Here is a 144,179-nt window from a genome sequence, read left to right as displayed (position 1 = left end):
AAAAAGAAAAACGAGCTTGATTTCTTCATGGATTAATCCAAATTGAGCTAAAGATAGTCAATTCTAACACTAAAGAGCATGTTAGAGGCTGACTAGCCCCAAATTGAGAGAATTTCATCAGAGACACTCAAAAATAAAGGAGAGAGTTTATCTTTGGTTTTAGGACAGCTCTCTAGAACTCAAACTATGATGAATAGACAGAAAGTAACTTTGAAAATACCCTCTTGGTACAAAGAAGGCTTTAATGTGATCTCTACGAAGATTGACAAGATGCCACTACTTTGAAAATACCCTCTTGCCAGAATTTCAGCTCAGAGGCTGTCACTGAGCACTCCAAACATGTGGGAGAAAAGAGTTAAAAAGAAAAACGAGCTTGATTTCTTCATGGATTAATCCAAATTGAGCTAAAGATAGTCAATTCTAACACTAAAGAGCATGTTAGAGGCTGACTAGCCCCAAATTGAGAGAATTTCATCAGAGACACTCAAAAATAAAGGAGAGAGTTTATCTTTGGTTTTAGGACAGCTCTCTAGAACTCAAACTATGATGAATAGACAGAAAGTAACTTTGAAAATACCCTCTTGGTACAAAGAAGGCTTTAATGTGATCTCTACGAAGATTGACAAGATGCCACTACTGAGAATTATGCAAATCTCTAAGCCAGTGAGCTCCTTTCAACTGAAATGGAGAGAATGGAAGGTTTGCAACAAGATTTTTTCTCTAGAAATTAAGTGTTTCACTGAAAATAGCCTGCTGATAGTAAAGATGATTTGAAAATGAAGTTGGTGAGGTTAGCATATGTTTTGGTGTGAAGAAATTGAACAACCATTTTGAGCTAAAACCCACCAATGTGAACTCGAAAATGGATTGTGAAAACTCTTGGTGATTTGCAAATATGAGAATTTTCATTGAACTGGTAAATCATAATTCTCAAGAGTTCTAGAGCTATTTCATAAAAATTGGACAAAGCTTGGGCAAAATGAAGGGTGTTTAGGGCAAAATGGTTATTATTTTTACTGGTCACAGGCTGGGTGATCTTCGTCCATCTGCCAGGCATTTAGGTTGTAAAATTCATGTCTATGTGATCTCTTGCCTTTATGTTTGAAAGATGTTCGACAAATCCACCACAAAAATCTTTACTAAGAGGGGTAAAATGATCATTTTAGCAAATGAAAAATTTATGGTGTTTACATCCAGGTATATGAAAACATGAATCCAGCTTGGTCCTCCTACAAGAACCATTTTAAAAACCATAGTTTTTCTAAAATGCTTTCAAAATCAGCTTCTCAAGTGATTTCAAAAATCCTACGTCATTTAGGCGTGGAGTCCAATTCGTTAAGACCTTGCCCTAACCAATCTTAGAGCCTACTACTTATAAACCTAGTCCCATAGCCTATATCTAGTCAAATTTCCTTAACACCCATTGGTATGAAGTAAATGGAGTCTATATCATATGCCCTACGGCTTGTGTAAAACCAAACGCATTTGCTACAATCAAGCCCATCCAATTAGGTTCAAGCCTAGTATCGCAAGATCAGTAACCAATCTTGGATTTTGATTTCAAGTCAAAGTATTGGATTCGAATCATGAACATTATGCCTATCTAAGTCATGATATTAAACCCAAGTCTACCACACTTGGTTTGGAGTTCAAGCAATGGATTTTGGACCTTGAGTTATAGACTTTGGATTTTAAGTTATGGATCTCAGATTTTGAATATCTAATCTTAGATTTTGGATCTTCAATTTAGACTTTGTATTTTGAATGAAATCATACAAGATTTAAACAATGTTAATCACCGGTTCTGAATCTATTCTCTCAGAATTTGGATTTTAGTACGACAAATTATAAAATACATTATCAAACTTATTGGATCTCTGGCCATGGGACCTTGGATCATGAATTTTAGACCTCTATGACATTTTCCTACCTCAATTTAATACAAGAATTAAATCATTTTTCATATCATGCTTACAAATTTTGGATTTGAATCTAATCTTTCTCCTAATATGTTCACATCCTATACCCAAGTCCTAGCAGAGAGCGAGCGGACTCTAAGTATACGTGACCTAGTTTTGCATGCATCTTATATGATTTAGAATATCAACTTGCATTGATCTATGATGATCCAGTCGTGAACATACATCAGATTAAATTCTCTTTGTTCATCAATCTACTTCTAAGAACTATTTAGATTTTGAGACATGCATGATTTCAAGATAGGGCATGTTTGCTTTTCATAGGTTTTGGATTCTATTTAAGACTTAAGAATTGGAATAGTTAGTCTAGTCTTCATATTAAAGAAGCTAGGAACGGTCGGACCTCGTATTATCAGGTTAGGTCCCATCTTTCAGGTTCCTAGAGGAAAGTACATATATTTTCTCTCATTTATTATGGTCTGCATGTAAGATTGAAAAGTTTTACCTGCAAACATGGCTATACCCATGAGTTTATAATCACTGTAGACGACTTTTTTAATTGTGATCCAGTTCCGGAGCAGGCAGCCAGGCTTTCTCCAAGCCCGATAATTTGGATGCTCAATCTTTAGTTGAGGGATCCTTCTAGATCTTGATACTCGATAACCCATCAGCTAGCTGCATTTTCAATAATGAATAGTTGGTGTGATTTAATCTGTTTGAAATAAAGTTAATTAGCTGCATTTTCAATAATGAATATTTTTGTGAGATATGAATGAAAGTTATATCCATTTCGACATTACGTGGGTCAGGTCTTCATTAGTTTCTAATGATGAATGTGTGTTGATCTAAAATACAGTTATGTGCTCTATCACCATAGTGGATAGCAAGATTACAACTTGTTGTACCTGTGGGAGTGTAGTTCTTGCAATTACATTCACTGTTATAACTGCTGTTTGATATGCTACCAATATTATTAAATAATTTTTTTTTTCTCAATTTGAGTTGGTTAATGCAAAGTTTAGGATCCCCAGCTAAGCCCTATTCGCTGCATCATAGGTGCTTCCAGACAGTGGGAGACACAAATTCCTGCCCGAGAGACGCTCCTAGTTTAAATTTTAAACTTCCACAAACACTTGTATATAAATAAATACAAATTATTGAGTAGTGATGTGTAAATTAAATATGTCAATTTTTGTAGTCTCGTCTAGAACAGGGCCGATATGAGCCCACGCCTGCCTCTACTGCTTCACATCTGCAGAAAAGCTAGTCCACACCCCAACCCTGTCGTCCCTGTTCAAATCGACGATTGCAAGGATGTTTGATTAGGTTTCTACCATTAGGATGCTCGATTCTTATATGAACAAAGTCTCAGATGACAGTGGTGCTAAATACTACTAAGGAACCATCAATGAGGGGGTTGGCGCAAGCTTAGGACAGGGAATGATAGGCAGCCAGTAGTCGTTTCAAATGTCAGAAGCGTCAAACTCATGTACTGTGAAGCACGAGGGCAACATTTTGAGACATCGAAAGCTTTCCCTGTACTTTAAGAGACAAGAGATTGGATGTCAGTTTTTGTTTTCTTTTGGGTGGTGGGTCTTCTTTGACTTGTACTACTTTCCCTTCCTTTTTTTCGCTTTTGACACTTGGAGGGCAAAATGTTTGCCGTGCCAATTATGGCAAGCTTGGCGAGTTCCGAGCAATGCTTGAACTTCTCAGTCCCACTTTATGATGATGGATCCCCACCAATTCTGTGGTAGATAGAAGGCCGAAGGGTTGAAAAAGGAAATATTGAAGATCGTCCATTTTCCAAGGCCCAAAGACGCCGTCACGCCAGAGTGGCTAGAAAGCAGGTCACCTTAGCCAAGTGGACTCTCAAAAATACGGAGGGAGAGAGAGTTTTCAGTTCTTATCTAGTTATCTCCACCATAGTTGTAGATTGTCCACTAAAATTGCATTTAAACACACGTCCAAATGTTGTATTTTCATGTTATACGAAGCCAAAAAAAAGTTCCACGTCCAAATGTCCTTCAGTCTAATAAAATACATGTGCCGCACGTCTTATAGTCCGATATGGTTTTTTCATATTTTATCGTTAAAAGCCATTGTATAAGGTGCATTGGTGACGGCCAATTGTTTGGCCACAGTTTTTAGAGATACAAAAAGAAACAGCCATTTCACTGCAGAAATAGCGGGCTGATTTTAATTTTATGAATTGCAGATTTTCTGGTATATCTTTGGATGAAGAAATCCTCCACCCTCTCACAGCACATTGTCTGATCCATTACATTGGGTGGCTTAATCGCACCTGTTCATATGCATTATATCATGCATCCATGATTGGACATAGCTTCAGCTGGCCGGAGAATGTCAGCTTATATGTGTTTATATATATATATATATATATATATATATATATATATATATATATATATATATATATATATATATATATATATATATATATATCAAGTATGAATTTTTAGAGTCACCAAGCCATCTAACCAAGACTGTTTGATCCAGCGTGATGGGTGATGGTTACTTAAGAGAAAACAAGAAGAGAAAGGTGATGGGTATTTTTGTCATCTAGCATTACTTCTCATTTTTTTTCTTTATGTTTTTCCCTCAACCATCCATTTACATCAGATGGATGCCCTAGTTAGATGGCTGGATAGCTAGAGTCACCATGTGTTTACTATATATATATATATATATATATATATATATATATGAAATTTGGAATCAACCGGTACTGAATGATTTTGATTTTTTGTTATTTTGTATCACAAAAAACCATCGCAAAATGTTGCTAAAAACCAAAAACCACAACAAACTAACCGTTTTTCACAAATGCATGTTTGGTGACGGTTTTTAATGAAACAAAATTAAAAAATAACAATCAAGCCAATATATATATATATATATATATATATATATATATATATATATATATATATATATATATATATATATAGATATATATATATATATATATATATATATATATATATATATATATATATATATATATATATATATATATATATACACACACACCACTTCCACTTGTTCAGCTGGATGTTATAAGATATTATCTTTGTTGTCAACTCAAAAAGACTGGTAATCCTCGGAACGCACATAACCCCACTTGTTCTTGTTCTTTAATGGAATTCGACAACACTCGCTACCAACAGGATGTCCGACGTTGCACCCTTGTTTAGACCTGGAAAGAAGTTAGGCTTCAATTAATCAATACTCCAGATTTGAGTTTAACTATTTTATGCTTTTCTCGGCGTCTCTTAATTCTTCGAATTTCAACAGCTAGATCAAATTCCGTTAAGATCCATTATTTGAAGAAATTTAATAGATTTTATGTAACTGATTTATAATTGAAACTCAAAATTATTTCAAACCCCGGCCGCATGGTTTTTGAGTTTCAATGAGTATTATATTGAGAAGAAAGTCCAAGCCCCATCTTTCTCTCTTTCCCCTTTCTCCATAAGATACCATCTCTGCTTAACCTTCTACTAGCACAATGATCCTTTTTTTTCTTTTTTTTTGGTAAAAGAAAGGGTTGATATCCCTAAATACTAGAACTAGACAGTAGCCATCCACCAGCCCCTTGTCACGTATTTCACCAATCCCCTTTAGGAATCTATAGCAAAATTTTCTTCAAAATTGAAGTCTGAAAGTGGTGACATGGTAGTTTATTATGGACGTGTGCATCTTGGCTGCTAATCCTAATGCTGAAATGAGACATTTTGAAAACAGTGAAGATTGAGGAGGCCTTGTTGCCTCAAGGGAAAAAGGAACCTCACAGTAAAAAAAATAGTAGTTTAAATTATTCACATTTATAAAAGATTTCACAGATGATACTTAAAACGTTGCACTGCTAACTTTCAATAATATATTTAAAAGCACGCCTTCTTTTTTTATAAATAATTATTTGAAAGATCTATTACTTATTTCTGTCAAAATAAACTGTTAAATTAGTTAAACTTAATATTCGATCATCATATGCATGAAAAACACGTCTTTGACCGTCAAGGAAAAAAGTCTGCTAGTTATTTTGATGTTAATTAACGGGAGAATAATTCATTATGGATAAAGTTAAACATTTATATATTAATATTTACACTAAAAAAGAACAAGTGTTCACCGACGGCCAAAAAAACATCGGTAAAACATAAGTATGTGTCGGTAAAACTTTTACCAACGTGGGACAAGGTTGCCGATGAAGTTGGGTTGGTGAAAACTTTCACCAACAATCAGTCTTACACGTTGGTAAAGATGCCTACACCAACATTGGTTGCATAGGTAAAATTGATTATTGCCAACGTCCATGGACGACGTTGCTAATAATAAGTTTTACTGACATGTTTTGGGGTTCGGTAAATCTATTATTGACATTATGTGCAGACGTCGTTAAAACTATTGTCGATATAACTTCAAGCGTCGATGAAGATATATATATATATATATATATATATATATATATATATATATATATATATATATATATATATTTACCTAACGCACAACGACATAATTAGTTCCGACAATGTACATGTCAACCTGCTTACATGTTGAATGTATCAAAACAAACAGTTACATGAAGTTGTACGTATTACAACACAACTTAATAATGGAAATTCAACTATAAAAATACTTGTCATGTGTGCATATGTGACGTGAAGTTTGCGGTTGCCAAAGCTTTCTTCGTCTGGGTGATTAGCATGGGATTTGAACATCAAATTTCTCATAATAAGAATGAAAAATAGTCTGACAATATTCGTGACAAAAAAAGGAAAAAAAAATAACAATCATCACCTATAAAGCAAAGCAAAGGATACCACCACTAAAGCAATCAGTTTTTGCACATACTTCAAAGAGTACTGCCCCTCAAGACTCTTGGGTCCATTATGACGCGAAATATAAGAAGATAATAGGCTACCAAAAGCCATTGAAGTCTCCCGCTATTTCTTCTACAAACAATGCAAGCAACAAATTGTGGAACAACCCAAATTCCATATTCACAAATTGAAATAACTAAAACACACACAGCACTAGAAATATGACTAAAGCCTTCAGCACGTTCCTCCCTTGCTAGGCCAAAATCAAAAAACTTTGCATTGAAGTTGCTATCCAGAAGGATGTTTGATGCTTTGAAATCTCGAAAAATTAACTGCACCAAAGATAGAAATAAATATTGTATGCCCAGGAGGGGAGAGGGGGAGGCAGGCCGTGGCCCCACCCCCAACGAATTAAAAAAAAATTACATTGAAAAAAATTAAAAAATTTTTGTTGCGTTCATGTATTGTTTGGATTTGGGTTCACTTTAATCATACCTAGATCCAACCCACAAAACTCAGCTCCTTTCATTTCGTTGGACCGTTTGCCTCGCCCCTAAAAAAAATCCTAACTCCACCCCAGTGTAAAACTACGTTTATAGTTTTACAATGAATAGTAGAACAGAGATTTTGAGAAAACAAGCAAAAATATATAAGCAACAAGGCAAGTCTACTGATGAAGGCACCAAGTGAGAATCAAAGGCTAGTAGAAAAAATCATAATATGAGCATCCAACAGGCATCGTAATCAGCCCAACTAGTTAGCAACAGCCAACAAGGAGAAGCACACGAAAAGAAAAGGAACCTTCTCCATGTCGATCAAGGGTATCGTGGTGGTGATTAATTGCTGGAGGAGATTCCAGAACAGCCCTTCTTACCCTAGCCTCTGTCAATCTTGCTGTTGTCGATGCTCTTCAATTGACATCGGCATTTTCGCCAAGGACATAAATAGGAGAAAAATTAAGGGTTTTGTGGTTGTGTAGATATTTCATGCAATTCATATATTCAATTGAAAGTACTAAGCTAAGCAAATGTTACTATACGGATTCACGGCCAAACAATAACGAAAATCGACGAAATCTTGCCAGAAAAATTCGGATATATACCTTAAATTCATGTTATAACCTAATCATTCACAAATAGGAAAAATAAACATTAAGAAGGAGGAACCTGCCTTGTTGGCAAGTGTTAAAAGATGATGAACAACGTTTGGAATCACTCGGGAAACCGCCGGTGGGAAGAAAAGGGTTGAGAAAGGAAAAGAAGGAAGAAGAAAAGAGAAGGGATCGGACGAAGTTAGAAAGTCAGGGGGGACGAAGTTAGAAAGTCAGGGGAGCCTTTATCGATGCTTGATAAATGTCGGTAAAGGCTACTTAAAAATGTCGATGAATTTTTTCTGCCAACGTTTACCAACACGTATATCACGTCAGTAAAAAATATTTATTAATGATGTCCAGCTAATTGTGTTGATGAAGTTGAAGTTATACGACGAAGCCTATAGAAGACGGTAATTATTCGCTGGAAAACACTTTTTTCCACTTGAGTATTAGCACATGTCAGTAAAAGTTAAATCTTCACCAACATTTTCAGACCGGCCATCAGTAAAAGCTGAATGTTAACGACATTATAGCGGCACTGGTTGGTAAAAGTTGAGTTATATCAACGAAGTCAATGGACGTGGTAATTATTTGCTGGGAAACACTTTCACCAACGTGAGATTAAGCACATGTCGGTAAAAGTTAAGTCATCAACGTTCTCAGACCGCTGTCATTGAAAGCTAAATTTTAACGACATTACAGCAGCATGCATCGGTGAAGGCTGTTTTCAACAATGTTCGACGTCTAGTGTCAGTAAAAGAAAGCTTTCAACGCCATGTTCACCTAGACGTCGATAAAAAAACACTTTCACCGACATCCATTTTTTCAACGTGTCGTTAAATCTATCTTTTTTTTAGTGTTATAACTAAAGATAAACAACCTAAGAACTTAAATAGTGATAAAACTTATTGTTTATGTGGCAGAAAATTATTTTTAATTAATAATGCGAACTGATTATGTACATAATATGTTTCTAGCACTTTTTGCATTATTATCACATATATTGAAGCATACGTGTCCTTAGGAAAATCATCGAATAAAGACTCGTAACATATCCTTTTCGTCTCGTTAGATCAGCTTCTTGATTTTCTTGCAGACTACCAAACAACGGTCTCCAGCTAAACCAATATACGGTACTGTTAGATTATTTGTCAAGTTGAAGCACATTTTTTACTCTTTACAATAAGATACGCCACCATTATTAATATACACTTCTTTGAAAAATGAACAATAACTTTTTCATTTTGATAAACGAACTTGGACTATGTAGATCAACTTTTATTTGAATATGCCAATGGTGGACGTGTGCTCACGTATTAAATCTTTGACCTAATCTACTTGAAGGTCGACTTAATACTTAAAAGTCCTAAACAAATCATATTAGTTGTAAAGCAACTAATTGTTTATGCGTTTGTGCCTACCCTCAATTCGAGGTAGTTCCCATTTGATAATTGCCAGCAAATCTGAGCTCATATCAGTAAAATAAAAAACACAATCAAGATCTTCAATTTATTAGATTAGCACCAAAAGGTGCTGGCTGCCTACAATAAAAATTTTTTGAAATTAAGAGAGAAAAATTGAATGAAGATATGGCCTTTAAGTAAGGGAATAGGCACCATAAAATGCAAAGTTGACCTCCACAATATCATAATCCATAGTTAAGGTGAGAAATACCGTAAAGTTCCACGAAATTGGTCAGTTGATTAAACTTCATTTCCTCAAGACCTGCTGAATCCGACGCAGTTCCAAGCAGGATTGACCTTGAAGTCAAATGAAAAACACTGTTCTTAACATCTTCCATTACTTTTAAAAGTCTATGAGTAGCCAATACTACTGTTACAAAACAATAAGCAGGGCACAAATAAGCCACATTGCACACTTATCTGTACTATAATGTTGATACCACAAATTTGAGCCAGGCGGAACTCCTTTGCATCAACACAAGCATAAAAAACTTCCTTCAAAGTCTGGGCTCTTGCTCTCAGACAAAGCAGTTGACATCACTTGCTCTATAAGCTGGAGGCGATATTCACTTTCAGGGTTATTTTTATTATTATTATGATTTGCTATTACAAATCATGGTCAAGTGAATGCTGATATGTCTTCTTTATTTTTCATCTTTTAGTGAACATGTACACAAGTCATCTTATGAAATTGAAATATATATGAGACATTCTGAAATTCATTTATTGTTGTTTGGCATGGTCATTCTTGTGTTGGACAGTCAGCTTAATACTTGTGATCAGTTTTAGAGATTCAACCGCTTAGTTTCCAGCCTCTATTTCTAGGTTTCGAGGAGAATTTGTAGCCATCAAGAAGTTAACGAAAGGGAAAATAGAGGAAGATAGGATTGAAGATTTCTTGTGTGAACTTGGGATTATTGCTCATATAAACCATCCAAATGCTGCTCTTTTGATTGGGTTTGGAGTTGAAGGTGGCCTTCATCTGGTTCTCCATTTCTCTCCTTACGGCAGCTTAGCGTCAGTTCTTCATGGTCTGTGCATTCCACAAAATTTAACTTACTTCTTGAACTCTATAGGTAATCATCAGATAGATTTAAAATCTCCTGCTTTTCCCTTTTTAGTCTCACTTGTATGCTCTGAAATTCAGAATCTCTTGGCTTTTCAAATTCCTCACAGTTTGGGACTTTAATTTTCAGGAAACCTGGTTTTGGTGGGGGTTCCAACTCTTACTAACCTGCTGACAATTTCTGCTACAGACATGCTTATTCTTCTCCCACGTGTTTTCCAACAAACTCTCATCAACTATTTTAGCCAACTAAGAGTTGAAGTTGCCAGTTTGAAAATCCAGACCTCAAATGGGTTTCATCGAGACGCCAATGTGGTCGGTTTTCTGTATCCCAAAGTTCAGATGTTGGATAAATATGCAGCACTGCGCTTACTCTTGCCCCATTAGGACAGTTTTTCTTCTGGGCCTTGCATTCCCACAATGCTGAGCCCTTGGCATCCAGTTGGCCTCCTTGGTGCTGAGCAAGCCAGGATTCCCTTTTGGATGTGATGATACTGTAACTTGAACAGAGAAATTTGTTTGTCATCTATTCTTTCTGTCTATTGTTACTCTATTGATGCAACCATTAGTACCACGTTTGCTTCTTTGCCTGATGGGTGAACCTTCATCATCCACTACCTTTCTGTTGAATTCTATATGACAGTATTCTTGACTTCCTTACCAGTCTGTTCAGATCGTTGTTTTGATATTTCCAACTCCTAAAAAGCTGAAGCATCGTGCAAAAAGATGATTTAATGAAATGGGAAAGGAGGTGCCTGCTGAAATAGTAAGTAAATGAGATGCTATCTGCTCCTGAAAACCGTGTTTAAAATGTGGTCCGCCTAACCTGATTAGCACAGGTTATCATTCAAATACTTAACCTTCTGTCTTGTTCCTGACTTATAATAATGCTCTTTGTGGTGTTTGTTTTAATGTACTTATGTGTGAATTGTGAATTCTTTAATCATAGGAGATCCTGGGTATCCGAACCTTCACTCACCTTGTCCACGTCCAGATCCTAACTTTTCATGCCCTCAGGTGGTTAGAATTAAGCTTGGAACGTGATGTAAACTTTGTTATAGACTAAAGGGTACTGACTAAAAGATTGACTAATTAAAGGGTCAAATAACCAGTTCTTATGAATGCACTGATAGCGTGTGGAGATTTAGTACAAATTCAGTTCTTTTCTTCTGTTGGTGGCATCAGAAATTAGTGGATCAATATGTAGGTTTTCACAATTTCTGATACTTTGATGTTGCCTTTTTATTTTTCATTTCTTTTCATAAGATTACATACCTTGCGAATTAACTTTCGAAATCATGTTTGTAATAGTTTCATGCAAGTCCTTGAATGGGAATTTGTAGGCAAGATCATATTCTGGTCCTGAGTAGTATGAAAGATCAGGCCCTCCTCCTGGTGGATACAGTCCGGGTTTTTCCACTTCGAGTCATGCATTTCCAAGGGATGATCCTTATGGCAAGAACTCCAGGTACAGCAGTTCTCTAGCAAGGGGTGATCCTATTGTGGCTATAGGGGAAGCGACACCTACAATGCGTCAAGGTTTACAAGTCCCATGAGTTCCTCATCATGTGATGGTCGAAATGGACCTTATGGGGATTTCAGACTACCCCATGAGAGCCTCCCAGTGCAGACCATGCCTCCAGTTCGTTTGCAAAGTCCAAGCCCTGTCTGCTGGTGAGGAGTTGTTTTTTTGATTTTTTACTTTTTGGCTATGGATATTGTGACTTTTGATGATGTCAAGTGTGCCTTGTGTTTTAGTGTAGGCTACAGTTCTTTTCTGTTTACTTGATTGCTGATGTGGTGTGTTACGACATTGACATCTCTAATTCCACTAAAAAGTTTTAGTAATCATATTTTTGGGGGCTTTTATTTTTAAGGTGAATCAACAACCAACTACCTTAACCTTTGCTTATTTTCCTAGGAGGCTGTTTGTGGTGTTATGAAAATTTAGATTATTTGATAATCTAAAAACAAAATCGAACCAATAGCGGTGATAAAATTCACTACATCATCAAAAATCACCGCTGCAGCATAATACGGGTTAAATTTTCCACTGCTGTATTCACCCCCATAAATTAGGACTGACGACACCAGCATAGCCTTTTCCAATAGTCTGTCTACAGCGGTGCCCATAGCAGGGATGAACCGACCGGTGAAACTGATCACTAGTATATGACGGTTGTTTTGTATTGCACTTCTTATTTGTCTATGGAACTTGCATTATTGGGCCAAATGTATTAGTTCAATTGTAACCAACATGAATTATTTTCTACAATCCCAAGCCAACTGCACTAGTATCAATCATTGAAAGTTAGAGATATAGTGCTTAGACAATGATATGAAGTATATGTCACAATGTCTGCTATGATTGTGATATGTTGATGCTAAAAGTAACTGTAGTGAATTTTCGTGATACATTTGAGATACACAATTACATGTCTTTCAAACATAAAAATTGTTTTGCCAATTGCCAAGAGATAGGGAATATATATGTAATAACATTATAATTGTTAAATGTCTTTGAAGTTGGTTAGAGTGTTTCTGCAATATTGTGAAGTTGGAGTGCAAGTCTTTTAATCTTGTCTTATTTTGTCTGGAGTAATATTGTAGATCTTGTACTACCAGCCCTAATCTCTTTAACTTTGAGATTAGTGTCACGTGAATGAGAATTCTGAAGTTTCTCCCTCTCTGGTGGTAACATGGTATCAGAGCCAAAGGTCTCTTAATGCTGGCCACCAAGTAAGTCCTCCGGTGACTTCCTTTTGTCCGGTGACTCCTTACTTTGGTGATCTCCTTCCTTCTTTCTCTTTTAAAAGAATAGAGTTTGGGTGTGTTGCGTGGAGAAGAACCTAATCATGCCTTTGTAAAAGGCATGATCAAATCCTTAAGTGGATCTCGTGGCTGTTGTTTGGCATGCAGAACAACAGATTGTGTGGAGTAGAGTAGATATGCTATTTGTGGATGTTGTTTAAGGCAAGATCAAAGTTTCACATGGATCGTGTGGAGCAAGTTGATTTGCTTTTCATGGATGTAAGTCAGCATGTGGAGCAGATTTGATCTATTGATCATGGAGGATGTTTTAGCTTTGTTCTTGACGTGGATGGTGCTCTACTGATCATATTTGGGGTGACTGAAAGCAGAGCATCAACAATCTGCAGTAATTAGCAGAAATCAGCAGCAGTCTTCTGAATGGGACAGCTATCATCTGAAGCAGTCGACTCAAATTTATGCAATTTGTTATCTTTTCTCTTTTATATTGTTCAGAATTTGGTTAGTTCTATGATTACATATTCCTTCTCGTTGCCTAGTGTGTGATATTTGTATGATCTTCGAGGATAGTAGAGATATTTTTTCTCTATAGTGATTGACTACTTCATTCTACATATTGCGTGTCGGTTTTCTTATTATCTACTATGACTGACAGTAGTAAGTTCGAAGGTTTGAATGAATACAAGATGGCTGAAAATTCCTTATCCTATGGAACCATGATCAAACTTAATGGTTCAAATTATGAAATCTGGTCTAGGGTGTTGATGATATCTGTGGATGGTCATGGGAAGAGACATATTCTTGAAAAAAATGAACCTATTGAGAAAAGAGGGAAATTTGCTACGTGGGATGAAAATAATAACATTGTTATGTCATGGATTATGAACAGTGTGAAATCTCATATAGCTCCAACTATTGCATACCATACCAAGGCCAAAGATATGTGGTCTTTCCTGAAGAAGACATTCTCATGCCATTAATGCTATTAAGATTTTACAAATGGAAGAGGAGTTATATAACATACAACAAGGTGATCAAGACTTGTCTCAGTATTTGTTACATTGACTGCTGCATATGAAAGGTTAAAAGTTTTTTGCCTCCCTTACCAGCACTGCTATGCATCACACTTTGAATCTGGTATGGTAGCAAAGTTTCTGTCTGGGTTATCTCCAAAGTACTTGGTGGCAAAGGCGCAAATTTTCATAGGCAGTGATCTTCCAAACTTAGCTGACACGTATAACAGGCTGAGCCATCTTGCAGTCAGTCACTCTCTCTCAGCCTACACATGACACACCAGTCTCTGTACTTGTGATTTTAGGAGGACGCGGTCATAGCTCTTATATTGGAGGTAGGGGACATGATACAAACCGAGGTGCATGTCGTAGCACGTTTCAATGCACCTTTTGTGGCAAATTAGGTCATTTAGAGGATCATTTTGTTGGTACACCAAGGCGTGGTAGAGGTAGAACCACTACAGGCAAAGGGTCTTCCTCATCCAAAACAGCTTCCTCAAAGGCTATAGTATCTATGGTTGAGTCTCCTATTGATTCTCCTATACCAACATCATATTCCCCTAATTTAAGTAAGGATGAATATGACATTCTGCTACCATTGCTATAATCGACTCAACCTTCTCTCTTGGTGCTCCTACCAATGACCCAGGTATAATGTGGATGATTGATTCAAGCACTGTTGTAATCAACCATAGATTTTTTCGTCGTTCAACATGTCAGACTAGCTAATGGCAAGCTATCCCCTGTTATGGCAACCGTGATATATATTTTCCACACTTAAGCACCATTATACATGTCCTATATGCTCAGTTTCCTATTAATTTGTTATCTCTTAAGCGACTGGCTAATGACTTACTGTGTATAGTCATTTTTTATCTTGATTCATGTTCTTTCGAGGACTTACAAACTGGAAAGAAGATTGGTGGTGGCCATGAACATGAGAAACTCTATTTCCTTTTTGTCTCAATAAATGTTGTTGCATCTTCTTTCAAATCGATGGCCTCTTTTTTCTAGTGGCATCTCAGACTGGTTCACCCGTCTTTGTCCAAACTTTGTCACATGTTTCCAGATATTTCTACATCAGAGTCGTTGTTATGTGATGCATGTCAATTAGGCAAGCATACATTGAATGGTTTTCCTTCGAGCCAAAGTCCATTTTCTTTTCGGTCGTGTTTCTGGTATTACCTTGTTTTAGTTGATGATTTTACTAGAGTCAGTTGGGTATTTTTGTTACAAGAGATATCTGAAGTTATTTGTATATTTCAGAAATTTGTCATTGAAATAAAACTCAATTTGGTTTCATTGTCAAAAATATTCGTACTGATAATGCTCTTGAATTCATTCTACTTCAGTTTTATGTCAAACATGGAATTAAACCATAATATACCTATCCCCACACATCCCAACAAAATGGTGTCACGAACACAAACATCAGCAACTTTTAAATGTGGCCCGCACCCTCATGCTGAATTCACATATGTCTGCCTACTTTTGTGGTGAAGCTATCTCTGTAATAGATTATCCTCATCAGCCATCCAAGAACACATTCTTATTCAAATACTATATCCTGATTGACTGTTATTCTATATATCTCCCAAAGTATTTGAATGCACTTGCTTTGCACACATCTTAGTCCCAAACAAAAACAAAACTTGTAGCCCAAGCCATCTAATGTGTATTCATTGGATATTTTGCCAATCGAAAAGGATGTTGGTGTTTTGATCCTCAAACCAGGAAAGAGATTGTCAAAGCGGATATTACATTCTTAGAGTCTCGTCCTTATTTTTCCTCTCTAAGTCTCACTATGTCTGAGATGCCAGTTTATGTTCCTCTTCTTATTCCTCTAGTGTCACTTGAGTCAATTTCTCCTTCTCCGCCTATGTCATGTGAACGTTTCCTTGATCCTCCATTAGTCTACACTCGCCGTCAAGATCCCTCTCTAAATTGTTCACCAACGTCTTCTCTAGAGGTAAGTTCTATTGATAAGACTGACTCAGGCATAAATGACAACAGTTGTGCAGATAATCTTCCTATTGCTATTCGCAAAGGCAAGCAACAATGCATAGTGCATCCAATCTCTAATTCTGTCTCTATTGATTAGCTGAGTACAAGTTTGGTACAGTTTGATTGAGCTATGTCTACTCATATTATCCCATATTCTCACCACCAAGCCTTGTTAGACTCATGGTGGAGGCAAGCCATGCAGGAAGAAATTGATGTGCTTATTTCTATGGAAACTTGGGACTTGGTGGATCCATCGATAAATTGTGATGTTGTTGTCTCCAAATGGGTATTCACCATCAAGTATCGTTCTCATGGTTCATTTGGATGGTTCAAAGCACGTCTTATGGCAAAAGGATATAAACAAACTTATGGGCTTGACTTCTTTGAGACCTTTTCACTTATGGCTCAATTAGACACTATTCGACTCATTATATCTCTTGTTGACCAGTAGAATTGAACTATATTTTAGCTTGATGTGAAAAATGTCTTTTTATATGAAGATCTTTTTGAAACAGTCTATGTGCAGCAACCACCTGGTTTTGAGTGATATGAGGAGTGTTCCAAGGTATGCAAACTAAAAAAGCCCATTTATGGACTTAAATAGAGTCCATGTGTATAGTTCCATAAGCTAACTGAAGTTGTATTTAAGTATGGATTTCGAAGATCCCAGCTAGATCACTCGTTGTTTATCAAGTGAGGCACATCTGGTATAATGATATTGATTGTGTATATTGATGATATTGTGTAATAGAAAGTAATCAAGAAATGGCTCAGACAAAGGAATTTTTATAGAAGCACTTTGTCACAAAGACCTTGGTCAACTCTGTTATTTTCTTAACATTGAAGTGGCTCGTAGTAGTAAAGGGTTTGTAATGTCTCAAAAAAAAATATGTTCTTGATCTTCTGCAAAAAACAAGTTTATTAAGAGTCAAACCTACTACACTTTCTATGAATCATCGAGTTCATATTCATGATGATGAATCAGAGCCTTTTGACTCTACATCTTGTTAGGAACAACACACAAAACTCTCCTTTCGCACTCTCAAGAGAGGGATAGAAGAAACAAGGAACAAGACAAAAATTTACGTGGTTCGGAGCAATAATCTCCTACGTCCACGGTCGCACAGATCTTTCACTATTCACTCTCAGATGAACACAAACACTCTCAGAGAGAAGACCAAAAAGAAACTGCAGCCCCTCTCACAACATAAGGATTAGGGCAAACCCGCATTTGGATCCGCGGTATTGCATATAAGTGTCCAGTATGGATCAAGTTCCATACACCAACACATCTTATAGGTCTCTCATAAAGAAGCCTTTATGTGACTGTCACTCGTCCTGACATTAGCTTTGTTGTAAATAAGCTAAGTCAATTTATGGAAAAACCTCAAAAGGTTCATTGGGAAGCAGCAAGGTAAGATACTAAAATTAGCATCAGGTAAGGGGCTATGGTCCAAAAAGGGAGAATGTGTTGACATAAAAGCATATAGTGATACTAAGTATGCAGAGTCTGTAGACAATAGGAAGTCTAATACAGATTTTTGTGTCTTTGTTGGAGGCAATTTTATTTCTTGGATGAGCAAAAAACAAAATGTAGTTGCTCGATATAATGTTGAGTCTGAGTATATGGCTATGGCCCAAACTATGGATGAAATGTCATGGATTATATTGGTGCTTCTAGATTTGGGCATTTCAGTGAATCTCCTAATGAAGATGTATTGTGATACCAGGGCAGCAACTTATATTGCAAACAACCTTGTTTTTCATGAGAGGACGAAACACATTGAAGTGTATTGTCACCATGTTCAGAACTTGAAACAAGAATGAGCTATTAGCACTATTCAAGTCTCTTCTAAAGATCAAGCAGTTGATATTTTTAGCAAGGGTTTACCCATAGGTGATTTCTTGAGAGGTTATAACAAGCTGAGCATGATTGATATCTATGCTCCAACTTGAGGGGGAGTGTTAAATAGTCTTTACAATCGGTTAGAGTGTTTTTATAATATTAGGAAGTTGGAGTGCAGGTCTTTTAATATTGTCTTATTTTGTTTGAACTAATATTGTAAATATTGTACCACCAGCCCTAATCTCTTTAACTTTGAGATTAGGGTCACATGAATGAGAATTCTAAAGTTTCTCCCTCTTTGGTGGTAACATCTTATTTGTCTATGGAACCTGCATTATTCGGCCAAATGTTTTAGTTTAGTTGTAACCAACACGAATTATCTTCTACAATCCCAAGCCAACTACACTAGTATCTATCGTTGCAAGTTAGAATATAGTACTTAAACAGTGATATGAAGTACATGTCACAACGTCTGCAATGACGTGATATTTTGATGCTAAAATTTACTACATTGATTTTTTGTGATACATTTGAGATGCACAATTACATATCTTTTTAACATAAAAATTGTTAAGTCAATTGCCAAGAAGCAGAGAATATATGTGTAATAGCATTATAATAAATAAAAAGTTCATAGTTCTAGTAGTACAACCATATAATTTGGTTACATGAAACAAACAATCTAGAATTATATGAGCCATGGTCACGGCAGTGAATATGCTTGTTGAACCTCTTCGATATGCATCATTCAATCACTTGAAACACTATGGCATAATGATATTTCTTAATTTCTACATATCTGACACGCAATTGGCTCCTTTTCCTTGTTCTTATTAATTGGCAAGCTAATTAGCTTGAATGTTCTTGCCTTGAGATGATCCTCGTCCACACCCATTAAAGAAATAAACTTTATGTGCTCGCCAGCCATTCTTACATTGATCAAACATGGAATGACAATTGGAGAACAAGTTTGCACCTACTTCAAAACTTTGGAGCTAGCAAAGGAATTACGTCCTAATAGGTAGGAAGGAGAGGTTTAAGTATACCAGTCATGAAAGCCTCATACCCTTCTATTAGGCCTTGTAGAAGTCGACAGGCTCGAGCTCGATCATCAACAGGTTTTCTAATAATAGAGAGATCATCACAAATCGATTTAGATTTTCTAATAGATTCGGCCAAAGAATCTCTATGATAAGATATGTGTTCCAAAGATTTTTTAGCAAAGAAATACGAAAAGATCCTAAATATCCTTGGATGACTCAAGACTAACAACAAGGCTAGTACATCCAACTTTTTAGTAAACAATTTGTCTTCTTTCATGCAATGTAAGTAGGATTTAGAGAAGATTTCTAGGTGGTGCCATTCGATGTAATCTAAAGCAAAAGATCGTGTTGCGGAACTTCTCCAGTGATGAAACCTTGAATATCCTAGCGTTTAATCAAGACAAAAGTATGACTTTTCTAATAAGAAAATTCTCTTGTAAAATTTAGGGAAATAAATTTTGAAACATTCAAAGTGGATAGGTAAGGGGAAAGAGAGGTAGAGGATGAGGTTATAGTTACATAGAGAATAGAGTGTGCGTACTACAAGACAAAATATTTTTAGAAAATGCATGATTTGCATGTGCCGACTTCAATTCAAAATCAGCCATGCCCAACAAAATCATTAGCATCAACTGTGGAGGAAAATCAACCATGCAGAGCACAGGACTACATCAAAGAAGATAAGGTTAAATTGACCAATTGAAAGGGCAACAATGATAATAATGAAGAAAGCAGAAATGTGATCATGATGGTCATCTAAAATCACAGACATACATAAAAACATAAAAATCTAGGCCATTAAATCAACACCAAGAATCACTTCGATGAATTACAAACCTGTGACAAGCATGGAGATAACAAAGGGAACAAACCAAAGATGAATGAGGGAGATCAACAATACCACAACAAAAATGGAGAGAACCACTAGCAAACAAGGGAGACTCCCTTGAGCTGCAACAGAGACATGTGCTTCATGGGAGGAAAAGGGCAAAATGTCTTCAAAGGGGAGAAGTGTGATTTCATATCAATCATTTGTAATATAACAATCAACTTACACTATAGAAACATAATCATTTGGAGGATTTTATTACACAATTCAGATCTGGCATTGCAAAGAGCTCTATATTTAATTATTTGTGATGCAGTTGCCTTTGCGTTACAAAAAGCTTTTCTTTTCAGTGCATTTACTGCCTTGTGTTTGGGAAATTCATACTAACTATAACACATGGATTTCCTGTGTACTGAAAGTATTAATTCGTTTAGTAGAGTCAAATTTGTTGCTTTATTACAATTAAGAACATAAGAGGAATATAATGTGGTTTGGTTCTACGGGATCTACGGCAGAAGAATTCTCACACACTTTTTCTTTGACCAATCAATAGAGTATATATATAGCGTATGGAAGCACTCATCCTTATCATCAATTATTAACAGCCTTCATTGTACAGTAGATATGATAGAAATATTAGATTTGACTTCACTTCTTTTCCTTGATAGGTGATTGGGCGCCCTATCAAGTCAAAGGAAACATATTTTATGATTTTCATCCTGCTTCATTTGGCCTCCAAAAAATCTTCATTGGCTGGTGACTTAATAGAGAAGGAACAAACACTCGAATTAATTGAATCGACGAATTGTATATGATGACTTTGACTACAAGAGTACAATAACTCAACTTATAAGGTCATGTTAGAGATACAAAGAAAGCAAGGGAATAGGGAAAGATTGCACAAAAATGAGAAAGTGTCATCAGCTTGGAAGATTATAAAGGTGTGACAAGTGCTTCTAAAAATAGACATAAAGTATGACCAACACGATGCATCAATCTAGCCCCTGTTGACTAAACATGAGTAAATAAAAACTAAACAAGGCAAAATAGTATAACAGCTCAACTGTACAAAATATGCAAAGGGCAACTTAATCCTTCCTCCAAATCATGTGTTTCCCTTAGCTTAAATTGCTTCTGTGTGCACTTCTACTAGATGTCTTTGTTCACCTAAAACAAGCATTCTTATGTTGTGCTGCCTTATATCCCGATTACACTTACTTCCACAGCTTGCTTAATTGTTCACCTTTGTTAAAGAATGTGTTCCATCTTTTGATCGTTGTGCTTCATCAATAGGTCTCTCTAGAAATTAAAGATTGTTGTCATGTGCTTTGCTCAAGTATCATCATTGTCTACATGTGAAGACTTTAAATTGAGAACCTTAAATACCAAATGCACCTTAAAATCCAAAGATAGGTACGATAAGTAAGCTAAGCTGCTTGCCATTTTGATCATCCTAAAGGGTCCCTCATACTTCCTGATCACTTTGTGGCTCTATTCACAATTGATCCCCATCCTATTGGGATCGAACTTCACAAATGCTTGGTCCTTGATGTCAAACCTAGTAAGGCAACAATATTTGTCCATTTCTTTTCCTTTTTGTAACCTTGTAGAAAAATATCTTTGTTCCCCCCATCTATTCATGCCTAGTATTGCACAAAATAAAAAGTAAAGAATAACGTTCTTTTCTCTTGCATGTCCAATTCATCTAATGTTAGTAGCGATTTTTATAAGTTATGACAGAATTAAGCTATGTCCCCGGGCTTTGCCTAGTCTTTTTAATTGGCACTTACAAAGTATTTTAAGTATTAGTGCAGGGAGTCATTGATGTGCCCCATTTGTTAGCGGGTGTAAGCTTGTTGAGAAGAATAGGTAAGTGCCAATCAGGATCATTCACGATGCTTTTAAGAAGTTCGTCAACTGTATGTTTGATAAACAACTCAATCGTTTACCTTTAGACAATTTTTTTAAGGCACAAATAAAAGAAGAATATTTTTGAAGAGTTCCAGTCGAGCCCGTTGAACAGCCCCAAAAATATATAAAGATACGATGAAAAATGGTCTTACAGTTGTTGTTTCCAGCCCAATCCAGCCCAAAAAATATATAAAGATATGATGAAAAGATGGTCTTACGGTTGTTGTTTCCAACAGCTCCACATGCAATGGCATTTCTGGATTGACGTGAAAGTCAAAGTCAATAAAATGATTTGTCCATTGCCACACCAATAAAAAAAAGCAACATTCGGCCCGTCTCCATCAACACCGAGTGCCCTTGGCCATTAATTTAATCCAGGATCCAGGCCACTTCCTTCTTCAATCGGCTATCTCCTCCTCTCAAACCCCATTCCATCGACTGCCCATTTCAATCAACAAAGAGAGAGAGGGAGGAAGATGGAAGACAACCCGAAGGAAGCGTTTCCACCGCCACCACCACAGCCTGGAGAGAAGGAGATGGAATCCATAACACCGCAGAATCCCTGCTTCCCTTCCATGGCATCCAAGATCCAGAAGAAGCCACCAGAGGCCCAGCCACCTCTCCCCTCGAACAATTGGGGAGGAGCTTCTCCTCTGCTTTCCCCAAACATCCCTCCAGAGTCCCTCGACATTCCCTACGAGAAACTACACAACGCCGTCCGGGTCGTCGACTGCCCACAGGCGGCTGCTGTTTCCTACCCACCACCCAACCCCGCCCAAGAGAAGGAGAAAGCCCAGGGTCAGCAGCGCAAAGGGAAAAAAGAAAAGACAGAGAGCGGTTCTAAGAAGTGGTTCAGGCTTCCCAAATTGGATCCTAAAAACAGGTGGCCTCAAGGTTGGTGCTAGTTCGTTTTCCCTCTCTCGCTCTCTCTCTCTCTCTCGGATGTGTATAACAGAGGCTCACATATGCCTCGCCGGTGTTACTTGCTTAAATAAAATGTTCAAAAGATGTTGATCTTGGTGATTTCCTGCATAGTAATAGACTATACATCTAAAATAGTAAAATGGATATGTATGTAATTCACAAATAGGGCAGCTTCCTTTCTTAGTTACTGCAGCACCGTTCTTGGATCGATATAAGGCGCATGGCAGATGGATCATGGTTTCCAGATTGGCGACATGAGGAATTGGCAGTTGGTATTGCAGGAGATCTTCGAGACCAGTTTTTCAATTCTCACTTTGTTGGGCAATCAATTCCAACATCTAACATCCTTCTTGTCTGCATTATACCCTCTGCCATAAAAAGATTTTGACTCGTCGTTAATTTACCTTTGAAAATGTGAGTTCTGATGAACCCTCGACATCTTAAGAGGCGATACAACCGGTTGAGAAGTAAGAGAATCTTTGATTCTAAGGCCCGTGGCGCATTTATTCATGAATAGGAATCAAACAAACTCTAAGGGTGTTAGAAGCCAAGCACCGTGAGAGAAGGAGAGTGGCGATAGAGGAAGGTGTTGAATGATTGTAATATTTTGAATTACTTTACAAAAGAGTGCAAAACTGAATATATACAATGATTCCCAACGTCTCTAATGTTAACGTTTAGATTGTTAACGTCTAGGTTGAGAATGGTAAGAATTGATTTTTATTACAAAATTTCTATGTATGGCATTTCTATGTATGTCGTGTCTCTCATGCCAACGGTCAGCCATGGTCCAGCTCTTGACAACGACATGTGTAGGTGTCTCATGCCAACGGTTTGCCATGTGTCCAGCTCTTGACACTCCCCCTCAAACTGGAGCGTAAAGATTTTTGATACCCAGTTTGCTTATGAGATGTTGAAACGCTTCTCGTCTTAGAGCTTTAGTAAATAAATCTGCAAGCTGGTCTTTGCTTCTAACATAACATGTCTGAACCATGCCTTGTAGGAGTTTCTCGCGAACAACATGGCAATCCAGTTCAATATGTTTTGTACGCTCATGAAAGACTGGATTTGCTGCAATATGTAAGGCTGCTTGATTATCACAATAGACTGTAACAGGAGAAGTATGAATTACTTAAAAATCATCCAACAAGTTCCTTAACCAAGTTACTTCACATACGACGTTCGCCATTGCCCTATATTCAGCTTCTGCAGAAGATCTAGAGACTGTTTGTTGTTTCTTAGTCTTCCATGAAATAGGAATTGAACCGAGGAACACACAGTAGCCAGTGACTGAACGTCGCGTTTGTTTACATGCTGCCCAATCAGAGTCACAAAACGCACTTAATTGCATGTTGTTGTGTTTGCTCATCATAATCCCTTGGCCTGGATTGAGCTTGAGATAACGAACGACCCTGAGAGCTGCATAAAGATGTGGGAGACGTGGTTGTTGCATGAAGCGACTTAACATATGGACAGCAAATTGTATGTCAGGCCGTGTAATACTAAGATAAATCAATCTTCCAACTAAACGTCGATAATATGTAGGATTTTTAATGAGCTCTCCTTGATCAACTTCTAATCCGTGGTGCTGCTCCATTGGAAATTCCATTGGTTTCGCTCCAAGTAGCCCTGCCTCATGTATAATATCCAATGCATATTTTTGTTGCGATAAATAGATACCTTGGTTAGATCGAGCAATTTCAATTCCCAAAAAATACTTCGGCTTGCCTAAGTCTTTCATGAAGAATTTTTTACATAGAAATTGCTTAAATTCTTCAATGACATCTTCTTTGTTCCCTGCAATAAATAAATCATCAACATATACTAGCACAACAAGGAATATAGTTTTTCTTTTATATGTAAACAAAGAGTGATCAGCTTTTGATTGAGTGAACCCGAATTCTTCAAGGGCCATTGATAATTTGTGGAACCAATTTCTAGGAGACTGTTTTAGTCCATATAAGGACTTATGTAATTTGCAAACCTGATGCTCCCCCTGTTTAGCATATCCTTGAGGCACTTGCATATATATTTCTTCATATAGATCACCATGTAGGAATGCATTGTTGACATCCATCTGACACATAATCCAATCTCGGTTAGCAGCAATTGCGAATAGTGTACGTACCGTTACCATTTTTGCGACTGGGGAAAAGGTCTCATTGAAGTCAAGCCCCTCTTGTTGTGAATAACCCTTGGCAACCAACCTGGCCTTATAACGTTCTATGGATCCATCGGATTTGTACTTGATTTTGTACACCCATTTGCATCCGATCGGCTTGACACCTTTTGGTAGGGTAGTGATAGTCCATGTTTTATTATCCTGTAAAGCTCGAATTTCAGCATCCATCGCCTCCCGCCATTCTTTGTGTTGAATGGCATCACAATAGCTTTCTGGTTCAGACTTAGATACTAAAGATGTGAGAAAAGCAGTATGTTTAGTAGAAAAGTGTTGAGAAGAGGTGTAACTTGATATAGGATACCTGGTTCCTTTCTTTTGTCCTGGCGCGCAGACTTGATTGGTTGATGGTGATGGGACAAGAGAATAATGGAAATCTTTCAGCCATGGAACGGATTTTCGGATTCTAGTGGACCTCCTAACTGGCTCAACGTTGGTGGGATCTGATTCTGGTGGAGCAATTTGAATCTCATTTCTATCGACATCCAGAACCTGTTGAGGAGAAGTGTTTTTAACTGAATTTGGTCTACTATCATTTTGGTGGCTATCAGGGTCTTGATGATCGATTTGGTCATTATCCAAAGGTGTGTTGTTTCGTAAATTTGAAAGATGTTCATATGCATCTTCGTCTAAATCACAAGGCATAGGGAGGACGACTTCTCTCTCACAGTCATTTGTTTCATGAAAAGGAAATATATTCTCGTAGAAAACAACATCTCTACTAGTAAAAATTTTATGAGATTCTAAATCATACACTTTGTAGGCCTTTTGTCCATCCGGATAACCTATAAAAATACATTTATATGCCCTTGACCCGAATTTATCTTTGTTGGGACTTATTTTGGTAGCATAACAAAGAGAGCCAAAAGTACGAAGGTGTTTGGAAGAAGGTTTTCTTTTAAAAAGAATTTCAAAAGGTGTCTTTCCATTTGTGTTGGGTGTTGGAATACGATTAATTAAGTAGGTTGCGGTCAAGATGCATTCTCCCCAAAAACGAAAAGGAAGATTTGATTCAAACCGTAATGCCCTAGCTACCTCAAGTAAGTGCCGATGTTTATGTTCTACAACACCATTTTGTTGTGGTGTTCCCACACAACTATGTTGGTGAACGGTCCCTTGTTGGCACAGAAAATCTTTCATTTCTTCAGAAAAAAATTCAGATCCGTTATCGGAACGTAAAGTTTTTATTTGACAATCAAATTGAGTTTTGATCATGAAAAAGAAATTTTTAATGACATGCAAAGTTTCGTATTTGTGTCTCATTAAAAAAATCCATGTTGCACGAGAGAAGTCATCTACAATGCTTAAAAAATAATGCGCGCCTGATAGAGAAGCTTGGGCATACGGCCCCCAAATATCACAATGTATTAAATCAAAAGAGCGAGTAGACAAAATCTCACTTAAATCAAACTTTAAACGAGTCTGTTTAGCACGATGACATGCATCACACACAAAATGTTCATTCAATTTAAGGTTCAAATCAAGATAATCATTAACTAACTTTAAACGCGTCAAAGAAGGGTGTCCTAGCCTTTTGTGCCAAAGCTCGTGGCTGGCAACAGCTAAGCAGGAGTTTTGTTCAATTGTCTCTGGTCGAAGCATATACAGTCCTCCCCTTACATCACCTCTACCAATCATCGTCTTCGACGCCAGGTCCTGCATAACACAGTAATTAGGAAAAAATGTGATAGAGCAATTCATGTTTTTAGTTAGCTCGCTAACAGACAAGAGATTCACTTTGAATGATGGGATATTTAACACATTGTTAATATCAAAATTAGGTAGCGACACCTTACCAATATGACGAACATAAACCACCTTACCGTTTGGTAGTGTCACCGGTGTATCACAAGGTCTTAATTCTTTGAGAATAGATTGATCAGTACATATGTGCTGACTTGCTCCTGAGTCAATGATCCAAGGAGAATATTAAGTGTTGAGGTGGTAGCGTTACCTGCAAAGTTGACGTTTGGTGTCTGATTTTTGACCAGTGATAGCAGTTTGTGGTACTCCTCCATCGTAAAAGCTGGGGCTGCCTCTTTAAGGTTTTGTCCAATGCTATTTGGCCCATGTATGCTCTCGTTGGGAGCCATTTGATTTGATGTAACATTGGCTGCCACCACAGGTTTGAAGTTTGGATCATAGAATCGATGTCCTGGAGGATATCCGATGAGCTTAAAACATTTTTCTTTGACATGACCTATGCCACGACAATGACTGCATGTGGGTCTAGCTTGCCGACTTCCTCGACCTTTCTGAAATCTGAAATTGGTGGCGTCGCGATTGGCAACCTTGTCATGGGTTGTTTGTGAGACGGCTAAGGCAGCAGTCCCTCCATTTGGTGTACTCAAGAACCTAGCTTCCCGTTGTTTTTCTTCTTGCAAGATTAACGCATAAATTCTCATCACATTTGGCAAAGGGTCTAAGAGAAGAATTTGCCCTCTAATGGCATTGTAGGAGTCATTTAACCCCATCAAAAATTGAATACTTTTTTCCCTTTGAATCTGGTCTGAATAGACTCTCATTGCCCCACATGAGCATTCGGGAAGTGGAGAATACGATCCCAATTCATCCCACAAAGCTTTCATTTTGGTGAAGTATGAGGTCACCGACATAGTTTCTTGCTGTAAACGAGAGATGGAACTTTGGATTTGATATATCCTAGTGGCAAGGCTTTGGTTAAACCTTTCTTTTAGATCTTGCCAGACCTCTCTTGCTGTGGTAGCATAAATAATGCTGGTTGCAATATCTTTGCTAATGGAGTTTAAAATCCACGATAACACAAGATGGTTACATCGAACCCAATGCGGATATAGTGGGTCTGTTTTCATAGGTTCCGTAATTGAACCATCGATGAAACCCGTTTTGTTTTTGGCCGAAATAGCCATAGACATGGCCCTACTCCATGTACCATAGTTGTCCTCATTGAGAGGTTGCGACACCAACATATTTCCAGGGTTATCTGAATGGTGAATGTAAAAAGGATTAGACATCACCTGGTGTGAATCTGAACTAGTGGAGTCGCCATGAAGTGCATCGCTCATTTTTGCTCCTTCGACGTTCATGCTTCAATGCTCTGATACCATGTTAGAAGCCAAGCACCGTGAGAGAAGGAGAGTGGCGATAGAGGAAGGCGTTGAATGATTGTAATATTTTGAATTACTTTACAAAAGAGTGCAAAACTGAATATATACAATGATTCCCAACGTCTCTAATGTTAACGTTTAGATTGTTAACGTCTAGGTTGAGAATGGTAAGAATTGATTTTTATTACAAAATTTCTATGTATGGCATTTCTATGTATGTCGTGTCTCTCATGCCAACGGTCAGCCATGGTCCAGCTCTTGACAACGGCATGTGTAGGTGTCTCATGCCAACGGTCTGCCATGTGTCCAGCTCTTGACAAAGGGCATGTAAATCAGGCATGAAAATGCATATGAGGAAAGCACCATTTTGGCAACAATGGACAATACGTAAAACAGTTCTAATTAAGCCAGCACGCGACGACAACTTTCAGTTTATCTGATTATAGAAAACATTAGACCAAGTATATTCTAAAAAAATCAGTAAGGGTATAACCTTATGATTCTCTTATGTGAAGCCAGCACAGATACGATCATCTGGTGAGTAATCTCTCTTGCTACTATTTTATACGTATAAACAGGAGCAGACATAACGGTTGATCTTATACACTAAAACCAGCCTGGTTGGCTAAAAGCAAAAAAATCCTTTCACTAAAGAACAGTCATACAGGAGTGACAATTCATAGTGTAGCGAACAGTTAATTGCACTTTCAACCTTGGATTTTAATTTTTAACCATTTTTGCAATATTTGGAACTCCGTAAATTTAAGTCTTCATATATATATATATATATATATATATATATATATATATATATATATATATATATATAATCAAATGTTGGCAGATAGCTAAATTTGAAAAAAGTCGTTAAAAGAATCAGAAATTGGGACCATGGTTCTAACATAAAATATCTCTATTGTGAACATAGCGATAGCTTTTTAATGATAAATTATTACATTTTAGCCATCATGTTGCGTTGAATGATCACACCCCAATCCTGTTGACCCTCAAGAGAATTTTTTTTTTTCTTAACATAAAGCATTGAGGTGCGACTACACAATAATTCAAAATGAGATGAGCCAAGCAATTCAAAACAATGGAGCAAGCTTTCCATTATATAAGAATTTCAGTTCATCTGTACACATGTAACAAAAACAAGGCATCAATAAAACCAAAACAAGATGCACTGACACTACAATTGACCCAAAACCTCCCCACTAGGATGTGAGAGAAGTCATCTGATTAACCTGTTGTCCCGGGTCCGCCAAAACTTGAAAAAGAAAAACAACTGAAGGCTTAATCTTCAAAGTATGGTAACAAGCCAGAAAAATCCTTAATCCTTAAACCTCTAAGGTAAGGCTCAGATGTGAACTAATCATAAATAACATATAACTATGCATAACATATCATTCTCATGTTTATCATTTACATTAACTTTAGTGAATTGACAGTTCCTGTGGGTGCAAAACACAGGCACGTGCATACCGCGGGCGGCCTACAGTTGGGAGACAACCCCCGTGGTGACCCAAATCGATATAGATCCATTCACGCTGCATCGGAAGAGCATTCATCCCTGGATGTGTGAATTTCAAAAAGAGATACTCAGCCTCTTCTACGACACCAGTTTGGGAAGGCGGGAGCCCAACGCTCCAAGCACAACACACAACAGTACCCTGGGGCATTGCACCGCCTGCGCTCCGAATAGGTGAGACCAGTGGCGAAAGTGGGACGTCTCCCAAACACATTGCCACAACCCACTGGCCTCTCATCTCTTATTATTTCTTACTTAACATTATGAAAACACAATCACAAGATGACCAGCTAGCTCATGAGGTTGGTTCAATCCACGAGTGCACTCATACCTCCAAATGCCTCCACACGAGGCCTACACATATAATTAACATTCTTAGGTAGCCGTCATAGCAATACGAGTACAACTACCCTTTAATTTCATTCATTTGTATCATGCCCAAGGCAATGCATAGAAAACATTACAACATTTACATCACTTATCACATCAATCATATCTTTCAAGCCAAACCACAGAAAGTAGTCTCGATCTGTGATTGGCTCGTAGCTGTCCTATGCAGTTATCATTCTAGGATATTTTCTAATGCACAGTTGGGGTCAATGAGATACTCGACTCGATACCCCACCTCATCTGTCCTAAACAGTTATCAATTCTAGCATGCACATGTAATTGCGTAGTAATTTTCAAAACAAAACTTATCACATAAACATTCAATTCTCATGTATATAATCATTCAATCACATTACAATCATTCAATCACATCACAGTCATAAGATCTAACGATTCTCAACACACACATTCTAGTTGGCCCCAGGCCGGGATCTGCCTGGAATGCCACCATATCTGTCGCACATCGCCAAGATATCCAAAATGCCTCAAGCTTCAAATCTAGTCACTCAAGGTCTACTGGACGTGCCCGATGTACCCGCAAACACAATCAGATGGTAAGTACTACACTCGCTCTGCTTTATCATATATACAATGTGAAATATAAGCATTGAGGCATGTCATCGCCTCAAGAGGGTGTCGACGGGTAGTATTGACCCACAAGGCCCTCAAAAAGAGCTCTTCCCCAAATTACATCCTACTCACAAGCTCTTTCTCAACCAACAACACAATACGCCCAATGACCAATGCATGTGCCATGTGTCTACAAAAATGACTCTAAATCTTCTTAACCCCTTCAAATATCTACCATGTTTGCAAATAGCTTCAAGAATCAACTTATCATGCTAAAAATGTCATTATAAGCATGGATCATTGCCTCTTCAAAACAATCCTAGGCTTTCCCAAAAAGCAAAGTCGCTAACATATCCTAAAATCATAAATTCTTAATCATAGCATGCTCAATCAATAATTATACATGCTCCAACATAAAATATTCAACAATCTAAGCTCGATTAGCCCTCGTTCACCCCAATCTTAGAGTCCCAACGACTGCAATGTTCCCGACAGCCACCTCAAGCATTCAAACAATCTTCAAACAACAAAAATCATGCAATGCCACCACCACCAATGCCGTCTAGTCGCTGCTATGAGATGAGGAACGCGTCTCCAAACTGCAATCCAATCTAACAACCACACACACACGAGTGAAAATCAGCGAGAAATAATGCAAGAGAAGGGTCTGCCATTAGAAAAGCCTATGGTAGATACGAGGGAGGCTGAAAACGAGAGAGAGAGAGAGAGAGAGAGAGAGAGAGAGAGAGAGAGAGTCTGTGTGTGTGTGTGTGTGTTCGGTCAAAGGGGGAAAGACGGGCAGTGAGGGTGAGAGTGCATGAGAAGGGAGAAGGAGGCGAGAGGGTAGTAGAGGAGCAGGACCGTGTGGAAGAGAGCTGGCGGAAAGGGGAAAGAGAGTGGCGAGAGAAAGAGAGAGAGCATGTGCGAGAGCATGAGGGTGCTGACAGAGAGGGGTGAGCGTGGTTGAGCATGCTCAGCAGAGAGCATGGGTGAGGGAGTGGGATAGATTTTGACAGGACTAGGAGGAGAGGGTTGCGTAGAAGGAGGCCGTGCGGCAGAGACGGGAGACGGCAGAAGCAAGGGAGAGGGAGGAAGAGAAGAAGGAAGAAGGAAGAGTTAGGGAGAGGTCGAGGGCTTACCCAAATGCTGCCGCCGCCGTCCTTCCTCCACTAGCCCAAGCGTCGCCATTGCACCCTCGTCCTCCTCCTGGTCTCACATGGTCGAGACAGAGGGAAAAAGCGACGAGGAAGAAGAGGGAGACGTGAGGGAGAAGGGCCCTCGCGTCGAGCTCCTCACGTAAATGGATTCGGGTCCGGGTCTGCACCCAACCCGGCCCACCTGAAAGATGTAGAGCATTACATGAATCGTCATACATATATATCCTGCAACCATTTAGCCTCTCTCACATATGCAGCCGATGAAATATATCATGCTTGAATGTGAGCGGGGTCTAATGAAATGTATCGGCTTGCTCTGCACACACAATATATATATATTTATATTATAATGAGTGAATGATGACCCTAATTATTTAAACCATATAACCATGTAACCAAGGTCATTCATTTCAACGCATTTAGATGATAGAGAGAAAAACAAGTTTCCACTTTGTTTTATTTTTTAACGATCCATCATAATGGATCAAATGGTCCTTGTTAAATGGTTGGGTGACTTTGAAAAATCAAAGACATTATATATATATATATATATATATATATATATATATATATATATATATATATATATATATATATATTGGTAACACCAAACTGCTTATGGAAGAGACAAAAATCAAAACCATTAAAATTAATTAGTAAAGCATTTTTTCAAAATCTAACCTTATCGATATTATCTTAAGAGTAATTTAATGAAAAACATATGTTAAGTTAGTAATCTTTTAACATTAATAATGTATTTTTAATAATAAAAAAATTAACAACTCTTGTTATATCAAAATTTTGATAGCAGAAAGATCAATTCTTTTACAATAATTACTTTAACTAAACATGATTTATATTGAATTACTATTAATTAAAGCATTAGGAGGTTCATGTTTTGTTTGAAATACTCGTTAACACAAAATTAAGAGGTTTGCTGTTTATCCGTTTTGCTTAGGAGTGTATATATATATATATATATAGTCTATGAATGATGACTCTGTATCACCAAACATCAAATCTGGGCTCTGCCAGAGAGAAGGGGGAGCGTCGGCAGTTCCACTCCCATCGTCAAGAGCTGCCAGCGAGAGATATTGTTTACTTGTAATATTCTTAAGCCTCGGCAGTTCCCACTGTAATATTCTTTACTTGTTCTTTATTGCTTGCTCCACCGCCATTTATGTAAATATCCTGCTACTTGTACATATTTTACATAATTTGGTGGACCTCTCGTTGGCTGTTTGCGATTAAAGTTTTAAAGGCCATGTACGTGATAAATATTACATCTCATTAGAATATCTGTCATGACCATCAGTCAGGTTTGGAGAAATTGTACGTGATAAAGATTTGCATCTCATTAGACCCCTGCAAATATTGTTTGCAAGTTTTAAACGATGAGAGTTTTCTTAGGTATAATACTCGCAAAAATTTTGAGAAAAGCTCGGTAGATTTTAAAAAGGTTAAAGTGAAAACTCCAAAAAATGAGAAAAATGTGTTTTTAACGTTTTTTGAATTTTTTTTTTGTATTTTTCAGAAAGATTGGTCTTTTTTCAATTTTATGCAGCTGACTTATTTTTAAAGTATAAAACGGTTTTCTCTTTTTTTACATGTTTCCTGTTACTGCTTTATTGCCACTATGCAGTATGTCATGGGCTGACAACTTCGGCCCGTGCGGCGCGGCAAAAACCTGATTGCCGCAAGCCTTCAAACCGCTGAACGGGGTGTAAAGGTAGTTTGAGAAAACAAGTGTATAAAGAATGCTTGTGAATAAAGAAATCTCGCAATGTATTCGCTTGGAAAATTAGTACATCACGAGAAAGATAAGTAAGGAGAATGATCTCGACTTTACTTATATAGGATGGCCGAGGCCTCTTACAGGATTCCCATGCCGACCACCCAAAACAAGAAATCTCAATACTTGACACTTAGACCGGTGGAAGGGTACTCCCTTACAAGTAAACATGCATAAGCAAATGACTCAACATAAGCAAAGGAAGCACAATGCAAAACAAAGCAAAGGACTGTACAGACTCCCAGACACAAGGGAATAGGCTCCCCCCTTCAAGTTATGCGTCATCCTCGGCGCCAGCAGTTTTATGATAGGCCTTGGCTTCCAGCGGGTAGCGCTGCTTCATGCGGAATGCATACTCTCAGGTGGGGTTTTGTTCGCCTATCCACTTCACTTGGTACTTCTTCGGCTCCCCCAAATAGTTTGTCTTGTGCCGAAGAATCTCTTCCATCTGACGGTCTGCCGCTCGCTTGGTCGACGGGGCTTGCTGCAGGATCGGGTCTCGTTCTGAAACGCTTCTCTCGGTGTCTTCCTCATCGACATAGAAGGGTTTCAGGTTACAAACATGGAACACTGAATGCACCTTAAAGTCTGGCGGCAAATCTAGCTTGTATGCTAGCTTTCCGATTCTCTTCAGCACTGTGAAGGGTCCCTCATACTTGCGGATCAATGACTTATGTCGACCACGGAAAATGCCCGTGCGATCAGGATAGAGCTTCACGAGGACTTGATCATCCACTCGGAATTCCATTGGCGTTTGATTCCGATCTGCAAACTTTTTCATCTTTTTGGCGGCCTTGTGTAAGAACGCTTTAGCCATTTCCGTCTGGTCCTGCCAATCACGAACGAACTGGTAGGCAAAAGTGAGTCTTCCCTTTTCTTGGGCTGCAAGGGTATGCGGTATCAACAGTTGTTGTCCAGTGGCTATTTCGAATGAACTAATAAAGAACTCTCTTAAAGCAGAGAGAAAGAGAGAGACAATTTTCTTCTTGTCGGTAGAATGAGTTTAGCCAAACCATATATATATATATATATATATATATATATATATATATATATATATATATACCCTTTCAAGACACCTTAATTGCGACACTTGAGACACGATACGTCGATACTGAACCCAACGCGTGAGGCCACGTCATAGTGAAACATGTGCGCGCCTTTTTATTTCCCGCCAGCAACATTGGTCGCAGGATGAAGAGAGCCAGACGCTCGAATAGTCCTCTCTGCTTTCCGTCCCTTTCCAGCGGCGACAGTCTCTGTCCCTTCCTCAGTAACATCCTCTCATCTCTCATCTCCTTCTCCCTCCCTTCCCTACCGGCGATGGCATTCTCTTTGTCGCTTCATCTCCATTTTTTTCCCCAAAACTTGATCAGAGAAGGAACCGAAGACATTCCTTTCGTTGGATGCGTTCAGAGAAGGAAAAACCAATCGATCGGGCTCTCTCCTTTGATCGATTTACGGTAAGTTCTCTCTCAGTTCTCTCATTGGCCTCTCTCTGATGATCGATTCTCCTCTTCAGTCTTCAGCCTCGCGTTTCATCATTTTCTCCTCCGGCTCCATCTTGTTTCGCAGGCGACATCCTGTTTCTCCGTCGGCTTTCTGTTTCGCAGGCGACATCCAACTCAAAGGCCGCATCCTTCTCCGGCAGTGTCTCGTTTCTCTGGCATCAACCGCTTCTGCGAGTGTGGCTCTACCGTCCACCTCTCTCTCTCTCTCTCTCTCTGATTCTCTCACTTACATAGTCGGTCGTTCTAATTATGTCTAAACCCGCGTTTGATGGGGGCCTTTTTGACTTCTCTGGTGTCCTGTAGCTGTTTCGCCTCTGGTGATCAACCTTGAGCCTCTTTCAAGTACCTTCCTTCGAGCCTCTCTCTCTCTCTCTCTCTCTCTCTCTCTCTCTCTCTCTCTCTCTAGTACAAATTTCAAGTTCTGTGGCAGGGTTCCCTTGTGTTAGCTGACTACTGGCTTGCGTTTGAGACATCAAATACCAGCTCAGGCTCATTTAAAGCATTTTGAGTTCTGCATACTTTACTATTGCAGTAGCTTCATGTGTATTTTTGGTGCTCAGGATCTTTTGCATGACATTTCTGGGACTCAAAACATCTCAGGTCTTCTTCAAACAGACTCTAACAGCATACTTCATGCTGCAATGTCACTTTTTGATGCAATACCTTCTGGAAGGATTCTTAGCAGGGTATTTCTGTTGTTCTTTTTTCTGTTTCTTTTTATTCCTACCTGTTGCATTAAATAGTTCTTATTTTGTTACAATGACATGATATATTCCTTTCTGTTACCTTCGTTTACTGTCATCAACTAACACTGAAAATTATCACAATTACCTGATTCTTTGCTTTATTGAAAGTTAAAACTACTCGCACCCCCTTTCGTCTTCAAATTAAATCAAGTTATTTTTTAACGGTATAATTTTGTTGCTTACTCTTGACAATGCTCCTAGGATATTTCCATTAAGACAACTGAAAATAAAAAAGGAAATTTACAAATTGTTTGAAGTTTTTATGGTGAGCTCTTACAGTTTTTATCAATCCAAGTTTGGATTTCCTCTTGGCAACCCTCTATTTTCTAGTTAGGGGGATTATATTTTTTATTTTATATATTTTTCTTTAGGATTATAATGCTTAAATCCCAAGTTTTATTGCTTCGATGTAGGCATCCACAGACTAACATAGATCTTTTCCTTCCCGTCTTTTTGGGGATGTCAATCGCCATGTTCTTCACAGTTCTGAGCATCATTATTGTCACGTGCCAAGTTGCTTGGCCGACCATTTTTAATTGGCTGACCATCTTACGCCACTTGCTTGGATGAATTTCTGCTACAGGGTAAGCAAGCTACCATGACATATTCTTTTTCGTCTAGCTGCAAAAAGTTGCACCTCTCCTTCTCAATTTTACAAACTTGTGGTAGACCAATATGTAATGGCATTTACATGTTATGCATAAACAAATTTAAGTTTGTTTATTTAGGGCCCGTTTGATGGGCCGGAATTATACTGTATGGAAAGAAACAAAATTCAAATTTTTAAAAAAATTCCGATTTAACAAAAGCGATATTATTTTTTTTACCATTTCCGTGGAAATCGGAATTTTGTTTCCGGAAAAATGTTTCCACCGCGAGAGGTGGAAACATATTTCCAGAATTATTTTGTTGCCCGTTAGGGCTCTTCGCTTTGGGCTCCCCTCATCTTTGTCCTCTCGCCTCCCACCCACGCAGCGCCTCCCTCCTGCCGCAGGCCCGCAGCTACCTCCGTCGCCTCTCTTGCCCTCTGCGTCGTCTCTCTTGGCCTCTGCGTTTCCTTCTCCCCTCGTTGTCTCTCTCGCCCTCTACGTCTCCTTCTCCCCTCGTCGTCTCTCTCGCCCTTTGTGTCTCCTTCTCCCCTCGTTGTCTATATCGCCCCTTGCTACCCTTCTCGTCTCTCTCGCCGGAACGACCGCATCTTGCTCGCCGCCATAGATCAGATCTGTGCATCTCCGCCTCTCCACCATAGGTAACCATCTCTCTCTCTCTCTCTCTCTCTCAATCTCGTCGCTGTTCGTCTGCCGTGAAAAGCAGCCTGACAAAGGACGCATCGATTGCACGTCTGATCACCATAAATAAAAATTTGTAAAGCAAAAATATATGCCTCCTGACATGTCTGATCAGTTCTCTATAATTTCTGTAAATCTGGAAAAATGTTTCCTTATTATCAAACTAAGAATTAATTTTCTGAAAATTTGGAAATATAATTCTTTTTCATCAAACATAAAAATATATTTCTGGAAATATATTTTTCAGTCATCACACATACACCAAAATTGGAATCGGAAAGATTTTTTCCATTCATTTTTTTCAAGAAATATGTTTCTAGAAATATATTTCTAATTCCACATTTCCAGGCCATCAAACGGTCCCTTACTGAAACCATTCAATGGTAGGATTGGTAGTTTCTGGCTAGAATGTCCTATCTTCTCCTTGTTCTCTTGACGAGTGACAAATTAATGTTTCCGGAAATGATGTGGGGCCATTAATCTGCTCTCCGCTAGTCATTCTGTGCATGTAAAATGCTCCATTTTGTTGTACTGCTAAAATGCAGGATTGTGATGCATATCAAATATCAGTATCAGTTCTTGCTGTGAAACAGATGGGATTAATCTTTACTCGTATCCTTGTGACTGTGCAATTAATAGCTTTTTCTCTTCACATGAAAATGTTTATGTAGGGAAGAGAAAGGAAAGGATCGCAAAACGAAGTTTCTGAATTCGGCAAAAGTGAAACAGCACTGAGTATGGTCGTTGGATTCCTGCTTGTGATGAGTACGAATGGAGCTAGTGCTTTCCTGTATCCGGTGGTTGATGACGAGAATGACGGAGTGACTCAGATCTGAAGTATTATTTGCTGAAGAGTACTTATGGAATATTGTTTAGAGTTGTTTGGGCCATTTTGTCATGATTTGGACCTTCATCTGAAAATTGAATATATTATGCGCTGTACAGAATACATTTGTAACAGGGATATATTTGTATGTATATGGAGGTAGGCTTTTGCCGGCATTCATTAAATTTGGACCTATATCTGAAAATCGAATATATTGTGCGCTGTACAGAATACATTTGTAACAGGGATATATTAGTATGTATTGGTGCAACTTCTTCATGAATATAATGACAATCAATTAGAATTAATTTAGACTTGTTATAGAAAACTGGATTGATTGTTAAATGGAGAGCACTAAGGTTGTCACAATGGAGCATTGAGTGTTGCGTCTAACGTCAAGGTCATAGAATAAAAGATAGCCAAGTTAACTTATACTACAAATAACACTTTTAGAATTGTCCGCTAAACCGCTTCTAAAAGCATGGGTGGCCGTTTTTAAAACTAATTACTTAATGATACATAAGTTATGAATGGTTTTTGTAAGTGTTCATAAAAGTTAAATTTATTTTAATATGCATATAGGAATAATCAAAGTGACCGTTCCTAATACGTCGTGCAGTAAATTTTAGGAACGGTCACTCTGGTTATTGTGGAAGGTTGATTGTGGAGGCACTTTCCAGATGGCAAAATGGCTTGAAACCTCTTGACAATGGGTAAAACAGTGATACCAGCATGCAAAAATGGAGCAAACTGCTGGTGCCTCTTTTTTGTCTTCGTTCCCATCGATCTCAATGATGGGAGTGCAAATGAGAAAAGCTGGGGTTAGCCGCAAGGGATGAGTGGATGTTCGGGAGGGATAGACATGCAATTGTTTAGAAAGAAAAATGGAGAAAATGAAATTATTTATAAAGAGCATAGACTGCTTTGCATGCACAAAATGCGTAAAGAACTGATAGTTCAGTTTAGGAACAATCCCCAACTGGTGCTAGGGACATGGTCATGTATCATAGATTTGTTGTAGTGAACTAAGGATGTTCGTCATAGCCATCAGAGGAAATGTGATCTGAGATAGTATGCAGATCTCAACGATCCTAAATAGGGTGCCCCTATCCTAAACATGGCAGTTATTACTTTAAGGCTTAACTTTGAGAAGCTGACTTTGTCAAAGCTTTTGTTATAACTAACTATGAACAAGAACACCTGACTAAAAACAAGAACTCAGACTTATGGTGGTGCAGGTTAAACCTTATAGCTGCCATGTGTCAGTTAGACCCAAACAATTTGAAAAGAAAAATAATGGAAAGTCTAAAAGAAAGCATATAAGTTCCTAAAGACCTCAAGGCAACGTAGTGAAATACTACAAATGTGGAAGCTTGTAAAAGGGTAATGATAAGACCATATTTGAAGAGAAGTTTGTAAAAGAGCATGGCATGTTTAAGCTTAATGAAGTGAATGAAATATCAAGTTCGGATTACATTGATTGTTCATTAAATGTGAATGTGAATTTGTATCATAAAATATTAAAAAATGTAGGCATAAAGAAAATGAAGATAGTAGCACAACAAGGAATAATACCTGATATTGATGAAAATGACTTTGAAAAATGTGAGTCATGTTCACATAAGAAATGGTAAGAAACCCTTCTCTTCAAAAGTGATTTGGACCATTGATCAATTAGAGATTATCCATATAGATATTTATAGACCATACAATGTCAAAACTCATAGTGCCATGCTTTTATTTCATAACATTGATAATTGATCAAAGTTAAGTTGTCTGTTTAAACATAACTATGAAGCCTTTGAGAAATTTGAAAAACGCATGAATGAATTTGAGAGACAAGTTGGCTATATCAAAGTTATAGGGTCTGATCTATGTGGTGAGTACACATCTAATGAGCTTTTTGAATATTGTAAAATGATTTGAATAAATAGGTAAAGGACAATGTTAAGAACACCACAATCAAATAGTGTAGCAGAGAGGTGTAACAAAATCTTTTTGAACATGGTAAGGTCCATGTTAGCAAGTGCACAATTACTCAAAAGTATTTTGAAGTAAGGTTGTACTGACAACTATGAACATTTTAGATCGAGTGTCCTGCATGACAACTTCGACCGCTCCTTATGAGAGATAGACTGATTTGAAACTAGATCTAGGTCCTTATACACAATAGGGATTAGTAGCTCATGTCAAAATCTTATATCAAAAAATATATAAATTGGATGATAGGTCTGTAAGATGCTTATTAATTGGATATCTAAAAGAATCTAAAGCCTACAATTTATATCATTTGTCAATGTGGCTCGTTGAAAGTAGAAATATAGAGTTCCTAAAAAAACTCAATAATAAAGTTAGTATTCTAGTTAAAGATCAAACTTATCTATTGAATGAACTTTTTTTATTTACATGAACAGTCTTGTAATGTACCAGCTACATAATAGTTAGCAAATGAACCAATATTTTCTCATACTTTTTTTGGTCATAAAAGACCTAGAGTCCCTCATTCATATTTGAATGTCTCCTATGTATACTTGGCAAAGAAGCTTTGTTATTCAATAGTCATTAATGAAATGACAGATAATCTAACACATCATAAAATGACAAATCAGCATGAATTGTTAGATTGGATGAAAGCTATGGATGAAGAATTTGAGTCCATAAAAAAAACAAAGTTTAAGAATTAGTAGATCTTCCTAAAGCAAGAATTGTTATATGTAAATAGATGCTAAAGAAAACATATAAAGTTAATGGGTGAGTTGATAGGTTGAAAGCCACACTAGTAGCAAAGGGTTTTTCTCAAAAGAAATGAATTACCTATTTAGAAACCTATTTGTCAGCTGCTAAATTTGCCTCGATCAAAATAATTGTGGCTATCACAGTATTTTCGTGACCTAGATATTTGGCAAGTTGACATAAAAAATGATTTTTTAATGGTGAGTTGAAAGAAACTATCTATATAGAACAACCATTAAATTATGTTGTTGGAGAAAATAAAATTAAAGTGTACAAGTTAAAACAATCCTTGTACGGCTTAAAATAGTTTCTTAAACAAAAGAATTTTGCCTTTCATAAGATAACTAAGCTTCGATATGTAACAAATTAGTTATAAAAAAGTGGGAGTCTATTTTACATTTTGTCATTATATATTGATGATATTTTACTGACTAGAAATGAAAATGAAAATGAAATGATATCCAAGATAAAAACTTGGTTGAATGAAAACTTTGAAATAAAAGATATGGGAAAGAATCCTATACCCTTGGTATAAAAATCACTAAGATAAAAATTTGATGAGTTTAAGTTTAAGCTGAAAATGATATATTGATTACATTTTAAAGAAGTTCATAATGGAAGACCCCAAACCAATTGGGACTCCCATAACCATCTAAGTAAAAGTGATTGTCTTAGTGAAGAGCAACAAAAATTACATGTCCCTTATAATGAGGTTGTCGGCATTTTAATGTATTTAAGGTTGTGCACAAGACCTGATATAAGTTTTCATGTTGATCTTGTGAGTCGTCAAAGTAATGCAGGTTGGCCTCACTAGTAGGCTAAAAGAACATTTTGATATAAGGGATTGAAAAAACTTAAAAATCGTCTTGTAAGCTGATGAATTAAATTTAGGAGGATATTTCGATGTAGATTTCACTACTTGCAAGGATGATATTAAGTCTACCTCCAATTACATATTTCTTTATGAAGGTAGAGCAATAGATGTCCTATAAGAAACATGGTTGAGTTGTTCAAGATACTCAACAAGCAGAGTATACAACTTGTAATGCAGCAACTACATTTGTTGTCTGGATAAACCGGTTCTTGAAATACTTAAAACTAAAGATTGATCCTGAACTAGTTCAATTATATTGTGATAATGAGACAGTAATATATCTTATGAAGAATGACGCTATTAGCTGAAAGAGTAAGCATTGTCTACCAATTATATAGTAGTTGACCCCTTAACTAAGGGAATTTCAGAAGACTTATTTATGAAGCATGTAGCCTTTATAGAGATGAGATATTTATGAAAGGTCGCGATGAAAAAGCTTCCTTAAGGAAAACCTCACTACATACCTTTAACATAGTAAGGTTATGTTGTTAAACCAACTATATAATACCACATAATTAAGATTAAGGAAGCCCACAATAGTATGGGCAAACTGGCGGTCTCATGACAAAGTGTGTGATGTTGGATAGTCGCCATAAGCCCTGCCTTTTTCCACTCATAACTATGACAGGGGCCACTTGCAATTACAAAATAAACTTTTGTGAACTATATTTAAAATAAATAATTTTCATTGATAGATATTTTTTTTCTAATTTCTCTTATTGGCCCTAACCACAACCTAGACTTAAGGGAATCCTATAAGGTTGACTTTAAATACCCCAACGCCTTCTCTTTTAGGGTTAATCATCTCATTACCCTAATGGTGGCCTTATAGAAGCAAACTTGAATACAATGACCTTACTTCTCTCTCTCTCTCTCTCTTTCTCTACAATTCTCTCCCTTTTTTGTTGCTGCTCCTCTATGCTACATTGTTGGAGAATGTCAGTTGTTCAGTGCACAACATACCTGGAGACCCCACCGGCGATCGTGCACAAGAGGTTCCTCCTGTGCATCATCCGCTGCTGAAACTCCAACATCCTTTTCATCTTCATAATACTTCTGTAGAGTATTTGTATCTTGTATCTCGACATAGAACTCTCAGTAATCATTTTTTCCTCTCACCCTCTCTCCAATGCTAGCTCCTCCTTCTCCTCATTCCTTCTCATCATTCTCATCAAGAGTAAGGTTTCATGTGTGACCTATTTTTCTACTTTTCTTCTACTTTTCCTTTATTCAATTTCTTGAATAAGTTGTTGACGTTGTCTCCTATGCTGCTTTTGAGATAGGAGTCTCCCTCGGTGGTTTTTCTTATTCTTATGGTGGCATTATTATTTATTTGCTCTTGCTCACCTTATTTATGGCTGGTGTTAGGGATGTCCAATGTTTTGAGCCAACTCGTGCTTGACTCAAACTCACTCAGTTAAGCTCAAGTCGAGCTCAGCTTGTCTGTTAAAGGAGTCGAGCTCAAGCTTAACAAAGAACTTGAGTTTGTAAATGAGTTGAGTTCAACTTACATGAACTCGACTCAATTAACTCGAGTAGAATCATTTACAGCTAGATATCAATTTTTGTAATTCTAGATGCCTAAAATGGGCATGAGAAAAATGCAGAGATGTTAATCTGGTTTATCATCAAATACAGTAAAATGTGGGGGCCATTTTGTAAGTCAACATAGCAGTGCATAATACCTTTGGTTTATATGTTTTTACTCTTCGTTTTAGCTAGTTCCCTCTCTCTCTCTTTTCAAACCTTCTTAAAGTTTCAGACAAGTAGTGGTAGCAGCAGCATGGCTCATCGTTTCTACAATCGTTCTGTAGTCTCCCTCCCCTTCTCTCTTTCTCTGTCACTCGGTGCACATATAAAACCCTCGATGCAAAAGGAACCCTACTTCCGTCTTTTGATTAAACAAAACAATAAAACTACAGTGTTATGGTCTCCACTGAACATTCTATGAAAGAACCAACTAATTTACTTCTTTCTAATTGTTGTTATTAGGTCGATAATAGTTGTTAACCATTTCCTCTTTTTCCTCTTGATTTTACGATTTGTTTTGGTGGTCATTGTTTCTCATTGAATTGCGCGTGAGATTCAGTCTTGGATTATCATCCCTTTATTTGTGTTGAGTGTCCATTTGTGGGGATTGTTTGTAACGAATCCAAAGTTTTGTTATCATTTGTGGTAATGTGTCAATTAGTTCATGCTGCAGGTTGGACGTTAAATTTCAGTTGGTATTAAAATGCAGCAAAGGAGTTGCCTTCATTAAACGAGTTTAAACAAGTTGTCGAGCTCAACAGTCTATTTGCATTGAACTCGAGCCAACCTTGTCAAACTCGACTCAAACTCCAGTCAAGTTTGAACTGAGCTCCATGTAAGTCAACTTGAGTTTGAGCTGGCTGAGCTTGAGCTCGACTCAGCTCATGTACCTTACTAGCTGGTATCAGTTTTCTCACCTACTAGCTAATTCGAAGCGGGTAACCAACAATCTCCTGGTTGTTCAACAAGTTGGTAAAAGGAACCACTTGACACCCTTACTTTGTTTGATATAATTCATCATTGGAATTTCCGTGATTTAAATGTCTGATTTATTTCCCACTTTGTTGCTTGATGCCTAGCCCGCTATTAGGCAACAGTTTGTGACAAGTTGCTGCGTTCTCCGTTTTTCTTTTAGACTTTGCCTAGTCCGTTCAGGATGGTTGAGTGGGAGTTCTCCGACTAACTGGAGATGAGAGCATTCTGTAGCAATGAAACGTGATTTAGTCTTCCTGGAATGGAAATTAAATTGTGTTCAAAATTATTTTTGTGCACTACCACTTTGTGTACCTCGTATGGTGAACATTAGATCCTTCGTGGGGATGGGTCTGCCAGAGCTGCCTTTGCAGAATGCCGCGCGAACAGTCGTATAACTGCAGTATACTCGCAAATAAACTTCCATGCGGGCTGTCCTTTCAGGATAGTTACTGTTTAGGTGGCATGCGTTCCTCCCACATGGTGACAACTGTGATGCCTTTAATTAGGACGCTTGTTTCGTGCGTTACTCTTGATATACACGCGACACTTGCAAAAACAGGTCATTGTTTATATGAAAAGAAAGTTTGTTCGACCTCACAAATGACTTGCCAACCAATTGGGACTGGTTCACGTCTATGAGAGCTCTTATTCATCTTAAAATAAAATCAGTTTAAGGGTGTAAATATTGAGTGAGTGAATGATGGTTTTAGTTATCCAAAGCCCCCAGCAAGAGTTGTTCATCTAAAATAGATAAATGGTTAAGACAAAAATAAAGAAAAAAATGCAAACTAAACTAATATTAAACTAATATTAGATGACAAAAATGTCTAATATTTTTGTCATTGTATTTCTCCTTAACCATTCATTATAGTATCTTGAACGGTCCTAATTAGATTATTAGGTGACTACAAGCCAGTCACCAGTCAATTTTCTATAAATCTCATATATAAAACAATAAATAATAAATAAAGCAAATCAAATGCTTATGAAATTAAACATAGCAACAATAATGATAAAATAAACCAAAATAACACTTGATTTTTAGTTCTGCAAAAAATTAAGTAAATGGATTTGTACCAGTACAGGTCACTGACCAGTACAAGTACGAAAGCCTACTCCACTTCCATCAGGTTAATAATATGTTGAATCCATCGACTTTTCCTGCTTTTAGAGAAGCACGTCGGTAGGCAAAAACCTCCGGATCGTGCTAACATTGATATCCCCAGGAATTAGACTACAGACCTAAAGCTGACCTGAAGGACTTAAAGTTCGTCCTGAAGGACTTGAAGTTCGTCCCTTTATCAGGTCATCTGAATTGAACAGCTTCACTCAGAAACGTTGAAGCATGTGCATTGACAGAGACAGAGCTCAGCTTAGCTGTGAAACTAAAACCCACCAGCATCCAGGGAGAGCGAGAGAGAGAGAGAGAGAGAGAGAGAGAGAGAGAGAGCGAGCTCAGCATAGCTGCAAAACTAAAATCTATTAGCATCCGGTACCCACAACCCATGCAAGGCCATCACTCCAGCACTAAATTTGAAGATGGACGTTCACCCTGAAGCAACCACCCACTTAAGCATGAGCCTAAAATGGAAAGGAAAAGTGATAACTTAAAAGAAAGCAAAAACTCAAAGAAAAGAGAGAGACCAATCAACCGTTTTTCACTTCCATAAAATGACTTCACTTGTGGTCACTGTGTTCCGCCAAGGCTAATGTATGCCACCAACCACAGGCGATGTTCTTTACAAGATACCCCTTAAAAGGAACTTCAAGTGGAAGATTTCGATCCACCGCATCTCCCAAGCCAAGCTGTATCAGGAATTTAAAAAATAAAAAAATTCTGCTTTTTTGTCTTTCCCATACATAAAAATATGATGCATGAAGCGCATGTGCTAAACGTAAGAAGGAAAAGGTGAGAATACCTGCCCATACTTGTTCCAGCCCCAAGAAAAAGCTTTTCCATCTTCTGCAGAAGCCAAAAACACTGTTAAAAATTACTCAAATCATGATCTCCGGTGTCATATATCTTCAAAGCTTACGAAACACCACCATCAAAAAATGAAATTGTTTACTTCGTAAATGACAACATGGATGGACAGTGCATCTATCTATTTCTTTCTATTTTAAAAAATATGGATGAAGAAGTGAACAAATATTTGGAGTAACTCAAAACAAAATTAATTTGTGCACGCAAGACAAAAGACAATTCTTAAGTCCTACACAAAAATTATGAATAGTCAATAATTTTCCATTTTTTAATAGAAAGAAAAATTTATAAATTCACGACACTGTACGTGGGGCACATGATTCATGTTTAGGATCAAATGCCAGTTGAATTTCTCCTGTCGAAATGCCTAGTAAGTATCCAAAGTTTTTTACATTAAAATCCCAGTGTCTTGGCAACATGTACCCAACTGAATAGTGAAAATTCGTTGTTTTGAAGTCTGAACTTCAGGGAAGAGAATCAAGGGAAGGATGTCCATATGCTTTTCTATTAACCTGACCAAGCAATTTAAAAATCAATATCAAGTCAATACAAAATGTGAAAATCTAAACTTGCCACAAAAAATACATTACAAGATACACACAACCATGACACATCACAATCCCCTTCCCTAACACCGGAAAGGGAAGACATAAGTATTTCTCTGGTTCGACTTTTGGATAGTGGATCGACAGAAGCAGCATGGATAACTAGTTTGCATTTCATAGTCCTTGTGTTGTTAAAATCCAAGAACTATTGGCCTTAGATGGAACTTGAGTCCCTTTCTTCTCAGATTTTTTCTTTCAAAGGAAAAACAGAGAACTCTGACAAGGGTATGGCATCGATCATCTTGATGATAAATGAAGCATCCCATTGGTTTTCATGGTCTTGATACTTCAGAGAAACTGCAATATTACTGGTTAACAGTTTTGTGCCATTGGGGCAAGGGTTGAAAAGGTTGGAACAACTGCTGATGTGAAACAAAAATTTACCATTCAAGGGCTATATGGTTGCTGATGAATAACAATTTACCATTCAAGAATTTTACTTCAAATTAACTATGATACAAGCAATTATTTCTCAAAGAATACCGACAGCGTTATGCTAAAACGAAAATGAGAAAAACAAAACAATCAAAATTTTCTACATTTGTAAGGAGAGACAGGATGAGAGACATTCTAAACGATCAAAGGCAATTTGAGGACACGTTTCTTGGACATGCAACCGTTATTCTTACCAGTCACAATGGCACTATGGCGAGCACCACATGACACAATCTTAACATGCTTGTTTTCAAGAATTGCATCCTCCAACAACTTCGGTAAGGTCTAAAATAAGAATTAGAGAAAATTAGGATAAGTGTATAGACAAAAGTATTTCCAAACATTTTAAGACATAATTCATAGTAGAAAGATCTTCCCATACCATAGCCTGATCTTCACCAATCCCTAATTGCCCAAATTGATTTCCTCCAAAAGCATAAACATCTCCATCCTTGGATATGCAGACAGTATGCCATAATCCAGCACCAACTCCTTCTACAGGAATGCCACCCAAGGAGGCTACAACAGTGGGGCTAAGTTTATCATCAGTACTTCCTTGTCCACACTGAAGCCAAGGAACATCAACAATTACTCCACCAATATACCTAAAGCTTCTAAACAAAACCAATTGTTATTTGAAATGTTGAACTACCAGACATGCACAAGGAAGGCCGCCATGAGTTACATACAACATATAGGAAATTATGTATCACAAAGTATACTTGGCATATCCACACGTCCAATGCTTCCTAAAAATCATAACACTAATTATGATTTGATGCACCCAACAGAAACATGGCACGTAGATCTGAATATAGTGGAAAGTGTCGTTCTAGGAATCTGTGGGTAGGAATTACATAGTGAAGTACGTATGTAGGAAGTTGGTAGTGAAGCATGTCCGACCATACCATATGGGTGCTTCTAAATGGCTGTGGTATGTGTCGATGCTGGTACTGGTGCTAGTGCTTCTCTGACACAACACATCTAGTTCAGTCAACCAAACTGGGTTAAATTGATCATTTTAAATGTGCACATAACTAAACTATCTCCAATACAAAAGATTTATATGTAAATGTAGATAAATAAAGCCACTAAACAGTTAAATAACTATGTAACAAATGATTTTTATACATATATCTACACACATGTATACATCCTCGGCAACCCTGCACTTAAGTTTTTTGAAAAATTACCATATCCACACCTGCACCAGCCCCCACCCCCCACACCCATGTGACATAGATGTCCGACCAACATAATTGACAAACTCAGCAAGTTGACTGGGGAATTACCGAGCTACATACATGGTCTCATTTCTATGTCTGACCACATACGCCTTAGTTTCATAGGAATAAGGTCTGAATCATTTGATTGCTGAATCTTGATTGCTGAATCTTGATTGCAGAATCAGCAGGCCAAGTAAAGACCACCCAAGAGTCTGGTCCGCTTCATTTTACCCCAACATGATATAATTTTGGTTAGTTGTATGATTGTATCACTTCTTCAGCCCAGTTTTTTATTTCAAAAATGGGTAACGTCCATTACTCAGAATGCCAAGCTTGTCAATGACCCCTTGGTCACCATGGCGTTCTTTTGATTACAGAGGGTCACAACGTCTGAGTTTGGCTGTCTTTGTCTGGCCTTGGCAGCAAACAGGCTCTTGCCAGCAATTCCTTTCCTACTGAAAATTAAGAAGACGGTCCATTATTGAACCATCATTCTCAAACTCTCTATCTCTACGTCACATGCGTACTTCAATAAGGTCAGTGTACCCGTGTCGCCGTACCCGTAACCAAAATAGGTACTTGGACACACTTGGGTACTTTTTGAGACTTGAAACTGATCCAAACTGCTTAATTTACATGATTTAACTTTTTCTAACTCAAGTTTTCATTATGTTTTTAGAGTTTTGTTCATTAACATGTAATGTTTTATTTAAGATCACTTGTTTATGTAAATGTTGTTTTCATTTTGATTTTTTTGTGTTATTTTGTGTGTTTGTGTGTGTGCCCCCGCGCCCACATTTTCTAAAGTTGCTGTGTCCGTACCCATATCTCTGCACCCGTACCCGAACCATACCTGTACTCATGTGACTTGGCTCCACCCGTACCCGAACCATACCTGTACTCATGTGACTTGGCAATATCTCATTCACCTGCTTTAGCATTTGACAGTTAATTAACTCAGACTAACAAGTCATGGTACAAATTTTGAGTTTATGTGAATCAAAGAATGAAAATAGACCATCCAATATACAATAATTTGCAACTTTTTTATATTTTGAACATTCGATTGTGCTCATTAGATGTTGTTTATTTCGACTGTCCAATATATATCAGTGCTCACTTATTTGATTGTAGTTGTTAGATGTGGTTCATTAGTTATTACTTTATAATTGTGTTCACAAACTATAGTTATTTGATTATATTACTTGATAGTTACATGTTGTTCTATATATATGTTTACTTCTTTATCAATTTGTAGTAAAAAATAATAATAATAATAATAAGAAGCCTACAAAACCAACTAAAATGAGTTGCCGAATCAACTCACATGCCCATTACCCAGTAGTCAGATGAAATAAGTCCAAGTCATGAGTTTGCCAACTATGCTGACCAAGAGATGCACCTTAAGAAAAAGGAAAATCATGTTGAAGGAATATAGACTGTTAGAATACCTTGTAATAGGGAACCGGGTCCGGATATGGACCCGGTACCCATGGGCATGGGAACCGAGGATGGGCTCGGTTCCCTAAGTGGGTCTCTCTTCCTCCCTCTTTTATTCTAATCACTTATCGTAATTGTTGATTAAGTGAATTAAGTTTCTCTCTCCTAGGGTTGCGGTTTTGCCCCTAGGTTAGAGCTTCCCCGTGGTTTTTCACCTCGTTCTGAGATTTTTCACGTAAATCTTGTGTTTGTTTTTCTTCTCTTCTTCCGCTCCGTGTTTCTACATCAGGTTTATACTTCACACTAAACACCCACTTTGAACCAACTAAGTGAGTCCCCTTGGGAATATCGACCACTTCCCAAGTGTTGTTCTTCGCCAAGGCAACCATCTCCTCTGTCATAGCCTGTAGCCATTTAGGATCCTCTCTAACATCTTCCACACACCTGGGAATCACAGACATAGACAGAGTGGTAATAAAGCATTTGTATTCTTTACTGAGTTTTGAATATGAGACAAATCTCTGAATAATGTGAGAAGTACATGACCTGGTCCCCTTGCGCAGGGCTATGGGAAGCTCTTCATTCATTGGACTTGGTTCATTCGGGGAACTCACAGGATTGGGATTGGTCGCATCAACAGTCTCAACCACATCTTTCTCCTTTCTATTGTAAACCTGCCCAAACAAATGATCACGGGATGTGGGCTGATCATCCACAAGGTCCCCTTCCACATGACTGTCTTTATCATCTCTGACTGTATCTTCCACACTGTGACTAAGTTTGTAGTCCAAGAAGTCAGTAAACTGAATAAGCTGATTTGGAGAATACTCTTCCATACTGTCCCCTATACACTCCCCCTGAAGAGGATTCACAGGAAAATACGCCTCATGTTCATGAAAGGTAACATCCCGGGAGACATAGATTTTGGAGGTAGTAGGATCAAGACATTTATATCCCTTCTAAGTAGAAGAATACCCCCAAGAAGACAGCTTTGACAGACCGAGGGTCAAGTTTCTTGATGGTGGGACAATGGTTATGAACAAAGCAAACACACCCGAACACCCGAGGAGTAAGAGGCCAGGGGTTATGAGTGGGACTAAGCACAGAGTAAGGAGTACGGCCATTCAATACGCGAGTGGGCATACGGTTGATGAGGTGGGCACTAGTGAGGAGAGCATCGCCCCAGTAGCGCTTAGGAACGTGCCTGTGGAACATAATAGCTCGGGTGACATCTAATAAATGGCGATTTTTACGTTCGGCCATGCCATTTTGAGGAGTATAACTACAGGACGTCTCATGAACAATACCCTTGCCCCGTAGGAAGTCTTCCAGGGATTGAGAGACATACTCCCTGGCATTATCAGTACGGAAAATCTGAACAGATGACTGAAATTGATTTTCGACAAAGGCAACAAAATTTTTGACAACGACAGGAACCTCACTGCGTTCTTTCAACAAGTACACAAACGTACAACGGGAGTAGTCATCAATCAGAGTCATAAAGTAATGGAAACCACGACAAGTGGGTACTCCCGAAGGACCCCAAACATGAGAGTGAACCAAAGCAAAAGGACAAGTGGTTTTATTGATAGACACAAGGTACGAAGCCCTAACATGCTTAGCAAACTGACACACTTCACATGTGAAGGAATCCATGGAAACAGAAGTAAACAACCTAGGAAACAACTTCTTAATCAACTAGAATGGGAGATGTCCAAGGCGCTCGTGCCATCTCATAATGCTAGACCTGTCCTCCACGCCTGTCAACTGTCTGCTAGTGGCTGAGATGAGAGCAGAGGCAACCTGTACGGGCAGTCTGTAGAGGCCATCATTAACCGAACCGATCCCAATCTTCTTCCCCGTCACCAAGTCCTGCAGGGTACAATGATCAGCAGAGAAAATTAGATTACAATTGAGTTCTTTGGTGATACTACTGACAAATAACAGATTCACAGGAATATTGGGAACATGAAGAGCATTATGCAGAAGATATTTATTTAATAAGGACAAACTCCCTTTTCCAGCCACAGAGATTGAGGACCCATCAGCCATAGATACGCGTTGCTGCCCTGAAGATAATTTGTACTCTTGAAACATCTTAGGGTTTCCTGTCATATGATGAGTAGCTCCACTGTCAACTACCCAATCACCAAGTAAGGGATTACCTTGATTACTTGTGGAAACAAGAGCTTGGGCTACCTGAGCTCCGTCAGACGTGGAGGCTTCCTCCTTAGTAGTAGATAACCGGCTGATATAAGCTTGTAATTCCTTGATTTGGTCAGAGGAAAGCTTCGGTTTTTCAACACTGGGAGAGCTCGTATCAAGCACAGGAGGACCCCGCCTACCAGAGGGAGGACGACCACGGGTAAGCCTCTTCTCGGGATGAAGATACCAACAAAAATCAACTGAGTGTCCCAACTTGTTACAGTGACTACAACGTCGAATAGGACGCTAACCAGTCCCTAGAGCACGACTAACAAAAGCAGATGGTGAACTACCATGACTAGAGTCAATATGCATCACTTGACAGCATTGTTCCTTAGATTCCACCCGGGCATACACCTCCTCAATTCCAGGGGTCTCCTCACAGTTGAGAATTTGACTCCTAATGGGTTCAAACTCATCACGCACACCTCCCAGAAAAATAAAAGTGCGGTCCATCCATTCTTCCTGCCAGTACAGTTCATGATCAGAGCCACAATTCCAGTCATCATTCACATGATAGTCCAGTTCCTCCCATTTAGTCTTCAGGGCTGCATAGAAGGATGCCACAGACAAGTCACCCTGTTTAAGAGAATAAATGTTGCGTTTAATCTGGTATGTACGCAGGATTCTCTTTTTACGGCCATACATCCTCGCAAGCACAATCCACATGTCATATGAGGTCGACTTTCGCAAAATAAGGGGCTGAATATCAGCAAAAACAGAACTAATAATCCAAACCTTAACTTGACTATCTTCCAACGCCCAAGTCGCCCATCCAGGATCAGTTTTACTAAGCGTAGGTTTCTCCCCAGTGATATAGGGCAGACGACCTCGACTAGTGATCCCAATTTCAAGCGCAGCAGACCAAGAGAGATAATTGTCTTTGTTCAGCCGAATAAAGGTGACTTGAACAGGCAAATTTTCGCTCTTGGTATTGCTGCCCGTGTCAAAGGTAACATCGGTCTTGGAGGTCATCTCTTCAACCATAACGACCACAAAAAATCCAACAGTCAGAGAATACCAGAAGAAACGAGGAGGAGGACCCGGGCGCTGTACTTTGCCTAAAATGGAGGACGGGCAGCGGCAGAGCAGCGAGCGTTGGGGGGCGTCGGGCAGCGGCAGAGCAGCGAGCGTTGGGCGGCGTCGGAAGAGCTGCACTCCAGGCAACAGCGGGCGGCGGTGGGACTAGGTCAAACTTAGGGTTCCAAAAAAAAAAAACCCTAAATCACACACGAACGAAGAGGCCAAACAGCACGATTTTGGCTCTGATACCATGTAGAAACACGCAGCGGAAGAAGAGAAGAAAAACAAACACAGGATTTACGTGGAAAACCTCAGAACGAGGTGAAAAATCATGGGGAAGCTCTAACCTAGGGGCAAAACCGCAACCCTAGGAGAGAGAAACTTAATTCACTTAATCAACAATTACAATAAGTGATTAGAATAAAAGAAGGAGGAAGAGAGACCCGCCTAGGGAACCAAGCCCATCCTCGGTTCCCATGCCCATGGGTACCGGGTCCATATCCAAACCCGGTTCCCTATTACAAGGTATTCTAACAAACACAGGCAGGACAAGCTTAATATTGAAGGGTTACTGTATACCTGGCATGACAAGCTTAATATTGAAGGATACTCTGACGCCGATTGGGTTGGTTGCACGGATACCAGAAGGTCTACCACAGGATACTGCATCTTTCTAGGGGGAAACCTGGTGGTATGGAGGAGTAAAAGGCAAGAGGTCTGTTCTAGATCCAGTGCTGAGGCTGAATACAGGGCTGTTGCTATGGGGGTTACAGAGATGTTATGGCTAAAGATTCTTCTAGCAGATATTGGAATTGAAATTGAAGAGAAAATGAAAATGTATGGTGACAATAAGTCTGCGATTAACCTGGCAAATAATCCCGTCCTGCATGACAGAACCAAACATGTGGAGATAGATCGCCACTTCATACAGAAGCGCATAGATTCAAAGGGGTTGATCCTTCCTTATATGAAGTCTGAAGATCAAATTGCAGATGCTCTAACCAAAGCCTATGTACATCTCAATTTGAAAAGAATGTTAGCAAACTTGGCATGTTTGACATGTATGCCAAGCTTGAGGGGGAGTGTTAGAATACCTTGTAATAGGGAACCGGGTCCGGATATGGACCCGGTACCCATGGGCATGGGAACCGAGGACGGGCTCGGTTCCCTAGGCGGGTCTGTCTTCCTCCCTCTTTTATTCTAATCACTTATTGTAATTGTTGATTAAGTGAATTAAGTTTCTCTCTCCTAGGGTTGCGGTTTTGCCCCTAGGTTAGAGCTTCCCTGTGGTTCTTCACCTCGTTCCGAGGTTTTCCACGTAAATCTTGTGTTTGTTTTTCTTCTCTTTTTCCGCTGCGTGTTTCTACATAGACAAAAAAAGAAAAAGCATAAGGATGAGAAATAATAAAAGAAGAAGATAGAGAAAACAAAAAGAACATAAATATGAAAAGAATAGAGGAATAAAGAAAATGAATGCTACCCTATCTACATGTTTATTTTAACATCAGTTTCAAATAGAATGCGTTTGTGGATTAAGTTACAGATAATAAAATCAATATAAAAAGGAAATCAAATTTCTGAAGGCTTTGTGTGAAGTATTGCATCAAAGACACGTCATGATGACAATTATTCTCCATTCTCCAATTATTTCTCATGAAGAAAAATGTGTGGACTGATTCAGATTGCTGACATATTCCTATTAGGAAGCACCACAACTCACAACTGAAACAAAGATTTCCCAAACAAGAAAATCCCTTATCAAAGATTCAAAAGACCATAATATCTCCTTGAAATTGAAGTTGGAATAACTGGAAGAAAAAACTAACAAATTGTGTTAAAAAAATGAAACTAACAAGCTCAATATATTAAAAAATGATACTTAGCTGGCCTTTGCTCGAAAGATTGTTAAAGAATGACAGAGAACCATTAGATCATTATAAAACAAGATATACTATATATAATTAAACAAATATGTGAACCAGATGGAGGCTGCAAACAGTACAACCCTTAAATGTCTTTTCATTACAAATACATGACTTGTTTCACAAAGGAGATTATGTCCCTAATCATAGTTAGCAAACCCATGGCTCGGACTTGGATTGGCTAACGATTGATTCACTGGTCAGTAAGTAACTCGACGACTCAGCTGGGTCAGGTCATAAATTGTTATAGTGAATTTTTTCTACAAAAAAATGAAGGTAAATCCCTAGAAACTTCTCTTTTGATATTTTCTTAGGTAAAACTGAAAATATGTAATATGAATATACATGCATATGTTTAGTAAAGTTAGTAGTCGAGTCTAAGAAGGCAATAACTTGGATAGAAGATGGCCCAGGTATGCACATATTCTTTGCTCTCTTTTCATTCGCAAGTTGCTGAGATTGAACATAAATACAATATTACAATAAGATAAAAACCACTTCACAACTATCACATTTGATATTCATTTCACAATTCACAAAATAACAAACTTCAGTTTTCAACAAAGCAGGACAAAAAAGAGCTTGTAATTAGTTGACGATCCCAGCCGACTTGGGTGGATCCTAACCTCGCACCCAGTAAATAGAAAAGTGCCATCTTAACAATAATGACATTAAACAGATGGCACATTGATGGAATCACTCTTAGAACAATATTGACATGGAAGGATTGACACTGGAATACACTCTTTTACAGTGGCACTAGCTTCAAGACAGCCAATGTTGTAGACCAAAGCACCAGGATATTGATTATCACCCTATAATACAGACTAGAGCACCTTGACTAAGAATGAGAAATCAAATTCAGGAAATCATCCTAATAAGGGTTGTTGAGAGCAGGGCATCACTAGTGATGAAGTGCAAGGTATGCTATTTATGTGTTCAGAAGGCTTGTGGAGAACTGACAAGTCAAGTGGTATAAAAAGTACATGCCTTATGTGAAGCAAATGTGGCACCTCATGTTAAAATAGATGTAATGGGGAACCGGGTCCATTTCTGGACCCGGTCCCATGGGGCACGGGTACCGAGGCAGGCTCGGTACCCTAGGCAGCATTCTTCTCTCCCTCCTATATAATCTTCACTTAAGTGTAATTGTGTGATTAAGTGAATATAATTTTCTCTCTCCTAGGGTTGCGGTGTGCACCTAGGTCAGAGCTTCTTGTGGTTTTTTCCTCTTTTTGAGGTTTTTCCACGTATATCGTGTGTTCCTCTCTTCTTCCTTCGTGTGTTGCATGTTTCTACATGGTATCAGAGCCGTGAGATCGTTTGGCTTCGTCTCGTATTTCCGTAGTCGCCCCTGCACCGCTGCCGCCTGCGCCGTTAGGGTTTCCCGCGCCGCCGCCATTGGGATCTTCTGTGCCGCTGCCGTCAGACGATCCAGCGCCGCCGCCTGTTGCCGCTTGTGACTTCCGCTGCCGTGGGTGTCTCCTTTTCCGCCGTCGGACGATCCAGCGCCATCACATCTTTCCGCTGCCGTGGGTGTCCAGCGCCGTCACGCCTCTGCGTCGCCGCCGTCGGGCGATCCAGCGCCGTCGCCGACACCTACGGGTCCGTGTGGTGCTGGTGTTCCAGCCGCCGCCGTGCTGTCTTGTTGCTGCCTGGTGTTGCGTCTGACTTGATTGCTTGTGATGGCGGAAGAGATTGCACCTAAAAGTGATATGGCCTTTGACGCGGGCAGCGCTCCCAAGAGCGAGATCTTGCCGGTTCAGGTCACGCCCATTCGTCTGACTAAAGACAACTATCTCTCTTGGTCTGCTGCTCTCGAGATTGGGATAACGAGCCGTGGTCGTCTTTCCTATATCACAGGCGACAAACCGGCGCCCAGCAAAACTGATCCTCAATGGGCGACGTGGGTGTTGGAAGACAGTCAGGTTAAGGTGTGGATCATCAGCTCTGTGTCCGCTGATATTCAGCCTCTTATTCTGCGGAAGCCGACCTCGTTTGATATGTGGACTGTGCTTGCAAGGATGTATGGTCGCAAGAAAAGGGTTCTGCGTACGTATCAGATTAAACGCAGTATTTATTCTCTGAAACAGGGGGACCTGTCTGTTGCCTCCTTCTATGCAGCCCTGAAAACTAAGTGGGAGGAACTTGATTATCATGTGAATGATAACTGGGACTGTGGTTCTGATCATGCTCGGTACTGGGAAAAGGAATGGATGGACCGGACGTTCCTCTTCCTTGGAGGCTTGCGTGATGATTTTGAATCCATTCGGAGTCAAATTCTCAACTGTGATGAGATTCCTGGAATAGAAGATGTTTATGCCAGAGTGGAATCCGAGGAACAAAGGCGTCAAGTGAAGCAGATTGACCCCAGTCATGGGAATGGTCCCTCGGCCTTTGTTAGCCGTTCTTCTGTGTCTGGACCGCGCCCTGTTAGGCGATGTACACATTGTCACAAATCAGGACATTCTGTTGACTTTTGTTGGGATCTACACCCTGAGAAGAGACTTGTTCGTGGTCGCCCTCCGTCTAGTCGGCGAGGTTCTCTTGTGCATGACTCAACTCAGAGTGGTTCTTCAAGTGGTGAAAAATCGAGGCTTTCCCCTGATCAAATCAAGGAACTACAAGCTTACATCAGTCGCCTTTCTACTACGTCAGAGGACACATCTACGTCTGATGGAGCTAAGTTAGCTCAGGCTCTTGTTGTTACTAGTGATCAAGGTAATCCCTCTCCCGGTGATTGGATTGTTGACAGTGGGGCTACTCATCATATGATCGGGGACCCTAAGATGTTTCAAGAATACAAGTTGACTTCTGGGCAGCAGCGTGTTTCTATGGCTGATGGTTCTTCTATTTCTGTGGCTGGAAAAGGGAGTTTATCATTACTGAACAAATATTGTCTTCATAATGCCCTGCATGTTCCTAATATTCCCGTGAATTTGTTATCTGTCAGCAGTATTACCAAAGAGCTAAACTGTAATCTAATATTCTCTGCTGATCGTTGTTTACTGCAGGACTTGGGGACGGGGCAGAAGATTGGGATTGGTTCGGCTATTGATGGTCTCTACAGAATGCCAGTACAGGTTGCCTCTGCTTTGATTTCAGCCACCAGTGGACAGTTATTTGGCGTGGAGGACAGATCCGCTATTATGCGCTGGCACGAGAGACTTGGTCATCTTCCTTTTCAGTTGATTAAACAATTGTTTCCTGAGATGTTTCGGTCTGTTTCTATGGACACCTTCGCCTGTGAAGTGTGTCAGTTGTCTAAGCATGTTAGGGCCTCGTACCCTATTTCGTTCAATAAAACCAGCCGTCCATTTGCTTTGGTTCACTCTGATGTTTGGGGTCCTTCGGGAGTGCCCACCTGTCGTGGTTTTCATTATTTCATGACTCTTATCGATGACTACTCTCGGTGTACGTTCGTGTACTTGTTGAAAGAACGTAGTGAGGTTCCCGGCATTGTCAAAAACTTCGTTGCATTTGTTGAAACTCAATTCCAAACCCCTGTTCAAACCCTTCGTACTGACAATGCTCGAGAGTATGTCTCCCTATCCCTTGATGACTTCTTGCGAAGCAAGGGTATTATACATGAAACATCGAGTGGCATGGCTGAAAGGAAGAACCGTCATTTGTTAAATGTCACCCGGGCCATTATGTTTCAACGTCATGTCCCTAAGCGGTACTGGGGTGATGCACTTCTCACTAGTGCTCATCTCATTAACCGTATGCCTACTCGTGTGTTGAATGGTCATTCTCCTTATTCTGTTTTGTGGCCTAATCAGAGTCCCTGGCCTTTGACCCCTCGGGTGTTTGGGTGTGTTTGCTTTGTCCATGATCATAGTCCCACTATCAAGAAACTTGATCCTCGGTCCATCAAAGCGGTCTTTTTGGGGTATTCCTCCACTCAGAAGGGATACAAGTGTGTTGACCCTAGCACTTCCAGAGTCTATGTCTCCAGGGATGTTACCTTTCATGAACATGAGGCATACTTTCCTGCGAATCCTCTTCAGGGGGAGTGTCTAGGTGAGAGAGTGGACGAGTATTCTTCGCATCAGTTGATTCAGTTCACAGATTTCTTGGATTACACGGCTAGTTCTCCGAGTGTGAGTGTGGTTGACACAGTCAGTGAGGACAGAGACAGTCAGATGGAAGGGGGGCCTGTGGAAGAACAGTCCCGTGATCATTTGTTTGGTCAGGTATACAACAGGAAGAAGAATGATGTGATGGAGGTTGTTGATGTTACCAATCCTGATCTTGTGAGCTCCCCGGATGATCCAAGTCCAATGAATGAAGATCTTCCCATAGCCCTACGCAAAGGCACCAGGTCATGTACTTCTCATCCTATTCAGAGATTTGTTTCGTATGCTAAACTCAGTAAAGACTATAAGTGCTTTATTACCTCTTTATCTATGGCTGTTATTCCCAGGTCAGTGGAGGATGCCAGGGAGGATCCCAAATGGCTACAGGCCATGACAGAGGAGATGGACGCCCTGGCAAAGAACAATACGTGGGAGGTTGTTGATATTCCTAATGGAACTCACTTAGTTGGTTCCAAGTGGGTGTTTACTGTGAAGTACAAACCTGATGGCACTGTAGAACGCTATAAAGCTCGTCTTGTTGCAAAGGGGTTTAGCCAGAAATATGGGATTGACTATCTTGAGACGTTCGCTCCCGTTGCTAAACTGAAGACAGTAAGGGTCATCTTAGCTCTGGCAGTACAAAAGAAGTGAAGCATGGACCAACTTGATGTCAAGAACGCCTTCTTGAATGGTCACCTTGAGGAAGAAGTCTATATGAGCATGCCGCCTGGATATGCGCAGAAAGGAAAGTGTTGTTATCTCAAGAAAGCATTGTATGGCCTCAAGCAGTCCCCTAGAGCGTGGTTTGAAAGACTAAGGGTTGTGATGAAGAATAATGGATATAAACAGGGAAATGGTGATCACACCCTCTTCATCAAGCAGAGAAATGGTCTGGTGAGCCTCCTACTAGTATATGTTGATGATATGATTGTCACAGGTGATGACGAAGAAGAAAAAAGGAAGATGAAAGACACGTTAGCTGCTGAATTTGATCTCAAAGATTTGGGTAAACTGAGGTATTTTTTGGGTATTGAGATCGCTAGATCTGAGACTGGTCTTGTTATGAGCCAAAGGAAATACACTTTGGACCTTTTAAAAGAGACAGGTAAACTGGGATGCAGGCCCTTTCTTACTCCAATGGAGTCTGGCACAAGGATAAGTATCAAAACTGGGACGATCTTGGATGAGGAAGGAAAAGGGAGGTATCAGCGGCTGGTTGGTAAACTCATTTATCTCACCCTTACTCGCCCGGATATTACGTATGCTGTGGGTGTGTTAAGTCAGTTTATGCATGCCCCTACTGATTGTCATTGGAAAAGTGCTGAAAGAGTATTGGGATACTTAAAGAATGACCCAGGGAAAGGACTGCTCTATACTCGACAAAGTCAACTCAGTATTGAAAGATACTCTGACGCCGACTGGGCAGGTTGCACAGATACTAGAAGGTCTACCACAGGATACTGCATCTTTCTTGGAGGTAACCTGGTGGTATGGAGAAGTAAAAGACAAGAAGTTTGTTCCAGGTCCAGTGCTGAGGCTGAATACAGGGCGGTTGACATGGGGGTTACAGAAATGTTATGGCTCAAAATTCTGTTAGCAGATATTGGGGTGAAAATGGAAGAGAAGATGAAGATGTATTGTGACAACAAGTCGGCTATTAACTTGGCAAACAATCCAGTCTTGCACGAGAGAACCAAACATGTGGAGATCGATCGCCATTTCATACGGGAACGCATAGATTCTAAGGAGTTGATCCTGCCCTACATGAAGTCTGAAGATCAAGTTGCTGATGTTTTAACTAAGTCTTTATGTACATCTCAGTTTGAGAAAAATGTTAGCAAGCTTGGCATGTTTGACATGTATGCCAAGCTTGAGGGGGAGTGTTAAAATAGATGTAATGGGGAACCGGGTCCATTTCTGGACCCGGTCCCATGGGGCACGGGTACCGAGGCAGGCTCGGTACCCTAGGCAGCATTCTTCTCTCCCTCCTATATAATCTTCACTTAAGTGTAATTGTGTGATTAAGTGAATATAATTTTCTCTCTCCTAGGGTTGCGGTGTGCACCTAGGTCAGAGCTTCCCGTGGTTTTTTCCTCTTTCTGAGGTTTTTCCACGTATATCGTGTGTTCCTCTCTTCTTCCTTCGTGTGTTGCATGTTTCTACACCTCACATGGCACTGTTGTATATACAACCAAACCTCTGAACTTTCTGTAGGAAAAGGTACTAGAGGTTACCATTATATGCTCTCTTTTGGTGCATGAGCTCACCATTGAAAGAGACAAAGGTAAAGAGGAAGAGAGAATTCATGGCTGCACTCAAATCAGTGTTTTTTCTTCTTCAGTTTCTGCAACCATTTACTCAGAGAGAGAGAGAGAGAGAGAGAGAGAGACGGCAGAAGATGAAGTAGAGTAGGCAAACCAAAGCAAGAAGAAGGCAGCTACTGCATCATTCATTTTATTTGGCATAACTAGCTGATCACATGAAGAGAGAACACAAAAAGAAATTAAGAAAATGTTTTATCTTCCACAAAAACAATTAACCATTTAGTTACCATCATATATCAAGCAATTGAGGATAAGATTATGTAGTTAAACATTTACGTTCCTTTGTAGAATAAATTATATAGCAGCTGTTTTATCTGCAGCAACATAGATCACCCATTGTTTAGTAATTAGTACCAAAAAACCCAATTTTTGTCTAACCTTTGGTCTTTTCTCAGTTAATACGCCTATTCATCACCCAGTATATTTGGTTACAGACTGACGCCATACATATAACTTTGCATCTTAGCTTTTTATTTAGAAAGCATAGGGTGCCTAACAGAAAGGATAAACTCGGAATTTACTCACCTGCCCATAGAGTCCCCAGCCAAACGTCAGCAATGTCCCAGCATCTAGAATAAAAAGTGAACAAGTTTAAACATTTCATAATTAGCATACTTTACCCAACTGGCTCATTCCAAAATTAGCGTACTCCACCCACTGAAATTATGGAAAAACATTATCTAACTCAAATGATCTAATGCCAAATATCATCACAACAGCGTAGCCTGGGTACCAGAACAGGCTGAAAACCTTTTGACATACTCTGTAGCCACTTCAAAATCTTTTTGCTGGCCTTTCATGAACACCATATGCAACTCATTGGTATTTTCCTGGCTGCTTGACATTGCACACATGCTAGAGCATGATTTTATTTTAATTTTCTCATGGTTCAGAATAGAATAGGATTATACATTCTTCTTCCATTAGAAACAAGCCCTTCTACACACCTAAAAGCTGAGTCATACAGGTGCAGGTATGTGTACATACTTAAGTGTGGACATGGCAAAAAAAGTTGTGTGCCAGATATATACGTGTGTGTGTGTCATTGTCACAAAAAACACGTTTTATTCGAAAACAATGTGTTAAATACACAAAAATTTAGTCAGTCGAATAAAACAGCAATTAAAATATGTGTAATATAAAATGTTTTAAATTTTTTAAAAATTTGCCCAGATTTTCCCGTGATATTCTCAAGATATACAACTTTGCAGTATTATACTCGAGAAATTACTCGTCGTATAATACCCGTACACGATATATGTGACAATGGTGCATGTGTTGGAACTGAAATCCTTTGGCCATCCATCAGTCCTCTCACACTCATGCCTTATGCAATTCATCGGTCTGCATTTGTGCGAAGCCGAAGCATCTGGATGGCCAAAGAAATCCATGTTTTGTATATGTATATAACAACATCCACAAAAGTAGTCATAATTAAAGGCTTTTAGAAAAAAAGATGACAATTTGAAAAGAAAAGAAAATACTAAAACAGTTTTAAAATTTTACAGAAACAAAAGATGTTTGGGCTTAAACAATCTTTATTTACCGTAAAATTGGCAAAGACAGGCAGAAGATGCATTCACTGCACCTAAGCAGCTTTACCTGTGTCCCTGGCTATGCCCGTACAAATCCATGCCCTGAAGTGCCCATACAGGTAGTACTTGTTAAGAGTCATCTGGATCTGGATCCAGATCAAGATGCTGCAACCTCCAATGTGTCTTTAATTTTGACGCACTATCGTTTGGGTGACCTATTGGTGGCAGTCTTGTAATATTTTTAGTTGTGTTGTGCATTTTAGTGTCCAGTGCAATTATGTTTTAGTAATACACGAGATTAGGGTTAGGTGGTGCACCATTTTCTGCATCTGCCTCAACCCATTCCTTTAGCATCCTCCTCTCCATCTCTGTTCACTGCACAAACTAAACTGTGGATGTCCAAGATAGAGCTTAGTCCTCCAAAATCTATTATGGCATCAGAGCCAGGTTTACGAGGTTTTTCCATCGACATGCTTAGAGAGATCAGCTCTTCCAATAAAGAGGTTAAAGCTACTCCACTCACCCTTTATTTCTTCTGCTGAGTCATTTTGCTCTTTCCCTCAATTTTCAGTCGTGTGATTCATGAGCCTCTGAGTCTGAACTGTCTTGACCGAGATACCAAATTTCTACTGCGAATCTGAAATTGTTTTCTTACCTATGTTACTTCTAAGGTCCGTCTCACTGCCATACTATTTGAATCAATTTTCTAAATCAGCTTGTTATTAAGAAACTTACTTAGTATAGCTTCTTAACTTGAAAGAGGCAAATCATTCCATTCATATATAAACGGAGGTAGGATCTTCATGAGCATATCTTGATGGTTCAGCTTCCATGCCACCATAGTTTATTGTGCAGGAAACCAAGGATGAAAATGGTGCTATTTCTTCCAAATCCACAAAGAATCTGGAATACAGTGCTTGGAGAAAACGAGTTCAGTTTGTGGTCGTCTACATCACATCAACACTTTCTCAGCAGGTGTTGGCTATGCTCTCATATGACTACATAGCAGCAGAACTATGGAACCACCATACTGACACTTATTCACAGATTTCAAAGGAATGGGTTTCATTCTTGAAGAGGTAATTTCAAAATTTGAAGAAAGGGCCAACCTTGTGATGGAGTACATAGGTCATATGAAAGACATCACAGACTAGTTGGCTATTATTGGCAGTACAATCTCAAACAAAGATATTGTGCAGCAGCTGATCAATGGATTAGGACCTGATTTTGTTGTGCTTACTCTACTGCCCTGCAATGTCTTCCTCAGTTGCCTAGTTTTCAAGATCTACAGGCAAAACTTCTTTAGCATGAGAGCACGATAAAATAAAGAGCAAAAGAAAGTGACTCTATTAGTTCCCATTCAATGTTTGCTACAGAGGTCTCCACAGGTTATGAATGAGGAAATAGAGAAATCAAGGTACGAGAGCTTGAGTTCAGTTTGGACAGGGAGTATGTGGAATTCTCCACAACACCTAGTAGTCCAGGTGTCCACAATGGAGGGAAGCAAAGAAGAGTGCCCACATACTTCCAATGTAATAAAAGAAGGCAGATGAAGGCAGAATTTTGGTTCAATACCCAAAACAAAGGCAAAAAGAATAAGGGAGAAAGTAATTCAGTCAATGGTTAGAGCACAGTGGTGCTGTTAAGAAATAGGATGTCTTAGTTAGTTGTTTGTTACCTCTTAATTAGGTATTATCTTAGTTAGGAATTAGTTTAGAATTTAGTTTATTTTTTTCCTTTTCTATTTTACTTTTATGTTTTATTTTTATTTTTTATTGTATTGCTGAGCTAGCCGTTGGCAGTTCCAACAGCTCTATTAAGAGCTGTTGGAACTAGCCCAATGGCTAGTTCAGCCCCTTTCCTCCTTACTCTCTCTTGTATAAATACTTGTAACAGTCCATTGTAAAAGTAAGCTATGTTTTACAGCCTTCACATGATTTATTGAATGAGTTTTATTCTTCTCACTTGACCTCAGTGCCTTTTTGCTGTCATATGCATCTTTTGTGACTGTTATAATCACTTTTTACATGGTATCAGCTGATTCTTGAAGCCTATTAAAGGTTGTTACTGTTATCTTGAGTTGATGGTTCGTTGAAGAATTTCTTTGCTGGTGGATATCATCTTTTGAAGGCCATTGTCGTGGCTGCTCACCAACTGTTTGGTAAAACTCCTAGAAGAATTTTTTCTTGACTTATTTGGAGATAATTGTTTCATATATTGCTCCCATGGAGGACTCCAAAGTTTCAATCAAAGGAGGAAGTTATTATGCTCCATACAAGCTTGATGGGACCAATTATATGTTATGGGCAAAATGTTTGGAAATGCATATCAAAGGGAAATATTTATAGGGCTTCATAAGAGGCACGTCTATCCCTCTTTCTCTTAAGTTAACCAAAGTAGAGAATGAGATTGAGAAACAATTAGATGTGGAGGAAAGACAAAATGCCATGAATGAATATTACAAAAAATTAGACTATTGGGAAGTCAAGAATTCTAGGATTAAAGAATGGACTTATGGATGCATTGAACCTAAGATTGCTCAAAATCTTATGTATTATGAAAAAACTAGTGAAGTTTGGGAATATCTCAAGGGAATGTTTACCCAAAAAGATATAGCCCGAAAATATCTATTGATTCAAAAGGCCCCGTAGAAACACGAACACAGAGAAAGAGAAAACAAAGAACACGATGTAACGTGGAAAAACCCTCAACAAGAAGAAAAAAACCACGGATGAGGAGGAGCTGGCGCCCACTAGCCGCCAAACACTCTCTCTCTTAAGATTTCATTAACCACAAAGATTAGAGTCACAATGATATAAGTATGCCCTAATTAGGACATACTGAATCGGGTCCAGACCTGGACCCATACACCAATATCCGTCAACACTCCCCCTCAAGTTGAGCATACATATCAAACATGCCCAACTTGGATACATTTCTCTCGAACGAAGTCGAGGATAGAGCCTTCGTCAGAACATCAGCGGTTTGGTCTTCAGACTTCATGTAAGGAAGTATTAACTCTTTAGCATCAATTCTTTCACGAATAAAGTGACGATCAATCTCAACATGTTTGGTTCTGTCGGGTAGAACAGGGTTGTTGGCTACATTGATTGCAGACTTGTTATCATAGTACATCTTCATAGGTCTTTCAATCTCTATTCCAATATCAGTTAGCAATATTTTCAACCATAGTAACTCTGACACTCCTCCCATAGCAACGGCTCTATATTCTGCCTCTGCACTAGATCGAGAACATACATCCTGTCTCTTGCTCCTCCATACTACAAGGCTTCCTCTCAGGTAGACACAGTACCCTATAGTAGACCGTCTGGTATCAGCACATCCTGCCCAGTCTGCATCGGAATACCCCTCGACCTCTACAATCTCTTGTTTTACATACAAGAGTCCCTTACTAGGATTTCTCTTCAAGTAACATAACACTCTGTCCACAGCCTTCAGGTGTGCATCAGTAGGAGCATGCATGAATTGACTCAATACGTTTACCGCGAAAGTGATATCAGGTCTCGTGAGGGTAAGGTAAATCAACTTCCCAACCAGACGTTGATATCTTCCCTTAGCTTCTTCACAGAGCAGCTCTCCATCTCTAAGACTCAACTTGTGCCCGATGTCAAGTGGGGTAGAAGCAGGTCTACACCCCAACTTACCAGTCTCTTCCAACAGATCTAATGTGTATTTCCTTTGGTTTAGCACAAGACCATTACTCGATCTAGCAATCTCAATACCAAGAAAATACCTCAGCTTGCCAAGATCCTTGAGATCAAATTCCGTAGCCAGTATGCATATATACTTCTTCTTCGAGGTCACCATTGAGGAAGACATTCTTAACATCTAGTTGGTACATCTTCCACTCCATCACAGCTAGGGATATAACAACTCTGATTGTCTTCATTTTCGCATCAGGAGCAAAGGTTTCCAAGTAATCAATCTCATATTTTTGGCTAAACCCCTTGGCCACAAGACGAGCTTTATATCTTTCAACACTCCCATCTGGTTTGTACTTGATGGTATACACCCATTTGGATCCAACCAAGTGAGCCGCCTCAGGAATCTTCACAACCTCTCATGTCATGTTTCTTCTCAAGGCTTCCATTTCTTCTTTCATAGCATCAGCCCACTTGGAATCACTTTGAGCTTCAGCAACGGTCCTGAGAATCACAGCCAAAAAAAGAGAAGAAACAAAACACTTGTAATCCTTGCCAAGTCTGGAATAAGATACAAAATTACTAATAGGGTGTTGAGTACATGACCTGACACCCTTTATCAGGGCAATGGGAAGATCTTCATTTTCCTTTTCAACCTCATCTTGAGTCTTCAAGGTTGGACTTGGTTCATCCAGGGAAGGAGTGGCATGCGATTGATGAAATACGCACTAGTAAGAACTGCATCACTCCAATAGTGTTTAGGAAGGTTTCTCAGAAACAGAAGGGCCCTGGTGACATTAATAAGCTAGCGATTTTTCCTTTCAGCCACCCCATTTTGTGGGGGGGTATAACTACAGGACGTCTCATGAACAATCCCCCTTTTTCGAAGAAAATCCTCAACAGACTGACACATATACTCATGGGCATTATCGGACCGAAAGGTTTTAATAGTCCCACCATATTGAGTATACACAAGAAGAATGAAGGTCTCTATGATATGAGGAACCTCACTGCAATCCTTTAACAAGTACACAAAAGTAGCCCGAGAGAAGTCATCAATAAAAGTGATAAAGTATTGAAAACCTTGACGGGTATGAATTCCCGAAGGCCCCCACACATCCGAGTGAACCAAGGAAAAAGCTTCATTAACACAACTAGTAGAAATAGGGTACAAAGCCCTCACATGTTTGGCAAACTGATACACATCACAGGAAATCAAAGACAAATTCAAAGAAGAACACAAATCGGGGAACAACTGTTTCAAAATCCCAAAAGGTAAATGCCCAAAACGTTCATGCCAGTACAAGAAGGACTGAAGACAATCTTCTCTTCGTTTCTCTGTCTTGTTGATCGCTGTCACAAGAGTTGTAGCCACATGTATGGGAAGACGATATAGGCCATCAGACGCCAAACCAATCCTAATCCTCTTCCCTATCACCAAGTCCTGCAAAACACAACGGTTGGCAGAAAAAATGAGTTAACAGTTCAGCTCTTTAGTAAGTTTACTAACTGACAAGAGATTTAAGGGAAACTGGGGGACATGTAATGCTCCCCACACATGAAATTTGTCCAACAAGGACAGAGTCCCTTCGCCTACCACAACAGTAGAGGAACCATCTGCGAGAGAAACTCGTTCCCTTCCCGAAGATAACTTATATTCATGAAATAATTTTTGGGTTACATGTCATGTGGTGAGTGGCACCACTATCCACAATCCATTCCCCCACAGAAGAGTTACCTGTATCGCCAATAACTGCAAGAGCATGATTAGCCTTTGTCTCATCTGCTGTCTCGGCCTGGTTGACATCAATTCGACCCAAGTAGGCCCTCAGTTCACGAATCTGGTCAGCAGAAATGGAGACTTTTTCTCCACTGGATTTGGGCACCTCAGACACAGGCATCTTCCCAATAGAAGACCTCCCTTTGTTTCCCTTCTTCTCTGGATGAAGATCCCAACAATAATCCATGGTATGACCAGTTTTCTTGCAGTGAGTGCATCTGTGAAGAGATCTAGTTGGGCCTCCAGTACCACGACTCACAAGAGCGGATCTCTCATGATAGGGCACGAGATCCCTCTTGCCCTCATTTGTAACCAGCCTTCTCTGATCTTTTGCTTCAACACAGGAGTACACATCTTCAACACTGGGCACCTCTCCTGAATTCAGAATCTGGCTTCTAACACCTTCAAACTCATCATTTAAACCAGCTAAAAAGAGGAACATCTTGTTTTCCCATACTTGAGCTACATAAAGTGCCTGATCTTGGGGACAATGCCAAGGAATATCAGAATGATAGTCAAGCTCTTCCCATTTGGCTTTCAAAGCCCCATAGTAATCTGCAACAGAAGGGTTCCCTTGTCGAAGGCCATAGACAGTCTTCACTATTTGGTAAGTACGAATTGCCCTTTTCTTTTGGCCATACATTTGCTCTAAGACTACCCACATGTCTCTTGCAGTCTTCTTCCAAAGGATAAGGGGCTGAATATCGGCGGAGACGGAGTTGACAATCCAAGTTTTCACTTGATTATCCTCAAGAAACCAAGTGTCCCATACACCACTTGTCTTTGCCAGTTCAGGGTTCCTTCCGTCGATATAGGCAATCCGACCGCGGGCAGCAATCCCCATAGTCAAAGCAGCCGACCACGGGAAATAATTTTCTTTTGTAAGGCAAAGAGTAATGACCTGAGCGGAAACATTCTCAGTTTTAAAAACCCCGATTTCAGATTGATTGGTGTTAACGGTAGACGAAGAAGAGGCTGCCATAATCTCAGGCCAGTCCAGCAAAGGGCACGGGCGGCGATAAAACACGAGAGGTACCGGCGACAACAAGAAGCACCAGCGGAAGCATTGAGCAAGGGCGACGTCAGCGGCGGCAGCAAGAGCGACATTAGGGAGCAAGTCGCGGCAGCAAGGGCGACGTTAGGAAGAAGGTCGACGGTGGCGAAGCAGGGGCGACGTCAGGGAGCAGCAGCAGAGGGCGACGTCAAGGAACAAGGAAGACGGCAGGGCGACGTAGCCGGTTGGAAACGGCGGCAGTGGTGATGGCGACGGCAGCGGCAGTAGCAACGGTGGGTGGAGAAAACACCACTATCCACAAAAAAGTCCCAACCTCGCTGGCTCTGATACCATGTAGAAACACGAACACAAAGAAAGAGAAAACGAAGAACACGATGTAACGTGGAAAAACCCTCAACGAGAGGAAAAAAACCACGAATGAGGAGGAGCTGGTGCCCACTAGCCGCCAGACACTCTCTCTCTTAAGATTTCATTAACCACAAAGATTAGGGTTACAATGATATAAATATGCCCTAATTAGGACATACTGGATCGGGTTCAGACCTCGACCCGTACACCAATATCCGTCAACAGTCCCAAAGTATCAAACAAAGAGAGAAAAATGTTAAGAAAATATTTTATGGAAATCTCTAGTGTGTGAAATGAGTTAGATCAACTTAGTCCGCAACTAGGGATGGATTGCAAGTGCCATGAGATTAGAAGAAATGAAATCGATGAATTTAGGTTTTTCGAATTTCTTCAAGGGTTACGATCCGAATTTGAACAAATAAGGTCAGCCCTTCTTTCCTTAGCCTCTCATCCACCCATTCATGAACTCCTTACTAAGTTAAGTGGAGAAGAAACTAAAATGAAACTATCCAAAGAAATGAATAAGTGTTCTTATTTCGAAACAAGAAGAAAAAGTCTTCGCCGCCTCTAGACCCGGAAACAACATCAAATCTTTTAGACCTCCTCACTTTAAGAATCAAAATAGAAGAGAATATAAAGTTGTTTGCCACGATTGTCATGAACCGGGTCACATAAGACCTAGTTGTCCAAAGTTTGAACAACAATGAAGGACAATCACGAAATATTAGAGGAAATTTTCTCAAAAGAGGAGCTTCATATCCTCAAGGAGCGCAATACAACCGGAGAACTTCATATCCTCAAGGTGGACAATACAACACTAGACAATTTGATCAAAGAAAGGTTACAAATGTTGCAAATGAACGAAGTGATCTTTCATCAATCTCCACCGCGCTGAATCAAATCATGACGGCCCTTCAACCCATGGTCAAGGAGTCAAATTCTGGAGCACTAACAACAACGGCATCCATCTCCAACACTCTCGGTATGTTTTCTTGGCTTTTAAATTCCGGTGCATCTTTTCATATGACACCAAATATATCATCTTTGACCAATTTTGAACAAACTAAAAAAAGAATCAAATGTAGTTACCACCGATGGAACTTCTTTGAGTGTTAAAGGGATTCGGAATTTTGAAAAAGAATTTGGAAAACAAAAGTTTTTGTTCCAAAAGTTAGTTATGTCCCTAGACTTAATCTTAACTTACTTTCTGTGTCACAAATCTCAGATTTTGGTTTTGACGTAGTTTTCTCATCAAATAAATGTTTGGTGCAGGATCACCAAACCGGGAGATTGATTGGGAAAGGTTTTAAAAAAGGAGACCTTTACTACATGGACAATTTGTGTATCCCCAAAGAAAAATTTTGTTACTATGTCGAAAATGTAAACATCAATGTTTGGCACCAAAGATTAGGTCATCCAAACATTAAAAAATTGTCTATGATGAGTCCTACCAAGGATATTTGTATTGAGAACTTTAAATGTAATGATTGTATACATGAAAAAATGAAATCTTTTGGACAAAGAAACTTCTTCTCTTCTTCGCCTTTTCAGCTTGTTCATTCCGATGTATGGGGACATTTTCCTGTCATGTCAAAAGGAGAGCTATCATATTATGTGATCTTTGTTGATGATTTCACTAGGTACTATTGGATAAATTTCCTAAGATACAAATCCGAAGTTTTTGAAATATTCAAAAATTTTCACAAGTTGATACAAACTCTAATCAATGCTAGATTAAAAATTTTAAGGACTGATTCCGAGGGTGAATACATTTCAAATGAGTTCAACAGATATTTGAAAAATTATGGAATAGGCCATCAAAAATTATGTCCAAGAACACCTCAACAAAATGGATTGTCTGAGAGAAAACATAGACACATAATTGAAACAACAAGAACTCTTCTTGTTGCCAAAAATATGCCTAAAAACTTTTGGGCTGAAACAACCCTTGCCTCTGTTTATCTCATAAACAAAATGCCTTCAAAAGTTTTAAATAATGCAACCCCATTTGAAAAATTATTCAAGTATGAACCCGATTTCAATAGACTTCGTATTTTTGGATGCAAATGCTTTGTTCTTAATGACACGATTGACAAGCTAAGTTCAAAGGTTATTGAATGTGCATTCATTTGTTATTCTGAGACTCAAAAAGGATACAAATGTTATGATCTTGTCAAAGATAAGATCATAGTTTCTAGGAATGTAAAGTTTTGTGAAGATGAAAGTGAATTCAAAAATTGTGAAGAGTCACAACACGACAATGATTATTCCTTTTTATTTAAGTATCACTCTTAATGTGATAATGAAATACATGATGTTGATGATAGTAACACTGATGATAATAGTGATAGTAGAGTAAGCAAGGACATAATCACATATCAGAGAAGAAACCGACAACAAGATATTGGTTAAGAAGAACATCATGAGACTATCAATCCCCAACCAACCTCAAGTGAAAAAAGCCTTAGAAGATCTACTAAAAATATAAGACAACCCAATAGGTTTGTGTCATATGAAACCTGCACCCCAACACATAGAGCAAGAATTAATGTCATTCACTCTCACTTTGAACCTTCCACTTTTAATGAAATCTCCAAATATATTGAGTGGAAGGATACCATAGAAGAAGAATTGGATGCCTTAGAGAAAGCCCAAACTTTGGAAATACAAGATTTACCTATGGAGAAAAAGACTATTGGATGCAAGTGGGTATACAAAGTGAAGACTAGGAGTGAGAGATCTCTAGAAAGATATAAGGCGAGGCTTGTTGCAGAAGGTTATACTCAAGAATATGGTATCGACTATGAGGAAACATTTGCCCCTGTAGCTAGGATGACCATTGTTAGGACTCTTATTGTTTTAGCTTCTATCAAAAACTGGAATATCTATCAAATGGATGTTAAAAATGTCTTTTTAAATGAAGATCTTATGGAAGAAGTCTATATGGAAGTACCACCTGGTTTGTCCATTCCACAAGGAAAAATTCTTAGACTTATGGTCTTAAACAAATTCCCAAAGCTTGGTTTAATCGGTTTAATTTTGTTATCTCTAGTTATGGATTTCACTCATGTTTGACTGACACTGCTTTGTTTCTGAAAAAAAACTACTGCAAGTATCATAATCCTTCTATTGTATGTCGATGATATGATCATTACAGGCAATGACAAAGAAGGTATTAAAAAATGTAAGGCTCTCCTACAGAGAACCTTTGAAATGAAAGATTTAGGTTTTCTAACGTATTTCTTGGGTATTGAGGTTGCATTGTCTACTAGAGGATATTTTTTGTCTCAAACTAAGTTTGTTGTAGAAATTATTGATAAGTCAGGTATAACAGATGATACAATCACGGAAACCCCTGAAGTAGTAGGAAGCAAAATGAAGATTGATGATGGAGTTCCTCTCACAAATCCTACTCCCTACCGTCAGCTTGTGGGATCTTTAATGTATCTTAGTATCACTTGCCCTGATATTGCTCATGCGGTTCATACAGTAAGTCAAAATGCTCAATCAACTGTTCACATGGGAGCTGTTCTTTGTATCATCAAAAACATCAAAGGGATAATAAATAATGGAGTATTTATGTCTTCCTCTTCTTCTTTAAATTTGATTGTTCATACTGACGCTGATTGGGGAGGGGATCCAAATGATAGACACTCAACTACTGGATTTTGTATTTTTCTAGGGGAATCACTCATTTCGTGGAAATGCAAAAAGCAACAAAAAGTCTCTCTTTTACTGAAGCTGAATATCGAGCTTTGACTTCCACGACTATGGAAATAGTCTGGCTTCGTCCAATGCTCCTCGATATGGGAACGAGAATAGAAGAACCCATTGATTTGTGTTGCGACAACAAGAGTTCTATCTATATTGCCAAGAATCGAACATTCCATGAACAAACCAAACATATTGAAATGGACTGTTACTATGTTTGTGAAGAATTTCTGAAGAAAACTATCAAGTTTCTATATATCTCCTCAGAATTCCAACTGGCTGACTTTTTTACGAAGCTTCTATGTTCTCCCAGATTCAACTTTCTTTTAGATAAACTTTCGGTGATACCACCGTAAGTTTAAGGGAGGGTGTTAAGAAATAGGATTTCTTAGTTAGTTGTTTGTTACCTCTTAATTAGGTATTATTTTAGTTAGGAAATAGTTTAGAATTTAGTTTATTTTTTTCCTTTTCTATTTTACTTTTATTTCCAACGGCTAGTTCAGGCCATTTCCTCCTTACTCTCTCTTGTATAAATACTTGTAACAGTCCCTTGTAAAAGTAAGCTGTGTTTTACTGCCTTCACATGATTTATTGAATGAGTTTTATTCTTCTCACTTGGCCTTAATGCCTTTTTGCTGTTATATGCATCTTTTGTGACTGTTATAGTCACTTTTCACAGGTGCTGCCTATAGAGGTACAATTTCTATTATAATGGTCAAATAGAATGAGCAAGGGAGTGATATGTTGATTCCAGGGCTGTCACACATGTTACGGGTAATGCGTAAGTTGTCTCACTTATCTCCTAATTCTAAAAAGGATAACTATTCTGTCACCCATATTGGAAGTGCACAAATCACAATGTTTTTCTTGCTCCAAATATCAAAATGTTGTTTCTATTGCTAAAATTGTGGACGATATGAATTCTTCTATCAAGTTTATGTTAAAGATCTTGGAACAAAGGAAACACTCATTGAGGGGGAAAGACAAGGAAACATGTACTTCTTCAAGGAGATGTCTTTTGTCCCAATTCTTTAGTTGGAGCCCTTCGCGCAATCCATATCATTGTCCTCATCTTCTGAGTTTTTGTCTAGCAGTTCGTGTTTGTTTGAGGTCTCTGAGTCATCTAATTGTAATAGGGCCTAGGTTTAGCATGGTCGTTTGGGACATTGCAGTCAAGCTTTTGTTGAAAAACTTGTAAGCAATCAACTTATTCCAAAGTCTAGATTGTCCTTCTTTTCAGAAAATAAAAAGTGTTCCAATTGCGAACTTTGTCAGAGCCATGTTCTGCCTTTCCATGTCATTAAAGAAGAGTTTCCAAGCCTTTCGAAAATGTGTGTTCAGATGTTTGAAGGCCAGCTCCGATTTCTTCTTTATCTGGAAGTCGTTACTGTGTGATTTTTATTTATTCCTATTCTCGGAATGCCTAGATATCCTTCAGGAAGCATAAGAATGAAGTGTTTCCAATTTCCTGGGCCTTCTATTCCATGTTCAACACTAAGTTTTCTTGTAATGTCATGCATTTGCAATGTGATGCTGGGAGAGAGTATACATTGATGATTTTACTTTCTTCAGGATAATGGCAAAAGTAGGCAAGTTTCATGTTCACATAGTTTATAGCAAAATGGAGTTGCAGATAGAAAACATGATAAATTATCTTCCTATGTTGATCTTGGTTCACAAAGCACCGCATTATGTTTTGTTTGGGCAGCAGCCCTCTTATGACAACTTGTGTGTTTTTGGCTGCATTTGTGATGTGCATATTGACTCATCTCTTAGGAACAAATTTCAGGATAAGACAGCTATGTGCAAGTTCAAAGAGTGAGCAGACGACTACAAGAAGTTTCTGTAAAGATAGAAACTCAAATAAAGAATGTGCAGTTGCCTTTCTTCTGAAAAAAACATTGAGAAATACCAATATCAAAGATCATATGCATGAACGCTTCCCTTCTATAAGCTGTACATCTAAAGGCAATTCATCATCATGTAAAAATTCTATATACAGTGAAATCCTCTCTAAAAGAAGATGGAAAAATTCAAGAGAGGAAAGTTGATGTAGGCTAAGGCCGAACCACTCTAAAACTTTCATGTTCTCCCTCTCATTCTCTCTCTCTCTGTCCATTTTCTTCCCTGTGTGAGAATTTTTCAATTACCCTTATTATATATGTGGATGTTATTGTATTGATTGGAAGTTCAGAAGAACATGTGTCTGACGTGAACCAGTACTTACTAAAGGCTTTCAAAATGAAACATTTAGGGGTGCAACATAAATATACATTGGATCTAGAGAGAACAAAAATGTCCAATTGCAAGCCAGTAAATACTCCAAGTGTATTGCATCAAAAACAAAATATTAAAGATATGGAACCTTGTGCCAATCCCACAAGATATTGGAGTTTGGTAGGGATGTTACAATATCTAACCCTTACCAGACCCAATATTGTTTATAAGGTTAATCGAGTGTCTTAGTTTATGCATTCTCCAAGGGAAGGTCATATGGAGATTGTGATGTCCATTCTGGAAAAGGCACCATAGGAGACAGACTTGTTTATTGTAAAAGTAAATGTATACATCAAAGATATGAGCTTATTACATATGTAAACACAGATTGGATTGGTGATCCAAACGAGAGATGTTCAATTTCTGGTTATTGTGTGTTCATTGCAACAATCTTGTATTTTGGAGTAGTCAGCAGAAAAAGCTAGTGACACGGTCTAGAACGAAGGTTGAGTATAGATCCATGACAGCGGGCACTGCAGAGGTCACATGGGTGAAAAATCTATTGGGTAATCTAGGATAAAATATTTCGCAGTCCATATTATCATATGATAATTAGAGTGCAATTAATATTGTTTTTAACCCCATTCAGCATGGTAGAATGAATAACATTAAAATAGATCAGCACCTTGTTTAGTAGAAGGGGAATTAAAAGACATATAACCAGGGCATGTCAAGACGGAAGATCAAGAGGCCAATTTATTTACAAAAGGATTGACAGACCAACAGTTCCAGCTATTGAAGAACAAGTTATACATGAACAAAGACCAAGGACAACGTGAGAGAGGGTGTTAAGAATCATCCAAATCTACGTCTGGATCTAGATGCTCATCCAGACACTGCAAGCTCCAAGGCATCCTTTATTTTGACACTATTGTTTTGGCAAGTTCTTGTTAGCAGTCTTGTACTATTTTTAGTTATATGGTGTATTTTAGTCTCAAGTGTAATTATGCTTTACTAATATATGAGACAGGATTAGGTGGTGCACATTTTCGGCAGCCACCTCAACCTGTTCCTTCAACATCCTCGCCTCCTCCATCTTTCTTCACTGCACAAACTAACCCGTTGATATTCAAGATAAAGCTCGGTCCTCCACAATCCATTACAACTACCATTTAAGTGTGTCTGAACAATCACTTTTCTTGATATGGTTTCTTTTTCTATTCCTTACCTACTTTTTCGCCATCATTGCAGGATAAACTCCATAGCTGTAACAACGAAATTGATAGGCAATCTGTTAATTGTTAACTTAGTACAGCCCGGTTAAATTTTATGAAATAAAGGACAAGGAGCAACTAATCCCTTCTTTTGCTACCACTTGGTTTCCAAATCTAGCTCGTCCTCCCTTCAAACAAATTTAATAAATACTGATAAGCAACTATATGTGGATGAGGTATATTTCCACCAATTGTGGTATCAAAGCATGCATAGAACTGTTACTTTAACAGAACCTAAGATGCCTTTTTGAAACTATGTGATACAATAACCCTAGCGAGCGATCGAGAGAGAGAGAGAGAGAGATTCAAAGAAGAGAAATTCAAGTGGAAGTACCTGTGATTTTATTGTATATACTGTGTGTAATATTATATGTACAATCTGAAGCAATTTTTAAACTGGATCCATCCGCAGTTGAATCTGTTATAAATGTATATCATATGTACTGATTTGATGCAACTTTTGTTTGAAATTATTCAATAGTCTATAAGGTCCTATATAAAATGGATTTCAATTCACAACAGGATATACAGTTATTTACACCGGAATTCATATCTAGTTTTTCTATCGCAGTACTTTATATAGAGAACCTGTTGTTTTAAAGTCGGAATGTTTTAGGTATGTGTCTGGAATTGGATTGTAACAGGATCTCGTCCTAAGAAATGCAAGCATTGTGTCCAGTATGTAAACAAGAATGATGCATCTTCTTTTGTGCATCAAACTAAGGCATCGGCTAGAACAGCACAGAACAGTTTCCACTTTCCAGTATGTAAACAAGCTGGAAATGTACTGTTAGTCTGTTATGTAAACCAGAACAGAACAGTTTTTCACGTTTTACTTTTTGGCTTTACTTACAAAGTGTGATCATTCAATTGGAGCAGAAGAGAATAGCTTTTCATGTTTTACTTTTTTGTATTACACATGTCCGTGTAGTGGTGATAGACATACCTGGAATATAAGTTTACAGTTCAGCCAGTAAGTACATAATTTATTATGTAGTAGTTAACATAACTAAAAAAATTAATAAAAAAAAATAGGTTGCCTTTTTTGCCTAGGCACCTAGGTGCTGCCTGGCGCCCAAGCAGCGCCTTGGTGCCTTGATAATATATATATATACACCCGTGTCTGCATCAATACCTATGCAGCTACACCCATGTGATGTAGGTTGACGTCAAAGCACAGTTATCAAAGTCAAAATGTAAAGATCTCATTTAAAAGTTTGAAATAGATGCATTGATTTCACAGTTATATGTTTGTCTCTTTTATGTGCTCTACTCTTGTAAAATGGCCATTTTCTGGATCTTTTACAAGATTCTTGAGAAGAAACCCAAGGTCTATTCTATAATGGATTCCTTTTTCTATGATGAAGGTACTGGATGGACATTGACAAACGAAAGCAGAAAATGGTCTACTTGATCAAGGATGGCAGGTCAACGACAAAAAGGGAGTTCCAATTAAACAAAAAGTCCTACACATCATCAAAACTGCATTGGTATATGCAGTTACATACCAATTTGGCCAAAGTAAAGGGACCTAACATGATTCCAGAATCCAAATAAATAACTTAGGCAGAAAGTGCGGCAAAGAGTATCATGATTTGACCAAACATAGATTACTATCTAACATATCTCAGGCACTAAGGTAATAACACTCAAGATGGACGCAAGATTTGAAGAGAGCACACCTCTTGGAGAAAAAACGCATCCATTAGAGTTTTGATAAAAAAAGGTACAGGATGCATATGGGGGTCAAGCCTTTCTCCAATTAAGATTAACTTATTATAAATGAATAACATAGTCCCAACTGGTTGAACCGCTACTCTGATTACTTAATAGGACTATGGACTACCCAATGCAACCAATACAGCAACAGATACCCTTGTACAATGCAATAGACAGTTATTTGCATCTACCACCAACAAAATTATGCCACACATTTTTAATGATATCATAACTAAAACTTGAACATGCCTTGCAAGAAGCATGAGACAACTCCCTTGTCCAACTTTACTTTGTCAACATGTCTTCGCCGTTCATACTTCAAGTATTTACATGGGTTCCTCCATTATAAACATTCTAGCATGAAAAAATTGGGACAACTTTTATGATACACAAACAATTCTTCAAAAAGAACAGAAGCATGTTAGAAGAATTTTAGTGACAGTGATAAATAACCGATTTATCAATACACTGGAAAGGCTAGAAAACAACCATAAACCATAAACATAAATTTCTAAAACCTTATGGTTTCATTCCACAAAATCCATATACTAAACAAACAATTTACCATTATCAATTTTCTTCATTGCTTTGCTTGTATGCATAAACGAACAAATGATGGCCAATATCCATCTCAGATGGTCATGATGCAAAATAAAAAAGAAGAATTTCCATGAATAAATTCCAACACAATAATCCTGTCACATCATAAACAACTATATTCGTAAAGTGAATAAGCTGTAGCACCTGAATCAGGTGTGTACCACGTGCAGGTGCAACAAGGGTGCATCTCAGGTGCAGCTGTTAATATTTGATTGTTATTATATAGTTAATTCTTTAATTCAAATGCAAATATTCTGTTTATTATTGTACACAGAAACCTCTTGGTATATATATAATATACACACACACACACATGCACACACACACACACACACACACACATATATATATATATTATATACTATGTCACACGGATACGGGTACGGGTATCCTATGGGTGCGGGTACGGGTACGCGGATACGGCAATTTTCAAAATTTTAGGATACGCGGACACGTCGAATTTTATATTTTAAAAAAATAAAAAAACATTAAATTAATAATTCACTCTTACAATCTCATAGGTCATAAGAAAGAAAGTCTCAGATTCTCAAACAAAACATTGTTCATGACCAATCTCATAAGTCATAAGAAAGAAAGTCTCAAACAAAACAAAGAATGTCGGGTTAGTAAAGTGGTTCGGATCGGGTCTGACCCAGACCCGATCCAAAAAGTATCCTGCCGTGTCCAAGTGTCGGTATCCAGGTGTCGGAGTGTCGACACCGGTACTTGGCCCATTTTGAAGTGTCCGTGTGACATAGATTATATATGTATGTTACTGGATGGTGTTCCCAAAGATGGTATAGATAGATTCAACATGGTCTATCTGTTAGATCATGCTTGGGACACATCATGTGATGCATTATGAGCCATTCATTTTTTATGCCCTGGATTATCCATTTCTCATTTTTGCACCATGAAGCATTATAACAAATATTGGTGATTTTTCAAGAAAATGCATTACAAACAAAAAAAGAAGGGCGAATTAGAAATCTTTTTTTTTAAAAAAAAAGTGATCTAGAAACAGTGTTATCAATATTGCTCCATATTAAAGTGTGTTTTCGGACATGATACAGATTACAGCCGCTTACCAAGGCAGCACAATGCTTATACAGGCTTTTTATTTTTTTTTTCTTATTTTTCATTTTTCATATCAAATAAAAATATTTAACTTTTTAAGTTCAAAAAAGTAAAAATAGGGCAAATTCAGCCCATATGCATCAGCCAATGCAGCAATGATACTGTTATTTAAAACATTGTTTTGGAAAGATCACCAACACAAAAATATCATGTTTTTCACATTTTTTGAGAAATTATTTTTCTTAATATATTTAAGCTTTCTGTGGTTTCTTTTAACATTCTATAACTATTTTCAATTTTTAAAACTCAAAATTGCATGATTTTATACATTATACTTTTTTAAGTTATTGAATTCCCTAATTTTTCTTGAAGTAATGTATCTCAAAGGTTCTTATTTCTCAAATAAACTATGTAAATCAGTAAATAAGATTCATCAAATTAATTTGAACCTTTGACGAATCCAGGTAGAAAATATAGGAGCACAGACAAACTTGTGATGCACCATTTTCTCTCTCTTTCTCTTTTCCTAAACGCACAACCAAGTTTCCATTAAAAAAAATGATGCACCCACACTGATATCCGCTCCCACACCTGCCCCCCAGGCCCAAACATGTGACATGGTCCTACGTTAACAATTATTTCCTGCCTCATGGCATCCGGAGTCAATGTGTTAGAAGTTATACCTGTTATAACAGCACTGTGCCGACCTCCACAAGCAATAGCCTTAATGTAACTTCCATAAGGTTTGGTTGTACAAACTTTTTCATCCAAGTGACTCGATTCTATAGAACATGCTTGCAATCTTTGCTTCTGATAGGAAGAGGCTCCAAAGCAAGTGATAATATGAGGAGATGATACAGATCGAACACGAGACCCTAAACCAAGCTGTCCTTCCCCTCCATAGCCCCAGCCCCATAGTTGACCACTGTCTAAAATAAGAGCAAAGTAAGCTACTTTGATACACTGCTTTGCTCTGTGATAGAATTCTTTCAACCAAAATCACAGATCACCAGAAATATATTTAGAATGCAGAACATACGGACCAATACAAAGTGCATATCCCTAAGTATCACATCTAATGAAGAAAGTCCAAACCTGACAAAGCCAAAGTATGGCGTCCACCAGTAGCAACCATCGTAACTTTAGTTCCTAAACACACTGTGACAAGGCTTAACGGAGCTGAAATATCTTCTTCAGCTGCATCTGTTCCATCCTGTGTTTGTCTTGTATACAACAATCTCCGACGCTTACTGCCTTCAATACCAAATTTTACTGACCTGAGAATCATAATACTATTTGGAAGACAATAAAATGAAACTGAAGGGGTTTAAGACTTATGACAGATCATCTAATTACCCTCTGTGACATCACTGTGGATGCTAGAAGATTTACTTTCATGGCCAGCACCATTTTGGGAAACGTCAGAGGATGCATGAAGAGATGCCTGAGGATAGTCACAATTATCTGTAGTGGAGCACTTTCTGTGATTCCCTTCATCACTTTGACAGGTCAAACGTCCATCGCCATCTTCCAACCTAAATGCTCCAGTAGCAGCAGAATCTATAACAGTGTTCCCACTTGGAATACACTCTCTCCAACCCCAAGTGTGGACTTCACCCTTTTCTGGTTCACAAAAAGGATAGACACTTACAATTAGCACAACCAAGAAATTGATCACAATCTGCTAAAAGTGCTCTATATTTAGTAGTACCAGTGACTGAAGCACAATGTGCCCACCCTGCTGCAGCTTTCACTATAGGCACATCTGTGGGAAGATGGAATTGCTCTGGTAATTCCTGAAAAATAAATTTCATTTGTAGTTTAGACACGTAGCCCATAATCACAAGCTCAAACTTTCCAAAAAGTTTCAATACCACATGGCCTCCTGAAGTCACATGGCTTTGACCCATATCGTCTGTTGAACCCCAAGTGAAAAGCTTCCCCGATTCTGATGCATAGACGGTAGAAAAATGCCATTCTTAATCATAGATATATTCAACATTGAAGCCAAAAAGCATGTCTATGACATGTAGACAGGTTTATATCGTAATAGAAACATAAAACTTCAGTCCAGTAGTGCATATTTACATAAATCAGCAGAGGGAACTGAGGTCCAGGTAATTTAATAAGTAAAAGGGGACTTTTGATAGGTACCAACCATCCTTTCACCCAAATAATTTTGAAATTCCAACTCAAGGTAAAATGCTGTCGGTTGTCTAAATGCAGAAAAGTTGACATGAATTTAAGACCAAGATAGTTATACGAACACAAACTTCCAATCTTCTACGTCATTCCACGAAAGTTTTAACATATCTTGCTTCCAGATCTAGTTTCTCATAGTGTTTATTGTTCCAAATTTTATATCCTGCGGTCGCAACTCATAACTAATTAAATTTGAGAACTGAACCACGTTAACTAAGCAATGTTTTATGTATTTCAAGTTGCTGGTCGAAGCCCATTCTACAATAAGGTAAACGGCAAAAAAGTAGGTAATTTTCATCTAAGAAAAAGCTTGCCCAATGCACTTCCCAATTCAACTTGTCTATGGATCATTTGTTTTTAAATCCCCACTCTTTGTTGCTGCCAATGACATTGATAAACCCCTTGCAAAGTAGAACAGCTGATGCAAGAGAAGGAAAAGCCACATTTATTGTTCGGCAACGAAGTTGGATTATGAGCAACTCCGACTGAGCAATTAAATCAATAGCTAAGAATTGTCTTAGCACACCCAACACAAAAAGAAGGCTGCAACCGACAATGAGGATTCCGCATAGCTCGAATCACCAACGAGAAGAGCTAAAGCAACCAAACGAAGCGACACAACAAACGCCGAAATTAAATAGAAACAGACAAAGGAAAAGACGGACGATTTACCGGAAATCGCCATTGCGAATCCGCACCCACCACCGCAAACATCCTTCAGAACGTCTCCGGATGTCGGGGAAGGAACCAGGGAAGGGGATAACAGAGGCGCCCTCTCCACTGACGCTCCTGGAAGGAACCCCCACATGAAAAGCTGAGGGCCCTGCTTCTTTTTCTTCTGCTTCTCCCCTTTCTCTTCTCCTTCTCCTCCTCCTCCTCCTCCTCCGTCTCCTTCCTCCTCTTGTTCAGCCATTTTCCAGCAAATCCAAACACTCCTTTCGCTTCAGCAGCTTTCTTTCCGACTCCTAAGCCCTCCAGAACCGCCGCCACCCACAGACAAAGAGAGAGAGAGAGAGAAAGAGAAAGAGATAGAAGAAGGGAAGGAAGTCTCCAGAAGCGTCTTCTGGGAGGCGTTGGTGGGGAAAAAAAGGAAGCCTCCAGAAGCCTCTCCAGGGCGTTGAAGTTCTTCGCCATATATATTTCGGGGCGGTGGAGGTGTCCACGTGGACAATCACGTGTCAGAGGACACGTGGCGCTTAGCTGGCGCGCTCTCCTAGTCGGACGGGCGGGAAGGCGTCAGAGTGCGCGGAAAGCTAACCAAGTGAGAGACGGGCGAACGGCAGTTAGCAGAGGTGTGCTCTGGGCCCGCTCTCGCCGGACCCACCCAACTGGTTTCTGGATCCGCCCAATCCACACATTTGATTCCTCTAAATAGGGGTTGTCTCGGGAATAGAACTCTGTTCTGATTGAATTTAGGGACGTTAATGGATTTGATTAGATTCAGACTAGGGGTGCACAACGCTGGAGCTCGACTCGTAAGCGAGTTTGAGCTACTTATTTCATTAAACGAAACTCAAGTTAAGGAGTCGTTAAGGAGTCGATTCGTTTGAGTCGAGTTCGAGTTCACTCAAGTGGGCTCGTTAAAGCTCGGCTCGGCTCGATTAGTTAATGAACCGGTTTTAAAAAAAAACTGGTTCAAAAGCTTTTCACAGGCAAGAAAGTCTTTTTCACTTCAGGGTTTCCTTTTTTCATTCTCCCTCTCTCTCCTACTTCGACTCTCCCTCTCTCAGTTCTCCTTCTCTTCTCTCGTTCTCCGCCTGTGCTCTGCGCTCCTGCCGCCCTGCTTGTGCTCTTCTCCGCCGCTCGCATACCTCCGCCTGTGCTCTTTGCTCCTAACCTAAACTAGAAGCCATTCCCTCTACCCCAACCCGTCATCTCGTGGTTTCCTTAGGTTGTCATCTTCCTCTTGCCCCTCTCTTCCGCCCACTATCTTCGCATCCTCAGCCCGACAGTCTACTTCATTCAGCTCTCAATACTCCCTTATTGTCTTTCCCGTTATTAATATTAAGAGGCTGTCCAAGATTCTAGCTGTCGTTGAGGAGAAATCGACGGTGGAAACATCGGTGCCTGAGGAATCGATGCCAGAGACCGTGGAGGAGGCATTACCAAGAGAATCTCGACCATTTAAACTCTATGTCTGCAATCTCCCTGAAAGTACTGACGTTGCTGAGCTATCGGAATTGTTCAAGCCATATGGGTCGGTGCTATCGGTAGAGGTATGTTGGTGCTTCGTTTTCGTTTTATGATGCTTATTGTTAGAGGTATGTGAGCGAAGGAACTCTAAGAGAATACCCAAATTACTTTGTAGGTGATTTCTTTCTTGCCTCTTGATTTTCTTCCAAGGTATTTAGGATGAATCTCATGAGTTCATATGTACTAGAAATGCATAAGGCAATGCACGAAAATTTTCGTGTTGTAGACTCTTGATCGACTTGTTTTATGGCCTTCTGTTGGAATTCTGTCTGTTGGCCAATTTTGTGATTAAATGCTTAGTCAGTGCAAGAAATGTTGAAATGTTGAAATGAGACGGTCAAGCTTTTGGTTTCATTTTCTGGAACCTTTTTTTTGTGGTTTTTAGTGTTGTTATAATTGTTGTTATTATTAACGATTACTAACTTTGTCTTCACTCTTCAGTGTGATCAGTAAGACTACCGATTTCTAACATTTGAAGCACAGTCCATATCATTCAGTTTAGTAGATTCTACATGTTTCCTACTTTTCATCAACTAGATTCTACATGTTTAAATAACTGCAATATTATATTAATCAGTAAAATATATATATATATATAGGAGTTACATTAAAAATTAGTACCTTTAGTAGTTGCTTAACGAGTACCTTCCTGATCTGGTGTAGTAGATGTGTTTTCTTCAGAAATGGTATCTTATTTCTTGGTTACTGATGAGGTTTCTTACTTAAATAATTTTACTTAATAACATGTTAATTCAATTTTTTATTGTATATGTATATATAATTTTCATTGAATGTAGTAAACTAGTAAAACCAAAATATATTTTGCCATGTCCACAACGTGCACCATTGTCCAGCTGTGTTGATGTGTGTGCGCAACTCCCTTCTTTCCATTGCCCATGGGACATAGATTCAAGGATATAATGCTGGAACCCACATCCTGCCACATGAAGTTATTTGCTTTGTTCATGTTGTTTTAACGGACTTGCATTGCAAAACATGACTACTATGTTTGATGTGAGATTGAAGTGTGTGGTGAAGGTGTTTTTCTTTTCTCTCTCATACTGTAACTTCACTGACCTTTCTAGAGAACTTAAAATTTGACTGAAATTTAAAGGTATTTTTCATTTTTGAAAACTTGAACAAAATTTCTACCCATAAACTGGATCCTTTTTGTCAATATCTTTCACTTAGAATATAAATAAGCTGGATTACTATTTGAGTCTGTATTCCTTGATTGCACTAGTTGCTTCTGTCTGCACTTTCACTGTTTTAACTTTTAATGCTTCTGGGACAGCACCTATTCTATATATGCTTAAACTGTGTGACATGAAAATGTCTAGTAGCATAAGTGTAGTTGACAAGATAAATGTGTTGATAAATTGTGGAGACATCTGTAGTGAAAAAAAAAATCTACGTTGCCAAAGTTATTTAGTGTGATTACCTGTTATGAGCTAAGAATCTGAAAGTATCATATGTGCAGTTAACTAGAACAAATAACCAATGAATCTGAGAGTATCAAATGTATAGTTGAACAGAACAAGTAACCGATGTATAGTCTGATAATTGTCTACACACTAGATATGGTCAAATTTTCAAATGCAATAGGTGGGTTTCTCCTGACAGTCTTTAATATTATCCATATATTATATTTGGAGTGGAAAATGCATTGAAACTCTAGACTGTCAAGAAAGTTTTGAGTTGTCTATTCTGTGTCCATCGCTCGAACTATGGAGCTTCAAGAACGTGCTTTGATGGTTTGATTGTTACTTTATGTCAGTGCTGAACGGATGAACCTTTTAAAAAGGTTTTTGATCCATTATTGTTGTGATGATCGAGTTGGTATCAAGATGTGATTTCACATGTATATGCTACTTGACTGACACTATATCTACAGTATCCTGTGTAGCATTTCCCTATATTGTTTATCAATTGCTACTTTGTGGCAGCTACGTCACCTACTTTTTGGAGTCCTTTGAAGTTGAACTGTTTACTTGTCTTTCTCTTTTTTCCTTTTGGGTGCTACCCCAACTATATTTATCACAAAGGACTGAAGTTGCTCTCCTCCAACTATATTTATCACAAAGGACTGAAGTTGCTCTCCTATGGCCTTACAGATTTTTGAGAAGAATCCAACAAAAATTAAGAACTACGGGATCTGGTTGAGGTATCAAAGCAGGACTGGGTACCATAACATGTACAAGGAGTACCGAGATACTACACCCAATGGAGTTGTAGAACAGATGTATGATGAGATGGCTTCTCGTCATCGTGTGGGGTTCCCACGCATCCAAATAATCAAAACTGCAACTGTGCCTGCCAAACTTTGCAAGAGAGAGAGCACCAAACAATTTAATGATTCTAAAATTAAGTTCCCGTTGGTGTATAAGAAGGTCAGGTCACCCACCAGAAAGTTGAAGACCACGTTCAAGGCTTCCAGGCCTAACTTGTTCATGTAGATTCACAGGCTGGTCTGAGAAAACATTCTAGGGGTGGAATTATTTTTGTCGAATTGTTGAATATTTGAAAAAGCTTCGCTTGAACAGTAATTGGTGAGCAGAGTGGAGTACCAGTTGGAGTTCCTGGTGGATTTTGAATTTCATATTATTTTAGGACCTCTTATTATTTTGTCAACTCAAATAGGACCTCTTATTATTATTATTTTTTTAAGTTGAAGTTTTTTCAAGAAATCATAGGCAAAAAATAATTATGAGGATAAACATTAATGAGACATTTGATTTCCTTGGTAACAAGTTAATTGAGCCTTAATCGAGCTCGATAAGGATGAGTACCAAACCAGTTTATCGAGCCTTAATCGAGCTCGAGCTCAACAAGTAAGGATGAGTAGTTAAACGAGCTTATCGAGCTTAATCGAGTCGAGCTTGAGCTCGACAAGTGACTATCGAGTCGAGTTCGAGCCAGGATAGTCGAGCTATATTCGAGCTCGAGCCGAGTCGAGCTCGTGTCTTACTTAGTCGAGCCGAGTTCGAGCTGACCGAGCTCAGGCTCGACTCGGCTCATGTTCAGCCCTAATTCAGACTCAATACCTTATCAATCCAGATATAGAAAAATATTTAGGATGACAATTAATAAATCAGATTAGATTTAGATCTAAGAAATGAGATATGAAAATATTTGGATTGATAGTTTGTTTTAAGCAAATACCTTATCAGATTCAGATTTGGATTCAGCTTAGTTTCAAATAAATATTATGTATTCAATGTCCATTTACTTTAGAAAGCAGTTCTCTGATATATCATAATGTATTTTGGATCTGATTCTATATTTTGAAGTTGAATTTAGATTTGGATGCAAAAAAAAAAAGTCGAATTTGGATCAGATTCATATTATGAATTTTAAAATTGGAGTTAGATATAATATAGACTTTTTTTTTATTTGTATTTGAATATTAGTCCAAAACTAAAAATGTGAACATCTGACTTGTCCACCATGGAGGTCTAATTCGTCCACCATTTAGGTCTAATTCATCCACTATACAGGTAAGGTTGCACAATGTTGGGCTCGACTCCAACTCGCTCGAAAAGCTCTGTTTGAGCTCAACTTGTTTATAAACAAGGGAGTTCGAGCTTACACTTAAACTTAAAATAATAAGTGAGTCGAGTTCGAGTTGCAACAAACTGGACTCGTTGCAATGACAACTCGCTAGATAACTAGCTTTTTGTCCTACACACTACTCTTCTCGTCGAAACCATGTAATACTTTAGAAGAGACATCACCATCAGGTTCCTGCATTTTAGAAATTAAAAAGACAAACAAATAATTAGATTATCACCATAAAATATTAAAATAATCAAGTATAATTAAAACAATGACATATAATATAATGAGAAAGTTAGACAATGAGTATATTACTTGAAACATAATCATTCCACATAGTTGAAGTAATTTGCTCACGAAGTTTATTGTTGCTATCACGTATTTGCGTTTGTTCAGTATTTTCATCATCATTTATAATTTCACTTATTTCACTATCATTTATATTATCAATTTGTTTAGCATTTGAATTGTGGTTGATTGTAAAATTATAAAGAAAACATGTTGCTTGTAAAATTTTAACTTGAGTGGATATTGGATCTCATACATGATTCTTCAAAATTGGAAACCTTGCCTTAAGCAAACCAAACACTCTCTCCACATTAGTGTGCAAAGATGAGTGTTTATAGTTGTACAATTTTCTTTTGTCTCAATTTGCCTAGATCCAAATATATTAAATGTTGATAGAGTACCGACATCTTTTATATGGAGTTAATAATCCGACAATATTTGGGTATCCAACATCGGTAAGATAATATTTACCTATTTCATAATCAACAATATGTGTTTTATCAATTAAACAATCAAATTGATAATAGTAAATTTGAACTATTGACGTTCATTTTATTACCATGTGCAATTTCTAATGGATGAAAATTATTTTCTAGTATTGTCATACCCAACCTTTTTACCCCTCAATATTTCTAGTGTGATGATACAACAATTCAAAAGTAGCTATGCATATCAAAAGACAATGAAACAAACTTTTTATTATATAGTAAATTCAATTCGTACAAAATTCACTTTATATTTCTTACTAACACATGACAAAAATGCTCCAAAACAACAACATTGATGTCTAACCAAACAAGACATCAATGAGACCCAAACATGATGCGCCGACACTATAATGAACCTATAATCTCCTGAGTAAAATGTGAGTTGAACTATCTAACCAACCTGCTATCCTAAGTTCGGTAAAACCTGAAAAAGTAAATAATAGAAGGCTTAGCCTTCGCAATATGGCAACAAAATGACTAGCTAGCACATGTGGTTGGTTGACTTCATGAGTGCACCCACACCTCCAAATGCCTCCACACGAAGGCTACACATATAGTCAACACTCTTAGCTAGCCATCATAACTTTACGGGTGCAACTACTCTTCAAATTCATTCAATTGCATCATGTACATACGAAACATATTGCAACATTCATATCAATTAAACACATCAATCACATCTTATAAAACTTAACAAAACTACAGAAAGTAGTCTCGATCCGTGATTGGTTCATAGTTGTCCTATGTAATTATCATTCTATGATGCTTTCTAATGCACAATCAGGGTCGAAGAGATACTGGACTCAATATCCTGCCTAATCTACTCTAAGCAGTTAATTGTTGCATATGTCATTGCGTAGTAGTTTAAAAACATTCAACTAATCTCATAGTCATCAAGCATATGCATACATTCATGTAGCAATAAGTACTTATAGCACACACATCATTTACAAACACAACATAGGATCCTACGATCCTGAAAAGCATGCACTCTAAATTTGGCCCTCAAGTAGGGATTTGCTTGGAATGCCACAACACCTGTCGCGCATTGTCAAAATACCCAAAATTCCTCGAGCTTCGAATCTTGTCGCTCAATGTTTACTCAACGTGTTCAGTGTACTTGTAAACATAATCAAAATAAGTTACAATCTATACAAGTATGAAATAAAATCATTAAGGTATAGGTCATCACCTTAAGAGGTGCTGACGGGTAACATTGGCTTATAAAGCCCTCTAATTGGTCTCTTTCCTAAAAAGTGACTCCTAACAAGTGACGTAGTATGCACATCAACAATAGAGAGTTCGCCAAAATAGCTCTACACCTTCACCAACATCAAAATCTTTATCATGCTTCTAAACCACTTCAATTATTAGTGTCACCATGCTAAAAAGATAATCATATGCATATATCGTCGTTCATCTGTAACGATCCTAGACTTTTTTTCAAAATAGCAAAGTCACTAACGTGCATTCTAAATCCTCCAATCGTGAGTTTAGCATGCTCAAATAATAATTGTACATGCACTAATAGATAATATTGCACAATTTAGAGTCGATTAGGCCTTGTTCACCCCACTCTTAGAGTCCTAACTACTGGAGTGTTCTCAGAGCCACCTCAATCACTCGACTGATCCTCAAACGACTATAATTAAATCTTGTCATCACCTCCAATGCCTTCTATTCACTGTTATGAGGGAAAAAACATGTTTCCCAAGCTGCAATTCCAACCAACCGTGACAATTTGTCACACCCCAACCTTTTTGACCCGCAAACATATTTTTTTTTCTTAACATAAAGCATTGAGGTGTGACGACACAACGATTCAAAAGATGAAGCTATGCCATTCAAGACGATGGGGCGAACTTTCATTCATATAACAATTTTGATTCATACAAAATCACATTTAAGTGTACGACAAAAATGCCCCAAAACATAGAATTGATGTCTAACTAAAACAAGACACCAATACAATCAAAATAAGACGCGCCGACGCTACAAAAGACCCAAAACCTCCCCAGTAGGACGTGAGTAAAACCATCTGCTCAACCTGCTGCCTTTGGTCCACCAAAACCTGAAAAAAATGAAACAACAGAAGGCTTAGCCTTCGTAGACGGCAACAAGCCAGGAAAATTCCAAACCCTCTTAGGTAGGGCTCAATATCATAAAACAATCTATCGTCATGTCGTGTCAGGGCATAGGCACATCATTTGCCAAGAAAACTCCTAACATAGACCACGACATGAAAAGGCCACTCAAGGGCCACAGTAACAATCTCAATCACAAGCAAGACATGCTTAAACATTTCATTTCATTCATAACATTCACATGCCCATCAATCACATACATTCGTTCACACACATTTCAATCACATCCTTTCATTTTCATTAGCTTTAGTGAATTGACAGTTCCTGTGGGTGCAAACACAGGCACGTGCACACTATGGGCGGCCCATAGCCGAGAGACAACCCTCGTGGTGGCCCATAAAGATATAGATCCATTCATCCGCTGCAGTGGTAGAGCACTCATCCATGGGTGTGTGAATTCCATAGAGAGATACTCAGCCTTCCCTAGGACACCCAGGTTAGGAAGGCGGGAGCCCAACACTCCAAGCACAACACACAACAGTACCCTAGGGCCTTGCACCGCCTGCGCTCCGAACAGGCGAAACCAGTGGCGAAAGCGGGACGTCTCCCAAACATAATGCCACAACTCATTAGCCTCTCATCTCTTATTCATTCTTAGTCAACATTATTGAAATACAGTCACAAAATGACCAGCTAGCTCATGAGGTTGGTTCACTTCTCGAGTGCACCCATTCCTCCAAATGCCTCCACATGAGGGCTACATGTATAATTTGATTTCTTAGCTAGCCATCATAGCAATACAGGTACAACTATCATCCAAATCATTCATTTGCATCACTGCTCATGACAATGTGCATGCAACCAAACACAACATTCACATCAATTATTACAGCAATCACATCTTTGAAAACCTTAGCCAAACCACAGAGAGTAGTCTCGATCTGTGATTGGCTCGTAGCTGCCCTATGCAGTTATCATTATAGAATGCTTTCTAATGCAGAATTGGGATCGAGGAGACACTCGACTCGATACCCTATCTCATCTGTCCTAAACAATTATCAATTCTAGCATGCACATGCAAATGTGTAACATTTTCAAAACATGCTTCTAATAGCCTTTCAAAACAAATCATATCATGAATCAAACCATTTGCATGCATACACACATTCGTTCACAAAACAATCTATCAATCACATCAAAATCATAGGATTCCACGATCCTAGGAACACACATTCACACATTCGCCCAGGCATGGATTTGCCTGGAATGCTGCCATACCTGTGGCGCGCTCACAAAACATTTCAAAATGCCTCGAGCTTCGAATTTGGTCGCTCAAGGTCGACGGGACGTGCCTGGTGTACCTACAGACATAAGCAAAGATAACATTTCTACTAGTTACCTTTACGATCCAAACAAACATAAAACAAAATCATTGAGGCACATGTCATTGCCTCAAGAAGGTGTCGATGAGTAGTGTCGACCTACAAGCGAGTCAACATACTGCACAATGTTGCTCTGCTCAAAGCATCAGCCACCACATTTGCCTTGCCTGGATGATATGATATCGTGAAATCATAATCTTTTAAATATTCAATCCATCTTCTTTGCCTCAGATTTAGATCATTTTGGGAGAATATATACTTCAATGACTTGTGATCTGTAAACACCTCAAATGTTGCCCCATAAAGATAATGTCTCCAAATCTTCAGTGCAAATACAACCGCTCCCAACTCCAAATCATGAGTAGGATAGTGTTGCTCATGGACCTTCAACTGTCTTGATGCATAAGCCACCACACGGCCATGTTGCATCAATACACAACCAAAACTGATTCCTGATGCATCCATGTACACCACAAATCCAGAATGACCCGATAGAAGCGTCAGAATATGGGCAGTAGTAAGCTTGTCCTTTAGAGTTAAAAGACTCTTCTCACATTCTTCATTCCAAACAAATTTCACTCCTTTTTTTAATAGCTTAGTCATGGGCGTAGTTATTTTCGAAAAGTCTTGTATGAACATCCTATAGTATCTCGCCAATCCCAAAAAGCTTCTAATATCAGTTACACTGCAAGGCGTCCTCCAGTTCTGTATAGCCGACACCTTAGCCGGATCTACGAAAACTCAATCCTTCGAGATTACATGACCCAGAAAGTTTACCTTTTCTAGCCAAAATTCACATTTTGATTATTTGGCATAAAGCTTATGCTTGCGCAAAAGACCTAACACACTTCTCAAGTGATCTCTATGCTCTGTCTCACTCTTTGAGTACACCAAAATATCATCAACAAAAACAATAATAAATCGATCCAAATAGTCTTGGAAAACCCGATTCATAAGGTCCATAAACGTTACGGGAGCATTGGTCAACCCAAAAGACATGACCCTTAATTCATAATGCACATATCTAGTTCGAAAACCAGTCTTAACAACATCTTCCTCCCGTATCAAGAGTTGATGATAACCTATCCTTAGGTCGATCTTGGAGAATACCTTTGCATTCTTGAGTTAATCAAACAAGTCTTTAATTCTTGGAAGCGGATATTTATTCTTGATGGTGACTTGATTCAACATGCGGTAATCGATACACAAACGCATTGTTCCATCATTCTTCTTAACAAACAACACAGGTGCTCCCCAAGGTGACACACTAGGTCGGATGAAACCCTTGTGTAAGAGCTCTTGTAATTGCTTCTTCAATTCTTCTAACTCTGCTGGTACCATTCGGTATGGTGCCTTAGAGATAGGAGCTGTTCCTAGCGACAACTCTATCCCGAATTCCACTTCTCGTGTTGGAGGCAAACTTGACAGTTCCTCAGGAAACACATTGGGGTACTCACTCACCACGGCAACATCCTGTAACCTCACCGGTTTGGTCTCATTGGTCAATACATTGACCAAGAAAGCAACACTTCCATTTTTTATCAAATGTTTAGCTTTCAAAGCAGACACCATTATCTTGTCAGTTCGACTAGCTTTACGAGCATGGAATTCCACAGGTTGCATCTCATCAGTCAACAATCGTATCTGTTTCTTCCTGCAATCTATATTAGCGTAATACACATATAACTAATCCATGCCCAAAATCACATTGAACTCACTGAGACTCATGATCACCAACTGTGCAGGTAAGTGATGTTGATGAATCTCCACGTCCACATCAGGTAGATACTCGCTACACGACTCTTGAACATGCATAAAGATGACAACTTTTAAAACATATGGCATCTTTCTAGCCGACACTTCTAGTGAAGTAGCAAATCGACTAGATATAAATGAATAAGTCGCCCCTGCATCAAACAACACTTTAGCAATATGAGAACCAATAAGTAAAGTACCTTTAGCAAGGTCGTGTGCCTGAAGCTCCTCCACAGTAGTCGCATAGACACGTCCAGTCGCCTGTCGTGCGCTAGAAGAACCAGCCTCAGGCTTCTCAATTTTTTTTCTTGCCTTATGGGGCAATCTTTGATGAAGTGCCCCATCCCTCCACAATGTAAATATGCCCCGGTCACCCGATAACATGGCTTTTCGGGGTGCACACGTGAGCAAGTTGGGCACCTTGGTGAAGTCGGAGTGGCCACTGACCCATGTGTGGCCTCACTGCGGGTTGGCTGGTTCCGTCTGAACGTTCTGTCATCACGCCTCTCATAAGGCCTTGCCCTGCCTGCAAAGGGTTGGCGCTTGACCTGCGTTCGCCCACCGTGTGATTGCTGGCCTGCCTTCTTGTGGTGATCCTTCTATGTCCTTGCCCAGTCCTCTTCTATGTATCTTGTCATGGTGACCGCCTCGTCCAAGTCACGAGGTTTGCTTGTCAAAACTTTGCTTCGTAGTCTATCCCGTAGCCTGCACACAAACTTGCCTGTTCTGACCTCATCTATAGTGTAAAGGTGCAAGCAATACACCTCCAAGTGTCGATATTTCGTAATGTATTCTTCCAGGCTCAGTTGATTCTACTGCAAATCAAGAAACTCTTGCATTTTCTTGTCTCTAGCATGCATTGGAAAGTAAGTGCTGAAGAAGGAATCTCTAAACTGCTTCCAAGAGATTGACAGTTGGTCTGCAAACTGGATCTCACTAGTCGATTGCCACCAATTCCTGGCATCACCCTTCAGCAGATAAGAGTCATAATTCACTTTGTCTTCTTTTGGCATATTTAGAAGCCTAAAGATGCGTTCAACTTCCTCAATTCATTCTTTTGCCTTGTCTGGATTGCCTTCTCCTATAAAGACAGGCGGCTGCATTGCCATAAACTGTTGGTATGACAACATCGTTGCCATCTCCTAAAGTAGCGTAGTGGTGTCTCCTGAAGGAGATGCATTGCTCCTCTGATTACTGACCATCGACTGTACAAGGGAGGTCAGTGTTTGCAACGTTGTCAACATTATGGTCAGTTGATCCACTGGTGGTGTCTGGCTTGGTGGAGTTTGAGCACTCACACCAGTCTGGGCATTCTGTTGCCCTGATGTTCTGTCATCCACTGGGGTACGTGCATCAGAACGGGCCAGACTTGGCTCTCTTTGTGCTTCTGTAGACAGCCCAGCTCGCTTTTTACCCCTACATTGATATTCCATTTGTACAAACAAGAACCCTTGTTCTCAAACCAAGTCTATGACCAATCTTGCAAATCCAATCACAAACGTGCATGAGCACAAGTTCAAAACCTTGATCACATTATGTACTTCTACTTGTGAAATCAAACTACAATAACAATTTAACCAAATAAATGCGTACCTGGGCAACACGGCTTCACAGATAGGCTTTAACTCACATACATAGTGGGGTTTGCCATAGCTCTGATACCAAAGTTGTCACACCCCAACCTTTTTGACCCTCAAACACATTTTTTTTTTCTAACATAAAACATTGAGGTGTGACGACACAACGATTCAAAAGATGGAGCTATGTCATTCAATACGATGGGACGAACTTTCATTCATATAACAATTTTGATTCATACAAAATCACATCTAAGTGTACGACAAAAATGCCCAAAACATAGAATTGATGTCTAACAAAAACAAGATACCAATACAATCAAAATAAGACACGCCGGTGCTACAAAAGACCCAAAACCTCCCAGTAGGACGTGAGTAAAACCATCTGCTCAACTTGCTGCTCCTGGTCCACCAAAACCTGAAAAAAATGAAACAACAGAAGGCTTACCCTTCGCAGGATGGCAACAAGCCAGGAAAATTCCAAACCCTCTTAGGTAGGGCTCAATATCATAAAAACAATCTATCATCATGTCGTGTCAGGGCATAGGCACATCATTTGCCAAGAAAACCCCTAACATAGACCACGACATTAAAAGGCCACTCAAGGGCCACAGTATTACAATCTCAATCACATGCAAGGCATGCTTAAACATTTCATTTCATTTCATTCACATGCCCATCAATCACATACATTCGTTCATACCAAACGTCAAAATTCACTGTTTCGATCAATTCATCACGACCCAATTCTCATTTGTTTTCTTTAGTTGAGGTGTCAACCCCATAGTTATATCCAACTTACGTATGCTTTCCCCTCAGACTCCAAAATACACCCGTTCACAAAAGCATGTGCCGCATGTTCACTAAGACGGTTCTAAATCTTCCCCACAACCTCGCAATCTCTACCATGCTTCCCTATTGCTTTGAAAATCAACACCTCAAGTTTAACCATCGCTTCTCCAACATAATCCTAAACTTTTCCCAAAAGCAAAGTCGGTAACATGCCTCCCTAAACATCAAATTCTAAATTCTAGCATGCTCAAACAATAATTATATATGGTCTAACAGAAATATTCGACAATTTAGGTTTCATTTAACCTTGCTCACCCCAAATTTAGTGTCCAAACTGCCGCAATGTTCTTGGCAGCCGCCTCAAGTGTTTGATCAAGTGCCAATGCCCAAAATTGATCGCTGCCTCCACCACTAACACCTTCTAATCGCTATTATGAGGAAAAGAACACGTCTTCCAAACTGGAATCCTATCAAACAATGATAAAATCAGTGAGGAAGATTGCTCGGTTGGGAAAAATGAGAAAAACAAATCAAAAAATGGGGAGAGAGAGCTCAAGTAGGGAGCGTGTGGGCAGGGAGAGGCGCTGACAGAGGAAGACGGACAGAGAGAGGGTTCAGACAAAAATGAGAAAACGACAGAGGGGAGGGAAATTGAGCGGGGGCAAAAGGGAGAGATGGTGAAGAGGAGATGGATGAGACGAGGAGGGAGCTATAGCAGAGAGGGAGAGGGAGAAATCATGCGGCAGAGGGTGCTGACGAAGAAGGGAGAGGCTGCGTAGGAAGGAGGAGGAGAAGAAGGACGAGGAAGGAGGAAGATGCAGAGAGAAATCAGAAGTCTCACCTGAGCACCACCGTCGTCGTTCTCGTTGCCGCCTAGCACCTTTGTCGTCTTCTTCTTCCTTGTGCTGGCACGAGAGGCAATAGAGGGGGGTCTGTGAGGAAGACGAGGGAGAAGAGGGAAAGACGAGGGAGGAGAGGGCGTCGGGCTCACACGCGGGTGGAGCTCGGGTCCGGGTCTGGACCCTGACCCGACCCGACCTGCATATGCCAAGCATTACACAATTAGAGTGAGAATGAGCGAAAGAGAGTTCAAGAGAAGGGCTTGCTGTTAGAAGAGAGCCTACAATATAGTTGTGAGTGAGGTGGTTCGGTTGAGGGAGGCTAAAGATGAGAGAGAGAGAGAGGACATAAGAGGTATGAGGGAGAGAGGTAGCACATGGGAGGGAGAGACGGCAATGGATAGACGAAGAGAGAGAGAGACAAAGGGCGACAATGCAGAAGCAAGGAAGGGCGTGTGTGAGAGAGATGGTGAGCAATTGATAGGGAGGGCGTGTGTGAGAGAGATGGTGAGGGTGAGAGAAGGCTGTGACTGAGAGTGGCTGGTGGTAGAGAGAGAGTGTGCAAACAATGGGATGAGAGAGTTGTGAAGGAGGGAGACAGTGCAGGAGAGAGTTGGTGGGAGAGAATGCAGAGAGATGAGAGAGTAGCGAAGGAGGGAGAGAGTCCCAGGAGAAAGGGTGTGAGAGCTTGCGGGAGTGAGTGAGGCATTCAACGGAGAAGACTTGGGACAGAGAGGGAGACAGACAGAGATCAGAAAGAGGGGGAAGGAGAAGAAAAAAGAGACAAGGACAAACCAAAAAGGCTTACCTCAGTGCCACTGTGCCCTTCACCTCTGTTGCTGCAGCAATTTCTTCCACCTCCTTCTCTGTGTCATAGTCAAAACAATGGAAGGGACGAAGAGGAAGAGTCTGTGTTGGGCTCCTCTTCACACGATAAAGTTCAGGTCTAGGTCTGGACCGCGATCCAACCCGATCTACCCAAAAAATGCTGAACGTTACAAATCCATTGTACAAAACTCTTGCATCAGTTGCACTCCTTTTCCAACTAGCTAGTATGTAACGAAACTGCATATCGAATCCCACCACTGTTAAAACATTTTGAGATAAGAAGAACCTTTTTCTATTTTACAAACGATTTTGACTGTCTCTTCAGACATATACTGGAATGTGTGTACCATCCATTGCTCCCATACAATCCTATTGATATACAATATATGTTAATATTCTAAATGTTTTGCCACAAATAAAAAGATTGACTGTATCTATTGTGAATTATAGTTGTTTACTTTAAAGTATGGAAATAAAAGTGGATCTCCTCTAGCTCGAGTTGGTATAGTATCATCTCTGCATCCTACGTATTCACGTGTAATACAGAGAATTGCTTTCAAAACTAAGTTGAAGTACTTACTAATTGTTTGTTCTGAGTGCTGAAAATCATATTGGGTTTGTCGATTCATTGATCATATTCCAAAGTAATGAGAAACATCGCTACTTTTTTTTCAATTGTAATTTCTCTTGCATCACGCAATAACTCTCTACTTTTTAGTACATGTTCATTGATCCACCCTCAATAATCAATTTGTTGGGTGTCAATGCATACATTCATGCACAAATTGCAACGCTACTTGTTGATTATTATGTACTAAATTTCTAGTAGGTCTACAATAAGCTTTCAAGTGTTCCATCATCAAATACATAATAAGAATAAAGATAACTATGGATATTTGTCCATCCTGATAATAAATATACAAATTCATAAGAATAAACACTATTTAATTGCAAAGAATTATGAAATAAAAAAAACAATTGCGAGCATGAATTCATAACCATTTACAATATATCACAAATTATAAACAACTAAAAACTTCAAAAATACACTATTACAAACAACTAGAATATATTACAAATTACAAACAGTTATACACATCAAAAGTAATGCACACTTGTAGACCTCCATAATGATACCTAGTTATAAACATTACCTGTCGTTTAGTCAATCTACATGGCGCGACCAAGTAACCTGCAACTCGCATGGAATTACAAGAAAAGTATTTACTTTATCAAAATTGAAAAGTAAACCGACTGATTTGAAAAACAAATGATTATCTATTTTTCCTTTTGCATGCATATCTCTTAAAATTGTTCCACTCTTCTACAAAACAGTTGTAGGTTGAGTTGTCATATGTACTCACCAATGGTTTCAAAAGTATCATCATTCATGGTTGTGGAGGTCCTAACTCTTTTGTTTTCCCTCGTGTTGTTAGAGGTTTCTCCCTAAGTATGAGTATTGTTTATCCATTGGTGAAGTAGATAACTGAAAATCATTCACATCTTGTTCATCCACATTTATTTGTACATCATCTAGTACCCTACTATCTACGTAACTCCTATTGTCACCCAATGCAGTGGAAGATCCCTCAATTTTCATTGCATGTTCATAATACTTCCATGTTCCTGACAATTTATATTTTTGTCTATTTGGGTACTTTTGTATATACTCTTTCTACACATTATCATCTGCTTCTATAATTTTTGTATCTGGGTCCCACCCAAATCCTGAAGCAGTAAACATCTTTTTCATCACTTGTAAGTTAGGTTTTGCTCTTTTCAGCTTATTTCAAATTTCTCTAATATAAACATTGGTCCATATGCTTCCATCATTTTTGCTCAACCACCTTCATAGTTGTTTCTTTTAACCCACCTAATGTTTGCATTCCAAGAATCTTAGCTTGCTCTAACATCATGTGAAATAAAAACTGTCCTTAATCTTCATACCACAAAGTGCTACTCATCTAATTTTAACAAATAAAAGTATAAAAATATCAAACAATTTAGTTACATGAAATAAGTTTAAACAATTGACTTGTATAAATTGTCAGGAATATGCAACAATAATATAATAAGCCAAAGCTAAACATAACTCTTCATATATTGTAATATATGATAAAGAACAAAGAGGAAGATCAAATGATGAAATATTTGCAGAAATGGGAAATAGCATGAAAAAACAAAATCATGTACAACATTCACTCAAAACTACAGACGTCATTTTTTGTTATGGAAAAATATGGTTAAACACTAGGCTGCGATTAAGAATTAGGTAGCATGAAAGAGCCATCACGGCCGGTAGACCTACTTTTGGCTTGACAAGAATGTTTGAAATCCTGTACACACCATGATTGAAATGATACGGTGGCTAACTTAATATGAGGAAAGCTATCAAGACTTAGATATGCACAAACAAGATTGCATATATATTCAAGTGCAATCTCGATAAAGAAAGTGTGTCGATTATGAGCTCATCTGCACAAATTTCCAAGAGATTCCTTGACTCGGTTTCCTTCTCTTTCACTCTCTCTTTCTTTCTACTCACATTTGATGAGTTTGAAACCATAATTTTAATAGCATTCCATTTGCTTGTGAAGTCCCCCAAAAAGAGACAAATCTAACTTCGAAATTGCCGATCGTCACAAAAAGTCCCCAAATTGCCGATCGTCAGTGCAGTCTAGTTGAATATGATCCTTAATATGATATCCACTAATACACAAAAAATTAACCTTAATTACGTACCATGATCATGATTATTAATGAAAGAAGAAGAATAGAAAAGGAAAATAAAATTAAATGATTAAGAATGCAGCCTCCATGATTGTTACACAAACAAAGTAAGTCAGGTCATAATTATAAAGTGTAGGCTACGTATTCTTTACTTTCGCAAAAATCCAAGTGCACACAACAAACTTATTCAGATTAAGAAGGCACTGCATATATGTGATTACATTCATCTTTTATTTTATGCTACAACATTTATTCTTGAAAAGAGCTATGAAACTTTAATTAATCTAGAGGCAGTGGAAGTATCCCATGTTGAGACCGGTAGCTGGCCTGGTGCCACAGTTCTTGGAATACTTCGATTTTGTATGTCTTCACCCTGTATGCTACCTAATTCTTAACCACAGCCTAGTGTTTAACCATATTTTAGGGCTGCACATCTTCTCCATTCCCTAAAATCCACCAATCTTATGGTGGAATGAGGGTTACCAAATGAGAAAATGAGAAAAAATTGAGAATTGAGGTGTTCAACATGAGTGGATATATAAATCATGGTGTCTCTCTTCCCTTTGGAGATTCAAATTGAGGTGGGTTCATCCACAATGGCTCTACTAAACCTGGCTAGTTAGGTAGGTTGGTTCCAAAACCTCTAAATTGGGTGTATTTAACAACTTGACCCACAATTGGGACTCCCAACACATATGCCATGAAATCACCAATTTTAGTTTGCATATAAAGGCTACAAATTAAGAAGACTAGTACTACGGTAGATAAATACACAAAGCCTTTGCATTTATCTGTGATGCTAAATGCAAAGACCCCAGTCAAAAAGTGTATGTAGTAGTTATATGCCAACATAGTTCTCAACCCACACTGTACCAGACTTTGGGTTGAATTAAAGAAACTACAAACCAAAATAACTATTAGTAAGGCACATGGACATGTGAACATTTAACTTCCATACCATTTCTTTACACTAGCCATGTTGACAACATGGTGCAAGCAACATTTCCTTCCATTTATCCCATCCATGACTGAAGCAGACAAAGCCTTTTATCACTAATTGGTTTTGCGTACAAACTTCAGACAACAAGTATTGACCCATCACAGGTTTACTGCATTACAGGCTATGGACCTTGGCTATCTTCAATACAACTAGCTGTTAGCATTACATGAAGGCAACTGTACAAGAAGCCCACAGTTGTTCATAAAAAGGGATCTTTAAAACATGGGTATAGAGTTCACCCAACCTTGTTTGTCAGCACAATAAGCTACTCAGTCCATGTTCCAATCAGCCAATAAGCACACACATGAGAGAGAGAGAGAGAGAGAGAGCTCCCTTGACTCACTCAAACACAAACTACACCACAAGTCCTAGACACCTCGTCCAGGTTAACACTATTGTTGTACAATTTTTTCTGATTTTCAATCCAAACTACAAGGTTCCCACTCAAAACCCACAAATATTTATGCTGGAATTTTTTTTGAGGGCAATCAAATGCCCTCACGCAAGTGCTCTAAGCATAGAAAACATAAATGTATGGAACGCTAAGTTGAAGGTCTCCTTGGTCTTACATGCAGACTTTCACTCTTACAAGCAACTGAAGAACTCTGCCTCTCAAAGAAGCCACAATGAATATCAAACCAGAGTTACCCCATTAATCATCATATATTGATGCCAAATTGTATGATAATCTTCACTAAAGATGATTGAATAAAATATTCTGTCTGCTCATCTATTGTATAAATAATTATATGTTACAACAGAATATACCCTAGGCATTATTTCTCTTTGAAGAATAACTCAGGTTGGCAAACTTTTTTTCCCAAAAGTAGTAACACACGCGAGATGATGCATTCTTAATTGTGAAGAAGTCTTCTCCTGTCATATATACAAAAACGACTATTAGTGCACGTATTTTTCACTCTTACTCTTTGAATTCAAGCTCAAAAGTTACTGCTTTTTGTAATTGATCCAATAAAAAGTACTGCAATGAAATGATATAAGACAAACTTGCTACTAACACGAGCACAAAAGCGCAAGCCAAACCCAAGGATGATATTTTTTACAATATTTTTGATCATATATTATGAGATACATGTTAGGTATAAAACACCCTATAATTATAGTGAAATGTTTTAAGCAATAGCCATTGATGAAAGGCCCAGAAGAAGAATATACCTGTGATCATGTCTCCAACATTGTCACAAAAAACGCCGTTTTTTTAAAAAAAAAATGTGTATTATACGCCAAAAACACCTCTCCCGTATAAAACGGGAATAAAACGTGTTTTTTTTTAAAAAAAACGTCAAAAAACATAAAACACGTATAATACCCATATTATACGGTTTTTTTTCCTTTTTTGTCGTTTTTTTATTAATTTTTATTTTTTATAATTTTTAAGATATGTTAAATGTTTAATTTTTTTTTTTTTAAATTGCGAAACTTTTCCCGTTTTATTTTCGAGATATAAAACTTTGCTGTATTATACCCGTTTTTTTCTTCCCCGTATAATACCCGTGCCCGTTTTTTGTGATAATATTTATGAGATACATGTTATGTATAAAACACCCAGTAATTATACTGAAATGTTTTAAGCAATAGCTATTGATGAAAGGCCCAGAAGAAGAATATACCTGTGATCCTGTCTCCACATTGTCACAAAAAACCCGTTTTTTAAGAAAAAACACGTATTATACGCCAAAAACACCTCTGCCGTATAAAATGGGAATAAGACGTGTTTTTTTTTTAAAAAGTCAAAAAACAGAAAACAGTATAATAACCATATTATACGTTTTTTTTTTGTTTTTTGCTGTTTTTTTATTAATTTTTATTTTTTATAATTTTTAAGATATATTAAATGTTTAATTTTTAAAAAAAATTTGCCAAACTTTTACCGTTTTATTCTCGAAATATAAAACTTTGCAGTATTATACTCGTTTTTTTCTTCGCCGTATAATACCCCTACCTGTTTTTTGTGACATCCAAACTTGGGAATATCAGAAGAGGTTTTCGTATAAGAGAATTCCACCCCAATTGGCGACTCTAGGAAGCGCAAATTGGCCTCTGCAAGAGAGACAAAAGTATGAACTAATTAAGGCTGTCAAAATGGAAAATTATAAATAATTACAACTAAGAAGTGATCAGACGGTGGTACCTTGTTCCAATGTAGCTACTGAATTTTAATTCAGGAATCACTTTCTTCACCAAGAACGGACCTAACTCTTGTGCTTATCCATATCCAATAGAAGAACAACCAAGACCTGTATTTAACAAAAAACAAAGAAAGTTTACGCTTTACGGCCAATAAAATCAGAGACAGCGTGGCCGATTGAATTTAGACTCTAATTTTTACAACACAGCTTGTAAAGTATAAGGCAGAACTTTCCAAACAAAATTTTTTCCAGTTTTCAGCCAATTTAATTAACCATGAACACAACTAAGTCTAAAACATATCAGCATTAATTAATTAATCACTACCAAGAGAATGGGGCTTCCATTCAAAACATGCTGTATTACTATCTCTAGTTCTTTACGACAGTTTACTAATTGATGTGTCTCCATACGATCTCATGCTTTTCATCTTGTCTCTCAACTTTTCCATTTCAGCCAGCTCATTTCTGTCGAGCCACCTTGTGACCTGTTCAATCGCATTCTCTATCTTCCTCCTGTCTCCAGAACCGAGTTTTGGCACTGGTCTGCACACTCCAATATTCCTTGATAGTGTTCTTTCAGAAGCGTATTCATTGCTTATGCAAATCAGAGACAAATAGAGGGAGGGAGCGAGAGAGAAAACAAGAGCAAGAGACAAAAACTCACATGGAAAAAGCTATTCACGGAATGGAGCTCCTTGCAGCAATGAACTGGGCGTAGAGAGCAACAGAGAGAGCAGGGAGAAAGGGGTAGTGCAGTGGGCGAGGGGGAGACTCAGAAGAGAGAAGGGGGAGAGACGGAGGAGAAGGAGAGAAAGAGAAAGGGTGACGGGGGGAGAGAGAGGAGAAGGAGAGAAAGAAAAAGGGCTAAGGCAGCTCGGGGGTGGAGAGAGGAGAAAAAGAGAAAGAGAAAGGGCGAGGGCTTGGGGGCGACGACACCTCGTGGGCAACGGGGAAATGTGTTCTGTTCAACCCTGTTCTGATGGTAGCTCAAGAGTACGGAACAAAACTCAACAGAAGATAATTAATACCTTTTGTTCAAGCGTCCGTTGTGTTCATCCTGGACTCCAAACAGTGTTTGGTAAAAAAATCAACTAAACAGAACAGGCCTGTTTCCTGTTTCGTTCCGCGTATCCTATGGCCATCAAACACCCTCTTAGTTCCTCACTGGCTCACCGCCGCACAGCTTGCACAAGCACAATAGCACCACCATCCAGGCACCAGTCCACCGGCATCCCATCTGTTTATGTTGCCACTGCTCTCTATCTCTCTCTCTTCGCTCTCTCTCTCTCTCTGACCCTCATGATCTCACCCATTGGCTATTGCATTGGCACCTCTTTGATTCTCTCTCACACTGTGACAATGCCTTTTGTTGGTTTCGGATGGACCAACACCCTTCGGCTTCGTCTACGTCTTTGGTCTTCCCTACTGCAGCATTATGCTGCTTTCAAGACTCTACCGGACCGCGACTAGTATATACGTCTTCCTCCTTCTAGCGCTCCCTCTCTCTCTCTCTCTCTCTCTCTCTCTCTCTCTCTCTCTTGCTGACTCTAATCTCACCCATCACCTTTCTCTCCCTCAGAGTGCCCTCTGCTGCTCTGCCAGATCGGGATTTGGGATTGTTTCCAAAAGATATGACAAGATAGATACTCTACTTCTATCTTAGTTGCATCTCAACATGAAATCATCATTCATGGTCTTTTTTTCGTTGATCTGAAGATTTCCTGACTGAATATTGCTGCTTCTCCTCATACTAGTATTTGTACTAGTAATAATAATACCTGAAATTGTTTCTATTAAATTTTTGGTTGTAAAGAATGGAAGCTTATTGTGCTAGTGTTATTAGATGGCAGAAAGTCTGTATCTGAGACCGTTCTAAACAAAACATATGAATCTAAAATCTGTTCACTCCGCTGGTTTATCTTGTAATCTTTTTGTCGTAGCTTGTGGGTCGTGGCTGAATTGTGCTCTCTCAAAATCTGTTTTCATTCTGTTGTTTCATTATGATTTTTACTGTTATTGTGGCTTTTTAGTGCATATAATTTTTTTTAATATGTTGCATTTGTTGGGGTTTATGCTACATTTATTTTAAACGCAATTGGTATTTCTTTCCTTCTGTTAGTTATTTATTTTTCTTCATTTTTATGTGGATTGTGTATTAAAACTGTACAAGAATACTCAAACTATTAAAATCCTGATAGCTCTTATTTCATGGTTATATGTGATTTTGGATGGCTATTATAATGTTATGTGGATTCTTGTGATTGACAATCATTGAAGACGTTTGCTTCTTATAAAAGGCTATTTTTCTGTTTTAGAACAGTCTTTCTCTATAAATTCATCTTTCTGGTTGGTCCGTATTACATTACATTGTCATAATGATGGCTTGCAACAAGTACTTGAATCATTTGAGAGCTGTCTTTGAGACAGATGCTATGGTTGTGGGCCTTGTGGCAGAAAAGGAGATTTTTTTCCCCTTGAAGACACCTGTATTGTAAGCAGTAAATGTTGAGCAGGCATTTCAGACCATTTTCAACAGCATATACTACATAATAAGCAGGGGAGCTCTTACTACTCAAGAAGCTATTGCCGCAGCTGGTCCTCCAGACCTTGTATTGAATGGGTGTTGGTTTGTGCTAAAATGTCAGAAAAACTTCTTAAAAGAGTTTTTCATGCTATTTAGCTTTGTTTGTTGTCGGGTGAGTCTGTTATTTAATGTATTTTTACACTGAGGCTTCTGATTTGGTTGTACTGGTATCTGGTCTCTATTCAAACTCTTATGGTTGCTTTCAAAGAACCCTCTACAGAGCTCAATTTTGCGAAAGTGTATCCCACCAGTGTACCTTACTAATGAAAGTATGGGTAAAGTATAAAAATGGATCGCCAATCCTCTTTTGAGAATTCCACCTTTGAATTTCATGGATTGTGGAATTTGTGTGATTGTAAGCATCACTAGAATGTTCTTTGTTGTAGTGATTTTACGTTATTGATGTAGTGTTGTACCGTGTTGTACCAGAGAAGTCAATATTGAAAATCAACAGAATGTTCTTTGCTTTTAATTTCCAGAACATGTTGCTTAACAGAGGTGATTCTCTGTTTCAGATCTTTCAGATGATAAGCAGTTCTTTATTGATCATCCTGGTGCAGTTCCAATTACTACTGCCCAGGTGCTTGGTCACTTCTTTATCCACCCATCATATTTCTTCAGCATATCAATGAAAAGGGATTATTAGGGACTGAATCTTGATTATGCAAGCCCTAACCAAGTGAAATGATTTTTTTGTTTGTTTTTATGACTGTAGGGAGAAGAGCTCAAGAAGTTGATCGGAGCACTTGCTTACATAGAATGTAGTTCGAAAACTCAGCAGGTATGGTTCAACTTTAGCCATGTTTGGGCCTGGAGCATGCAATAATCTTCATGATTGTTGATTGATGTGCGTGTTTGCAGAATGTTAAGACAGTCTTTGATGCTGCTATCAAGGTGGTCAAAAAAAAAAAAAGAAGAAGAGAAAGGGGCAAAAACAGCAGGTGGACATGTTATATTCGTATTCTATATCTTTATTTAGACAACTACAAGTTTTGACATCTTCTGGCAACAGCTTTGTTCAGAAAAATCACTTGGGAGTTTTTTATTTGATAGTGGTTTGTTTCTTGGTTATATTCCTCTCTGCTGCATCACTATGACAATTTTTGCATGGTTGCATTGTCATGCTGAACCATTAATCAGCTGGTGTTTTGTACATGCTCTGGTGTTTGTCGTTTTCTTAATTGGTAGGTGGTTTGGTGATTAATGTGTCGCTTTTCCATATTGTCAAAAGGCTGCTACGAGTATGTGGATGCACCCTCTCTTTTTTCTACTTTGATTTTCTTGAGCAGAACTCCTCTTCATTCCTGTTGATTCCGTACGTTGTGATGTTGGGTTGATATTTTTTGTGGGAGCATGAACCTAGTTGTATTGTGGGCGTGTTTGTTTTGCATGTATTATTGAACTTTCTTAGATTCATGTTAATTTCATTTAAATGTTATTCAATGCCTTTATATACTGGTTTTAAATTGGGCTGAAGGGTGTTTCAATAGGAAATTTGAACACAGTTAACGCTAAACGAATCAACGCCTAAATGAGTTAATGGGTTAAACGAGTCGAGTTCGAGCTCGACTTTGTGTAGTCAAGTCGAGCACGAGCTAGGTGTAAAGAGCTCGATTCAAGTTTGAGCCAAGCTCGAGCTCGAGTTTTTTGAGCCGAGTTGAGCTCAAACTGGCCAAGCTCGGGCTTGACTTGGCTCGTGTGCAGCCCAAAAGGGAGTCCAGACTCCCATTTAGGTCTCACTTGTCCACCATAGAGGATTCAGGACACAGTTCAACTTTATGGAGTTTGACGTAATTGAGCACTTACTAATGACCATATATAATGATAATAGAAAACAACAACTTGTGTTTTACACTAGTAATCAAAAAATGACCATTTGACTGTTTACCCTAAGTTATTAACTTAGGGGGCGTTTGATGGTTTGGAATTTTGATTCAAAAATGAAAAATCCAGAATCAGAATTCCTTGTTAAACTAGAATGAGATGAAAATTCAAGATTACAGTTTCCTAATTTTGGAAACAAAATACGCCGTTTGTCTAATAACTCCAATTTCTTAAAAAGTGAGTACTTTGTTCTATAATTTGATAACTATGGGTAGTTCAAATGCCCCCATAAGCTTCAGTTAGCATGATAAAATAACTAAACAACCTTTAATAAGAACAAATTGCCAAAACATTAGTTTGTGTTGGCTTTCTAGATTGTGCCAAATAATATCTTACATAGTTAACTATATTCCAATAATTTAATGTTCAAAACAAAGTCACATGGGTACTTTAAGAAGATCTACACTGTACCCGTAGCTAAAATAGGTACTTTTTAGCTTGAAATAGATCCTGACTACTTTACTTTGGTTGATTTAATTTTTTCCAACTCTATTTTCATTTTGTTTTTTAGAGTTATTGTTCTTTAATATATAATGTTTTTATTTATGTCTTGTTCATTAAAATGTTACTTTCATTTTGAAATTGATATATCCGCGTACTCACAATTTTTTAAAGTTACTGTGTCTCTAATTGTACCCAAATCGTATGCACATCCATGTGACTTAGGTTTTAGATAATCTGGTGATACTTTTGTTAGCGTTAGGAAGTTCTAGAAATTAAATAAACATTACCATATTTATAAGGTTAGACACAAATTTTCATGTTATGTTTTAGAAGTTGAAATGATAACTTTTTACTGATTTAAGAAATAAATTTTCATATAAAATCTCGTGAATTTTCTTGGTTAACCATTGGAAAAAATAATAAGGTCTGTTTCTTAGTGTCAAATCATTTAGGGGTCATTTGGCAGATAGAACACTTAATCTTCCAGCTGCCAAACGGTACCTTAAGAGTACCTTTGAATGCAACAATTTGATTACTGGCAATTTTTTATTGAGTTTTTTGCATTTTTCTTTCAATTGTTCTCAATAATGCATTAATGTTACCATTTGGGTGAATGAGAAGCTTAGGACTCACCCTTTAGAAAAAAGACCACCCCCTCCTTTGAGGAAAGTGAGCCCTGACTCTGCCTTTTATTTGTCAAATGGGAAGCTCATCAAAGCTGTCCGATCTCAAGATCCAATAACCCTCATGTTGTCCATTTATTTTTTATTTTTTTTTTGTCACACTCCCTCTCACCAATCCTCCCTCCCCTTGCGCAACTCCCTCCTTCCCTCTCCCTCCCACCTCACACCACCACAGGGGTGGCTGCCGGCAGCTTCCCCCATCATTGGCAGGTCCACCAAAGATCGGCCGGCCCGCCAATGTGGAGGGATGCCGCCAGCAGCATCTTGGATGGATTCATTTTCTTTCATCGTGAGAAGATATCTTGGATGGATTCATTTTCTTTCATCGGCAAGGCCTTAAATTCTCTATGCAAAGCTTGAAATTTTACTGTTGTTAACCTTGCTATCTTGATGATATGCTTTCTTCAATATTTCAAACTTGACATGGTTGCCACTATGATGAGAATGAAAATGCTTTCAGTTAGCTTACTACAAAACAAGAAGAGCCTTTAAATCATGCTTATCTATTTTATTCATTTCATTTGAACTGTATCACTTTATTGTGATATAAAAAAATGTCTTCATCTTAATGCTCCAAAATTCATCATTTTCTTTACTAAAAATCAGGTACTAAATTTTGACAAAGTTTGAAAGCAGTATGTGAATTTATACTATTCGATGACATAATTTAACTAGGTGTTTATGAAGAACCTCAAATAACTGGCTTTAGCAACGGTCTTTACGACTTACAAAAGTACCCAACTTTGGTTGAGCCTAAGCTTTCGTATACTACAACTGGTACCCATAATTTAGACAAGATACAAAAAAACAAAAATCATGACACAATATTGTAAAGCCTAAAGGGCACTTTATTTCATTAAAAAAAGATAAAATTAATAAGGACACATTCAACTCATACGCACAGCCCAACTTTATTTTAATACACCCAACACACTAATTGAGATCATCTATTTATAAGCCTAAGAAGACCGTAACATCTCTCCATCATATGCATGACATTGTGAAACATTAAAACGTGAGTTTAAAAATTAACTGCAACAACCCATTTACTTCACATAATTATTAAAATCAAAACCCATCAAATGGGCACACATGCCACTATGGGGTTGAAATAAAGAGAAGGAGGAGGTCCAATGTGAAGATTTTTTATTTGTTCCTCATTGCCAACAATTACAGAATCATTACCAAAATATAGAGTTTTATGTATTTGTTGATTGCTCTTGGCAACATGATGGGTCGCTCTTGTGTCCGAGTACCACTCAAAATCAGGTTGATCTTCTATTGAACCCTTAGTAGCATTGTTTTGGATGAAAAATAGATGATTGAGAAGCATCCACAGCCAAAACCATAAAGTCAATTGTTATATCCCAACATTGCAATGGCGTATGATTTCGTTGCCTGAAACATTGGCAAATAACACTGTTTGAGTGGAACCATTAAACTGAATGGATGCCAGATGAGAATTGCACTTATTTGAGGAGAAACTTCATTGACAATTAGCAAAGGAGCCTCCTAGATTATTAGAATAAGAGCCACGACCCCACCCACATTGAGTAACAAAAGCAATCATGAAGCCTTCAAATTGATCCGAAGTTAAAGTTGCAAGCATGCTTAGATGTTTCTCTTTAGAGTCTTCAATGTTGTAACTGGCACTATGAAAGACTTATAATCACTTGAATGACCATTAAGCGTATAAAACTCCCAATTTGAATCAGAAATTTGGCGATTGACAGTATACAAAGAATCACTTTAACAACTTTACATGATTTAGATAATCAATCATGCTTAATGTTCAGCATGCCTCCTTTTAATTGAGTAATACACATATTGGATTGTAAAGCATGTTGCTAATCAAGGGTACGCCAGGCTTCTATTATTCATGATCCAAGTATTTAGGAGGTGTGATCAATCAACATACCTCATAATGCCCTCATTGAACATTACACTCTGAATCTATCAATGCATAAAAAATAGTTTATACAGTCAAGTTTCTTGGATACTAGACTTGAAAAAGTATTGTAACTGGAGTGTGAGCGAAAACATCAAATGAAGAATAAGATCCAAACAAATTAGTGGTAGCATTGTTGATCTTTATTTCTTTTTCTATGTAAAGCTGAATAGAACTATCGTTGTGGAAGCAGAATTTGCAACAGCCATGACACACACCAATGGCAAGAAATCAGAAATATAGCTCTGCTACCAAATTAAATTTCAAGCAAAACATGAGAAAAAGGGTAGATAGGAAGAAACACAAAATTTACATGGAAACACAAAATTACATGGCTTTGCTAATGCAACCTACATCCACGATGAGAGAACTCTCTCACTATTCTTCTTCAAACTCAACAAGAGAGGGAGAGATCTTGATTATTTATTATTATTGTGGCTCCATGCATGTAGGTTTACATAATCCTTGGGAATCTAGTTCAAAATGCAATAAAGATAACTTTACTAAGTTTTTGGCAGTTGCACTTTATCTTTTATCATCCAATCCATTAAGGAACTTAACACCTTGATTGGTCTTCTCGATCTTCATCTTTTGGGATGGTCACCAAAGCAAAAGAAGACAAAAAAGTAAAGGGTGGAGAGAGAAGAAAGGAATTGACGTGCTTCAGCTTCTTTTGCCAACTTCCACAAAAAGAAAAGTTTTATTGTATTTTTCTCTCACATAGCTCAAAGAATATAGAGATATTTATGGTTGTAGCTCTACATGCTGCTTTGGAACTATATCGAGCAACAATAGGTTATCAAGAAACACAATTAGCTTGAAGATATTTTTAAATGCAAAACCCAATGGTAGAAAGCCGAGTCGTTGAGCAACCAGCCCAATCGGTGTTTGAGAATGCATATAAATTTAATGGACCCTATTGAAGTATCCAGAGTTCATAGTGCAAGGTACCCTTGATGTATCGCAATATTCTCTTAACCAGTTGGAAATGATATTATGTGGTGCATGCATGTGCTGGAAAACGTAATTAACACTGAAGGATAAATCAGGTCTTGTAAATGTTAAATACTATAGGCTGCCATGGGTGCTTTGGAAAAAAGATAATGTCTAGAAAGGGAGATGATGACACTAGTGGCTTCAATCATCCGGCCATAGGTGTCGTAAGAGGTTGGCAATCTGCTGTTCCCGCCTTGTCCTAGATTTGTCGTGCATTCCTAGTTTGGTCAAGAAGTATGCCACCATTAATGTCTGAATCCTGTGAAGTTTACCCAAGTCCTTCATTTGAAATTGTGAGATAAGTTGACAAATGACTTTGAAAAGCGATGGCTCTTTGCTCCCAGTAGTGACAATCTCATCAACAAATAGGGCTAGAAATGTCATTTTTGTTGGTGTTGACATATGAAAAGACATGAGTTAGCCACGCTACAAAAGAATCCATACCTAAAAGGTAGGAAGTGAAGATAGCAAACCAAGCCTGAGAAGATTACCAAAGACCAAATAAAGCACTGTAATTTACAAAGATGATGTGGTTTGTTGGAATCATGAAATCCAGATTGTTGCTCCATGTACAAAGGCTCTTCAAATTTGCCATGAAAGAAGGCATTCTTTATATCAAGCTGTTGAATGATCTATTTCTGGTTAAGAGCAAGACTAAGTACAACCTGCACTGTTGCAGGTTTGATGACTGATGAGAAAGTCTACAAAAAGTCGATGCATGGAACTTGAGTCAACCCTCAGGCCACAAGGCGTGCTTTAAGACCATCCAAACTTCCATCAGCCTTGAGTTTGGTCTTAAAAACCCACTTGCATGAAATTATACTCATGTTCACTTCCTTCGGAACCAAAGTCCACATTTGTGTTTGATGTAAAGCATCGATCTCTCTTCCCCCATGGCATTGTACCATCCAAGATGATTTATAGCTCGCTTGTTAGATTGTGGCTCATGAGATATACTTCAAAATTTGCCAATAAATATTGAGGATTGGGTTTAACAATCCCAGCCTTTAATCGTGTCACCTTTGGATGCAAGTTGGTACCATTTTGTTCATTTCTTTGGATAAAATTTTCCATTTCAGCTTGCTCATTTGATGGGGTTTCATGTTGTTCAGGCAATTGTTATTCCTGTCCCATGTGATTCTCTGTGGTGGCGAGGTCATCAAGAGTATGGTTATGTGAAGTGAACATGTGGGGGTCAACAAAGCTACTAGGCATGCCTTGTTCATGATGCTTTGGATTCAACCAATCAAAAAAAGAGCCACAATTTAGTGTTGGAGCAGCAACAATATTTTCGGAAACTTTCAAAGGAAAACAATACTCATAAGAAAGCCACATGGCGACATATATAAATGCATCCTGATGGCACATGTAGGCATCTATAGCCTTTGTGTGATTCACTGTAACCTAAGAAAATACATGGTAGCGACCTCTAGTCGATTTTCTTTTTAGCATAATCCCGTAAATGTGGATAACATCAAACCCCAACACTATGAAGAAGCCAAACTGCTATCTTAAAGGCCTCAACGTAGTATTTTAAGGATATATTTGCTTCAAACATTGCAGACAGACCAAGCTTCACAATCCTGTAATGTTTTCTTTTTACCCATTCGTGTTGTTCAGAGCTTCTAGAGCAAGACATGATGTGTTGGATTCCATGACTCTGAAGAAAAGATTTAAATTTATTACTAATGAGTTCCCCTCCATCATCTAATTGAAAAATCTTAATGTTGCAATTGAACCTGTTTTTAACCATCATGTAAAAATAATAGTAGTCAATGAAGTCAACCTTTCGCTTAAGTGGGTACATCCAAATAAAGTGAGAATAATCATCAACAAATAAAACATAACAGAAAAATCCATGTATAGAGACTTCAGGTTAAAGGTTGCAATGGATTTTCATAAAAAATTTGTCACATGAGTTTGGGAAACCAAAAATGACATTCCGCAAGACTTAGCCATGGCACACCCAGGATAAACATGAAAACTATTTTTAGAGTTCAATATTGTAATAAGATCATGCTTTAGTAAGAAAGACACCATGTTGGAATGTGAATGACCAAGCCGCTGGTGCCAAACCTATAGAGTGACAGATCGATGCCTAATGGAAAAAAGAGGTACTGGCTGCTTTGTTGGAAGCTCATACTGATCACCGCACTTCTTCCCCATGGTGATCACCTGCTTGGTGCTCCTGTCCCTCATAATGAACTTGTTGTCATAAAACTCAAATATAAGATTATGATCAGAAGTGAGTTGTCCAACAGATAATAAATTCTTTTAATGTTAGGAACGACCAAGACATCACGGAGGTGAAACATATCATTACTAACATTAAGACTAGTCCCTCCAATATGAGATATATTTAACTTATTTCCAACACTTACCATTATGCATTCAGATATAACGTAAGAGAATACTTGGATCATTGGTGATATGAGAAGTCGCACCCCGTGTTTGGAAACCAAGCATTGTTCTGCAGATATTTCCACGGCAGCTAGAACTTGAGGAGCATCGTTGGCTTGGAATGCTTGGTTAAACCTGTGATAGCGCTTTTTGGCAGTATGATAGGCTTTGAGGAAATCTAGCAAATGACTTTTTCCTTTCTTGTGAAAGTATTGGGATTTTGCTGATTTGTCTGTTGATTCTATCGAGTAGATTGCTGACCATGAGCCCCAAAACCATGGTCACCGGAGGAAAACTGGCTAGAATAACCATGCATTGTGTTATTATATTTGTTCTGTTGCTTGTATTGCCATTGTCCATAAAAAGCAACATGAGGGTTAGGTTCCCTACCAAAAACTATCGCGTTGCCTTGGTTCCTTTGAAGAGATTTGAATGTTTCATCGCTTTGAAGGAGAGCCACGACTTGCTGTAAGAGGGAATGGGTGGCTTCATCATGGTGATAATAAATGCCTCTGGTGGTAATAAATGTCTCGTAACTTAATCCAAGACCATTAAGAAGAGAGAAGACCATATTTTTGTCATTAACAGGCTTTCCAACGGCTGCTAGTTCATCACGTATTTTTGAAATTTTTTATATATTGGGCAAGGGTTTGAGATCTTTACTTTAAGGACTGATTTTTTTGCGAAAGAAGACACTCCTGTTCTTGGGAGTCATGAGTAAAAGTCTCTTCTAGAGTAAACGATAGCTGATATGGTGTTTCCAACCCAATAACAAATCCCAACACTTCCTCAAAAAGAGTCTTAAGTTATCCAGCCTCGAAAAAGATGGTCTGATCTCCTCCATGCGACATATTTTCGGTTGTTACACTGCCCAAAGCTCGCAATGATAAATGGTAGAGGTACGCTGTGCTGTCATCAATGATCTTTTCTAGCTCTCGATAAGCCCAGGGACTTGGATTCTCCATAAAAGGTAATTAGAATGTGTCAATTTGATGGGTACAAAATTTGGCGACATTGAGTGTTGACAGATAAGTGAACTTGGTTGATTGGATGCAGAGGGTGGTTGATCAGCCATAACGGAAGCCTCAAGCAGTGTCTCTGGTATACCATAAAGCAAAAGAAGACAAACAAGTAAAGGGTGGGGAGAGAAGAAGGGAATTAACGTGGATCGGCTTCTTTTGCTTATTTCTGCTAAAAGAAAAGTTTCTGTTGTATTTTCTCTCACACAACTCAAGGAATACAGAGGTACTTATGGTTGTAGCCGTTCAACCTTTACCAGCTACCTTTTTTACATTTCCATTTCCGTTACAAGTTTTATTTCCTTTTGTTTTGGTGCGTCATTTTTTCCACTCTTCCAAGTTAATGTCATGATTCTGACATGTGCATTCTACCGGTGGCGTGGAATGGGCTGGCCGTTTCCCATAGGCATAAACATAGTTCCTTCATCAACATGCTGGTTTTTTTACCATCATCATGCCCACCACCATCTAGAGAAAGCCTTAACAGTCTCATCTTGTGTAGGTCGGTGTTATCACAATCCTCAACGCCATCCATGGAGATTGTATTGGACCCAACCAATCAATTTTTCCTTTTTCTTTTGAATCATTTGCCGTGACTCAACAGCTTGATTTCTTAATCTCCGTTTTGAAAATCTATGAATCAAACACACGCACACACACATACAAAAAGAAAAATATATAATTGTTCTGCTATGTATAACTATAATTTGTGACAAATTTGCAGAATCCCATCAGAAATAAAAGACATACCTGCACCTCTAAAGTTTTTAGTCATATTGAATATACCAATCCATGGACGTGATTCATTTCAACAATGAAAGCTTGCACGAAGGAAAAGCTCGTCTTTTATTTATCAATATGCATACGTGGCCAAAGATAAAAAAGTCCGCCCTAATTTCTCATTAACCCACCATATTTAATCTCCGCCTCTTCGGTTGCGTGCAATTGGCCATGAAGGAAAGCAAAGGGAACATGTCTATAAAAGCTCAGAGAAGAAGATCCGGATAAATTTGAAAAGCATAGGGGATATCAGTTCACAAGTTTAGAAACTACTCGTGATTATGTGTCTAAACTTAAAAATTGAATGTTCCACTGAATATATATCAACCATACGCATGCAAACATCCATACATATAAAGAGCCAACAAGAGCGAACAGATGCGTGAGCTGCCAATTATATTCTGAGAATCTCCTTCTCTTTATGAAAATTTGCTTCCATAGATATAGAGCCTAAAATTCATCTCCCGTTGTCTGCAATTTTTTTCACTTATGCTAATGTAATTATAATCTCTAAGAAATTATTTCCTTTATTTGCATCCATATTCCCTTTGCTAATTTGGCCACCTTCAAACTCGAAAAGCATCAAGATGTGACCTGCCATCAAGGCCTCTGGATTCAGAATGCTCAAAGTACTCGCTGAGGAGTAAATCCCTGTATTTTGGGGGATTATCAGGAGACAGCAACTCCTTGATCGGGCCGTAATTGGTGGAGCTCGCACATATGTGAGCATTAAAGAAGCATGCCATTGAGACTCTTGGTCCGAATTGGTTCGCCAACACCCTGTGCTCCGTGCTCACTAGCTTCCCGTTACTTATTAGCTGCAACACATAACTTTCACCCCTTAATGGCAGCATATATATATATATATATATATAGCATCAAAGGAATATTTATGTATTGTTCCACATAAATATTTACAAATAAAATTCACTAAGTATGATGGTATAAGTAGATACCGTGTTATGATGGTCATGCTTTTGATCATGTTTGCTGAAAAGTAATATCATGAATTTTAACTAACCAAGTTTTGATGCATTCCAAGCCCTTAACTTTTTATTTCCTTGATCAAAACCAAGCAAGTCCAAACTTGATTCAAAATTCATTGTTCAATAAACTATATTGCCTAAAATCCATCAAATTATGTTGGTATTATTACAACATGATGTCTTGCCAGGCCTACACCATGTTGAAGATCTCAACCAATGGTAAGTGGGATCGCCCCACTTCCAAGCAAAATTGAAAGAGCCAAATGGGGTTCCATTCTCTTCAAGGGCAAAAAAGGAAATGAAGAAAAAGAAATCCAATTAACAAGATAAGGTAGGGGATAATTGCTTTTTGGTTTTTGTTTCAGGTTCTTTCGAAACATATAGAGAACGACAGAGAGAAAGAAAGAGACTTATTTTGCTTATCCATTTTCTTAGCCACAAAGAGTGTGAGAAAGAAAAAAAGAAAGACAGGGGGAAGACAGACAGAGAGTAAAAAAGAAAAGGAAAGAGTTTCGTGCTTTTTATCTTCTAAATATTTCCTCTTGTTGTTTGAACCAATGACTTTTAATGTTGGAAGGTCATTGCTCTTCATTAGGAAAGAGCTTTTCAGTTTTACAATGTCCTCAATTTCGGTAATTTGGGCTTTGGGGTCCGTTAGATTGTAGGCATTGTAATTTGGCTATGGACAAAACAACCGACTGTGCATTGTAATTTGGCTAAGATCATCAGTTAGGCTTAAACTAATAAAATGGTATGCTTTAAGTTGATGGTGCAAAAGGTTAGTAATAGAGCTTTACAAATACCAACTTCACACCATAAAAATTCCATTAGAAAAAAGTAGATAAAACCTTCATGGCTTCGCGTCTCTTTATGCGCAGTGCTGATCTAAGAAACGCGTGCTCGGTGGAGCCATGTCATAAATAGGCCATGTATTCAGCTAAACTCGGCCTCGTTTCATTGGCTATATGGTGAGAGCTTTCAACTAATTGGTGGTACTAAAATCAGACATTGACTCGAATTAGTCAGGCCGTCAATGAAATGACTTGGCTGATTCAGCAACTCCTTTTAATTGCTTATGAATTATCTGTTCAACTGGTGCAAATCGATTTGCCACGGATTCAGGCCGATTTTGGCAACATCTTGAAGGAAGTCTTTCTAACTCCCACACACAAATTGGCTAAAGAAAGGCACGTTAAGATAAAGCTGAACAAAAAAAACTCAAATACTATTTTTCTTTCTCAAACAAGGATTACACACATGTAACAAGTATTTAAAGAACAAAAGAAAAACTACCCACTAATGCCACTTGTCAAAAGCAGCCTCATTTTGTGAACACATAACCACTAATTCCTATTTTTATGGCTAAAGAAAAGAAATTAAAAAAAACACCACATGTTTACACGATCTCCACTTCCACATATTGCTCACACGTTCACATTAACTAACATTTCTCCCCCTTAATGTGAAAAATCTTGTACTCCAATCGCTTCTCGAAAATTGAAAAACTTTGATGGTGGTAGTGCTTTTGTATAACTCCAATCGTAACTTGCTCTTTTGTGAAACATTGCTTCAACTCAATTTCTTCTTTCTCAATCATGTCTCTAATAAAGTGATAACGTAGCTCTATATGTTTAGTCATTCCGTGAAATGAAGGATTTTTTGCCATGGAAATAGTAGATTTGTTATCACAGTATAACTGAGTTGGACTCTCTTGCTTCAGTTGAAGATCTTCTAAAACACATCTCATCCATATCGCTTGACATGCAGCAGCAGTAGCAGCAATATATTCAGCTTCCGAAGAGGATAGAGCTGTTGAACTTTGTTTCTTTGAGCACCACGACACGACACTTGAACCTAATCCAAAGACAAAGCCACTTGTGCTTTTCCGATCATCAACAGAACCTACCCAATCACTATCAGTATATCCAATTAAACCAAAGTTAGTAACAGGTTTATACAAAATTCCATAGTTGATTGTAGACTGAATGTAACGAAGAATTCTTTTTGCTGCTCCAAGATGTTGCACTGATGGATCTTGCATGAACCTTGATATCAAACTTACTAAAAACACAATGTCAGGTCTGGCATGTGTTAAGTACATCAATGCACCAACCATGCTTCTGAAATATTTTTCATTCACTTTTGCCATTCCATCATCTGCATTCAGCTTTTCGTTGGTGTTCATGGGAGTTGCACAACCATTACAATTCATCATTTTAAACTTTTTCAGAATATCCAATGCATATTTTTCTTGCGATATAAAGATTCTTTCATCACTTTGTACTACTTGAAGACCAAGAAAGTAATGCAACAATCTCAAATCAGACATTTCGAACTCCCTCATCATACAATTTTTAAATTCTGCAATAAGGCTAGAAGAAGTGCCAGTATAGATAATGTCATCCACATAAACACTTACAATAAGTAAATGATTTTCACTCACTTTGTCATAAAGAGTTGACCCACTATTACTTCTTTGAAAGCCATTTTGATGAAGAAATTTATCAAGACGACTATACCAAGCACGAGGAGCCTGTTTAAGCCCGTATAATGCCTTTTTAAGTTTATAAACCTTGTCTTCTTTTCCTTTAATTTTAAATCTAGGTGGTTGATCAACATACACTTCTTCATTCAAATAGCCATTTAGGAATGCAGACTTGACATCAAACTGAAAAACTTTCCATTTAAATTGAACAGCAATAGAAAGAACCATTCTTACTGTCTCAAATCTTGCAACAGGTGAAAATGTCTCAGTAAAATCTATTCCATATACTTGCACAAAACCTCTAGCAACCAGCCTTGCTTTATATTTTTTCACGTGACCTTTAGCATCATACTTCACCTTATAGACTCATTTTACTCCAATTGGTTCCTTCCTCGACGGCAACTTAGAGAGCTCCCATGTGTCATTCTTTTCTATGGTTTGTATTTCCTCTTCCATAGCATTCATCCAATTTTTGTCTGCACATGCTTCATCAAAAGTTGAAGGTTCTATAACAGCAAAAGCAAATGCACACTTATAAATGTCATTTAAGGATCGTACCTTTCTTGGAGGAGTTTCTTCAGAAATGGATTCAATACTTTCATTGATCGTCTCCTTCAAGGCTTCATCTTTCTCCTTTGGTTCTTCGTCAATATGATTTGAATTCACTTCTTTCCCGTCAACTTGGAGTTTTATGGTTTCATTCTTAACCCAATCCCAACAAGCTTTTTCATCAAATATAATGTCTCTTCTTATAATCAACTTCTTAGTGATAGGATTATAAAGACGATAACCCTTAGTTTCACTACTATACCAATGAAAATACATTTTTCACTCTTCTTATCCAACTTGCTCCTTTCACTAGAATCAATTAATGCATATGCAACACATCCAAAGACTTTTAACATACTTACATTTGGTTTGCGATTCCACCATGCTTTGAATGGAGTTTTGTTTCTGACTGCCTTTGTTGAAGAAATGTTGAGAAGATATACTACCGTATGGATTGCTTCAGCCCAAAATTCACTTGGTAATTGTTTTTCATTTAACATGTTGCGTGCCATTTCCACCACTGATTGATTTTTCTTTTCGGCCACACCATTTTGTTGTGGGGTCTTCCTTACTGTAAACTGCCTTCGAATGCCATGATTTTTACAAAATAAATCAAATTCATCAAACAAAAATTCCCCCCTCTATCTGTACGCAATATCTTTATTACATTTCCACTTTCTTTTTCTGCAAAAACTTTAAACTCTTTAAATTTATCCATTGCATCAGATTTGTGACTGAGAAAATACACACAACTCATTCTAGTGTAATCATTAGTAAATAGCAAAAATACTTGCTACCATTTAATGAAGAAGTTTTCATTGGACCGCATATGTCAGCATGAACTAATTGAAGAGGCACTTTAGCTCTCCATGACTTTCCAACTTGAAATGGCAATTTATGTTGTTTACCATAAACGCACCCTTCACATACATCATCATGACAATCAATAAGTGACAGTCCATATACCATACCTTTTTGATGTAAGAGTTTCAACCCATTAGAGTGAAGATGCCCATATCTCACGTGCCATAGCTTAGAATCATCAATTTTTGTCATAAAAGCATTTGTCTTAAGAGGAAACATTTTATTTCGAACCATATTTACTTTTGCAAGAACTACACCACTTTTATTTTTAATTTCACACGCATCATTTTCAAATAAAAGTGTGTATCCTTTTTGAACCAGCTGCCCAACACTAAGTAAATTTTGAGCCAACCTGGGGACGTAATACACATCATTAATAAATCTTTTCATACCTGTTTCTGATTGATAACCGTTTCTTTACCCTTCACACTTATTCTATTATTGTCTCCAAGCCACACATCCAACTTTATAGTCTCATCAATATCTTTGAAAAAACTCTTGTCACCCGTCATATGATTACTGCAGCCGCTATCTACAAACCAAACTTCACTCTTGCAACGGTTAGCATCAAATTCTCATTTTCTTCTACAAAACTAGCTTGCTGTTTTGCCTTTTCAAAACATTTAGCTTCTATATGTCCAAACTTCTTGCAAAAGTTACATTGCCCTGTTGTGTCATAGGTTTTATGAAAATTTCCATGGAATCTTCCACGTCCTCTACCATAACCACGAGTGACTCCTCCATAGCCTCCTCGTCCTTGACTCATTCCTTCATTTCTTTGATCATTGCTTCCATTCTTCTCTTTTGAAAACTCTACCTTTGTTTGGAAAACTTGCTCTATTCCTTTTTCTGCTGACCTGTTCATGCGTTGCGCATGTGCTAAAAAAGACTTCATTAGTTCATCAATAGAATAAATAGACAAATCTTTGGATTCTTCTATTGCAGTGACAATATGATCAAATTTAAAAGGAAGACTTCTTAACACTTTTTCAACCACCTTTTGCTCAGTTATGGCTTCACCGAAACTCTTCATTTGATTTACAATAGTAGAGAGTCTAGAAAAATAATTTTGAATGGACTCACCAGTTTTCATGCAAAATGTTTCAAACTCTCTCGTTAAGATTTGGAGCTTAACTGTAGTAATCTTCTTATCTCTATGAAATTTTTGTTTGAGGAATAGCCACACTTCACTTGACTTCTCTGCACCAGCAATAGTTGGGAAGACAGTCTCCGATACAGCCTGCTGCAATACTGAGAGTGCCTTTGCATCTTTTTTTCGAGATTCTTTAACATCAATTTTCTCTATTGACTTTCCTGCTGCCTTTGATACTTCAGTTTCTGCATAATCATTCTCAACTAACTCCCAAAGATCTTGTGAAATGAAGTAAGTCTTCATTTTGATACTCCAAAACTCATAGTTCTCACCATTAAAAATAGGTACTAAGGATTGGGATAGATTGAGAATATTTGAATTAGCCATACCAGCTTTCAAAAATAACTCTTACCAATAGCACGCGATTTGGAGTTCCTTGCTTCTGCAATGCTCCCTCCACGATACTTGAGATGCCCACGCAACCTGGCGCTCTGATACCACGATTGAAGGAAGTCTTTCTAACTACCACACACAAATTGGCCACTTGCCAAAAGCAGCCTCATTTTATGGACACATAACCACTAATTCCTATTTTTATGGCTAAAGAAAAGAAACTAAAAAAAACACCACATGTTTACACGATCTCCACTTTCACATATTGCTTACACGTTCACATTAACTAACACATCTCACTAGATACGCCTAAACTTGGACATTACCAGGCGATGTAGTGAACTTGTAATTAATAAATTATGATTTTGCGATCACCAAATTCTCGAATAAATTACCTGCAGAAGGTCGCCGATGTTTATTATCAAGGCGCCAGCTCTCGGCACAACATTGATCCACTGTCCGTGGTGAAGAACTTGGAGGCCACCAATCTGGACGGTGAAGAAGGAGGGGTCTGCATGCCTAGAAGTACCCATGGTGAGTTCCGGTTGTGGGCAGGCCGGGTAGTAATGGCAGAGCAAAGCATAGCCTTGGCAGCACCCCATGTCATGCAAGTAGCTTCTTCTTAGCCCAAGGCTCTCAGAGAGTATTTCCAACAATGTCTTCCCCAGTTTCTCCACTTGTTTTGAGTACTCCAAAAGTATATCCCTGTAAGGCGAGAAAAATGATACTTTTTTACTGACGCCGGAGATCAACAAAATGATCTTTACAAGAAACTATCGTTTAACTATGCTTGATGCTGCAAAACAAGGTTTTTTTTTTCTTTTTTTTTTTGGTTTCTCCCATTTTCTCCTTTCAAGGGGCCTCTTTTGTCCTTCGTATTGACTTCAATCTAATACATCTTTGGATTGAATCCACTTTACATGATGGGAGTTTTGACCTACTATGACAAAGTCATATAAGCTAATTAATCTGCTAGAGAACTATACGATCCCTTTGTTTATCGCTTATTTCTCAAGCCAAAAGGTGAGTTCCATTTACATTCCTGTAATGGAGGGAAGAGACGAAAGGCTCCTCTGCTGTTTGGAGTCGTAGCGTGTTTCAGTAACATCCCTGTTCTTCAGCTCTCGGCATCTACCATTTCTAATTAATTCACCAACACAAGGTAAAATCCTTAAATTCTAAAACTAGCTTCCACTCAATGCAAGTCCTCTGAGTCAGGTCTTTTTCTCCCATATGCAACCAACTCCTAGAAGCTTTGGAGCACCACATAAAAGTCATACCAACAAGAAGAAGAAAGCATAATGGCAAGGGAACCCAGCTAACCCACGTGCAGGAAAAGAACAGAAACAACAAATGAAACCGGAGCGAAGAAAAAAAGGAAAAGGGTAAACTCCGCGAAAGAGAGAGAGGGAGAAACAGCGAGCCTTGCCTGCAAGCAGAAGGCAGCTCATGAGGTGCGGGTGTTTCCGGAGCCATCAAGCAGTACAGGGTATCCCTCCAATTGGCCCTCTTGGTGCGGAAGAGGTCGAAAGTGCAAGTGAACCTGACCTTCTTGCTAAAATCCCTGCCGTACAACTGCCTCTTCTCCTCCCCACCCTGCTCGTTGAATCTCCGTATCCCTTCCATCATCTCGTCCATGGTCTCCCGCGGGATGCCGTGGTTCACCACCTCGAAGAAGCCCCACTCCTCCGCCGCTCGCAGCACTTCCCTCACGATCTCTTCCCGCCGATCTCCGTCCAAGCCGAGCATGTCGATCGAAGGAAGCTGCGGGCCGTCCGGTGACTGACCGTTGAAGGAGGAGGTCAGACAATCAACACCGGTGCTTCCACCACCTGGTGGGTCGAAGAAGAATCTGGGGATGGAGGTGACGCCGGCGTCCACGAGGCCCTTCACGCCGGCCTTAGTGTCGTCGAAGGCCTTCATCTCTTCGTCCCTGCCGGGATAAGGCTCTACCATCGCCATCTCTTCTTTGCGTTGCCTTCGCCTTCTGCCTGTGGTAATTGTAGCTTTTCTCCGAACCTGTTACACAAGTACTAACCGAGAGAAGAGGCAAGGGAGTTTGATTTTAACGATGCTGCCAAGCGGCCGTAGTGGTGCTTGTGGATTGGTTTAGCTAGAGAGCCAAGAATGTTGTGGACACGCGTACGTGGGATTGGCTTGGCAGATGAGCACATTAAAGGAACGTGGCTCATGCTCATACACCAACAAAGGAATCACCATTACTAAAGGGGCCCTCTTCTGTTTTGACGCCGAGCTTTCACCTGCTTGCCTCATCATTTCCCCATTTGGTCAAATAATCGAGTTTCCCCGGCCTTGGCTTTTATACCTGTCCGGTCCATGCACCAGCAATACATCGCCGCTGAGGAGTCCTTGGAAAATGAACTATTACCATTGTGAGTTTGCAATGCCTCAAATGGAGGTTCCAAGTTGATTCTCAGAGGCTTCGCTCGAGTACCACGATCAGCCATCAATGCTACTTCTTGTATATTTATTGGATAGAGCCCCGACCTATTTCTTGGTTGTAAAGGGCACACTGTTCCAGTTTGCCGATTCTTAACGATCAATTCAAAACGGATGAAGTACGAAGTTGCGGATACAATCATTTTCTTTGGTGAACTGTCTTATAGGCAACAACTTCTTGGTAATGCATGTGAGGAGCCTGCACGATTTTTTTTCAAATTAAAAAAAAATGGGAACTTAAATTAACATGTCCAATACTTGAAACCGGATTAAATGACCCGTTACCAACCATTATACCTTCATTATTTTTTTGGAAATCCTTGATCACTAGGAGCAACATGATTGGTTGCACCACTGTCCGGGTACCAATATTCGTCATCAGCTACTTGGAGTCGAGAGTGGCTACGGTATACCCTAACGTCTTTGTGGTGGCCTCCTTCATCTCACAATATTGACACACCACCGGTGCTCTAGAGTTACCTTGATTAGGCAAAGCCGATGCACCATTATTTGAATTAGAATTTCCTTAATTATTTGATCGTCCACGGCCTCTTCTATGATAAAAATTGTGTCCTCGGCCTCTACCTCGTGAGGCATAGAAGAGCTACTTTCAGACTGCTCTTCAGTTTTCAATTGTAGATAAAGTGCAGGTCCTTTTGTAGCATCATGATTCTCAGTGGTGACTGAGAACCACATGCCTTTTCCAGTAAATTCCAAGCTTCTTTGGCTGTTTGTACGCTTTTGATTTGCCCCAAAACTGCTTCAGACACCAAAATTTTAATCCAACTTAGGGCGAGCTGGTCCAAACATCGATGGGAAAAAAATCCTGGGTTCGGCTCCTGCTTGCCGGCTCATTTTCCATCAATCATCTAGGTGGCGGTTCGGTTGATCCATCCAGATATTTGAGTAAGTGCTGACTGAACATGATGCACTCTAATTGCAAATGCCGTAGGCAGTTTTCTTTGTTCAATTAGCAGCGCTGAGAATAAACTAGCAACTGCATTCCATTGCGTTCTTGAGGTTGAAGAGACCATGGCGCAAGCTTAGGCAAGCACACAAGCTCTGATACTCTAAAAGCGTTAAAAGGATATTTGATGTCTTAGGAAGCTTGATGGTCTCAAACCACCGCATGAAGTGTATGATTAATTGAAACGATGTACAACAGGCAAAGTTTTTCCTTCAGAAACAGAATTAATATCATAACAAAAAATACAAGAAAGGAGACAATTTTGAACAGTTTTATGAGTAACTGCAAGATAACTTAAGCTGACATTGAACGTTATCCTCCTCTATTATCGGCATTGCTTCCTTCACCATTATTCTCGTGAGCCATAATCTTATCACAAAGTGCCACCAATGGCACACAATTGCTCTCTGTCTACAAGATTGGTGATGCCTCTTTTATGTGCTCTTTTTTGCGCAATTGAAGGACTATGGTTGCCCAGCTATTTTGACCTTGAGTCATTGAAATGGACATTATACAAAACTTAGAGATGGTATGCTAGAATTTTATTGCAGAGCTTCAAACATCATGTGTGCTGCTTTCCTTCTTTTTTTGCAGTTTTTAGGTTTTAATTTAACAGTTGGTTGTGATAGGAAAATGCGTAATGTTGGATTTTTCAAGTATAGTTTCCATGTGTTCTTGAGAAAAATTCTAGAAGTTACCCACAATAAAACTTAATAAAAATGCAAGGATTATTGTGTTCTACGATGTTTTTCTTTGTTACTAAATAAGGGGGCCTTTGTTAAGAGTAGGCACCATTTTGGCTCTTTGTTTCTACTTTTCCATTCATTTTTTGTTGTGGACTAACTTCTATTCTTTATTGTGCATATTATATGGAACCATTTGTTATTCCAGTTTATAGTAATTAATTTTTTTCAGTTTTTGTTTAAATAAAGGGGGTTACATAATTAGAAAGGATTCACCGTGATACCAGGTAATGTGTGTCCAATTCGGCATTCTACATCATTTTTCAATTAGGTTTTCAATAATTTTATTTGTTTGGACAGATTAGAATTTTATTTAGTATCCTGATTGCATATATAAGTGATTTAGGCTAGGTTCCATATTGTCTTTATGCATTTTAGGTTTACTACTTGCTAACATAAGCATAGAAATGTTTTCTAAGATGGTTTGTTTGCTCTATCTTAGTTGGCCATCAGAGACAACTTCTCCATTGTGTAGCATATCAGCTCTTTAGATTACGATTGCATATTCAAAATCATGCATAAGTAAAATCTTCCTATATATATGCATTATTTTGAACATATATGATTAATGTTAAGTGATATCTAATCCTGATTTTAGTTTTTTCACTTGTTTATTTTTAAGTTTATTTGTTCACCAGAATAGGAAGGCATAAAGAAGTACAAATTGATGGATGTGTCCTATCTTACTTAGTGCATAAAAAAGGTTTGCAATTCCTCTATCCTTTCGGATTTTCTTTTTATCCTATTTTGTATTTTTCCATTTATTCAACTTACTGAGTTGGTTTCTATTGAAATAACAGATCATTTCATTTGAATCCCTTCTTTTTGTTCAACTTAGACTTGCCATTTCATGAATGGTAATCATAAATGCTATTATTTGGTGCATGCTTTCTGAAAATGCATAAAATCAATTATATTTTAGGCATAAAAAACAAACATTTTCCTATTATTTTATTATATAAAACACATGTTTTTGTTGATTCGGTTGTTAAGCAGTTTTAATATATGTTTCATATAACTTAGAGCTAAAATAAGGATTAATTACATGCACATTTGTGTATTGGAACAAATCCAAGGAAGATCAAAACCAAATCCGTATCTTAAACTATTGTGAGCTTGGACTAGAACCAAAGCTCATTTGCAACTTAGAAGACCCAGGATCCAAGTCCATTTTTGTCAAATTTTAACAAAAAACTTCTCATAGGGGTGGCTAGGGTTTAGGTGTATTTTTAATTTTTTGTGGAGGTACTTTGTACATATGAGTAATTTAGACCACTGTTCAGCATATAGTTGAAAATTACATTGAACTTTTGGTGTCATTCCAATAAATAAAGAAGGATTTTGAAGTAGTTAATATAGGCCTAACTTAGTCAGTGCATGTATGACACATTCTTTTTGATATTGCATATTTCTTGCTTGCTTGTTTGTTTGTCACATTTTCATAAATTGTGCTTAGGGCTGTACACGAGCTGGTTTGAGCCCAAGCTCAATCATCTTGAGCTCAACTTGACGCATATCATGCTCGGCTGGAGCTCAAATCAAGATGTACAATCTTAGCTCGTGCTTTACTTGACAAACCAAGCTGCAGCTCAAGCTTGACTGGCTTAAACTGGTTCACCAACTCTCCATTTGACCAGATTTCTTTCCTCCATTTCCAATCCAAAAAATTACAAAATAAAAGACAACCCAGATTCAACAAACTCATCTGAGTTTTACCGAGTCAAGCTTACATGCTCAAGTATTTAGAACGAATGAATCAAGCTTGAGTCGAGTTTAATTGAATGAGTTGCAGTCAAGCTCGAGTTGGCTCAACTTGTTGTGCAACCTTGATTGTGCTCTAGTGAGGAGAGGGTAATTAGATTAGTAATAGCATGGTAGCTTATTTTATTGATTGTCTCAATTTTAATTTGGGGCAATTGATTGGCATGCATATGTAGTTGTTTTCATCTATGCCCGTCCTTGATACAAGTTTCTTTTTTCCACTTTTACTATAGAAATTTTAAAAAATTAAAAATTCGTTCTAAATAGTCAAACATGCTTTGAAAACTTGAATTCTTGGGGTGAGTGTACTTTAATAGCTGTACAGACAATATCAAGTTGTTCTTTAAGGAGATTTTTTGACAATTTTTTTTTAGTTTGAGAATATTCATGGCACACACTCTGAAGACTTTGTGCCCCCAAAACCCTAGCAAATAGTGAGAAGAAAGAATGATGGGAAGCCGATGGTTTTTCAATCGGGGGTAGAAACAGCGGCTGGTACACTGTAGATACTATTGGTGTTCTTGAGGATCTGAAAACGTGTTTGCTTGATGGCAGTTCCAGTATTATCGTCTCCAACCATGAATTGGAACAGAAGAAAGATCCTTTCGATTGGATAGCACTGGCATGTTTTGTGGATGATTTCAAATCCAAAGGCAAGGATCTTGGTTACATCTTCACCAATATGCATAGGCTTCAGACAAAATTAAAGATCCCAAGTTTTCCTTAAAAAAGTTGTCTTCCTAGTGCAGGTAGATAGTGGTTCTGAACTATAAGTCATCCTTTACAAGGGAGTCTAGAAAATAAGAGGAAGTGTCCTCATTACTACAAATTGGCAACTAGGAGACTCAATGAAGACAGAAGATAACTTGTGAGTGTCTTTGGGATTTATTGGCTTGACCTCCCTACTTTTCTTTGGAATAAAAAAAAATCTACAATGGAGTTGCAATTAGGGCTGAATAACGAGTCAAGCCAGCTTGAGGTCAACTTGAACTCGCTCATCAAAACTCGACTTGTTTATAAACTAGTTGAGCTTGAGTTCAAATGTATGCTTGGAATGTTAAACAAGTTGAGTTCGAGTGGTAAGAACTAGACTCATTTAAACTTGACTTGGCTCAACTACATAATGAATGTTGAATTATACTGAGAAAATAGTTAAGCAGTAGCAACTAAACGAGAATGAGATATAAGAAACAAGATTCACTTAACATAAACTAGTTAAATGAGTTGAGTTTGAGGTTGACTTTGTACCATGGAGTCAAGTTTGAGCTTCATCTATCGAGCTCGAGCTGGCTCAACTCAAGCTCGACTTGGCTCATGTGCAGCCTAGTTGCAACAGTATTGGGTAAGAAACTTATTGAAATGGATTTGTGTACACAATCCCTTGCTTGCATGAATTTTGGGCACCTTTGTATTGAAGTCCCTCTTCGTTTCAGCCCTGAACCGATAATCAATCTGGCATTGGAGGGGAAACAGATTTGCCAAAAGTTAATATATGAAAATAACATCAATTATTGTGCACCTTGCAATGACAACACCCATTTGACTGATGAATATCACCTCAAAAAGATGTAGCCAATGAATGTACTGGTGGCAGAAGTAAAGATGAAGGCTGGTCAAAGATTTAAGTAGCAAAAAATAAGAAAAAAGAGTTAAGGAATGATGACACTGGGTTATTGGAAGGGATGAAGACCATATGGAAACAACTATTACCAAAGAACCTGAAAGTAAATGACAACAAATAGTCAATCACTTTCAAACCATTGCCATGGAATTGGTAAACATGAGAGTGGTTCGAACAAATGAAAGAAAGAATTTGAATAAACCAAAAATAGATGAGGTTGATAGACTTATATTGGTCTCACTCCTCCAAAAAAAAAACATCCTTAAGCCAAAGAGAAAGTTGCTTCCTTCAATTTAACAAGATAAAGCCCCTCCAAAGGCCAGTAATACATAAAGGTATGAGTAGAATTCTACAACCAATTTTGTTATGTAGAAATCGTGTTGTTCCTGCATATTCCAAAAAAAAATTGGCAATTGATTTTGTAAACAATGACAATATGTCGATGATCCCCTACCTGGTTTCTCCAAGCAAAGGGATATTGTGGTGCCATCTACATTAGATTGCTTTTTAATGCACATTAAGTTTTTCATGGTAAAGTTTTTAGGAAAAAAAAGCAGGAAAAGTGTACAAAGGGAAGATATTAACTATTTTCAAATTCAGTTCGTGTTTGATGGCTTGATTTTTTTTAAGGAAAAAACTTCACCGTTTGTTAAAGGTGCCCTGTTGATGATTGCTTTCACAACGTGCTCCACCCATCTGACTCTTCTCCCCCTCCTAACCCCCTCCACCATTCCCTGCCTTGCATCAAGATAGTTATGCGTAGTTCAGTTTGCTGACCTAAGATAAGGAAATGAAAAGGGCACACAAAAAGGAAGAAAGGAGGATAAAGAGGAAGGAGCAGAAAGTGAAAGAGGAAAAATGACAACACCAAATACACCTTTTTCTTCCTCCTCTGCATCAGCATCTTCCTTACCACCTTATGCTATACCTTCTCCGACTCTTTTATTTATGGATAGTCAAAACAATAGTGCTACTTCACTACCTGTTCATCAAATTGAACCTTAAAGGTTATGAATAGTGCCCTCGAATCATTTCAGCCAACACGCCCTTTTGCTGATTTGCAAAAGCAACTAAATACCAATGGGTGGTCATCCCTCCTCTTCTATAAGTGACTTTGCTTTGTAGCCTATTCAACAGCGTAAATACTCTACCTAAACGTTTAAATCCATTACAAGGGGTTGTTCCAATCCCCTAGTTTGGGACTTTCCATGACCTTGTAAGCAATGAGAGCATTAGACCTTTTTTTTCGCTTGAGTTTTATTCCTTGCCCAAAGTTAAAACGACATTTCTGTATTTTTGGTAAAAGTGCATCTTCACCATTTTGCACTTGGGCGTGACAGATTTTTCAATTTCACAAGTTTTTCAAAATTTTGCATCTTGCTACACACAGATTTTCAACTTCACAAAATTTTTAAAAATTTCACACCTTAGTACACATGTATTTTTCAATTTCATGAGTTTTCCATAATTTCACATATTAGTGCATACCCATTTTCTTCAATTTCACAGGTTTTCCAAAGATCACAAACTTATTTTTCAAACTTTTGCACTTTTGTGCATATAGGATTTTCAAATTTCATGCCATGGTGCATCTAGGTCTCCCAACTTCCAATTTTGCACATCAGCGTGCACATGCTTTCCAATCACATATGAGTTTTTCAAATCTTTCACTTTGGTGCATTCATGTTTTTGACAAGTTTTCTAATTGTGTAAGGTTTCAAAATTTCACACCTCAGTATGCACAAGTTTTTCAAATTTAGCACCTTAGTGCACATACGTATTCAAATTTCAAAATTTCAAAATTTTTAAAAAAATCCTCAGTTAATTCTATTGTCACAAAAAACATGTACAGGGATTATATGGTGAGAAATTTCTCTTATATAATATGACAAAGTTTATATATAAAAAATATCTCCGAAATATCTCGATGAATTTTTAAAAAATTAAAACATTTAATAAATCTTGAAAATTATAAAAAAATAAAAATTAAAAAAAACAAAAAAGGGGAAAAAATGTGGTATAATACATATAATATAGGTATTATACGTGTTTGTTGTTTTTTAGTTTTTTCTTAAAAACGTGTTTTTTTACGTTTTATACAACTGACTTGTTTTTCACGTTTTATACGTTAAATTACAAATAAAAAGTGTTTTTTGCCACAATAATTCCCACATGCAACACATGTTAAATCAAGTAATCTTCCTTGAATTTCCTATCTTGCTCCTTAATTTCTACGATTTTCTTTTTTTATTATTACATTTTCTCAATCTCCCATGTCCTTTTTCTCCTTTCCGTTCTTTCCCTTTTGTTTTCGTCGTTTTTCTTTTTCCCTCTACCCCGCGCGAGGGTTTGGCTTCTTCTTTTTTCCGTTTTCTTCATGTCCCCTTGTCTCGTCTTGTTCCCCGCTGGAGACTCGCCCGGTATTTTCCATCCGTTCACCTTTCCCCCTTTTTCCACCCACCAGCTCGCTCCCAATCTCTCTCACTCCCTATTTCTCCCTTCTGCTTCCCAGCCGCCGCCACCGCTCTGCCCTCACCTTCTCCATCAACAACCTGCTCGCTACCAGTCCCTCTTCCTGCTTCACTGCTCAGCCATGACCCTCTGCTCCTTCTTCACCACCCACCGCTCCTCTTCGTCCTATCCTCCACCCTCAGCCACCTCGCTCTCCATCTCTCTCCACGATTCACCCTCCCACTCTTCCATTTACCTCCTTTTTTGGCCCGACTCCCTTTTCACTGCAGGCCTCTACATGTCGCTTTTGCCTCTATCCCTGCCGCATCTCGTAAGTGCGAGGGTTACGAGGTAAACTTGCCATTGTCAAAGCTTTTCAAATAAAGATTCTATTAAATAAAACCAAAGATGTCCCTCCGCCAATCTCTCACAGGCTTTAACAGCCGGGCGGCCTATATATGTCCAGCAATTCTCCATTTAAGATTACTGGTTATTGAACATAACGGTCATATTGAAGATAACGCTCGAGGCTACACTGTTGCCGCTTCTGTTGATCAAAAGATTAGGAAAGAAAATCAGAGGTGTAACCAACAATATCGTCAAAATATTAATGTCAATCAAGATCCTAAAAATCAGGAAATGAATGAGCCCTATATTCCTTTAAGTGTCAATGGAACCTCTCACACAAATGATTGAGGCGTGTGAAAGAGAAACTTTTTGTTCGTGGATGTAGACTCGATGCTGAGTCGAACCACGTTAAAATTCTCTGTGGCATTTTTTGTCTGCTTCTTTCCCTTTTATGGTATCAGAGCAAGGTTCACAGAAGAGAAAATCTGTTGCAGACACGGTCGTCCTCCCTTTCACAACCACCGGGTGTTCCAGCGAGCAGTCCAGCCTATAGCGGGTCCAAAACGTGTTGATCGCTGGATCAGAAGATTGCTGACGAAATTCCGAGCAAAACGAGCCCAAGAACGCTCGATTTGGCCCAAGAACGAGCTTGGAATCTAAATTTGAAGTTCCGTCAGAGTTTTCTGGACGGAGGCCGTTTTCCGGCGATCCTGAAGAATCCCGGCAGAATATTCCGCCGTGTTCTTCCGTCACCGGCGAAGAATCACAGTTTCGTGTCGTCTTCAGCGGGACACGACAGGGATTCGCGAGTTCCATCATGTCTCACGCAACCGCGCCAGCACCACTTGACGAATCCCGCCTTCGTGTCGTGTGGGTATCTCTAATTTTTCATTCGAAATGGCTGAAAACAATCATGCTTCAGAGTCTGCTACACCAGACACATCTCAAACTACAGGTCAGATCTTTCCTGTTCTTCTTGCGCCTATAAATCTTCAGTATTTGCTTTCCATTAAGCTTGCATCGGACAATTATTTGATTTGGGAATCTCAGTTTACGCCCCTCTTTAAGAGTTATAATTTCATGGGTTTTATTGATGGTAAACAACCATGTCCCTCTGAATGGATCGATGACAACAATGGCTTAAAATGCCGCAATCCAAAGTATGATGAATGGTACAGATTAAATCAGCTTTTATTAAGTTGGATTCTTTCATCTTTAACTGATCTTGTTCGTAGTCATGTTGTGGGAATTTCTTCCTCTCATGAATTATGGAATGCCCTCAAACGTATGTATGCTGCCCGCTCAAGAGCAAGAATCCAGCAGTTGAGAAACCAACTTCAAAACTTAAGAAAAGGCACTGAAACTATTTCGGAATATTTCTGCAGAGCAAAAAGTTTTGCTCATCAATTAGCTCTTGCATCCAAACCAGTGGATGATGATGATTTGATCACCTACATCATGACTGGTTTACCATCGGAAGAATATGGGTCTCTTAGAACTGCGTTGAACACTAGGGTCGATCCCATTAATATGGACGACTTGCTTGCTATGTTGCTTATTCATGAGGCGCAATTGGATGAAGTTGATAATCTCCCTATTGAAAATCCATCAGCAAATTTTACTATGAAAAACCAAAATTTTGGTGGCAATCGCTTTAAGCATAACAGAGGTCACAATAAAACTCAAGATCGTTCTCCGAAAAATCAGGTTGGATCTTGCTTTGCTTGTGGAAATAATGGTCATATTGCTGCAAATTGTCGCACAGTTCGTCAAGCATGTCGTCAGCCTGGCCACGGGGCTTTGAAGTTCAAAACATATAAAATACAGAAATTTAATGATGCTCCATCTATCGAAGCACATACAGTTGATGCCTATGGGTCATTTGATCATGAAGGATAGTACCCTGACTCTGGAGCCACTCATCATGTAACGCCAGATTTCAATAACTTGACAATCCAATCTCACTACAATGGAGGAGATCAAGTTCGCATCGGAAATGGCCAAGGTTTGAACATTACACACATTGGTACCTCTGTTTTCTCTCATCATGATTCCAAGTTCATCATGAAAGATATTTTACATGTGTCATCTATCACCAAAAATATGCTTTCTGTACACAAGTTTACAAAAGATAATGATGTGTTGCTTGAATTTCACTAGCATTTTTGTTATGTTAAGGATGCCAAGACAGCGCAGGTTCTTCTCAAGGGAAATAATGAGCACGGGCTCTACAAGCTACACTTGGGAGATATTGGGAGTCAACCAGCAGCTCTTCTTGGTGAACGAACTACGCAACAAAAATGGCATGAGCGACTTGGGCACCCTTCCATGAAAATCGTGCAACATGTCCTTAGTAAATGTGGACTTCCTTCTAGTTTCAATAAAATTGACTCTTTGTGTGAAACATGTCAAATGGGGAAGAGTCACAGTTTACCTTTTTCTAGTTCATCTCATGAAATAAATGGACCATTAGATATTATATTCTCTGATGTTTGGGGCCCTGCGCCCATTGCTTCCATGCAAGGATATTATTATTATGTTAATTTTGTTGATGGATATTCAAGGTTCACTTGGTTATTTATTATTAAAAGAAAGTCTGAAGTTTTGACTATTTTTCGAGACTTTCAAAAACTTGTTGAGAGACAATTTGGGCGACCCATCAAGACTTTTCAAAGTGATTGGGGAGGAGAATATAGATCCCTATCCACTTACTTAAAGTCATGTGGAATTAATCATCGCATTTCATGCCCTCACACTCATCAGCAAAATGGGAGAGTAGAGCGAAAACATCGTCACATAGTAGAGACAGGTCTTGCGTTACTTGCTCATTCTAGCCTTCCTCTCAAGTTTTGGGATTTTGCCTTTCTTATAGCTGCATTTCTTATTAACCGTCTGCCATCACCTGTTACAAACATGAAAAGTCCTTTTCAGCTACTCTTTAACCAAATCCCTGACTATGCCTTTCTTAAAACCTTTGGATGTGCCTGCTACCCTCATCTTCGTCCTTACAATACTCACAAATTACAATATCGCAGCACCAAATGCATATTTCTTGGCTATAGCACAACACATAAAGGTTATCTTTGCTTGAATTCTTCCACTTCAAGACTCTTTATTTGCCGTAGTGTCATTTTCGATGAGAATGTTTTTCCTTATAAATACATTTCTGCCCCCAAACCTGAGCCACCATCTTCTTCTATCTCTCCACCAATGGAGATTCCTCTCCCCATCACGGTCACCCTCGCCATCACCACCACCATCCATTTCTCCACATGCACCCCCCATTACCCCATCACCACCATCTTCCCCTTCACCACCCGCACAAACAACACCTTCCCCTTCACCACCCTCTCCTCTCCCACTATCCTTACCTAATGAATCACCTCCCCCTCCGGCCCCCAAAACTCACTCCATGATCACTCGCCTCCAAACTGGATCCATTCAACCCAACCCCCGTTACATTACTCGTCTTACTAAGTTGCCTTTAGAAATTGAACCTAACACTTTTACCCAAGTCTCTAAACTCTCCCATTGGCAGAATGCCATGCTTGAGGAATACAATGCTTTGATGAAGAACAACACTTGGATTCTTGTTCCTCCCTCTCCCTCTCACAATATTGTTGGCAATAAATGAGTCTATCGTATCAAGAGAAAAGCTGATCGCAGTATTGACAGATATAAAGCTTGTCTTGTGACCAAAGGATATACATAAGAATCTGGCATTGATTATTTTGAAACTTTTAGCCCTGTGATTAAACCCACCACAATTCGTATTGTTCTTACTCTTGCTGTTTCGCACAATTGGGTGATTCGCCAGTTAGATGTCAACAATGCATTCTTGCAGGGCACTTTATCTAAAGATGTTTATATGTTACAACCTCAAGGCTTTGTTAATGCTCAATATCCGCATCATGTATGCAAGTTACAGAAAGCTCTTTATGGCCTTAAGCAAGCACCTCGAGCCTGGTTTCAACACCTTAGTTCCTTTCTCATTTCAAACGGGTTCTCCGCCTCCAAGATTGACACTTCACTATTTCTTAAATTTGTGGGCTCTCATTTCATCTTTATTCTTATTTATGTTGATGACATTTTGATCACTGGAAGCTGCCCCGCCACCATTCATCAGCTTATATGTCAAATGGGGTGTGCATTCTCAATAAAAGATCTTGGGCGTCTACATTATTTTCTTGGAATTGAAGCACAGTTTACACCTCAAGGACTCTTTCTTTCTCAACGCCACTATATGCAAGATCTTCTCAAGCAAAGCGACATGGTTGATGTCAAGCCACTTCCTTCGCCTTTAGCTGTTGACGAAAAGTTATCTAAATTTGATGGCACACCGCTACTTGATCCTACTCCATATCGCCAAATTGTTGATGCTCTCCAGTATACTACCCTTAGCATACCCGATCTTGCTTATGCTACCAACAAGGTCTGTCAGTGTATGCAAGCTCCTACCACTGTTCATTGGGCTGCCGTCAAACGCATACTTCGCTACATTAAGCACACTCTTCATCTTGGGTTTCTTATTCGGCCGTCTTCGCACCTTTCCCTTACAGCATATTCTGATGCCGATTGGGCTGGAAATCCTGATGATCGAAGATCTACTACCGGCTTTGCCATCTTTCTTGGAGATTCCTTGGTTTCGTGGTCTGCAAAGAAGCAAAATACTGTTGCTCGCTCCAGTACTGAGGCAGAATACAGGGTGTTGGCCTCCACTGCCGGCGAAGTTCTCTCCATATCATATTTTTTACAGGAACTTCGTCACCCTCTTTCCACCATTCCTCGGCTCTTATGTGACAATATGGGTGTTGTTCAATTGACTGCCAATCCGGTTTTTCACCAACGCACTAAGCATATTGAAGTCGATATTCATTTCATCCGGGATCATGTGCAACATCATCGCCTTACAGTTCATCATGTTCCTGCTACTGACCAACTTGCTGATACAATGACCAAGCCCCTTGCTCGCTCACCATTTGAATCAATTCATGTCAAGCTTAACGTCCTTCTTAGGCCGTTCAGCTTGAGGGGGGCTATTGAAGATAACACTCATATTGAAGATAACGCTCGAGGCGACACTGTTGCCGCTTCTGTTGATCAAAAGATTAGGAAAGAAAATCAGAGGTGTAACCAACAATATCGTCAAGATATTGATGTCAATCAAGATCCTAAAAATCAGGAAATGAATGAGCCCTGTATTCCTTTAAGTGTCAATGGAACCTCTCACACAAATGATTGAGGCGTGTGAGAGAGAAACTTTCTGTTCGTGGATGTAGACTCGATCCTGAGTCGAACCACGTTAAAATTCTCTCTGCCATTTTTTGTCTGCTTCTTTCCCTTTTACTGGTTGATTGCCCTTGTCAGTGTCTCATAGAAGCAAACCCGGCTAATTCTTCTCTGTCACTGCAACAACTACCTCTTGACGTTCACGTGCTCATTCACGAGAAGCCGCTGGTAAATTGTTGAGGAAGCGCAGATAAGAACGAAGGCACCATTCCACTGCTACAATTCCAACATTAGTATCAGAGTCTCGTTTGTCGAATTTCAATAAGTCCAATCTGCCTTCTATGGTGCCTGTGATGCTTGTAATGAATACAGTCTCTACGCGCGCATATATACTAGACAACATCAAATACAATGGTAGTTCGGGCAGATTTAAAGTTTTTCATATTCAAGATATTATATTGCGATCTATTCTATAAGTTGTTCTACTGTATCCTTGAGTAATAAGGAGACAAAAGAATAGAGTCTGGAGGATGAAGTATGACCAACAAACTTGAGCGTGAATGCCTGTCGGGAAATGGACGATAGACCTTCACCCTCTAGTCGAAGGTTCTGATTGATCTCTAAGAACCTAGACGAAGGCACAAAAAATTTAGAACCTGGAAAGAATCTCGACGAGGGGAAAAAATAGCCCTATCGAGAATTCTGATAGAAGGTTTCGAAAGGAAAACAATAATCATAATCATAATAAATCAGAACCCTCATCAAGGGTGTGGCCAGAGAGCACACACGCGCAAGAGTCAGAGATGAAGATCACCTGCGCCGATATTTTTGAGGCTGGCCGCCGTTCCCTCAGCCGCACTGAACCCAGGATGCTGCCAGATGAAGCATCGGTCGCTTTTTCCCTGCGCGGCCCATATAGTAGCAGAGAGGGTTTGAAAGTCCCTGCAGCCTGAGCGATAGAACCGCAAGACTGTCGGTTGTACTGAGAGCGGTTGGAGAAGCCTTTGCCGTTACTTTTTTCTGTCTCAGTCGGAGAATCCACCGCTGCTTCTTTTTCGGCGGACTCAAAACTCTCGGCATGTCCTCTGTCACTGTCGATAGAGAGTAGGTCGAAGATCTCTGCCGGAGAGCCATGCACAGGCCGTAGGTCGATCGTGTTTGCCGTTGCTCTAGTCATTTTGTTTCCTTTTCGGCGATGACCCAAGATCCAGCCAGAGGGTTTGAGAGTGTTTGGTGCTCAGCCAGACGTCTTCCTCACTGAGACAACAGAGAGGATTTGAAAGGCTTTGAAGCTTGCCAATCGCACTTCCAGACATCCTACATGCAGCGACCCAAACACAGACATAGAGAGTTCGCGAGTCGCAGCTGCTCGCTGGATAGAACACGAATGTCCTCCTCGTAGTGGCAGCAGAGCGCGAGGCGTAGGCACTCGCCGGATAAAAACTCCAAGCGTCCTTCTCGCGGTAGCAGCAGAACGCGAGGCGCAGGCACTTACCGGACAACACCCTAGCAAAGAAGGGTTTTTTAACAGAAGAGAGAAGATCGAGCGAAAAACGAGAAAAAATCGGGTCAAATTGAAAATTACAGATTAGCCTACTATTTTTATAACATTTTCAAAAACACTGTTGCATTTTACAAAAATCAATTCCACAACATTTTTGCTAAAAACTTTTTCAAAGAAAGGTTTGTGAAAGTTGAAAATTATAGATCAATTTGCATTTTATAGAAATTAATGCCGCAATGTTTTTGCTAAAAATTTGTTCAGAAACAGAAACGGGCTTGCGAAAGTTAAATTTAGTTTAAAACCAAACTGTTATTCAAAATTACGTAAAGATGCCCTCAGTCTTGTTAAAATTTGCTAAAAGAGGGTTTCAGAATAATTTTAAAAGTGAAAAAGGAAAATCTCATTATAAAATTTAAAATTGAGATCTCCTTGCTCTAAGTGATATTTTATAATATCATTAGAGACTTCCTGACGTGATATTTTTATGTTGCATATATCTACCAGTGATTTGACTTCCTTTTTGTCGTTCTTTACTTGCTATTAAAATTTACAACTCAGAAATGACTTCTAGAGTGGAAGCCCCAAAGCGGGCCAAGATGGAAAAACTCAATGGAACTAACTTTCATGCAGAGAAGCCTACGATCATGTTGGCCTTGACATTTGAGAGGCTAATTCATATCATCAACAAACTTTTTCCTACCTTAGGAGACAAGCCCATTGATGATGAAAGGAAAATATATGACGCCTTTGAGACTGGTCACCTGATAGCTAAAACCATATTAGTCTTAATGAAAGATAACTTGATCAGGGTATTTGAGAACTATTCAATAGCCAAGGACATGTTTGATGCTATCTTCTCAAAGTATAACACCACTACTACAATTATGTTCAGTTACTCTTAGAATAGTATAATTTATATAAAATGAAGGAGTCAGATAGAGTGGTTGACCATATTAACAAAATGTTGGTTATGGCTAAAGACCTAGCCATAATAAGAAAAATGATATCTAATAATATGCAGATCTGTACGACCTTGAATAGCCTACCACCTTCCTGGGATATGACAGTCACTACATTGAGTCTCCAATTAGACACAACTTTAGAGAAGCTCCTCATTCAGTTAGCTATTCATGAAGAACACTTGGCCAAGAGAAAAAATATATAACTAATGATAGTTCAGGATAAACCTACCAGTAGTCATGTGCCTGTAAAACCCAAACAATTTAAAAAGAGAAATGAAAGCAAGTTTAAGGGTAATTGTGTAGGTAGTCAAAGATCTCACGGAGTTGTAGTGAAATGCTACTGGTGCGGACATCTTGGGCACATCAAGAAAAACTACGGGACAATGTTTCTGAACAAGAAAAACAACAATGGTAAGAACAACAACAACAGAAGGAAAAATCAAGGGGACTTCAATAGAGACTTGACTTCAATAGAGAAGTCATATGTATTGTGTCAAGAGTGTTTATTCGCAGATAGAGATTTGACTAATTGGTGGGTAGATTCAGGGGTTACCCGTTACATTGCAAAAATAAAACAAGGCATGGTTCGTATAGAAGACTTGGGTCATGGAGTTCGAAAGGTCTATATGAGAAATAACTCATACTGTGATATCATGGAAGTCTAGTCACATCGACTAAATGTTGGAGCCACCAGTGTCATTCTTAGTGAAGTTTTGTATGTTCTGTCCATGAGAAGGAACATACTGTCTATCCACATTGTGGCTGAAAAAGGTTTTAAAGTTCATTTTGTTCTATGAAACGTCACAGTAAAAAAACAAGAGAGAACCATGTTCGAATGAAAATATGTAAAATAACATTGCATGTTTAAACTCAACAAAATGAATAAAACTTTAGATTCTTATATTGACTGTGCATTGAGTGTGAGTGCGAACATATAACGAGTGCGAACATATAACATGAAAGATTAAGCCATGTAAGCATCAATATGATGAAGACTATCACAACAATGTATAATGCCCGATATAAATATAAATGATATGATGAAATGTGAGAATTGTTTATATGAAAAGATGACAAGTAAATCATTTCCGTTGAAGTAATTCAGATCGTTGATCTATTGGAGATTATCTATAGAGATATTTGTAGACCTTTCAGGGTCCAAATACATAGTGGCATGTTATATTTCATAACATTCATTGACGACTTTTCGAGATTTTGTTATCTTTAGTTGATCAAACATAAATCTGAAACACTTAAAAAATTCAAGGAATATAAAAATTAAGTCGAGACAACTTGAAAAATATATCAAGGTTGTAAGGTCTGATCGAGGTAGTGAGTATACATCGAATGAATTTATCGAATACTGTGAAGACCTTAGCATTAATGGGCAAAAAATAATGTCTAAAAAACCACAACAAAATGGTGTCGCTGAGAGGTGTAACAAAACCCTCTTGGACATGGTAAGATCCATGCTAGTAGATATACAATTACCCAAAGTATTTTGGGTAAAGTTGTGTCAACAACTATGTATACTATGAACCGATTGCCATGCAAAGCAATCTCAACCACTCCTTATGAGAGATGGACTTGTGTCAAACAAGATTTAAGACATCTCAGAAGATGAATATTATAGCACAAGTGAAAATTCTAGATGCAAACATGGATAAAATAGATAAAAGATTAGTAAGATGTTTGTTTATTGGATATCCAAAAGGATTTAAAGGCTACAGATTATATCAGTCGACTATGAGACTTATCGAAAGTATGGATGTAGAGTTCTTAGAAGAATTCAATAATAAAGACAATGATCTAGTTGAAGATTAAACCGATTTACTAGATGATCTGATTTATTCAGAAGAACAGTTTGACAATGAATCGACTGGAGAACAGTTTGACAATGAACCAATTAAGCATGAACTGTATGAGAAACAGTTTGACAATGAACCAACTGGAGAATAGTTTGATAGTGAACTAATTACCTCAGCTTCTCAGACTTTGTGAGGTCATAAAAGACCTAGAACTCCTCCAATATATTTGAATGATTACTATGTATGTCTAATAGAAGAGCTATGCTATTTAATAGAAATTGACGAAATATCCAACAATCTGACATATGATGAAACTATAAACTCGCATGAATCGTCAAATTGGGTAAATGCTATGAATGAGGAAATCGAATCCATAAAAACGAATAAAGTCTGAGAACTATTAGATATTCCTAAGGATAGAAGACGCATTGGGTGTAAATGTGTGCTGAAGAAAAAGTATAACAGTGATGGGTAAGTCGAAAAATTTAAAACAAGACTGGTGGTGAAAGTTTTTTCCTAAAATGAATGAATTGATTACCTAGAAACATGTTCATCGACTGCAAAATTTGCATCAATTAGAATAATTATCGTTATCACGGCCTTCAATGACTTGTATATTGTCAAACAGATGTAAAGACTATTTTTCTAAATGGTGAGTTAAAATAAACGATATATATGACTTAACTACAAGAATATATCATCGAAGAAAATGAAGTCAAAGTATACAAGTTGAATAAATCACATTACAGCTTGAAGCAGTAGCCTAGACAGTGGTATTTTGTCTTTCACAAAGCAATCACAAAGCTTGATATGTAGCAAATCAGTTTGACCATTGTGTATATGTCAAGAAAACTGTTTTTTTTTGCATCCTATCACTATATGTCGATGACATTTTATTAACTGGAAATGATAACAATATGATACTCATAACAAAGACTTGGTTGAACGAGAACTTCAAAACGAAGGACATGAGTGAAACATCTTATATACTAGAAATAAAGATCATTTGAGATAAAAACTCGAGAATTCTGAATTTGAGGCAAGAAAGTTATATTGATTATATCTTAAAGAAGTTTTGAATGCAAGATTGGCAACCTATTGGAACTCCCATAGCTAAAGGAGTAAATCTAAGGAGAAGTGATTGTCCCAGTGAAGGACTATAGAAATTAAATGTTCCATATGCACAGGTTGTTGGTAATTTAATGTATTTAATACTATGCACAAGACCAAATATAAGTTTTCCTATTGGTCTTT

At 38.5% G+C, this 144,179-nt stretch overlaps 6 protein-coding genes and 1 long non-coding RNA gene across 16 annotated transcripts; 3 read left to right on the top strand and 4 right to left on the bottom strand.

Moving 5' to 3' along the window:
• The first annotated feature begins 34,595 nt into the window (after nucleotides 1-34,595).
• Nucleotides 34,596-38,073, top strand: LOC116266186 (uncharacterized). 5 transcript variants are annotated; one of them, XR_007575022.1, is made up of 5 exons: nucleotides 34,596-34,898; nucleotides 35,011-35,288; nucleotides 35,507-35,632; nucleotides 36,177-36,941; nucleotides 37,653-38,073. XR_007575022.1 is itself a non-coding variant. In XM_050080940.1 (4 exons), exons 1-4 carry the CDS (start codon nucleotides 34,630-34,632, stop codon nucleotides 37,815-37,817), a joined length of 630 nt encoding a protein of 209 aa, XP_049936897.1. In that variant the 5' UTR covers nucleotides 34,608-34,629; the 3' UTR covers nucleotides 37,818-38,073. The 5 variants fall into 5 exon arrangements, 3 of the variants coding, with proteins under 3 accessions (XP_031503159.1, XP_049936897.1, XP_049936896.1); XR_004175293.2 differs by having other exon boundaries at nucleotides 34,597-34,898; nucleotides 35,011-35,632; XM_050080940.1 differs by lacking the exon at nucleotides 36,177-36,941 and having other exon boundaries at nucleotides 34,608-34,898; nucleotides 35,011-35,120; nucleotides 35,547-35,632.
• Nucleotides 38,074-45,401: 7,328 nt separating this feature from the next.
• Nucleotides 45,402-83,401, bottom strand: LOC116265634 (ultraviolet-B receptor UVR8-like). 5 transcript variants are annotated; one of them, XM_031646372.2, is made up of 12 exons: nucleotides 82,975-83,401; nucleotides 81,975-82,048; nucleotides 81,812-81,896; nucleotides 81,457-81,723; nucleotides 81,196-81,354; nucleotides 80,784-81,029; nucleotides 61,688-61,731; nucleotides 47,326-47,508; nucleotides 47,138-47,228; nucleotides 45,839-45,882; nucleotides 45,572-45,725; nucleotides 45,402-45,471 (listed from the first exon to the last, which is right to left on the bottom strand). In XM_031646372.2, exons 1-11 carry the CDS (start codon nucleotides 83,213-83,215, stop codon nucleotides 45,597-45,599), a joined length of 1,563 nt encoding a protein of 520 aa, XP_031502232.1. In that variant the 5' UTR covers nucleotides 83,216-83,401; the 3' UTR covers nucleotides 45,402-45,471; nucleotides 45,572-45,596. The 5 variants fall into 5 exon arrangements, with proteins under 5 accessions (XP_031502232.1, XP_031502231.1, XP_049936854.1 ...); XM_031646371.2 differs by having other exon boundaries at nucleotides 45,402-45,725; XM_050080897.1 differs by having other exon boundaries at nucleotides 45,402-45,725; nucleotides 81,978-82,048.
• Nucleotides 61,750-71,798, bottom strand: LOC116265635 (uncharacterized). Its single transcript, XM_031646374.2, has 2 exons — nucleotides 68,098-71,798; nucleotides 61,750-67,803 (listed from the first exon to the last, which is right to left on the bottom strand). The coding sequence occupies exons 1-2, from the start codon at nucleotides 69,119-69,121 to the stop codon at nucleotides 67,778-67,780; spliced, it is 1,050 nt and encodes a 349-aa protein (XP_031502234.1). The 5' UTR covers nucleotides 69,122-71,798; the 3' UTR covers nucleotides 61,750-67,777.
• Nucleotides 83,402-83,910: 509 nt separating the features above from the next.
• On the top strand, nucleotides 83,911-86,951 carry LOC116265819 (60S ribosomal protein L18a-1-like). The gene is made up of 3 exons (XM_050080895.1): nucleotides 83,911-83,918; nucleotides 84,149-84,518; nucleotides 86,610-86,951. Exons 1-3 carry the CDS (start codon nucleotides 83,911-83,913, stop codon nucleotides 86,949-86,951), a joined length of 720 nt encoding a protein of 239 aa, XP_049936852.1.
• Nucleotides 86,952-102,589: 15,638 nt separating this feature from the next.
• Nucleotides 102,590-104,759, bottom strand: LOC126410621 (uncharacterized). The gene is made up of 4 exons (XR_007575031.1): nucleotides 104,628-104,759; nucleotides 103,966-104,071; nucleotides 103,777-103,874; nucleotides 102,590-102,689 (listed from the first exon to the last, which is right to left on the bottom strand). It is a non-coding gene; the product is annotated as an uncharacterized LOC126410621 (long non-coding RNA).
• LOC116266145 (rac-like GTP-binding protein 5) lies at nucleotides 104,421-107,817 on the top strand. 2 transcript variants are annotated; one of them, XR_004175274.2, is made up of 4 exons: nucleotides 104,421-104,956; nucleotides 107,063-107,127; nucleotides 107,263-107,328; nucleotides 107,409-107,817. XR_004175274.2 is itself a non-coding variant. In XM_050080955.1 (4 exons), the coding sequence occupies exons 1-4, from the start codon at nucleotides 104,918-104,920 to the stop codon at nucleotides 107,541-107,543; spliced, it is 390 nt and encodes a 129-aa protein (XP_049936912.1). In that variant the 5' UTR covers nucleotides 104,421-104,917; the 3' UTR covers nucleotides 107,544-107,817. The 2 variants fall into 2 exon arrangements, 1 of the variants encoding a protein (XP_049936912.1); XM_050080955.1 differs by having other exon boundaries at nucleotides 104,421-105,041.
• Nucleotides 107,818-116,900: 9,083 nt separating this feature from the next.
• LOC116265626 (1-aminocyclopropane-1-carboxylate oxidase homolog 1-like) lies at nucleotides 116,901-125,155 on the bottom strand. The gene is made up of 3 exons (XM_031646363.2): nucleotides 124,501-125,155; nucleotides 123,467-123,776; nucleotides 116,901-117,519 (listed from the first exon to the last, which is right to left on the bottom strand). The coding sequence occupies exons 1-3, from the start codon at nucleotides 125,031-125,033 to the stop codon at nucleotides 117,268-117,270; spliced, it is 1,095 nt and encodes a 364-aa protein (XP_031502223.1). The 5' UTR covers nucleotides 125,034-125,155; the 3' UTR covers nucleotides 116,901-117,267.
• Nucleotides 125,156-144,179: the final 19,024 nt, after the last annotated feature.

This window comes from Nymphaea colorata, chromosome 12 (genome assembly GCF_008831285.2).
Source record: "Nymphaea colorata isolate Beijing-Zhang1983 chromosome 12, ASM883128v2, whole genome shotgun sequence".
Taxonomy (NCBI): Eukaryota; Viridiplantae; Streptophyta; class Magnoliopsida; order Nymphaeales; family Nymphaeaceae; genus Nymphaea; species Nymphaea colorata.
Note: the sequence above shows the minus strand (reverse complement) of the source record. Positions and strands in the feature narration are given on the sequence as shown.

What these genes read in the sequence shown, in the direction of transcription:
- LOC116266186 (XM_050080939.1), top strand. Translation starts at nt 34,630, where the DNA reads ATGAAGAGAGCCAGACGCTCGAATAGTCCTCTCTGCTTTCCGTCCCTT. An exon ending in CATCAACCGCTTCTGCGAGT is followed by an intron (nt 35,123 to 35,506) that starts GTGGCTCTACCG and finishes TTTGGTGCTCAG; the next exon opens with GATCTTTTGCATGACATTTC. An exon ending in CTGGAAGGATTCTTAGCAGG is followed by an intron (nt 35,633 to 37,652) that starts GTATTTCTGTTG and finishes ATGTTTATGTAG; the next exon opens with GGAAGAGAAAGGAAAGGATC.
- LOC116265635 (XM_031646374.2), bottom strand. Translation starts at nt 69,121, where the DNA reads ATGGCAGCCTCTTCTTCGTCTACCGTTAACACCAATCAATCTGAAATC. An exon ending in TGCAGTTATTGGCGATACAG is followed by an intron (nt 67,804 to 68,097) that starts GTAACTCTTCTG and finishes TGTGTTTTGCAG; the next exon opens with GACTTGGTGATAGGGAAGAG.
- LOC116265634 (XM_031646371.2), bottom strand. Translation starts at nt 83,215, where the DNA reads ATGGCTGAACAAGAGGAGGAAGGAGACGGAGGAGGAGGAGGAGGAGGA. An exon ending in TGACTTCAGGAGGCCATGTG is followed by an intron (nt 81,897 to 81,974) that starts GTATTGAAACTT and finishes TTTATTTTTCAG; the next exon opens with GAATTACCAGAGCAATTCCA. An exon ending in GCTGGGGACTCTATGGGCAG is followed by an intron (nt 47,509 to 61,687) that starts GTGAGTAAATTC and finishes CCTTGGCTTCAG; the next exon opens with TGTGGACAAGGAAGTACTGA.
- LOC116265819 (XM_050080895.1), top strand. An exon ending in GGTCGGTGCTATCGGTAGAG is followed by an intron (nt 84,519 to 86,609) that starts GTATGTTGGTGC and finishes ATGGCCTTACAG; the next exon opens with ATTTTTGAGAAGAATCCAAC.
- LOC116266145 (XM_050080955.1), top strand. Translation starts at nt 104,918, where the DNA reads ATGTGTTCTGTTCAACCCTGTTCTGATGGTAGCTCAAGAGTACGGAAC. An exon ending in TTCCAATTACTACTGCCCAG is followed by an intron (nt 107,128 to 107,262) that starts GTGCTTGGTCAC and finishes TTATGACTGTAG; the next exon opens with GGAGAAGAGCTCAAGAAGTT. An exon ending in GTAGTTCGAAAACTCAGCAG is followed by an intron (nt 107,329 to 107,408) that starts GTATGGTTCAAC and finishes GCGTGTTTGCAG; the next exon opens with AATGTTAAGACAGTCTTTGA.
- LOC116265626 (XM_031646363.2), bottom strand. Translation starts at nt 125,033, where the DNA reads ATGGCGATGGTAGAGCCTTATCCCGGCAGGGACGAAGAGATGAAGGCC. An exon ending in GAGCTGCCTTCTGCTTGCAG is followed by an intron (nt 123,777 to 124,500) that starts GCAAGGCTCGCT and finishes CTCGCCTTACAG; the next exon opens with GGATATACTTTTGGAGTACT. An exon ending in ACATCGGCGACCTTCTGCAG is followed by an intron (nt 117,520 to 123,466) that starts GTAATTTATTCG and finishes TATGTGTTGCAG; the next exon opens with CTAATAAGTAACGGGAAGCT.